At 36.4% G+C, this 144,179-nt stretch overlaps 12 protein-coding genes, 1 non-coding gene and 1 pseudogene across 15 annotated transcripts; 9 read left to right on the plus strand and 5 right to left on the minus strand.

Annotated features, from left to right (window-relative positions):
- The first annotated feature begins 733 nt into the window (after positions 1-733).
- On the plus strand, positions 734-7,981 carry LOC145031842 (zinc finger CCCH domain-containing protein 44). The gene is made up of 10 exons (XM_078980478.1): positions 734-1,403; positions 1,588-1,667; positions 2,835-3,022; positions 3,113-3,989; positions 4,090-4,217; positions 4,302-4,361; positions 4,451-4,501; positions 4,636-4,706; positions 4,926-5,077; positions 5,159-7,981. Exons 1-10 carry the CDS (start codon positions 1,111-1,113, stop codon positions 7,822-7,824), a joined length of 4,566 nt encoding a protein of 1,521 aa, XP_078836604.1. The 5' UTR covers positions 734-1,110; the 3' UTR covers positions 7,825-7,981.
- A 2,140-nt stretch (positions 7,982-10,121) lies between these two features.
- LOC145031843 (transmembrane and coiled-coil domain-containing protein STS1-like) lies at positions 10,122-13,921 on the plus strand. 2 transcript variants are annotated; one of them, XM_078980479.1, is made up of 15 exons: positions 10,123-10,500; positions 10,655-10,733; positions 10,831-11,334; positions 11,422-11,587; positions 11,677-11,829; positions 11,914-12,011; positions 12,318-12,409; positions 12,481-12,551; positions 12,655-12,790; positions 12,872-12,931; positions 13,005-13,084; positions 13,177-13,253; positions 13,390-13,460; positions 13,582-13,639; positions 13,727-13,921. In XM_078980479.1, the coding sequence occupies exons 1-15, from the start codon at positions 10,283-10,285 to the stop codon at positions 13,847-13,849; spliced, it is 1,986 nt and encodes a 661-aa protein (XP_078836605.1). In that variant the 5' UTR covers positions 10,123-10,282; the 3' UTR covers positions 13,850-13,921. The 2 variants fall into 2 exon arrangements, 1 of the variants encoding a protein (XP_078836605.1); XR_013677043.1 differs by lacking the exons at positions 13,582-13,639; positions 13,727-13,921 and having other exon boundaries at positions 10,122-10,500; positions 13,022-13,084; positions 13,390-13,452.
- A 3,211-nt stretch (positions 13,922-17,132) lies between these two features.
- On the plus strand, positions 17,133-19,431 carry LOC145031844 (altered inheritance of mitochondria protein). Its single transcript, XM_078980482.1, has 5 exons — positions 17,133-17,474; positions 18,125-18,294; positions 18,390-18,462; positions 18,880-18,955; positions 19,079-19,431. Exons 1-5 carry the CDS (start codon positions 17,264-17,266, stop codon positions 19,197-19,199), a joined length of 651 nt encoding a protein of 216 aa, XP_078836608.1. The 5' UTR covers positions 17,133-17,263; the 3' UTR covers positions 19,200-19,431.
- Positions 19,432-20,881: 1,450 nt separating this feature from the next.
- On the plus strand, positions 20,882-20,954 carry TRNAK-CUU (transfer RNA lysine (anticodon CUU)). The gene has a single exon. It is a non-coding gene; the product is annotated as a tRNA-Lys (tRNA).
- Positions 20,955-21,099: 145 nt separating this feature from the next.
- LOC145031845 (coiled-coil 90B-like protein (DUF1640)) lies at positions 21,100-22,862 on the plus strand. Its single transcript, XM_078980483.1, has 7 exons — positions 21,100-21,556; positions 21,678-21,809; positions 21,901-21,960; positions 22,058-22,134; positions 22,256-22,312; positions 22,426-22,492; positions 22,586-22,862. Exons 1-7 carry the CDS (start codon positions 21,320-21,322, stop codon positions 22,703-22,705), a joined length of 750 nt encoding a protein of 249 aa, XP_078836609.1. The 5' UTR covers positions 21,100-21,319; the 3' UTR covers positions 22,706-22,862.
- An 18,946-nt stretch (positions 22,863-41,808) lies between these two features.
- Positions 41,809-43,231, minus strand: GATA6 (GATA transcription factor 6). Of its 2 annotated transcripts, none has more exons than XM_078980484.1 (3): positions 43,118-43,231; positions 42,690-43,028; positions 41,809-42,613 (listed from the first exon to the last, which is right to left on the minus strand). In XM_078980484.1, the coding sequence occupies exons 2-3, from the start codon at positions 42,993-42,995 to the stop codon at positions 41,969-41,971; spliced, it is 951 nt and encodes a 316-aa protein (XP_078836610.1). In that variant the 5' UTR covers positions 42,996-43,028; positions 43,118-43,231; the 3' UTR covers positions 41,809-41,968. The 2 variants fall into 2 exon arrangements, with proteins under 2 accessions (XP_078836610.1, XP_078836611.1); XM_078980485.1 differs by having other exon boundaries at positions 42,690-43,021; positions 43,118-43,225.
- A 7,229-nt stretch (positions 43,232-50,460) lies between these two features.
- LOC145030172 (secreted RxLR effector protein 161 pseudogene) lies at positions 50,461-50,790 on the plus strand (annotated as a pseudogene).
- Positions 50,791-51,703: 913 nt separating this feature from the next.
- On the plus strand, positions 51,704-52,111 carry LOC145030173 (uncharacterized). The gene has a single exon (XM_078978582.1). It carries the CDS (start codon positions 51,704-51,706, stop codon positions 52,109-52,111), a length of 408 nt encoding a protein of 135 aa, XP_078834708.1.
- Positions 52,112-58,534: 6,423 nt separating this feature from the next.
- Positions 58,535-63,072, minus strand: LOC145031847 (uncharacterized). The gene is made up of 8 exons (XM_078980486.1): positions 62,745-63,072; positions 59,830-61,518; positions 59,588-59,749; positions 59,462-59,513; positions 59,214-59,362; positions 59,062-59,148; positions 58,844-58,972; positions 58,535-58,753 (listed from the first exon to the last, which is right to left on the minus strand). Exons 1-8 carry the CDS (start codon positions 62,814-62,816, stop codon positions 58,703-58,705), a joined length of 2,391 nt encoding a protein of 796 aa, XP_078836612.1. The 5' UTR covers positions 62,817-63,072; the 3' UTR covers positions 58,535-58,702.
- Positions 63,073-68,413: 5,341 nt separating this feature from the next.
- LOC145031848 (Glutaredoxin family protein) lies at positions 68,414-69,593 on the plus strand. Its single transcript, XM_078980487.1, has 4 exons — positions 68,414-68,679; positions 68,948-69,021; positions 69,136-69,234; positions 69,322-69,593. The coding sequence occupies exons 1-4, from the start codon at positions 68,489-68,491 to the stop codon at positions 69,375-69,377; spliced, it is 420 nt and encodes a 139-aa protein (XP_078836613.1). The 5' UTR covers positions 68,414-68,488; the 3' UTR covers positions 69,378-69,593.
- A 4,289-nt stretch (positions 69,594-73,882) lies between these two features.
- On the minus strand, positions 73,883-77,760 carry LOC145031849 (FG-GAP repeat-containing protein). The gene is made up of 12 exons (XM_078980488.1): positions 77,535-77,760; positions 77,232-77,390; positions 76,608-76,859; positions 76,398-76,517; positions 76,224-76,304; positions 76,011-76,106; positions 75,830-75,925; positions 75,677-75,730; positions 75,264-75,593; positions 75,130-75,195; positions 74,740-75,039; positions 73,883-74,652 (listed from the first exon to the last, which is right to left on the minus strand). The coding sequence occupies exons 1-12, from the start codon at positions 77,595-77,597 to the stop codon at positions 74,149-74,151; spliced, it is 2,121 nt and encodes a 706-aa protein (XP_078836614.1). The 5' UTR covers positions 77,598-77,760; the 3' UTR covers positions 73,883-74,148.
- Positions 77,761-95,655: 17,895 nt separating this feature from the next.
- Positions 95,656-98,411, minus strand: PAP25 (purple acid phosphatase 25). Its single transcript, XM_078977758.1, has 8 exons — positions 98,213-98,411; positions 97,914-98,123; positions 97,666-97,777; positions 97,325-97,551; positions 96,715-96,853; positions 96,384-96,604; positions 96,161-96,282; positions 95,656-96,073 (listed from the first exon to the last, which is right to left on the minus strand). The coding sequence occupies exons 1-8, from the start codon at positions 98,360-98,362 to the stop codon at positions 95,863-95,865; spliced, it is 1,392 nt and encodes a 463-aa protein (XP_078833884.1). The 5' UTR covers positions 98,363-98,411; the 3' UTR covers positions 95,656-95,862.
- A 24,781-nt stretch (positions 98,412-123,192) lies between these two features.
- RTH (RTE1-homolog) lies at positions 123,193-124,795 on the plus strand. The gene is made up of 3 exons (XM_078980490.1): positions 123,193-123,345; positions 123,844-124,136; positions 124,232-124,795. Exons 2-3 carry the CDS (start codon positions 123,852-123,854, stop codon positions 124,670-124,672), a joined length of 726 nt encoding a protein of 241 aa, XP_078836616.1. The 5' UTR covers positions 123,193-123,345; positions 123,844-123,851; the 3' UTR covers positions 124,673-124,795.
- On the minus strand, positions 124,760-129,904 carry LOC145031851 (beta-galactosidase 3-like). The gene is made up of 17 exons (XM_078980489.1): positions 129,584-129,904; positions 129,399-129,494; positions 128,645-128,757; positions 128,480-128,546; positions 128,303-128,395; positions 127,971-128,114; positions 127,806-127,894; positions 127,603-127,708; positions 127,427-127,514; positions 127,213-127,331; positions 126,956-127,120; positions 126,621-126,799; positions 126,296-126,515; positions 125,993-126,220; positions 125,708-125,910; positions 125,249-125,585; positions 124,760-125,149 (listed from the first exon to the last, which is right to left on the minus strand). The coding sequence occupies exons 1-17, from the start codon at positions 129,752-129,754 to the stop codon at positions 125,018-125,020; spliced, it is 2,550 nt and encodes an 849-aa protein (XP_078836615.1). The 5' UTR covers positions 129,755-129,904; the 3' UTR covers positions 124,760-125,017.
- Between the last annotated feature and the right edge of the window lie 14,275 nt (positions 129,905-144,179).

Below are 144,179 nucleotides of genomic sequence, written 5' to 3' on the forward strand. Positions count from 1 at the left end.
AATCAGAAAACAAACATATTCTTCTATTAACAATAATAATAATAACATAAATAAATAAATAAATAAAAACCTAAACGGATAGTACGTTTATTCTTCTATCCCAATGTTCATTCTCCCTACAATTCTATATGATTTAAGAGTTAAAACGAGTCAAATAGGTTGAGGATACTTATGGACCACTTATGGTTGGTTCACATTAACAACCCTAGAATGTTTATTTAATAGATGATCTTTGACTCTCCGAGCAGTATTGGAAGTGAAATTGTGTGTCACCTGAGCAAAGATAAACACTAACACCAAGTAAACCAAATAAACTTGCAAATAAATTTTGCGAAATTTGTATACATTCGTGAAGGTACACGATGTCATATGGATATTTCAAATAAAACAACATTTTCTTCTTGGATAAAAGCAATGTTATATGCTTGTGGACTTACTTGATGTTGATGTATTTTCATTGTTCAAAGAAAAACGTTCGCGAAAATATGTTAGGGACAACATTTCATTTGACCTGTTTGACCAAAATTGTTTCACGAAATTAATTTTCGGTCAGAAAAAAAAAAAAACCAACCCGCGGATTCACATCTAACATGGTTATTTATTTATTTTCTTATATTACATATTTATTGATATTAATATTATTTGTATTTTAGTGAGTAACTCTTTTTTTTATACGGTATAATGGAACCGGATTGGGTGTTTTAGAATCTGTGTAATCATAATTCCTTTTTTAAAAGAAAAAAAAATCTGTCCACGTGTTGCCGAGTATCGGAAAGAATCCCCGGAGCTCCGATCGACGTTCTCTCTTTAGTCTCTAGTCAGATAAAGTCGTGTCTCCGATTGGTAAAACCCACCCTGCCCAACATCTACACTCTCACAAGTCACAATTACTCCCAAGCACTCTCTTTTTGGGGTTTCGTAAATCTCCCAACTTCGCCCTTGGAAAACGACCCACTAATCACGTACTTCCCCCAATCCATTTCTATGCATCTACGCAACCAGACCTCCTACGACACCACCACTACGCGATTTCAAGCTCTAGGGTTTTCATTATCTCTGCTAATGGTCAACCGATGAACTGATTTTTAGCTTTAGGTCATTCAATTTTCCATGATGGAAGTTCAAAATTCGGGAGCTGAGAGTCAAAGCCTTGACCGGAGTCAACCGATTCAGAAAACTGATGGAGGACAGGTGGGTGTCGTTGCAGATGGTGGCGGTGGAGGAGTGAAGGTTGAGGTAGGTAATGCCGTTGGAGGAGCTCAAGTGGTGAAGAGGAAGCGAGGGCGGCCGCCTAGGGCTCAGGCGAACCAGCCGTCTGCTAAGAAGATTAAAGAAGAGGATGAGGATGAGGACGTTTGTTTTATTTGCTTCGATGGTGGGAGTCTCGTGCTGTGCGATCGCCGGTTTGTGCTCATATCTTTTGTTTCATCCATACAGCTGTTATGTTCGTGTTCTTTGGGGATTTGATAAATGTCTGCATTTGTTGAACTGCATGAGATGATGCGATTATTACTTTCATTCAAAGAATTAACTTTTGTCAATCGATGATAAGATGAAGATTAGTTATGCTTTATCTGTTGGGTGCAGGGGCTGTCCAAAGGCATACCATCCGGCCTGTATCAAGCGCGATGAAGCATTTTTTCAAACCAAAGCTAAATGGAATTGCGGTATGTTTGCTGTTCATGTTTGTTACACTATTCTCTCTGTAATTCTTTGCATTTCCTTCATTATCACAAGTTGCCCCCGCTCAATGGTACATCACGTCTTGTAGCTTTAAGGTTATGCTATTGCTAACACCCTTCATCCTAGGGTAGTTGTAACACTACATTACCACTTATGCTTTTAACCAGGATCACTCCTTCCTTCCATGTATTTTAGTCCCCTCTTGTAAATTTCTTAACATATACTATATTGTCCTCAAAAGGAATGATTGAATGAACTAACTTATGGAATTAACAGTAGTTATCACTATTGAGCTGTGGAGAAGGCATACTAATTAAAGTTGATCAAGTCTGACCTAAATTCAATTTCCATTCTCACATGACACATGCCTACTTCTTGAGGCCGAAGACTTTGCCTAAACATGTCGTATCTATTGTAACATTTTTCTCCATCAATATTGTTATACTTCATCATTCAGAATTAGACCTTGTGCATTTGATTAGTTTTTTTGTTTTTTTCCCGTACTTTGTGGTTCACTCTTCAATGTGGTATTGGTCTAGCAAACCTGAATTGGCATCTCTTTTTTGAGACTACCATTATCTGGTTGACATCATGAGATGCAAAAATTCTATACAGCAACAACAATACCTAAAATCCAATGTGAATGAGGTAAGGGCCTAATGGTAAATATTCTATGAAAGGCATAACCCTATATGAAAGTAACTATGACATATACTACTCCACCACCATGATTTTAAACCTCCACAACCTCCTATTGAAGATCATGCCTTTGGAAAGTGCCAATTCCTTCATGTTTAACCCCATGTTATATCCGGGTTCGGTATCCTGTCCAACAATGTTCTACTGTATGTCCACAACAACAACAAATGACACAGAGCTCCTGATTTTAATGCAAATGATGCTGTTCCATGAATTAAAATTACATGTTGGGCAAGGTAGATATGAATTAGGTATCAAGGGGTAGATATAAATTAATCATTCAATCTTTATTCTTTTTGGGAGGGGTCTTGCCTTATTCATTAAGCCAAACATGGAAATTGTAACCTTGACCTTTGAGACTTTACATATCCGGATGTTAATTACGAACACTGATTGAGTAGGTTACTAGGTTTCATGATCCATTAATATCTTTGTGTTTATATGACTTTTAGGTTGGCATATCTGTAGCGTATGTGAGAAGACATCATATCATATGTGCTACACGTGTACTTATTCATTGTGCAAAGGGTGCAGTAAAAAGGCTGACTTTATGTGTGTGAGAGGTGATAAAGGCTTTTGTTCAATATGCATGAAAACAATCACACTCATTGAAAACAGCGCACAAGGGAAGGAAGTAAAGGTATGCAAAATCATACTTTTTCAAGATTCTTGATTTTACACTGAAAAATCAAGATTTTTGCTAATATGTTTTCATCTGCAAGTTTTCCAGGTGGATTTTGATGACAAGACTAGTTGGGAGTATCTTTTCAAGGTATACTGGAACTACTTAAAAGGAAAGCTATCTCTAACTTTTAGTGAGATTATAGCAGCTCAAAGTCCATGGGAAAGATCCGAAACAACCCCTTCAATCGAATCAACTTCACATATCAGTGCCAGTGGTAGAAGAAGCATTACATTAGATACATCTTTTGGAAATCACGAGGCTAATAATATTTCCAAAAGTAGCAAAACATTTGAGCAAACTAATGAACCCCCAAAAGAAACTCCATCTGTAGTTGAATCCAAAGAGTGGGCAAGCAAAGAGTTACTAGATTTTGTTTCACACATGAAAAATGGTGATGTGTCCATGTTATCTCAGTTTGATGTCCAGGCACTTTTGCTAGATTACATAAAAAGGAATAATCTGCGGGACCCACGAAAGAAAACCCAAATCATATGTGATACAAGGTTAAAGAATCTGTTTGGTAAACCACGTGTTGGTCATATTGAAATGTTAAAGCTTCTGGAATTACATTTTTTTATAAAAGAGGATGATAGTTCACAGAAGAATAGAATCGAGAATAATACTGTATCTGTAAAACAAGTGGATGCAGATTGCAAGCCTGATAATATGGTGATGGTGAGTAACAAGGAACGTAGAAGTCACAGGAAGGCTGAACAACAACGTGTAACACAGAATAAATTGGATGAATATGCTTCGATTGATGTGCATAATATGAATCTGATATACTTGAGGCGTAATTTGATGGAGAAAATCTTTCAAGATAGTGAAAAGTTTCATGAAAAGGTTGTTGGATCGATTGTGCAAATTAGGATATCGGGTAGTGATCAGAAGGATGATATGTACAGGCTTGTGCAAGTTGTAGGTAATGAAAAGATCACCATTTGTGGGAATTATCATTATTATTATTATTATTATTATCATCATCTTCTATCACCTAAAATTTACAATTTTGTGTTTATTAGGTACGACTAAGGCGGATGTACCCTATAAAGTTGGTGATAAATTAGTTGATGTTATGCTTGAAGTATCAAATTTAGACAAGAAGGAGACTGTGCCAATTGATACAATTTCAAATCAAGAATTATCTGAGGTGAGTGACTGATTAGCACTTCATAATAATTAATAACTAGTTTATTGTTTTATTTTTCTTTGATAATTAGCGGATATTTTTTAGGATGAATGCAGACGGCTGCGAGAGAGTATAAGATGTGGGCTTGTGAGATGTTTTACTGTAGTAAGTTTTTATGGCAATTTTTATTTTAAAATTTGTACCCTGTGTTTTGTATATGATGATGACAAGTTTTGTGGTTGTGATTGTGGTAGGGTGAGATACAAGAAAAGGCAATGACTCTTCAGTCACTTCTGGTTGATGATGTGAGTTATTTGGTTTCAAGATAAAAATGTGATTTTATAGGTTGTTTATTGCGTATTTATGTTAGAAATGTACATGTTACCATATTTTTATTTGTTGCTTTAATTAATTGGTTTTCTTCTTTTGTATAATTTAGAGAATGGAAGCTGAGATGTTGCGGCTTAATCATCTTCGCGATCGAGCAAGTGAAAAAAGGCAGAAAAAGGGATATCCTTTGGTCTATTGAATTTTATTTTTGTTTATTTAAATATTTACTAAAGGTATTTTTGGTATGTTAATAAAAAAAGAGGAAGAATGGAATTGAATTATAGGAATGATAAAATCCATCAAACGTGGAATTTGAAGGATTCCGATGGAACGGAATCTCGAAAAATTCCAATTCCATTGGAATGCCCAAAAGTGTTGGAATTCCTTGACAAATTCCACTCTTAGAGAATGTGTACAGAAACTCCAACTTCTAAAGACACCTGAGGAGCGTGAACGCAGATTACGTGAAGTCCCGGAGGTTCATTCCGATCCAAAAATGAATCCTGATTATGAATCCGATGACACCGAAGAGTACTTCAACAACGAACACGGTTTGTTATTCAACACCTTTCTACAGTTTCACATATTCATTTCCTCCCTACTTTGACTAACAATGTCATCAAAATCTCCAGGAGAACATCAGAAGCCCAAGTTTTCTTGGGTCAGTGGCACAAACACAATCTCTCCTCAAAAGAGAGCTGAAAGTTCAAACGATCAAAATCAACCCAAAGACATGGGAACCCCCAACGTTGAGGAGGATTCCATCAAGCCTACAGGGACATCGGAAATGGAAAAAGACATGATGGAATCAAATCCCCCGGTGGAATCACCAAAAGAGGTCAATTGTAACGGTTCAATGATCCCGGAATCCAATCCCGAACCTCCTGTGAGCTCGTCGCTACCCACCATTGTAGTACCGGAATTCAAGATTGAAACTCCTGTGAGGTCATCGGTACCCACAATTGTAGTACCGGAATCCAACATTGAAACTTCTGTGAACTCATCGGTACCCACCATTGTTGTACCGGAATCCAAGATTGAAACTCATGTGAGGTCATCATTACCCACCATTGCACCGGAATCCAAAATTGAAACTCCTGTGAGGTCATCATCACTATCCACGATTGTAGTACCAGAATCCAAGATTGAAATTCCTGTGAGCTCATCATCACTACCTACCTTTGTAGTACCGGAATCGAAGATTGAAACTCCTGTGAGGTCATCAGTACCCACCATTGTATCGGAATCCAAGATTGAAACTCGTGTGAGCTCATCGCTACCCACTATTGAACCGGAATCAACACCTTCTTCATTTCTGTCCATGTTGGAAATCCCATCTCCCAATGATGACATGTGGCACTACCGGGACCCGAGTGGAAACGTCCAAGGCCCGTTTTCTATGTTACAGTTGCATCAATGGAGTATCCGTGGATACTTTCCCAATGATATGAGGGTATGGGCGGGTCAAGAGGCCAATTCTGTACTTCTAAATGATGTATTGCAACAACAGTTTAATAATCCCTACAATGACCCATGGCCCGGAAATGAAAAAGTCAATAATCAAATTGAGGAAGTCAATGTTCCCGAAACTTCATATGCTATGGACTCCGTCAATCTTGAAAAGTTACCCGATTCCGAAGATAATAATTACAATTTGAACTGTAACCCCCCAAATATGTCCATTTCGAGTCCAAGTCCAAGTCCAAGCCCAAGCCCAAGCCCAAGCCCAAAGGGGACCGATACTGATATCAATCAGCATGTTTCTCAAGTTTTTCCTGTTGCAGATGAAGCCCTTGTGGATTTGCAAAGTCAACTGTTGAAGAAGGAAAGTCATGAAAATGAAAAAGACAAACAACAGTCTGCACAACCTTCCGGAAACCCAAACCCAAACCCGACCCCGAACCCGCCTACGTGGAGTACTGCTTTAAGTTTAGTGATTGGTGGGGCCCAATTACCTGAAACAGGTGATGAATGGGGTCGCTATCCTCCTAAGCCTGAGGAATGGGGGTCGGCCCGGGTATCGGTTTCTCCTTTAAAACCTCTAGAAGTATTGGATCATCAGGTTGGTAGTACAAATATGGATCAAATTATGCATCATCATTCATCGCCTCCCCAATCATCACAACCGTATCATGGTTTGCCAGCATGGCATGGACTTGGTGTTGGTGAAACCATTGAGTTTGCCACATTGGCAGAGGAATCCGTTTCCGATCTTTTGGCGGAAGTTGATGCAATGGAATCCCGGAATGGAGTCCCGTCTCCGACTTCTAGAAGGAATAGTTTTCTTGAAGATTTGTTTAATGGTTCCATGGATGATTTCAGCCCGACTGATCAGGATACAGATATGCATTTACATCGTCAATCACATCACTTCTCATTTGGCCTTGAGACTAAACCCACTGGAGCGGTTGCTATTCCGACCACAAATTCCGATCATATGGGGTTTAAATGGGCTGAGATGGGCGGTTCTGAGCTCCCACCGCCACCGCCACCACCACCGCCTCGCCAAGACATGATTGATTTAAACGATTCTACTAGGGCTGAAACTGACGAGGGAGAAAGAGACGATCTAGTTGAAGAAAAGTCAAGAAACGGTATACTTCCACTGCCACCACCGCCACCGCCACCGCCACCACCACTGTCTCCGCCTCCTCCACCGCCGGAATCACGTGGAGGACGGAAGTCGAAAAGTGTTGTATCAGGTTGGCCGGGTGAACGGATAAAAGCGGTGGCAGCAAGGAAATTTAGTGCGTTTCCGGATGTGGAGGAGGAAGAAGGTGAGTTTATCCAGCCGGATGCACCACCACCACCGCTGCCACCGCCACAATCACAACCGCCGCTGCTTCCGCTGCCGCTGCCGCTAACGATGGGATTTGACGTTGTGGAAGCACGAAGAATGGGGTCAGAAAAGTATACAGGAAGAGCATCTCAGGTAGCCACCAGCGGAAGTAGATCCTCCCATAGCCGGAGTGTGAATGTAGGGCGGGAGTCCTCCTCTCACCACAGGAGGTCTAGTGGGGGGGACAGATATAGCAACAGTAACAGTATCAGTAAAAGTATCAGTCCAAGAGAGAGGACACATCATGGTGAGGATTCAGGACATGGTAGAAGCTCTACCAGTAGTAGAGCTTCATGGGGTAGGCAGTCTTCATTCAGTAGTGGCGGCAGCGGTGGCGGTGGCGCTGGTGGTTATTCGAGGGCGCCGCCATCGAAAGGGCAACGTATATGTAAATTTTATGAGAGTGGGAGGTGCAAGAAGGGATCTTCATGCAGCTATCTACACCAACAAGAGAGGTAATATTTTGGATTTTGGGAGGAGGTGGTTTGATTGAAATGGTGACATGTGTTTTTTTGTATAATCAATATATAATGTAGTAGTGAGAATTATGGTGTCTGCTGTCTATATTTTGGGAGTTGTGACTCTTGCCTATGATTCAATTTACTCAAGTTAGTCACTTGTTGTACAACAAAATTGAGCCATTGATATCTTTGATTGATCTCAATGATGCTTTTGCATTCGATAATATCACTCAAACTATGTACAGGTTTGGGTGGAAGCTTTTTTGTGGTCTCTCTTTGAAATGGTGATATGTGACGAAGTTTGATCAATTTACTTAGAATTGGGATTATATTGTTATCTCCTACATAATAAATAATATAAATAGAAAAATGAAACCAGCCAATAGGATTGAAAGTTGCTTTCAAGTGTTTTAGCCGACATTCTAAGTTCTAAATCCTTGACTTAAAACAGATCGACTAATTTTTTAGAGCCATTTGCTTTTTGGAAGTTAGTTAATAGATCAATAAATAATGTTTTTGATTGTCATGACACAAATTGGATGGGGGTTTCTGCGGCCAAAGATATTATATCATATGTTCGATTATTGATGATCACATGATGTCTATTATGACAAAATTGTCCCCTTGAAATCAAGAATTATCCGATTGAAATTAACTCCAATAAATTAGTGTAATAAGAGCGAAAGAAAAATTAGTTGGCATATTGAGTAAATTAAAAGATAAGTGACTTTAGCAGTTAAGGATGATCTGTCATGAACTTGGAACTTTGAAATTGAAATTGATATCAAAATGCCAACTAGTTAATTCAAGTGTGGGTACACGTTAGTATGATCTTCAAAGTTGGAGGACAAAAAATGCATATTAGGAAGACAAAATTGCAAAAATGGTTTCTGGCAAATTTATATGCTTTTGGTTCAAAACGAAATGTTGGTGCGCTACTGGTTCAAAATTGAATCTTTCTATCGTTTTTGGTCCCTATCAACATAGAAAGACTATTATACCCTTATATTTGTTTTTCTTTATTTTTTTTATATTTATTCAAATGTTTTTCATTAATTAAAATTGAGAAAAATGCTCTCTCTCTCTCTCTCTCTCTCTCTCTCTCTCTCTCTCTCCCTCCAAATTTTTATCATCTTCCTCGCTCCCTTGATAGTTACTACCATCGCCATCCCCTATTACCTGCAAATCAGAAATCAAAGTAGAAGCCCATGAAGTTGGGGTCAAAGTTGTTCCCATTTTTGAAGAACGATATAAGTCAAGGTTTAAATTACGCAATTTTCCCTTTTTTCTATCCTGTTTGTATGTCTCATTCATTCTTCATCTTGATTAACGATTAATCATTCAAGTTCCAAATATGATGTGATCTCCTTTTAGATCGTAATCGGTATTATCACCACCATACACCACCAACCTTGAACTACATTACAGCCATCCTATCATCACCCCTTCTAATCATCCCTCCTCATCTTCTTATCCCCTGTTCATCAGCGTGGTCATCACCTCTAACGCCACCCACATCACACACCACCAGACCACCGTAACCCGCCATACCCGCACGCCAACACACATCTGCCATCAAAAAAGATAAAAAAAACGAGATTGATTCAGAAGAGAGAAAGAAGAAGGGGTTGTGATCGAGTTTAATAAAAAAGAAAACAAAATGAAATACAAGCCTTAAGCTCTTCTTGATTTACCACAGAAATCTGATCAGCACCACCAGACTCACCATCCCAAGCTCCTACGATCTGAATCGAAGGTGTGACGAGAATCGAATAAGAACAGAAAAGAAGGAAGGGAGGGTCGTGGTTGTTGTCGATTGAAGCTAGAACAAGAATGAGAGTACTTACGATTGTGAGAGAAGGAGGGGGTGCATCGATCTCAGATCTGAGCTACATGTGATCTGAGAAGTTTGTTGATGAATATAGATATTTTTTTTGGGTGAATGTTTGATCTGAAAAGTTGAGTTCTTTGTATGTGTGTGTGTGTGTGAGAGAGAGAGGATAAGTGGGGTGATATATAACTTATGGTTTTTTTTGTTAACAAAGGTACAATTCAATTAAAAGAAATAGAAAAAAAACAATTTTAAGGGCATATTAGTTATTTTAGGTGGGTATAGACCAAAATCACACAAAAATACTAATTATAAAGACCAAAATCACACAAAATATCCGAAATTGGACCACAAATGTACCAATAAATTTTTTTAGACCAAACTACATAATTTTGAGAAACCCAATACCATTTTTGCAATTTTGTCTATTAGGAAATAACAAGGGACTATTAATGTAACTCACTCATTCTCTGATTCAATCAAAACGGTGGATCACGAGTCTTTGCCAACGAGTTGAAAATCCAGAAAACAAAGAGAAAATCAAATTGATCAGTGCACCAAACTTCCGACTCAATCAGCCGATACACACTCAAGTTTGATAATCTGTTCGAGTTCCGGCGTCAAAATGCCATCGACGTTAACCCAGACGCAGAGGTATGCCGCCGGAGCTTTATTCGGGTTGGCCCTAAACCAAACGCAGATTCATCAAACCTTTCCGTTAGGGTCCTCCTCCGATGAACTAACCGAAGAACGTGGTAGCAATGCAAGCAGTACCGATTCAGTCAGCGAAGATCCTCAGCTATGGGTCAACGAGTCATGTGGTCTGCTCCGCCCTATTTTCAGGTTTTAGTCCGACTTATTTTATCAAACATCATTCATACTGCAATTCTAATCGTAGCCACTGCTAAATCTTATCTGCTAATTAAGAGACAACAGTTGTACTATAAGTTCTTGTGATGGCGATTTTGTTACAAATAACAAATTTTGTCAACAACAGGTTTCTAGATATCGACAAATCAGCGTGGTATGGCCTAGAGGAAACAGCTGGTTCTTCTCCAAGTCGCCATGTCGGAGCTGTATGTAATTTTATAACACACGAAATACTTTAAACACAATCACCATAACAACCAGACACTTCCCTTACTTATGACAGCCATTATTGATAATTTACAGTTCTTAAGATTACTCGGGGAAGAAAGTAGTGATGTTTCTTCAGAAGTATCAGACCAGGAACTTGCTTTATCCAATGCAGTCGATGCCATGGTGGCAAGTATAGAAATAACTCCTGAGGATTATAAATGGAGAAAAGAGAAGCAACGTGCATATGCACATGATTGGCAGGAGAAGTTTGCCAGTAGCGATTCAAAATCTGAACTTGAAAATGAGATAAAAAAAGAAGAGGAAAAAGATTGCAATTCCCCTAAAATTGAACAGGAGACTAAAGAAGTGGCTATTGCATCCAACAGTGTCACTGTAGAACAGCCTATTGAAGAGGTGAAGATGCTTGGTTATGGAAGAAAAGTAACAGTCCTATATGAGCTTCTTTCAGCTTGTCTGGCAGATTTACCTGAAGATAATAACAGCACATCTAAGAGACAGAAAAAAGGTTATGATGCTAGACATCGTGCTGCTTTACGGTTGTTAACAACATGGTTTGACCTCAAATGGATCAAAGTGGTTAGTTTAGTTTTTGACTTTTTGTTTTCCTAAAGTCATTCTTTTGACTTCTGTTCCACATTCAAGAGGTCGTTTTTGTCATTTCAGGAAGCGATTGAGATTATAGTGGCTTTATCTGCAATGGCTATATTGAAACAAGAAGAAGCAAAGGAAGAGGAGCAAGCACCAAAAAGCATGTGGGCTAAGTGGAGACGTGGAGGTATTATTGGAGCTGCTGCTTTAACTGGTGGCGCTTTAATGGCGATTACTGGTGGTATGGTTATAGTTATAATATCCAGAGTTTTTCTAAATCTTTTAGTAAATTCATGTTATATGTATAATGAAAAATTACATTCTGAACAGGTTTAGCAGCTCCAGCAATTGCTGCAGGATTTAGTGCTATAGCACCAACATTGGGTGCAATTATACCAGTGATTGGAGCTGGTGGTTTTGCTGCTGTTGCTACAGCTGCAGGAAGTGTTGCAGGTTCTGTTGCAGTGGCTGCTTCATTTGGAGGTGAATAAAGAATAAAGATTCATTAAGAATTGCAATTTTTTTTTCTGGAAATAATAAGTAAATCTGTAAATGTGATTGTTACAGCTGCTGGAGCTGGACTTACAGGGACAAAAATGGCTAGAAGGACAGGAAGTATTGATGAATTTGAATTCAAAACCATAGGGGAAAATCATAACCAAGGCGTGAGTTCATTTTTTAGTTTTTGTGTTTATGTCATATCATATATGACCATTGTCATTTTACCCATTTACCCTTTTGACCATTCTTTCAAAAGATTCGAGTTTGCCACTCAACCTGATGATATGTATTCATTTGGTCATTGTAACCTTTTATGACAAGTAAAACCAATTTCTATGCCTATGTGGCATCCGAATATGCATTATTTGATCAAAAGGGTAAATGGGTAAAAACTATATGACATAAACCCTTAGATTTTTGTTCCCTATATTGTAATAATATTCTGTCATAAACCTTGTGTTAAGTAACAGAGGTTGGCAGTTGAGATATTGGTGTCAGGATTTGTCTTTGAGGAGCAAGATTTTATAAGGCCTTGGGAAGATCAACTTGATAACATGGAAAGGTACGATGAAGATCAAATTTTTTACAAACTTTTTGGTTTTATTATTCAATTCAATAGCATTATTTCTTCAGGTATGCATTGCAATGGGAATCTAAGCATTTGATTGCTGTAAGCACTGCAATTCAGGACTGGCTTTCATCAAGTAATTAATTATTCAACCTTTGAAAATAATTATTAATATAAAAACTAAATAGTTAGCTTATAATTTAATTTTTTGATATGATAATGGAATTGATATGGTCCAGGTCTTGCAATGGAATTGATGAGACAAGGTGCAATGCTGACTGTATTAAGCTCTCTTTTAGCAGCTTTAGCCTGGCCTGCAACTTTACTTTCATTAACCAGTTTTATTGACAGCAAATGGACAATCGCTGTCAACAGGTTTTCATTTTTATAATTTTATATTATCATTTTCTTTTTAAATTCCACATTACAAGTTTACAACTTTCAGTTTTCCTCCAGATCTGACAAGGCTGGAAAGCTGCTTGCTGAAGTGTTGATCAAGGGATTACAAGGCAACAGGTGAGGCTTACTCGATTATATAATTTTATAAACTTGGAATAAAAGATTATAATTTTGTAATTATAAATTTTAGGCCTGTGACACTAATAGGTTTCTCACTTGGAGCACGTGCAATCTTCAAATGTCTTCAACATCTAGCAGAAACTGGACATGGTAATTGCTGATTCCATGGAATCAGGTTTCTTGTAGTTGTAGTGGATTTTTCGTATTATCAAATAAGTATTAATTGAATTTTCCATTTCCAGATGGACTTGTGGAAAGAGTAGTTCTACTTGGTGCACCTGTTTCTATACAAGGTGAAAATTGGGGAGCTGTAAGAAAGGTACATATATATATATATATATATATATATATATATATATATATATATATATATTATTATAATATATAATATATTGTTGAACTTCAAAATTTCAAATATGGAAAATTATATTTAATAAAACTTGTTTGTTTTTTAGGTAGTGTCTGGGAGATTGATAAATGCTTACTCCACAAACGATTGGATGTTAGGAGTAGCCTTTCGTGCAAGGTATGTATGTATTTATTGAATCATTCAAATTTATAATATGGAAATTATTATTACTATCAATAAATATTTAAAAATACATATCAAACCTTGAATTTAATTATATGGTTAAACAACACTACAGTCTCCTGACTCAAGGATTAGCTGGAATTCAGGCTGTGGATGTCCCTGGAATTGAGAATGTGAGTTTGCAGCATTTGGTTAATTTATTAATATTAATGTGGTTTTTATTATAAATATAAAATGGTATTTAATTGCTGTGTTAACAGGTTGATGTTACAGAACTGATTGATGGGCATTCATCTTATTTATGGGCTACACAGGAGATACTTGATCGTTTGGAATTAGAAACATATTATCCGGTTTTTAAAATAAATCGCAATATAACTTAAGCCAATATTCCTAAATGTACAGTTGGTAGATGTCCATAAAAGTTTTAATGTGAAGTATCATTTTTTTTTTCTTTTGTTGATAGAATGTTTAATTAAATATATGTACTTAAATTAGTGCTTTAAGAGCATTGTAATAAGAACAAAATAATCGTAAGTGTAGATAAGGAATAATCGGAATGAGCAAGGCTTGCTTGCTAACAAAGGATTGGATTTAACAATTATCGCCCTTGAACTAATTGGACCGAATATTTTAAATCCATGGTTATAAATTGGTGAATCATTGTTGAGGAAGTCTGTTGATATTGAAGGTTTTTAAATACACATTGCAAAATATTTGAAGAAAATACAATACCAAGGTTAAGCCCAAGAAGATGAAGAACACACTTGATTTTTCATACCTTGATCTAATAAAATTGTAAAAAATCAACTCATCAATCCTCACAAAGAAGGCTGTCCCCTAAGAATTTGTGTGTTTTAGGATCACCAACAATTTTTTTTGTCATTGGATGATGTCTTTTATAGAGAGTAAAACACATGATTCACATGATCCGGTTACATAGCATACATCAGAGAATATTTCCTTTGTGCTATCAAATATGAGGATATCACCTTACAAGATCTTATGGAGAAGGCCAACGATGGATCTTTCATTAGATGAATAAACAAAGATAAGATATGACAATCCGACTTACAAATTGTCACCAACTAGTTTAGAAAGACTTTCTTTCTTATGTAATCAAATGAGTTAGAGACCGACAATTTCTAACTTCTTGATCTTTTAACGAAACTCTTATGTGTAGAAATGAAGGCTATGTGTTACTAATGCTAAAATGAATGTTTACATTATTATTCCTCATATTTCAGTTGAAGTGAGTGTCATAAAGTAGTTCCTACGATGAGCTTAAAGTTAGAAGTAATGGTTTTGTAAATATAGAGGTGTTTTAGAAGGAGATGACACAAAACATAAGTACGTTGCCATAATCGGTGGTGAAGGCAGAGCAAATACCTTTGGGCTATGTTTTTATTTTGTCAAGGACAACTTTCACAAAGTGTTCCAACATGCTTCACTCTAATAATATTTATAACCTAAGTCACTATTAATTCATAAACCAAGTTTACAAAACTATGAACGTTACAACTGACCGGAGGCTACATTATATATACCTCTTATTTACGCTATCTTTATGGGATTTTGGGTTCTCTCTGTTATATTGTGGATTTTTTTTTCTATGAAGCTCCATTATTTTCTCTATTTTTAGGGTTTCCACGTATTATTTTGTTCAATTTTCTTTATTAATTTTCATATAATGGGTTGTTTGGAATCTTTGAGACCATTGTTCCAACACATGTCTTTAAACTATTTTCTATTGTTCTGGTAAATTATTGGACATTTAATTAATTAGAAAAATATAGTTCAATACATATTGATTGAAGGCAAACAGATATCAAGTTGCGCTGCTAGCTCTTTCTGGATGACAAAACAAATTCTTTTGAAAACAACATTTGTGGATCTATGAGATATGGCATTAGCATGCATGACCCGTGGACTCTGTTGAGGAAACCAAATGTATCGGATGCAAAATGTAGAAATACATGTTGATTTTCTATACATGCATTCTCGTGCTTTACCACTTTGCAGTTTACATGCAACGGCTTTCAAAGCGGCATGCCCTGCTGTGAAACCCTCTCTCCCCAAACCAACGAGATGAGAGACCCCAATAAGACCCACACACACATGCTTCCTTGCTATCCATCCAAAAACCAAAATGTTAGTCAATCTAATTGTGGACCTTTCATTCTACGGGTCTGTCAAAAAGTTCACTAGCGCTTATTTCTTCGTAGAAATACCAGCACGCCGACAAGCATCAAAGAGAACATCCCGAACCACATCATGTCTGTACTTGAAACCATGAAGCTCTCTATAATGAATCGCATGTTCCCTAAAGGTATCTAAACATGCTTTGCGACAAACTGGACATATTTTGTCAATTGGGAATAGGAGAATCATGAGGCGGTAACGAATGATAGTTTGGTACTCCACAGGAGAAATATGCTGGCCAAGACCATCAATTGTGATAGTTAGCAGAAAATCTTGAGCATGAAGTGCCCGCAGACACTCAAATACTGCTTTCTGTCTGACAGTCATGTCGAAGTCGACTTCCATATCTTTGACGATTTTGCTAAAAAGGGCACACGCCAATGCTTTTTGGGATTTAGGGGGGACGATGTCCTTATTAGTGAAACCGCTACAGTCAAATCCCGGAATCGTATCACGAAGACGAGTCATAACACATAGGTAATCCGAGTCCATACCACATACGCCACTTTCACATAAGATGTGGTCTTGTAATGTCCAAGATTGGCCCCTTGAGACTACAAATGCATAGGAGGAAACCTCGTATGCCGAGTACAAACCCAAACCATCTAAACAAACAAATAAGTAAGAAAGCCAACCACCACCGAATGTCTCCAAAGAAGGGGCCTCCACATACCATCATATCCTCGATAGATCCGCGCAATCCGTTGTCAAATAACAAAGTTGTCTCTTTTATGTGTATCGGCTAACATGTTCTTAAACCAAATAAAAGTTTTGCAATACTCATACATGATCGAAGCAGAATGAGCTCATTTTGTGGGTCACATAGTTGTGGAAGAAGGCCCATCAAATAAAGAGTAAATTATTTGTTTTATATTTTTTGAATAAGATTGATTAAGGGCGTGTTTGGCACGGAGCTTTTGGAAGCGTTTGAGAGCTTCTAGCTTTTAGCTTTTGACAAAACACTCTAGTTTAAACAAAAAGCTTCGTTTGGCAGTACGAGCGTTTAGCTTTTAGTTTTAACAAAACGCTCCGATTCTAAAAGCTACTTCATGTAGCTTTTAATAAAACGCTCCGGAGCTTTTGAAATCAATTTCCATAATTACCCTTAAAAATATATTTATATATATTTTTACTTTTAATAAATTATCCTTTTATGTAATTTTATATATTTCAAAAGCTTCCAGCTATTTTTGCCAAACATTCATATAACAAATAAAAGCTATAGCTTCCCGCTACCAGCTACCAGGTACACGCTACCAACTAACCGCTTCCAGCTAACAACTACTTTTGCAAAACACGTCCTATAACAAAAACAAAGAAAAGAAACAAATAATTGGTAATACTAAGTACAGGGAAAAAAAAAAAAAAAAACTTAATATGAAATTAAGTCCAAAAGGCAAAAGGTGCGATTGGTACCTCCCGAGTCCCGAATATACAAAACTGTGAGGGCGAACCCCATTTTTGGTTCCTATGTTTAGAATTTGTTTGAGCAAGAACATTGTCGTCATCATCTTCAACGAAAGTCATCTGAAGCGGAGCAAAATCAGCGGTAGGAGAGATTTTGCATTCATCAGCGAGATTAGAGAGTGAAACAGATGGGAGAAGGAGGCGAAGAAGTGAAAGGGGCAAACGAAGGAAACCCTAACTCCAAAGATCATGATAATCAAACTAATCTACAGCTGTTAAACGAGAAAGGCGCTTCCAGAAAGGGTAAATCATGCAAAGGATGTTTGTACTATTCATCAACGCTAAAATCCAATTCCCGTAACCCTGTTTGCGTCGGCATCACCCGTTCCCTTCCCAAAGGTACTCCTCTCCTCACTCTCAGATGTATTCTGAATGCGCTGGAATTCGGACTATTGATATGTTAGGTATCGATTCCTGATATATCATATGATTTTGTGATCTTGGGTTGAGTTCATAGAATTCACTTTGTAAGTAAATCCAGACAAATCATCAGTTCATGTCATTAGGTCAAAATTTGAAGGAAAATCAGTTGCTTTACGGATGTATTCTGATGGGAATTGTTATTAATATAACTAATGTTGGTGTCAGATTGAAAGGAAATTAATATCAATTGCTACTTGCTAGTGCAACTGTGAAAGCATATTAAGATAGAATATGGATAAGAGAATATGCACATCCTTATACACTTCATATGTCATCATGTTAGGCTGCTGCTAATTGTGAAGGATTTAAGTTTTTTTAGACATGGTGTTATATATGTACTTATTTTCAATTGACAGTTTGACACTATATGCATATACTTGATGGTAAATTTGGTCTCAAGTATGTCTATGTGGCTATGGCTATCACATTGTCTCACAAGTCCCATGTCTTTGTGTACATCATAGCTCATTGATATAAGTTTCAAAATGTGTTTATTATAATTTTCAAGATTGAATATTTTTAGTTTAAAGAAAGATGGGATCCTGAATTTAAACTTTTATGACTAGTACCTCGCTACTATGTTGGAGAATCTGAGATGGAAGCTTCCAAAGAGGGAAGAAGCCTTGCTGATTTTAGATATGGTTGTGTTGGTTACTCTGTTTATTCGGATATGAAAAATCAAAATGGCGATTCACAAGATACACAAATGGAGTTGCCAGTCTGTGTTGGAGTCGAGGTTCTCTCTCTCTCTCTCTCTCTCTCTCTCACACACACTCTCTTCTCACACACACACACACTAACAAGCTCACTTACATCATCAACTGCTTGCAGGTTCTTGTGGATAGAAAAGTCACGAATGCCAGCTCAGCTCCTACTCATGCTCATGCTCATAATCATAATAAAGGTAAATTATTCGATTAGCATCATGATCTTTTTGGGGTTATTTCTTTTTCTTTTTCCCATTAAGTCATGTATTGGTAAATTAGTTGATGGGTAATGATGTCTATCTGGATAAAGTGTTGTATGCATTAGGTCTGTTTCTTTTCTAGACTGAATCAGACTAAATGACCATTTTATCCTTACATTACAATAAACCATTTCCACAACTTCCATTAATCCTTAACAACGTTCATCAATTTTAAAATGAGGGAAATTTGGAGGAAAAAAGGGTTGGTGTCTTAATACATTAAGTTAGTTTTTTTTGGCATAACCTAACTTATTAGATGCCATGTTTTTAATTTTGAATGTCAAACTTGTATTTTCTAATTATTATTATTTTTTATATGTAACAAAACTAATGGAATGTTTTTTTTTTTTGAAGATAATCATGCAATCCCACAACCACGAGTAAACAGGCCTGCTGCTCAATCTACATCATCAGATGATTTCTTTAGTAGGCAAGTAAAAAAGTTGCAATTTTTAGTTTTGAGGTAAAATAAGCCTAATTATTTATTAAACTCTGTAGTAATTTTTTTTTTTTTTTTTTTTTTTTTTTTTTTTTTTTTTTTTTATAAAAACAGATTCACGCGAAATGCAAATGTAGTTGCATCAGGGGTAGCAAAGAATGTGCGCAAAGTTGGGAATCAAATAAAGGAAAGTGTTGATGACATTTTGTATCCTTATCGAAGAAGACCAAAGTAATAAAAACAAATAAATGGAAATTATTTATCCATACAGACTGAAGCCATTAATTCAAGTTTATCATGAGGTCAACAATGGTAATAAAGAAGATCAAGAATCATGAATCAAAGATGCAAAAAGTTTCATTGGTTCTCATAATCTGTTAAAAAAACTAAAATATGCATCCTACTACTATTTTTGTACACTTACTACTCATAATTTGCAGAAATGAGCTCCATCTTTTACTTTTGTAGATTTTTTATTATTATGAAATCAGATGAGAATTTAAAATTTGTTTGATTGCTAATAAAAAGATATATTATTTTTTCTTTTTTTGCAAGTAGTGTTTCACCTTCTAACTATCATGTTTGATTAATCAATTATCATACTTGAAAAGTTTTAAAAAGAACACCTTTAATATCTTGGACAATGACATTTTGGCATCATCAAGCATCTGCCTTTATTGTACGTACCTTTTGGTCATGGAGTTGTTTTTGTAAGTCTGATAGTTACAAATTTTTTTTTCAAGGTCCCATTTACTTGATATATTATCAATTTATCAATTAACAGATATATGCTTAAAAAAATAAACGTAAATGATATTTTTGTAGCAAATGAAAGATAGATAATTGTTTGGTAAATATATGGTGTTTGTTTTACATTGGTATGACTTTTTAGAACATTCTATTCAATTTTTGCTGTGAAATAATCTATGCTCTTGTAAAAATACAGGAAATATGCTTTATTGTACCTTTTGATCATGGAGTGTGTTTGGTAGACTAGTTGAATAATTAGTTTTTAGTTGAAAGACTAGCACTTGTCTATAAAAACTAGTTGAAAGACTAGCACTAGTTGAATAATTACTTTTTAGTTGAAAGACTAGCTAATAGTTAGATAGTTTAATAGCATTTGGTAAAAACTAGTTAAAAATCTAGATGATAAATATAAAATGGCATATATATATATATAATTTAAAAAAATTATATATAAGAGATACTTGGAAAACTTTCTGAAAAATAAAAAAACTCGATAAATTTATCATAAACTATTTTAAACAGTTTGAAAAAAAAACTAGGTAAACTGTTTAAAATAGTTTATGATAAATTTATCGAGTTTTTATTTACGTTTGACAAACCTAATGACATGATAAATAATTAAATATTAGAGAGAGGTTGAATGTATTTTTATGTTTGAAGTTGCAATAATATAGATAATCATTTTTTTAATTATTTAAGAAACAAATAGATGAAATGAACAAACAGGAAAATGTTATATATTATTCAAATATTATATTTATCTATAAATTATTGCTAATTGCGTTTTCGTCTTCATTTTCTTTGATATTGTGTCTCAGTTATAAATTTCATATTTACGGTCAATCATTTGTGAGAAATGTGTTAATGTTGTAATCATCTTACAACCACCAAATATTTCCATTTGTTTATTTTGATAGAGTTGTAAGAATCTTTGTTAACGTTAATTTTGTTTAAGAGATATGTAATATTGTTCGTCTAATTCCTTGTAGACTAGTAAATCTTAGATTAAAAAGTATTTGTGAACAGTTTGATCTTCGATTCAAATATCAACTTCAAGTTTTGCCATGTAAAAAAATATTATAAAAATATAAGAAGTTACAAAAGTAACAGTATCAAATAACTCTAAATTTAGTTCATGAATGTAAAAGTCTTACTACAAGACAAGAAGCCCGTCTAGCTCAGTTGGTAGAGCGCAAGGCTCTTAACCTTGTGGTCGTGGGTTCGAGCCCCACGGTGGGCGTTTCTTTTTCTACCCACCCTCCACGACGGTGGCGCGTGCCATTATTGACAAAGCTTTTACCAAAAACGTGTACGGATGGGGACTTCATCGAACAACCACGGTTACCAAATACGAAAAAATAAAAAACGTTTAAAATCAGCCCTCAATCTTAATCGTTAATCCCCTCCTCCACGGTTCCCAAGACAAACAATAAAAACCTACAAACCTAATCTAAATTTTCTCCCATTCTTCAATCCGAAATCGATTTCATTTCTTCTTTGATTTGGGTTTTGATTCATTCCTTATTTTTTTGATCGAGGAGAGTCTGGTCTTCAACAGATTGTTGTTTGGAGGAAGTTATTAGTTCCGTTTCAGATTCTTCATTAATGGCCGCTTATGCGGCCTGTATCCGGGCCGGAACAAAATTAAGATCCGCCCAGGCCATCAATTCACCGGTTCTTAGAGGCGCCTTCGTTCCCACCACCCCCATCACATCTTCATCTTCATCGTCATTATCTTCTTCTCATTGTGATCCGGTTTATAGCAGATTTGATTTCAGGCAGATTTCTCAACTTGTTCAATCCAACGGCAAACGCCTGTTCCTTGTTGATACTCTAGCGCTTGTAAGTTCAGTTTTCCTTTCCTGAATTAGGTTAATTAATGGGGTAGTTCATATGCTCGAAGATGTAGTTTTTTGTTTTCCTTTTCAAATGTGAAATGTGTTAATGGGCGACTAATTATTAGGTTAGAAGATTAGAAGGACAAGGCGTACCCTCGAAACAAGCCGAAGCGATTACATCTGCAATCACCGAGGTTTTGAACGATAGTTTGGAAAATGTTGCTGAATCTTTCGTCTCCAAGGGTGAAATGCAAAGGGTTTGTTTCTATTCGTTAACAATTAGGATTCCTTAATTTTTCTTGATTGAACTCATACTTGTTGCCGATCTGCACTATATTTATTCTATAGATTGAGATGACTCAAGATGGTAATTTGGGGAAATTCAAATCTCAAGTACAAAGCTCTCAGGTAATCATCAAGTTTGATCCTTTTGCAATCTTCAATGTTTTTTGTTCACCTCATATGAATGAAATTCAAGTAATCATCAAGTTTGATCCTTTTGCAGGAAAATCATTTCTCATTGTTGCAACGTGAGACTGAAAAACTAAGGAATGATATAGAAAAAATGCGTAGTGAGTTGAGGTATGCAATAATGAACTTTCTATCAATTCCACTACTTTTTGCAGTTTGTTAATCATATGTTCAAAACTTAACATTTCTAAATCTTGTTTGTAAGAAATTACTGATTTTGATTGTTACCCAGGTATGAGATTGATAAAGTCACTGCTGGGCAACGCCTGGATTTGAATCTTGAAAGGGGGTATAACTATTTTCTTAATTTTTTTTTGCTAATTATATTGTTTGTTTTTGTGTACATTTTACGAAAAATGAGAATTAAGAAATGTGATATATACAAGTGATGAATAAATGCAGGAGAATTCGTGATGAGCTTGCAAACCAAAACCAAGAAACTGCAAACCTCACAAACAAACTTGATCGAGTGAGTAAAAATAAGTAAATTAAATATTGCTGTTTTATCAGAAGATTATTAAAAATTTTAATTTTTGGGATTGTTTTATGAAATTAAAATTAGGAAATTCATTCGTTGAGAGCCCAGTTGGAAGCAGCAAAATATGATGTGATAAAGTACTGCATAGGTACCCTTGTATCGATTTCTGCTGTTGGTTTGGCGGTGTTACGTATACTCATGTAAACTCTAATCTTTGCTAATTGTAATGATCATAGAGAAAGAAAGAAAAACGTTAATTTAGTTTCATGCGTTTTTATATTCTTTGTGATCAATGAATGAAAATGTAACATATTTATTTATACACTAATTTTAACCATAGCGACTGATTCTTGTCATTTTATTCACCACTTGTTTTACCATCTTGATGTAATTTTATCGTTGTTTGTTTTGTACTTTCCTAGAGGTGACATTGTATTTGGCTAGTTTAAAATTTAAGTAACATATTTGTCTATCAATTATCAAATGATTATGTAAGATCAATACAGTATTACATTATGATGAGTTTATCAAACAAAATTAAAGTTGTACTAAATTAATATATGTATTTTTTTTATAAAAAGAAATAGTATTTAACAATACTATTATGAATTCAATATATCACAACATATTAAATTAAAACAAGCTGTACTATATACGGAGTAGATATTTTGTAATTGCCATGCGTTAAATATTGAAATCATAGGAGGTTAAAACAATCAAGCTAATTAAGTCCTATGTGAAATATGATGAGGATCGTGATTTTGATAACCATGAAAATATATTTGTAATTATGAACTTTGAGACGATATAAGACATAATATTTAATGTTTGCAAGGATACATATTTATATATTTTTTTTTGCTCAGATGGGCTTTTTATAAAATTTGGCCGTTTCTGAAAAAAAGTTATATTTGTTTTTTGTTTAACTTTATCAAACTAATTGATAAATTTTTTTAATTTAGGGGAAAGGACGAGGGATAAAAGTTTATGCTTTTTATTTGTACTGTTCGACGGTTTGTTTCAGATAATTTGATTGAAATTTGAACAAAAATAACAAAATATGCAAGCTTTTCCAAAATGAGTAACACTATGGTTTTTTGAATGGTACGATGAAGAACTTACCAATTCTTACAAGGAATATTTGAAGGAATGAAACAACAAATGAATCCACCCCTCCATCCAAGTGTTGATGCGATCTAATATGTTTCATAAACCATTTCTGGTGTATCAAAAGTTAGTGCTTCTTCTCTAAAGGTTGGCTATAGTAGATCAAAATATTATCAATAAAATAGATTTAACAAAACTATAACTAGGCACTTAATAGTTCGATTTCAATCTCTAAAGGTTCATGCATTACAACTAATAACTGGGCACTTACTGAAAATGAAAACACCGATTTATTAATTTACCACTTCATTCATAGCCTCAATAGGAAATATGCACTTACCCTTTCCCTCACAACTTCACTTTCATTTAGCCCTTCATTCGTAACCCCACATTCATTTACCCTTGGTACACCATCTTGTATTATTTGACTTTCTTCGTTAGCATTATAGCATCCAAAATTTAAGTGTAGGATGTTGACACATGTTAATGTAATGAATGATGCGTGTTTGCACTAATGGAAACACAAGGCCCTTGTGTCATGTGAAATGGGGACGAAATCATGGTTTTGTTAGAAATTATGGGTTTAGTGGCACTTGAAAATATGAGAATCGTATATAACACTTTCAGATTAAAGTATTTGGGTGATACTCCCAATATTTAATCGGATAATATCAGAATTGAGAGAAACGGAAGAGACAATGTTCAAGATGTTATGAAGAAGAAATGTACCAACAATAGATTTCGGATATGATCATATAATAGAAAATTTCTTGTCTTAAAACTGCCACATGACAATTTTATGTCATAAAATTGTCAACAAACGGTCATAAACCAACTTAAATCCAGGTCAATCCCAGCCAGGGGGTCTGCCCCTTGGACCCCGCCAGGGGTTGCCGCCCCTTGGACCCCGCTCCCAAGGGCACGGCCCCCGGACCCTCGTTGGTTTAGGGGCTTCGCCCCTAAATAGCAGTATACTTTCAACAAAGACAAAATTAAACAATGTGCACTCCGTACCATACCAATTTGTTCAATAATTGTCAAAGTGACATTAATCAACAAATTAACCCTATTACACTTAAATAACATTAGTGATATAAAATCACTGATGTGTGTAAAACTCACTTAGTTTTAATCCTACTTTAATTATCAAATAACACACAAAAGGCAGTGAACCTATCAATTGTGGTATAGCTAAACAAGCAGGGTATCGAACACAGGGAACGGCAAACTAAATTAAAAACTAATTCTATCTAAATTACTTTAGCAAATAAGGGTTTTTTCTCTAGTTTTACAAGACTAGAAACTTACTAACTAAAACTAATGCAAGACTAGAAAAGAACAAATTAACTAGATTCAATAATGGGAAAGAAACTTCTGTTTAGTTCAACTCGGTTAACTTTATGGTTGATTTAAGGTAATAGTGCAATGGATTAATTCTTTCGTTGGTTACCGATTCAAGTGATTAAGTTTGTGTTCACTACCCTAATCCTTAGCAAATAAACTAATTCAAACAGTAGCCAATTGCTTAACTTAATTATATTTACTAGATTAATTATTCGGGTTAAGTTAGACTTGCAATAGCTAATTAATTCGTTATTCTTAATTAACCTCTTGTTCGATGGTCATCTTACAAGCTTGCACATGAGTTTACTCAATTTCCTTATTAATCCTAGTTTCATATTCATTAATCCTAGACATATGATATAGTGGTCACATATTATACGAGGTTGATAATCAATAGATGTTCATGCTAATCAATTATCTTCCTATTAACAGAAAATAAATTATCATTCATACACAAGGTTCTTTAGCAAGCTAAAATAACAATTAATCACCAACTTGAAATTAATCCTACCAATCAATCAAACCATATTGTCAACTTTGTATCCCCAAACAGAAGTCTAAAGAAATTAGTTCATAACTAAGGTAAATAACAGCAAACAAATAAGTTCAAGTTGCTTAATCATTTTGACAAAACAAAAGAATTAAGTAGAATGGTGAAATTACGCCTTAATTACTCCCGGGATTGGATTCTAGCTTCCTTGGTCGACTTCTAGGGTTCTTCTGGCTTCTTATTCGCAGCTAAGCACTTCTGAAACTTCCCAGCATTCTCCCCTTCTCGCATTATAGAGTTATCTTTATATATGCGTTCCGACTCGTCGAGTCATATGGTGACTCGTCGAGTCCCTCTCACATTAGTCGTAACCTGATAACTATCTTGACTTCCGAATGCTTATCTTTCTGAATCCGCGACCGGACTCGTCGAGTCAAGGGGCAACTCGACGAGTAGAAGCCTTTTATGGGTGTTTTCTTTCTTCTTTCCACTCTTGAGCTCCTAACCGCTTCTCTTGCTTCCTTTCGCTTTCGAGCTTCATCTTTGGATTGAAAAACATAATTTAACACTTTTAAGTACCTTTTGTCCATAATATGCAACAATTTAGCTAATATATGAATAATAAGCTACACTTAAAACACACTAAATATGCACATATCAAAATACCCCACACTTGTCTTTTGCTTGCCCTCAAGCAAAACTGAATTTTAACACATTAGAATCACATATAATAACTCCAATCCAACCCAGCCATTATGCCAAGACCGCAACGCATGCATTTGTGTCTAAAATTCCTAAAAACCCCCATACTTCAAATACTCACAATCGTCATAAACATTCGCCCACTCACCCCGAACTATGCTCATTTTATGCAACCCTCCGAATCCATCCTCAGAAAACCTCTTTACCCTCAAGGTATTTTTAATTGAGCAACCCAAGCATACATAATCTAGAATTACAACCTTTCGATACCACCATGGAGCTCTTTGGAATTCTTCACTTGCTTGATAATTTGATCTTTGATAACTTTGAATTCACCACCTTTGTTGTTTGATTTTTGGTATCTTCAACTTTTCGGATTTCTTCAGAATTTTCGATCTTCATATTTGATATTTAACTTTGATGCTCCAAAAATTCTTCAAACTTTTTCTTGTATTTCTCTTTTTTTTTTTTCATGTATACCTCACTTTTTTTCACTCAAATCCCTACATGCTTAAGCAGGGGCGCTCAATCTCAACCTTTATTGGCTAATGATAAAAATCTTCCTGGATACATTTCAGGTTTAGGCTGCTAAACATATTACATCCCTCAGGCTGAGCAAGGTCGTGTTTTTGTCTCATGATTTCACTGAAATAAGGAAGCCACAAATGCACTAGAACGTATATAGGCTCAACTAAACATTTGGGTTTTCATGCAATTATTAACACAATTCTAACATGGAATCCTAATTTTTTTTACCAAAATTTTCTAAATTAAATCCTAAATAATCCTTTTGGTATGCAAATTTTTTTAAAATTGACTATTATGTAACCAACCCCCTACCCCACACTTATGTGATGCAATGCCCTCATTGCATATTATGCATAAAAACAGAAAAATAAAGAGGGAATTGGAACAAACTCCCCTGGGATAGCAGTGGATAGGTTGATCACTCTCATTTAAGCTCCATCTTCAATAAACTTCATACATGGAAAAATCTCATCCATGTCTCGTGTGGGTCGCTCTAATATGCGAAAATCGGCATAAGATCTTCAAGAATGGATATGGAAGTAGAAGGATGCAAGTGGTATAAGTATTAGCATCAAATCAGCAGTCGTTCGGCTCAAAAAAATGAATGACTCGTCGAGTCTGATGATGGACTCGCCGAGTAGCAGCGCGCGTTCTCAAAATATCTGGAAATACAAAGCGACTCGTCGAGTCAGCTTAGTGCACTCGACGAGTTGGCCACTGAATGAAAAATCTTGGTATGTGGCAACTGTTTTAGCCTCTCACAACTTCGTTAACCCTTCCTCACATGCGGACTCAATCGCTCATACCCCTAAGACCGGACTTGACACTTTGACGTTAAAAACTCGCTTCCTTGACTCGCTCTCACACGTAAAAACATCCATGCTTTACCTCATCCTAAGCAAGCAATCAAAATGCAATCCTGAAAATAACTAAAGAAAAAAAAACTATTAAACAAAATAATATCTCAAAGCATACACACCAAAAACAAAACAAAATAAAAATTGCAAATTGTTTGAACACAAAAACACAAAAAAAATCAATCCTCATCTTCCTCCTCATCATCGTTGGCTCCACTTCCCCCAGCTCCGCTTTGGCGCGCACTAATCCTCTCGTCCCACGATGGAATGTATGGATAATTCCCACCATCAATATGTGGAATATTGAAGTGGTCAAAAAGTCGTATGTGGGATTGGTTGCTAAAATTTAGCCCCCTCGCCATTTGGTCTTGCATCCGCCTCATCTCTATATTGTACCAATCCATTGGTACGTCTTCAGTCTCTACCGGAATCACTGGCGGCTCATCCTCCACATCCCTTTCCCTTCGCGATCTCACCCTCCTTCCCGGTGCTTCGGGACCTACAACTGGGTCATCATTTGGGATGGCATAATGGCCACCACCATAGTCTTCAATGATTCGTGCTCTGCGGAAAAGAATGGGATTAAATGGGGGTGTCGGGATCAATGTCATGAGGTTCCAGGCACCACGGTTCATCAACCCGAATGAATTAGCCAATCGAGTGACAAACATGCCTCCATTGATATGCGATGTTTTGCGATCTTTGACCGCACCCGCTGAGAGGTATGAAGCAATGCACCACGGGATGTTGCAAAAGACGCCGGGCGTGATAATGCTCCATAGGTAGAAAACATCAAGGTTGGAAACCTTGTCATCGTCCTTCCTTTGGTTGATGGTGGAGGAAATAAGGCGGTGAATGAGGCGGTGAGTCGGGGATCGGATGCTCCCTTCTTGTGCTGACTTCGGGATGTAAACTTTATTCCCTATAGTATTCCACCAACCCGTGCTAGTAACCCCATCGGGAAACACCATGTGAGTGGTTGCCAAAAAGGCCCGAAAGAGGTTTGTTGAAACCAAAGGTTGATCATAAATCCCTAGTCGGCAAGTAAGATCCACCACCTATCATTGACGATACTCGCCCCCAAGACAAAAAGTGAAGCTTGCCGGATGATATAAATCTACTCCACCGGTAAATGATACCGTGGAGAAAAACTCCAAGCAAAGCTCCAAATATACCGGCTCTTGTATGCGGAAGACCCGGCTCCACCCATCACATATCATCGTCTCACCGTTATGTTGAAACTCCTTTAAAAGGTACGGAGCTAATTCTTCTTCATATCGCACATTTTGCAACCACTCCCAATCAATTCTGTTCGGGACATAGACCTCCTTCTTTTTGATATCGGAAAGCTTCTTCTTCCACTTCCGCATTGTTGAAGCGGATTCGATTTGCGGGAAATTTAACCATGGAAATTCCCCTTGGCTACCCCTTGAAGATTGTCCTCTTCTAAACATGATTCCTGCAAAACATATAAACCATACCCAGAAAACACAGAATGTAAACAAAACGAACTGTTTCTGCAAATCGACTGGACTCGTCGAGTCCATGCCCGACTCGGCGAGTCGCGCGACCTGTACGAGTCGGTCGACGGGTCTCACAAAATTGAACCATGTAACCTTTAAATTCTTGCAAGGGTTTTGTCCAGGGACTTCCTACTAAGTAATAAGGCCACAATAAACGTTCAAAACAACAATATTCATGACAAAATCGAAAACCTAGAATTTAATCACTTTTTCAAAAACGGGTTTTTTCATGAAATTGCAAGTGTAGATGACCTTATAATCACATTCTATCTAGAAAACAAGAAGAAAGTTGTTACCTTTTGAGTTTAATTATTGAGAATTTGGAAGAAAGGTTGAAGAACACTTGAATGCTTGGGAGAGAGTTTGTAAAGAAAGGCACCCGGCGAGTGTGGTGTGGAAACTGAACTTTTAGGGTTAAAACCCTATTAGATGTAAAAGTAATTTCGAAAATGTTTATTTTTTTTTTCTGTAAATAAGCTCGACTCGTCGAGTCAGGGTCAGACTCGGCGAGTCCAATCGCGCAGTTAATTTTTTTTTTTTCTGAAATCAGTATATACTCGTCGAGTCAGGGTCAGACTCGGCGAGTCTCTTGTAAAACATTTCTAATTTTTAAAATTTTGTTATTTATTCAAAATCTTTTCACCCCACTCTTAAGCTAGGCGCTCCCTTAAGCAGACAAGTCCGATGATTTGGAAGATTAAAATTAAAACACAAAACAAAAATAAATAAAGAGTAAAAGAAAGCAAACTCTAACGACGGGTTGCCTCCCGCCAAGCGCTTCTTTTTGAGGAGTCATTAGCTAGACTCCTTCCCATTTACGTTTTGTCATCTTCAAGCATCGGGAATGTACGCCTCACTTTTTGTGGTTTATACTTAGTCTTGTAGGCGTGAATCTTCTTCTTGTAAGCCCTTTTTAATTCGTCTCTTCTCTTTTTCGCTGTATCATCCTCAGCTGTTTGGGCCTCTCTTTTCCTCTTCTTCTTTTTCAACCCATGCTTTTTCACCAACTTTTGAACCTCCTTTTCTTTAAATTTGATAACTTCATACTTCATAGCGGTCCGTGCTCTAGGTTTAGTAGTGAATTGGTGATCAGCTTCTGCTCTGCTTCCATTTATGTTCTCATCCTCTTTTGTGCTCGACTCTTCTCCAAATGGCATCGTATCAAGGCATGCCACATCGGCGTGTTGGGCCTCCATTCCTTTTACTTCTTCTTGCTTGACCTCTGGATTAGCTTTAAACATCACCGACTCATCACCCACTCTTAATGTCAAAGTGGACTCACATATGTCTATTAGGGCACCTGCGGTGTTTAAGAATGTTCTTCCCAAAACAATTGGTATTTCGGGGTCTTCTTTCATCTCCACCACCACGAAGTCTACTGGGAAAATGAACTTGTCCACCTTGATAAGGAGATTTTCACAAATGCCTTGTGGGTGAATTATCGTTTTATTTGCCAAATGGATTCTCATATTTACCGGCTTTGGTGCTGGTAAATTCAGCTTCTTAAAGAATGAATAGGGCATCAAATTAATGCTTGCCCCTGAATCAGCCAATGCTTGTGTAAAAACTTCATTACCAAATTGGCACGGGATTACTATGTTACCCGGATCACCCTTCTTCTCAGGCAGCTCACTCATCAATATCTCCGCGACTTCAGCAAGATCTTTCCTAGCAGCAAACAGGCCTTTAAGCAAGTTAAAGTATTTAGGAGTTTGGAGCATTGTGTCCACGAATGGCATATTGACTTGTAAAGCTTTGACATGCTCCATGAAGGTTCTATAGGCTTGAACTTTTTCTGAAGGAATGGCTCTGGATGGGTATGGCAAAGGAGGATTGTATGGCTTCAGAAAACTGGCTTTTTCTTCATTCCCGACTGGACTCGTCGAGTCCATTTTGGTGACTCGGCGAGTCGGATCGAGTTTTTCTTGTTCCGATTTTTCTTCCTTTTCTGCCTTCTCCTTGGAAACTCTTAGTGTTTCTGCCAATTCTTCTTCACCGCTGGAGGTTATTACGCTCACGTTCTCATTTCTTGGATTGGGTTGGGTGTCGCTCGGAAGTTGGCCCGGTCTTCTTTCGTTTACTTGATGTGCAAGTTGGCCCAGCTGTTTCTCAATGTTGAGAATAGAAGCTTGCTGATTCCTCAACATGTTTCTGGTTTCTTGCATTGCCACATCATGATCATTATGTCTTTTCTCGGACGCGGCTATGAATTTTGTAAGTATTTCTTCTAAATTCGTCTTCTTGTCCGTCACCGGTTCTTCCTTTTGATAATACCCCCTCTCCCTCTGTTTATATTTCTCTTCCTTAGCCTTTCTGTAATCTTCGTATGGGAGCCATTCCTTCTTCGGTTTCCTCCAGTCTTCATCGTATCTATCGCCGCTGGAGTAAAATACTTGAGCCTTTTTATTACCATTCTCGTCTCGATCACATTCCTTGGTAAGATGGGGACCGCCACAATTTTCACATCCAACTCTAATAGCATGGATTGTTTGATCCATTTTTGTCATTCTTCGGTCTAGGCTATCGAGTTTAGCTATCACCGCCGCCATACCATCGTTTACCGAATTTACTGCTCCGCGACTCACTTCATTCCTTGGGTTGTGGTATTCTCTAGAGTGCCTGGAGAATTCTTCAATTAACTCTTTTATTTCCGGAGGTGGCTTTCGGGTGAGTGGGCCTTGTGAATCGAGTAGTTGCCTCGTGGTGACATTTACTCCATCATAAAAGATAGAGACCTCTTGTTGGCTATTGAGATCATGGTGGGGGCAATTTCGAAGTAGGCTCTTGTATCTTTCCCAAGCTTCATAAAGGGATTCACCGGATTGTTGCTCGAAGTTGGCAATGGCTTTCTTTAGCTTGGCTATCTTGGAAGGTGGGCAGAAGTGATCTATGAAATCTTCTTTCATTTTGGCCCATGTGGTAACTAATCCGGGAGGGAGTGACTTCAACCAATCCTTTGCAGCTCCTTTAAATGTGACAGGAAGCATGCGTAGTAACTGGATCTCGCGGGGCACATTAGGTACATTGAAGTAATCCGCCACGTCATTTACTTCATCTAAGTGCCTATAGGCGTCTTCATGATCTCTCCCGTGAAATGGTATCTCCTTGAGTTGAGCGAGAATATGGCCCTTTAGTTCAAACGTAGCGGTAGCGGGGATTGCGGGTTGCACAAGTCCCGGGCCGGTGTCATCACGCATCCTTTTCTTCCATTCCCCAATGGGGATTTCGTCAATATTAGCCATAGCGGTGGCTAAGTCTTCTTCAAACTCGGATGTGTGATCGCTTTCGTCTTCGGTCTCGTAGTCGGTGTCTTTTTTTTTTTTTAACTAAAACTTAAACAAAAATTGAAACAGAAATTAACTTTGTGTAAGATGAATCTTACACAAAGGATCGATTGAATTAAAATTTTAATGCTAATTTTAGAACCGTTCCCCGGCAGCGGCGCCAAAAACTTGATGTGTGTAAAACTCACTTAGTTTTAATCCTACTTTAATTATCAAATAACACACAAAAGGCAGTGAACCTATCAATTGTGGTATAGCTAAACAAGCAGGGTATCAAACACAGGGAACGGCAAATTAAATTAAAAACTAATTCTATCTAAATTACTTTAGCAAATAAGGATTTTTTCTCTAGTTTTACAAGACTAGAAACTTACTAACTAAAACTAATGCAAGACTAGAAAAGAACAAATTAACTAGATTCAATAATGGGAAAGAAACTTCTGTTTAGTTCAACTCGGTTAACTTTATGGTTGATTTAAGGTAATAGTGCAATGGATTAATTCTTTCGTTGGTTACCGATTCAAGTGATTAAGTTTGTGTTCACTACCCTAATCCTTAGCAAATAAACTAATTCAAACAGTGGCCAATTGCTTAACTTAATTATATTTACTAGATTAATTATTCGGGTTAAGTTAGACTTGCAATAGCTAATTAATTCGTTATTCTTAATTAACCTCTTGTTCGATGGTCATCTTACAAGCTTGCACATGAGTTTACTCAATTTCCTTATTAATCCTAGTTTCATATTCATTAATCCTAGACATATGATATAGTGGTCACATATCATACGAGGTTGATAATCAATAGATGTTCATGCTAATCAATTATCTTCCTATTAACAGAAAATAAATTATCATTCATACACAAGGTTCTTTAGCAAGCTAAAATAACAATTAATCACCAACTTGAAATTAATCCTACCAATCAATCAAACCATATTGTCAACTTTGTATCCCCAAACAGAAGTTTAAAGAAATTAGTTCATAACTAAGGTAAATAATAGCAAACAAATAAGTTCAAGTTGCTTAATCATTTTGACAAAACAAAAGAATTAAGTAGAATGGTGAAATTACGCCTTAATTACTCCCGGGATTGGATTCTAGCTTCCTTGGTCGACTTCTAGGGTTCTTCTGGCTTCTTATTTTATAGAGTTATCTTTATATATGCGTTCCGACTCGTCGAGTCATATGGTGACTCGTCGAGTCCCTCTCACATTAGTCGTAACCTGATAACTATCTTGACTTCCGAATGCTTATCTTTCTGAATCCGCGACCGGACTCGTCGAGTCAAGGGGCAACTCGACGAGTAGAAGCCTTTTATGGGTGTTTTCTTTCTTCTTTCCACTCTTGAGCTCCTAACCGCTTCTCTTGCTTCCTTTCGCTTCCGAGCTTCATCTTTGGACTGAAAAACATAATTTAACACTTTTAAGTACCTTTTGTCCATAATATGCAACAATTTAGCTAATATATGAATAATAAGCTACACTTAAAACACACTAAATATGCACATATCAATCGCCAACATGTTTTACCTAAAAACAATCAATGATCAAGTTTAAATGTTAATTATGTTAAAACAAGTCACCTTATGGTTCATAATGAAATATGTATTATGTTTACAACCAATACTGTCACACCCCAAAACCACGAACGGCGGAAACGTTCTGGGGCGGAGGACGTCATGTAAAATATCACAACACAGTATAACAGTAAATAAGCAAACAACATCATCCATTGCATTAAATATATAATTTTAATACAAGTGTGTTATGTACAGTTATAGACACCAAAAATGTAAATCAAAATAATAAGATGAGTCTTGGATGCGCTCCATCTTCTCAAAAGCTGGCCTCGGTACCTGTCTACTGATGACCTGAGAATACAAGTTATTTTGAAAAAGTTTATCAGCATTATGTTGGTGAGTTCATAAGTATTTTAGTGTCGCTGTTTGTATCAAAACGTTTGAACATGGTTCTAAAGTATGAGTTTGTAAACGTTGGTGATAAAAGTATGTGAATGTTTGTAAGAGTTTGTAAAAGTTTGAATCTCTCAAAAAATCCTATATTTTCTATTAAAAGAAGCCTTCTACCAAGGCGTAACTGTTTTGTATGTTCGTTTATTGTAAAAGTGTGTAATTTCCCAAGTTTAACTATCATTAACAAAATATAGTATGTACATTAATATTTAAGTGAAATAATCACTAAACATATGTAAAGGGGTAAATTATTGTAGTACTGTAGTGTTGTATTATAGGAACTACTGTTGTACTAACTACCTTAAACCGGATTTATATTAAGGTATTATGTGATTTATTGTACCATACTATCGACTGGGTAACAACGACAAATGTAGGTCGTAAAAAGAAATGACGTTTGGCACCCGCAGACCTGCAGGTCTGGCTGTAGCTAGCAGCAAGGTGTAGGATAGTCAATACAATATAGATCTATACGCAAACTCACGCTCTCCCTCCAAGAGACTCTGGCTACAACTCGGGCCATGACATTGAAGGCATGCTCCGATACAGCGGATCACAATTTGTTAACGTATTCATGTATATGTAATATATAGTTACTCGTTCTAGTATCGTTATATATGTTCTCTTTCTAGTATAGTTGTATATGTTGTTCTTGTAATGTAATGTATATGTTCTCATAGTAATAAGTACTGACTCATGAATGACCTGACTCATTGATCTAGCAATTGTATAAGTATTATCCCGTGCTACCCATATGGTAACACACTAATGATGTAACTGGTACGAATGAATCTGGAAGAACTTTTATGACTATATATGTACACATGATATATAATTAATATTGAAAAGACCTTCGGACGGCTACCCGATATCCCACCAGACCACATCTCAAGCGCGAAAAGGAAATAGGGCGGGCGACCTTCCTAAGCCTTTTAAACATTTCTTATATAACTATACATATACGAGCATGCAATTTATAATAAGTATAACAAAGTTGAAGTAAAAGTATTTGATAAGTAAAAGAGTTTGTAAAACAGTTTGATAAACAGTTTGAATAGTAGTAAAATCATTGGTTTGGTAATTATTACTCACATGTGATTGATGTAATAACTATAAGTATTCAACTTGTATTCCCCCCATAAAAGCATTTAAAACATTTAAAAATATTTCAAAGGTTAGTTAAAGGGGTATGAACTCACTTGCAGTGAGTGGATTGGTTTGAAGTATCGGATACGACGCTAGGTGGCAAATGGAGACTTGTACACACCCTCGAGCCTAGTTATCATATAATGAACATATATATATATATATAACTAATTAGCCAAATAATAACTAATAAATTAAGTTGGGACACTCTAGGACATGAAAATACTTTGCATAAGTGTTATAAGTCCTAAAGGTTGCATCTAAGTTGTTGTGGGACAAGGCTAAAGGGGTTTAGGGTTCCAAAAGACCCTATACATGAGTTTACTCTTCACTAAACCCCACACAAGGAGTTTACGGTCGTAAACCCTTGAGTTTACGGCCGTAAGCTCCCAAGCTTAATGATATTTTGTGTTTTGAAGTGTTATTTGATTTCTAGAAGCAATTCTACTTGGTGGTTAACTCCTTGGAATAGTTTAGGGCTTTAAGACACTCCTTTTAGGAGTTTTCGGCCCCAAGGCCATTTCCTTTTGAGTTTACTTCCGTAAACTAATTTGGAAATGGGTATTTCTATGTTTTCAAGTCCCATACTCAATTAGGATAGGTTCTAGACAATTTTCTAAGGCTAATGAAGGCATTAGGCACCTTTTGGCACCCCTTCTTGATGTTCACATCCCATGAACCATTTCTAATGGAGATTAGGGCCGTAATCTCACATTGGGAGGGTTTTTGATGTTTTTAAGGTCCCTAAATTAATTAGGAATAATAGAGGCTATTGTCCAAGGCTTTAGGAGTGATTAAAACACTCTTTGGCCCTTGATTTTTGGAGTTCACGGTCCAAGAACTTCTTGGGCCGTGAACACCTAAATCTTGGTGTTCTTGAATGTTTTCTAGTCTTAAATACACATACATATAAGCCTAAGATAGTTACTTAGCAAGGGGAAGGGACTAGGCATCATTTAACCCTTATAAAAGAGTTTACTCTCCAAGAACGTTCTTGGGCGATAAACTCTCGAATCTTGCAGTTTCGTTATGTAATCTATGTTATTAAACACGTTATAAGCCATATAATACAACTAGAGAGAGGTACTCACGATTTGGGATGAAAACCCGAAGATCCGTGAGAGAGAAAATGACTTTTCTCTAGTTGGAAATGTAACAAATGAAATAATTTGGTTAAGAATTATATTTATAGTCTTGAGATTTTTGGCAGAAAATATTTTTATTCCCGTAATGAACTCTAATATAATAGAGTTTTGGAATAACAGTGTTGCACAAAACCTTAGTGCATCCACTCTCCTGATATCTCCTTAAGTGTAAATCCCGAAATACTCAAACTTATACGGAAAAGTCTGAAAATTTACTGTGACTATTATAACTTCTATTGACTTGATAAAGTTCGTACATAATGGAAATTTTGGGTTGTCACAAATACTTATGCAAGGAACGGTGAACATGACAAAGTATGTGTTTATAGTTGCTCAAAATACTCGTTCTTAAACAAGGAGACATGCCTTGTGAACAATCTGTGAAACAAGCAGTGACTCGGCGCGAAGTATCGAATTGAGGAGTGAAAAGTATTCAACCTCAAGGTATATAGTCGCTACTTGGTGAGACGAAACTAGCAAGGATATGGTTCCATGGTGATGAATTTTTGAACCATGTTTATAGTTTAGAAGTAATCCTTTTGGTTTAAAGGTATTTTAGTACTAGAACAATTAGAAAGTACATTACTTGTAAAAAGATATTTTAATTAAATGTAAAGATTGGGGGCATTTTTGGCAAAACTAACTGGTAGCGGAAAACTTGTAGTGGATTGCGGGTAGCTTGTAGCTTGTAGCGTTTTGTTAAATGCTATATGAAGTAGCTTCTGGATTTGAAGCGTTTTGTTTAAACTAAATACTAGAAACTTGTATTGCTAAACAAAACTTTCTGTTCAAAATGGAGCGTTTTGTCAAACATTAGAAGCTAGAACCTTTTAAACGCTCCCAAACGCAACGTGCCGACATGCTCTTGATTAATGCGTCATTTTGTAATTGGAAAAGCTTTTCTGATTAAAAATGATTTATAAAGTCATTACTTTGAAGAATAAAGAAATGATATTTCTAAATATAACTTTGAATATAAATCCATGTACTTACGAGATATTTCAAATGTCTTATGTATTATCCTTTAAACGATATGTGTGTCAGTCAAATTAAAGTTTGTATTGTATTTAGAGAGCTTCATTGATGGACTTAATATATCGTGAATTAGCAAGAGTGGAACACTAGAGTTTATATACAGTTATTTGTGTAAATTTATGTAGTTCTTTCCTATTATTTCTGATTGTAATGCTAGAATTTCAGGGTAATAAAGGCATTTGGATATTCTGAGAATTGTGATTTCACTATTAAATCAAACTATTGGGTGGTTCTCCCTAATCTTTGATTGGATAAGACCCGGAAGAGAAAAGAACAGAGAATGAGATATATGAAATTCGTAAGTACCAGAAAAACTAACCAAAATTGGTTAAATACATCATTTGGCTGATAACTGTCAAAACTGTCATAAAACAGTTTGACAACAGTAAAAAAATTGTCATAAATCTAGGTTTTCTATAAGGATTAATATCAAGCCAAAAAACGGATCAAGTATTCTAAAATTTGATTTCTGATGAATTTCAATACAAAAATATAACCCAAATAAAAAATCTCGATCCCAGCCAGGGGCTGCCGCCCCTTGGACCCCACTCCCAGTACCAGGGACGCTACCCCCAGAACCCCATTCGTTCAGGGGCTTCGCCCCTAAATGACAGTCTACTTTTAATCTTGAATAAACTTAAACAAGTGTTCACTCCACACATTCCTTACTTGTTTAATATTTATCAAGATCACTTTTGGTCAACAAAGTAATCCGATTACACTTAAATCACATTAGTAAAACAAATCACCAACATGTAATAGGGTTCGATTTATTTTATTGTAAAATTTAAAAGCGAAAAAATAGACCGTATATTTCACTGGACATTGCCATTATAGGAAATGATGTGTAACACCCCGAGTTTAGAAGTACAAGTTCATGGCTCTAAGTGTAAGTATGGAAGGTCGACTCGGCGAGTCGATGGATAGACTCGGCAAGTTGAGTCGCGATTCTGGACGCATGTTAAGTGATCAACTCGGCGAGTCGACAAATGGACTCGACGAGTTGGTGTTGAAAGGAGAAGAACCCTAATCCCAGAAGTTATACCCTATATAAAGCACATTATATCCACCCTCGGCTTCTTTACTGCCCATTTGAGTTCCAGCAACCCTAGTTAGTGTGTGTGAGCCTCCATTGTTGACGATTGAGCTTGGAAGAAGAATTTAAGAATAGGAAGTTAGAAGATCAAGAGGCTAGCATCGGGAGATCATTGTAGATCCGAAATCTACTCCTTCTTGGGCACATTTATGAGGTAACAAGTCGTTATCTTGAGTTTTCTCCTTCTAGATCGATTCTTGGTTGTTGTTTTGGAAGTATTAGCTTGATTGGAACCCATTTCGGGTTTAGAGATTAGATGAGAAGTTGCCACTTTAGATCTAGGTTAATAGTGAGCTGTGAAAGCTTAAACCATCAGCCATGGGGTTTGATTTAGAGTATCTTTGTCCCAAAACCTCCTTATAGCTTGATTGGAGCTTGTTGAGCCTTGCATGCACGTAAAGTTGGAGACTTTACGTGTGAATCTGGCTCTAGGAGTCCAAATCTATGTATTGGAAGCAATGAAATGGCTTGAAGCCGTCTGAATGAAGATGTTACGTATGGACTCGGCGAGTATGGGAGATGACTCGACGAGTCGGGCTTGATATCAGTCTTGAGTCGCATAGTAACTCGGCGAGTCATATGGGTAGACTCGGTGAGTTGTATGAAGATGGGAAATAACTCGACGAGTTGGAAGAACAACTCGGCGAGTCTGTTGAATATTGCCTTGGATTCGGCGAGTCTGGTCATGGAGTCCTAACCTTTTCGGGTTGAACAGTGAATCGGCGAGTAGAGGACGACTCGACAAGTTGAGTCGCGATATGGGAGTTTTCAGAGCATAGGGACTCGACGAGTCATCGGGTTGACTCGGCGAGTAGAGTCAGTCAGGGAGTTTGACTTTGACTGGGGACTTTGACTTGGACCAAGTGTTGACCAGTTTGACTTCCGAGGGTATGTTGGTAATTAATGGTGTTTATTGGTTTTGGTTATTTGGTAATAATCAATGGTATAGTGCGTGCTGGTGGTCGGAGCAGCATGGTCTTATCTCTTCATGTCGGCAGTTACAAGTGAGTTATCCTCACTATATCGACAGGGTCTAAGGCACCAAGGTCGGCCCTTTATCGGATGGAAATCCCGGTAGTTGTTATGTTATTACTTTGATATATGTTTGCATCCTGGTAGTTAGGATGGTATATGTTAGAGACCTGATTAAGGTCGGAATCCTAGTATATATAGGATGATGTTATGTTAGTGACCGGTTAGGCCGGTGTCCTGGTTAGAGTGTGCTATGTATGTGATTTGCTAGATTGGTTGATTAATGATGAATTACTATATGATTATATGTTTATGTGCACATAATTGATTGACGGGGGTTGGGTTGAGGCGGGTCCTGCTTTGTGCTGTAGGCCAACATACCCAGGGCGGAACGGATATTCCGAAGGCCCAACGAGCGGTCCGGATAGGCTGTAGGCCCCATGAGGGCGGACCAGACGTACCGAGGCTCGAAGAGTGGACCGAGCCGACTGAAGGTCCGATGCGGGCGGACCAGTCATACTGTAGACTCAGAGAGTGGACCAGGTGGGTTGAAGGCCCGGTGCGGGCGGACCAACCACACTACAGACTCGATGTATGTTGCTAGACTCGGAGGGTGGACTAGGTGGACTGAAGGTCCGATGTGGCGGACCAGTCACACAGTAGAACCGAAGTGCATGGCTATTCTGTTTATGATATGATATGTTATGTGTATGGTATATGTGGTTGATATTTTGAGGGTAACTCATTAAGCTTTAGGGCTTACAGTTTTCAGTGTATTGTTTCAGGTACTTCAAGAGATCGTGGCAAGGCGAAGCTCCTCGTGTTTTATGTATTTATAATGTGGTTCTGAGAAATACTTTGATAATAAATGAATTGAAAACATTTTTGTAATAAATTAATAAATATGGGTTGTTTTGAAAAGTTTAAATCGATTGAAATTTTTTTGAATTTACATAATGTTATTTATTTGCTAATTCCCTTTGCATAAAGTGCGGGTGTTACAACATTGACTTCAAACACATTTTCCTTTCCATGTTTAAATAAGTAAATAATTACTAAAGGAAATGTACCACTCTAAAAGTAATTATCTGGAAATAAATTGTACCTTTCTACAACTGGACCCAACTTTGATAGTTAGACCTTATCCCCTACTTTTCCAAAGTCTAGTGCTTATCCGAGCATTCCATCTTTGTTTGGGTTGTTCACATGCACATGGCCTCCTAATCTTTTCTTCTGGTTCGTTGGTGGTACTTTTGTTGAGTTCTTGCATGTTCCCTTATTATGCCATTCAAAACAAGTTTTGCAACTTCTTATTTTACCAAGTCCCCTAATTAGGTTTTCTTTTAATTAAGTGCTTTCTTGGCATTCTTCTAACCACTGGGGAAGTGGTTTGGTATATGTTGTGGGCTAAAAACAACTACAACTTAATTGCTTAATGTTCCCCTTGTAAGTGTCTGTGAACATTGACTTACTAAAGTAATTACTTACAAACACATTAGGTTGTTGATTTGCATTATTCATGGCTATACATGCACGCAAGGAATTCCATATATTTCTCAAATTCTACAAATGCAATAGTTGTATACATGGAAATCATAAAAGCCTAGTCTAACTTAAAGACATTTGACTCACCTACCACACACCATAACCTTCAATGCATAAATGAAGAATAAGGAAAAGCAATTCATTATCAAATGAAGATGGATTAAAGTTTAGCATAAGGAATATATATTGACAATGTATCTAATAAAACAGTAAATGTAACTGTATATAAGTATTTATAAGTGTTAGAATAAAAGGTTAATAAGGATAAGTTTGTAGTTTACCACCTATTTACAAAATAACTGGAATTAAATCCCATTATATTTTTTTTAACCAAGTAGATGATAAAATTTCAATTCCTCTAAATTACAAATTCGCTAAATTCCAATTTCTTACATAAATTTCAACGCCTTTCAGTTTGATTAATTTGGCATTTCCACATATTAACCGTGTGGTGTCGAAATCAAACCCAAACTTTTAATTTTTATTTTTGTAAATTTTTTATAAAATAGTTTATATAAGAAAAATACTATGATTCAAAAACGGAATTACTCAAAGGGGATGAAATATGAATACTAATTCACTGAAGACTCCTAATCGAATAGAACCATAGAAGTGCTACAACTACCTACAACAACAAAACCAAGGAAAACAGCGGTTCACTTAAACCGGGTTCACATCTATCCTACTTCCTACCTTGTTCTGATGTTCTCTACTCCTCGTCAGATGCTTCTTCCCGAACCGGCAACCGGAGGAGGTGGACCTCCTTCCTCTGCCTCCTTCTTCTGCCGCATTTCCAGAACTTTCCGGTGGTTATTAGAGTGAACTTCACTGGAAAAATTCGGGCTACCCGCCGGTCGATACTCTGGAAAAAGCCGACCCGACTTGAACCGGACTCCGCATGCATTACACAAAGTTTTGGCGCCTAGTGGACCGGCTCGCCACTGTGGAGTTTTCTGAACGAGGCAATGACTGCAACGCCGAGGCTGCTGCGGCCAGCCGAACCCCGCCGTGTCAGCAGTCGCCACCGGCTTTTTCTTCTTCTGCCTCTTAACCGTCGGCGGTCTCCCTAAAATTTCCTGCGTGGGTAACAGAGCGTTTGAAGTACAGGACGAAGAGGAGGAACATGAATTTGAGGAATCCGTCAACGACGACGACAACCGGAGTGACCAAACACGGCCGCCGGTACGACTCCGCTTGCTTCTCGCTTTTTTCTGAACCAAATTCCTAAATGAAGGGTTTACAGCGACAAGATTTACAGTTTCTGTCTCCGGTTTCCTCTCCGAGCATGTTAAGAAGTAGTCTCCGCCGGAAAATGAGTCTTCGACGAATTGTGACACCCATTCAAGGTCAGCCACATCATCTGCCTGTTACAAAAGGTTCAATTTTCAAATCCAACAATCTTTAATTCACCAAAATGAAAATAGGTTAATTAATTCGCACCGGAAAGCAAAGTTCCGTGTCGGAGACGATGGTGGTGGCTTTGTCCTCGTTGTTCACTATTTTCACCGGAGAAAGAGAGGAGATTTTGTCGTTTTTGGAATCATCTGTGTGTTTCAGAACTTGGGAATTATCGTCTTCTTCGAGAAAACTGCCGTCTGAGGAGAAATCCAGTAAACCGTCTACGAAGAAATCGTCGCCGGAGACACCATTCACGGCCCAGAAATCATCGGAAAACGACGGTGTAAAGTGGTTTAATTTAACACCTGTAGAACTGGTTTTTGATGCTTCTTCAACACAGTACTCCATTTGCTTCTTTTTTCAACTATAATACACTACAGACTACACCCATTAAAACATTCAGAAACTGAATAAAGGAAGCATATAAATATGTTATATGTTATTGTAAGAATTATCGAAACAGAAATAACCTGCATAACAAAAGGTTGGGAGAAGGGGGAAATAAATGGAGGTTTATTATGATTTGATGTTATCAAGGATAAGAAGGAGGAAGTAGTTGCGTTATTAGTTAGTAACCCCACATGCATGGAAAAAAAACAACTGAGTTGATCGTTTTATCTTGAATTATTTTGTATTATTAAATTGATAAAATTATCAAAATATTTATTACCCTTTCATAAATTTTATTAACTTAAATATTAAATACTGTTTATATATTACATAGAGCATCATCATCTCAAGAAGTACGGACAAAAAAAAAACTCAAATACCAATTAATTTTAACAAAACAGTTGATTTACAACAAAATTATATAACATGGCTTTAACTTTTGCCAATTACGAAACATCTCATTTCTCATTTCTCGATACATAAATTCAAAAATATTTGGCCCACTGCTTTTTGACAAATTTGCCAAAATAGTTGACTTGGTATTGTTAGGGCCACCACCATCTCCGCCGCATTAATTACCTTTCTTCGAAATTTGGATGTTCCTCCCGCCTTAAATACATTTTTTAGAAATCCAGAACTTAATCGTATCATATATTCGAAAAAGAATTTAAACAGCATAATCCTCAAGATCCATGTCGTTATATAATAAGTGAAGTACAAAACATTACAAATCAAATAACTGAATAAGTACATCTAAGCAGTAAGCGCATTGGATTCAAAACTCAGTTCTTACTATTTCCATGTAATTGTGTTTTTCATTTAGCTTCCTGCTAGTGTGGTAATAAAATTTAGCCACGCAAAAAAATACAAATGAATTTTAATTTTAATTTTTTTTTTTATAATTTTTATTCGGTGAAAAAGGATGACATCATTTGGTGACCCATACATTTCTTTTCTTATTAAATCTCATCACTCTCTCATGTTTCATCTTTGTCTTCCTCCCCAAACCTCTCTTCAATGGCAATCACAAAGCTATCTTCTACACTAATGCTCTCCTCTTACTACCAACCTCTCCCTTATATGTCTCTCTTAATGACCATTTGCTAATCCTCCTACCCCGGATTATACATAGTTTACAATATGGTATCTTTAATCTATGATTTGATTAAGTTAAGGATGCTACATGAATGTTATTATATGATTAAATAGTGTTTGAAACCTAGTATAAGCAATATAAATCATTAATATTGGTGTTGGAAGTGTTGAAGTATGATTAGCAAAGTATGTTGTTGTTTTTGGACAAAAGTGATTACTTGTTGTTTCCATCAGGTATGGAGAACTTCTCCCTAAGCCGTGTACTATATCTTGAGGAAAATCACAAAAAAATCATATTAGCCTTAAGGAATAGGAGAAGAATTCGGTTGCTTATTGTTACCTAGGGTTACGTTTGTCTATTGATTATTTTGTTACACTCATGTATATCTTGAAACTTTAATAATTTTAAATTTTAAGGAGTTGACCATTTGAAACATTTTCAACTAATTGTTTTTTTAAATGATTCCATTTTATGAAATTTACTTTATATAAATTTTTTTTATTTCAAATAGCTCATAGTAACAGAGGTTTTCCCTATTGTGGGTTTGGGGAGTGTAGTTTTCACGGTGGGGCAAGCTATTTTAAAAACTGCATCAAGCAAAGTGACAAAACATTAGAAAACGTGCATGGAAAATCAACACACGTTTACAGTTTTTGCATTTGATACTTTCGGTTTCCTTGCGCCAGAAGCTGTGGAACTACTCAATAGAGTCCAACAGGTCATGCATTGTAATGTTATGACTCCAAGATCTATAGATGTTTTTAAAAGAATTAGTTTTACCATCTAAAAAGAGGTTGCAACACAGCTTGTTGTTCGTTTACCCGTTACATCTATGTAAATATTTCTTGATAGAATATGTAAAGGTCACAAAAGAATATATGAAATGATTCGTTTTTGTACAAAAAACCGCATCATAGACTAACTACGGAATTTAGCATTGAGATATTATTTGTTTCCCGTTCTAAAAAAAGTAATATTTGTTGTGTTAACGGACATTTTTTAATTACTACACTGAAGTATATCTTGTACAATAGATGATTGCATATAGAGTTTTTGTCGAACATTAATTGGTCAAGACTTATGACTAATGTCTACTAATATTAATATTTGCAAAGTATATCTTGTAAAATAGATGATTGTATATAGAGTTTTTGTCGAACATTAATTGGTCAAGACTCGTTAACCATAACATATGACTAATGTCTACTAATATTAATATCCTCAAGATTTGATCTCCGTTGCAGTATGAAGATGCTGTTGACATAATTATGATAATCCAAATATAAGATTCACAATCGCTTTCATTGCAAATAAAAAAAATCATGAAATTTGGGAGGAAAAATGTGTCTAAAGAATTCTTGAAGCACAAAGGGTAATACAGGAGTAGTGGGACAATTCATGATTATAGAAACAAAAAGCCAAAGGGAAAGGAACAAAGCAAGGCATGCCTTGGAAGCAAAGAGTACATAACAGCCAAATTACTTGTTGTCCCCATCCTATATTCATTTAAATATAAAAAAATAATAATGTTTCATAATAGTGTAACTACATACATATGTTACTACGCAACAATTTATAAATGATGTAATATCTAGGTGATTGATATGAAAGCTCGTACAATCATTACTTTGGACCATCGTTGAGAGATTGAGCCATGATATGAGCGTGAAATGGATGTGGCGTTTTCTTGAAAATGATCATGCTTTGTGGGTTCGGATTATGAAAGCAATCCGCGGTGACGATTGTCTTATGATCAATAATTTGGTTGGGGTGCATCAAAACAGATGTTAGTCTAATATTATTCGTGTCTCTAATAATTGCATAATAAAAGTGTAAGGACCCGATTTTTTTATCACAGTTTTACAATAAACATTCAAAAACAAAAGTTTCAAAAAAATTTACATCCTAGAATACAATCGAGTTTACAACATATCTTAATCATAATTTAATGCAACAAAGATATATCAAATAAAATCTGCATCTAGTCTAAAGTCTTTGGTGCTACTACCTCTTCTCGTACTACGGCTACTAAAGTATGGCTACTACATGAACCTGCAACAAATGAAAAACTACAAACATTAGCTAACAAATTTGATGATTTATAAATCACTCTGTTCTTATATTCTTATATTCTATCACTCTATTCATATATTCTCATATTCTCATACTCTACCATTTTCTTTTCTCTTTAAGATCCACATGGTCTAGTCATATAAAATAACTACATCAATCATGTAGAGTGACAACATAACTCTAACCTTACCGGTGTACAATCATCTGAACTTAGACCTCTCACTTTGATCCATTGCGGATCCTTTAGTTACATTTCATTTCATAAATACCTCATGAATTTCAATGATCCCTTACGGATCCACTACATATAATCCCTTACGGATCCTCTACGTATAATCCCTTGCGGATTACAATGATCCCCTACGGACCATCTACATATAATCCCCCGCGGATTACAATGATCCCTTACGGATCTCTACCTATAATTCATTGTGGATTACAATGATCCCTTACGGATCCTCTACCTATAATTCATTGTGGATTACAATGATCCCTTACGGATCCTTTATGTATAATCCCTCACTGATTACAATGATCCCTCACGGATCCTCTACGTATAATCCCTTGCGGATCCTCTACGTATAATCCATCACAGATTACACTGATCCCCATCAAATCCACTACTTATAATCCCTCACAGAGTACTTTGACTGACTATCTTTTACTTTCACTTTCTACTCCTTTACTCAATGTGTGTGTGTTTCTATATATATATATATATATATATATATATATATATATATATATATATATATATATATATATATATATATATATATCTTATTCTCTCTCTTTCTCTATATTTCTCCATATTTTTATCTCTTCTCATTCAATCTAGATCTCTTTCTCTTTTCATTATCTCTCTATCACCAACCCTTCTTATTTTCTCTCTATCCCTAACTCCTCTCATGCTCTCCATATCTATCTTTTCTTATTATCTCTGTATATCTAACTCTTTTTATTCTCTCCTCTATATATCTGTCTCATTTCAATTTCTTTATCTCTAACTCTTTTCCTTCTTTCTATCTCTAACTCTCCACCTTCTCCATATATGTATATCTTCTTGTTCTCTTTATCTCTAACTCTTCTCCTTCTCTCTATCTCTAAATCTTCACATTCTCTCTATCTTTATCTCTAACTCTTCTCGTTCTCTCTGTCTCTAACTCTTTACCTAGTTTTTCGTGTTATTTGGCACATAAACATTCTATCATATCATTTCATTAAGAAATCTCCTACTATCAATTAAGCACTTAATTTCTTAAGTACTTAAACTAAACACACATTTAATAACTTTCAGGTATTTAACATAATACCACTAACATATTGGAACATCCCGATGATTAAGTATGAAGATTATTTGCATTTTATCCCTTGTGTATGAGAAGTGTTGCAAAATGGCCCCTAGTGGTATTTTTGTAAATTTCTGGCACGGAGGCTCAGGAAGAGCAATAGAATTGAGGCGGTAGGCCAACAAACCCTAGGTCTTCCATTCCGATGGCTTATTATTGGCATTCCAACCTGGGGTATTCCATCCCGAGGATGACTGGATCCAGAGGTTGACTGGGTCTGGGGTATTCCAACCCAATGGTTGACTTGACCCAACATGTTTGATTGTATATGTGATTTGTTTATCTAGTGGTATTTTGGGGAAACTCACTAAGCTTTATGTTTACACAGTTGTTTATGGTTTCAGGTATCATTGGTTATTGCTGGAAGGCGAAGGCAGGACTGTACACACTCATCAGCAACATTGAAGATTCCGCATTTCTACAATCTTTGATTTTTAATAAATGTAATTTGGAATAAATGGTTTTCTTAATTAATGGATTAATAAATTGGGAAGCTTTACCTTAATAAAAATGAAACTTTTTGTTGTGAAAATAGGACGTTACACTTTAATTTTGTCAGTTGTTGCTGCCATCCAATCAGTAAAATTCATAGCTGGTTATACTACATATGTCAAGGATTGTGATGTTTCAAACAAACAAAACACGAATATTAGCCCTAAGACTAGAATGTTAGAAAAAATCCAATATATAAAAGCCATATTCTAAAATTTAAATACACAATGAAATTAAAAACTAATAATCCTTATGAACCATTTTTAAAAATCTCCTTAGTTTTTTCAATGTCACATAAACATTCAAATTAATAAAATTGGGAAGCAACAATGAATCTAAACACAAACAGGTTTCATCGACATGATTTTATTAACTTTTGCATATTTAACATGTTAACATTAAAGTATTAAATAACCCAAATGACTCAATTTTTTATAATAAATGGGTTCAATTTACCCTTAAACTTGAAAAAGGCAATGAAGTTTATAAACCGACGAATAAACACTTTATATCAAAGAATTACAATATAAGAACCCTAAAATTCGCAAAATATTACATTTTCCTTTATTCAGCACAACCAGTGGAGATTCATACAAAAAATCTTCATTATTCAACACCACATGTCTGATAAAAGAATAACAAAATTAGAGCAAAAACATTATCGATAAAAACAACATTGTTGGATCATATCCAGATAACAAACACATGATATATGAAGTAGATGTCTAAACCAAGAGGCTCTTACAAAATCGACAATTCAGAAGCGACATTTGAGAAAAAAACACTATAATGGAAGCAAGATGGAAGTAATTCCACTTAAAATTCAACAAAATTTGAAATTTGTGCATATAGAAACAGCAAATTGAAAATCCCAAAAGCATTGATTTAGGATAACTACGACTTAATTCAACTCCAAATTAACGCATTTTATAAATTGTCAATTAAAGCAACTAATTCTTATTCTCAATTGCTAAGATCTACAATTCGAATTCATCAATTTTGAAACAAACAATGAACCCGATTACCATAAGCAATTTGTAGAAATACAACTAACCTAGAATTTGATTGATCGTTCCAACTAAAATGGTAAAAGCCCTGATGTGAAATGCTTATTTGATTGATTCATCCATATCTAAAGGTCTTCTTTGTTGCACAACTTTAGATGAAATCTAAATTTTAATGAATATGAAGTTATCAACAACAATCGAATAGTTGATTGCAGACAATAAGAGGAAGAAGGTGGGAATTCCGCTAGAGAAGACGATAAAGAAAGAGTTGTAAAGAAACAACGTTATCTTTCAATAGCTACCTCTATTTATATGCAATAGAGAGTTCCTAGAGGAGTTAAAGGAGAAAGGAACATAGGGAAAAGTTAACGAAGAAGCAGTTCAATCAAGAAGTGGGGGAGAAGAAGAAGGAAGCATGTGGTGGAGCTGAAAACGACTGGTAACCTTAGATTAATCGTAAATATTGAGTTATTAAGGTTGAGATTAAAAGATGGGAGAGTTTTAAGGGCTGAGATTCAATGGACGGTTTTCCACTCACCATCAACAATAGTACAAAGAGTTAAAACTATTATTATATTTCAGTTAATACTAACAATGGAAAATTAATATTATAACAATGAAGACAAGGACACAAAATTTGTAGTTTACTTGTCAAAACTCAAAACGAATGCTTCTTTCTTTGAACGGAATTTTAGGATTGTGTGAAAGCATTAAATATCACATGTTAGTAGATGTGACAAAAATTGACACGAAATAAAAGAGTTTAGGTAAAAGATACCAACACATTTAATTAAACGGGTTGACACGAACACCATGAAAATTAAACGGGTAGAGTTAAGGTTAGGATTTTCATCTTGAAAATGACTCGAAAACGTCCTGTTTAATTATATATAATATTTTATAAATTTTATATTTTTATAAATATTTTATATAACATTAGAATTATAATGAGCCAACCTAATAAATGATAAAAAAAAATGGGTTGGTTAATAAGAAACTTTAGGCTGCTAATAAAACAAAATTGGGTAAAGTTTGGGCTACTAAAAACCCAATAGAATCATTAGTCCATTAGGAATGTTCCAAAATAAAATCAGGTATTCACACTTCAACGATCTAACACTCGTCTCACCGTTAAACACCTCCCCTTCGCACTCCCTCATTCAAAGTTCCCTCATTCACGACTTCACTGGCGCATCTCAGTGCACTCACCGGCACATCTCAGTGCACTTACCCGTATGTTAGACTGTAACCCCACCAAGATCCCAATACACAAGCTGAAGCTTCGTAGGGATGAAGAAGGAGAGTTAGTGAATCCCACATAATACAGGAGCATTGTTGGAGGACTCAGGTATCTGACCCATACTCGTCCAAACATATCGTTTGCAGTTGGAGTAGTAAGCTACTACATGGAAAGGCCAACTACAAAACACCTTCAGGCTGTTAAGGGAATACTCAGGTATGTGAAAGGCACCCTTGACTATGGTCTGAAGTACTCAAGAGGAAGAAAAGAAGTTGTGGTTGCTGGATACACTAACAGTGATCTAGGCAATGATGTGATTGATAGGAGAAGTACAGGTGGAATGACATTTTATGTGAATGGAAATTTGATTACATGGGCCTCACAAAAACAGAGATGTGTTGCCTTATCCTCCTGTGAAGTAGAGTTTATGGAAGCCACTCTAGCAGCTTTCCAAGGAATATGGCTTAAAAGACTCATCAGGGAAATAACTGGTTAAACTGTGCCACCTGTAACTCTGTTGGTTGATAATCGTTCATCGCTTGACCTCGTAAAGAACCCAGTCTTTCATGGATGGAGTAAGCACTTAGATATAAGATTCCACTTTATTCGTGAATGCATAGAGAATGGGGAGATAACAATGAGGTTGTTGTTGTACGTGAAGAAATGCGGAATCTTATTGGAGTCAAGAAGTTTTAAGTCTTTGAATTAAGGGGGAAAATATTAAGAATTAATTCAGAGGTTGTTGTTGTACGTGTTTATTTTAATGTGGAATAAATCAAACTAGTGTTTAAAGTCCTGGTCATTAACTTAGTGGAGTTAGTTCCTATTTTCATGAAAGTTTTTTTGTTTAAATAGTCTAGCTATGTACGTGACTGTTAAGTTACTTTCCAAGTTATTAAGTTCAATAAGAAAAGCCTCTAAAGCTTTGGTATACTTTGTCCCCTGTTCAGATTACTAAAACTGCATACATTCCAGTTTTGCCCTTCTAAATTTTGTCCCTTGTGAAAGTTGCTTTCCTATCCATTTTTCTTATTTTGGTGTAAAGTCTCTATTGTTGCTGCTAAAGTCCAACACTTGGTATCAGAGCAAAAGGCTTTGTGTATGCCAAAGTACTAACCATGCAAAGAAATGACAAAAACAATGGAAATTGTGAGAAGAAAGACTTGGTTACTCTCCACTATCTTATGCTGTCAAGAAGTAACTGCTCCGCTTGGGCTATCAAGATAAGGGTCTTCATGGAAGCTCAGGGAGTGTGGGATGCAGTGGAGCCCAGAACAGCCAATATTGTGGTAGAAGTAAAGAAGGACAAGATGGCACTTGCAGCCATCTATTAAGGGATTCCAGAAGATCTTTTGTTGTCCTTGGATGAGAAGAAAACAGCAAAAGAAGCTTCGGAAGCCTTAAAATTGATGTTCTTAGGGGTAGATAGGGTAAAGGCTGTAAGAATTCAGACATTGAAGGCTGAATTTGAGGCATTAAGTATGAAGGAAACGGAAGGTGTTGATGAATTTACTGTAAAGGTAACCAACACAGTGAGTACCCGGCGCACTCTTGGAGACACCATAGAAGAGTCCTATGTAGTGAAGAAACTGCTAAGGGTTGTTTCATATAAGTTTCTTAAAATTGCCTCTACACTAGAGCAATTTGGGGATTTAGAGACAATGGCAGCCGAGGAGGTGACTGGAAGACTGAAGGACCATGAAGAGAGGATGAAAGGTCATGGAGAGAGTGACAAGAAAAAACTTCTCTTGACACATAAGGAATGGTCAGATAGGAAAAACGAAAACAGAGGGGGAAACCAAGAAAAAGTCAAATAGGGGCATTGTTGGAAACTCACATGGTCGAGGCAGGGGCAGAGGAAGGTCTGGTGGTCGTGAAGGTCGTGGTAGAGGGGGTTCATATCATCAAAAGGAAGGGAATCACCAAGCATCTGGTAGCCAAGACAAGATTGAAATCCAATGTTACAACTGCCAAGAGTTCGGACACTATGCAGTTGTGTGTAAGAATCCCTGAAGAGAAAGAAATCAAGAAAACAATCTGATACAAGACCACCATGAAAATGAACTCGCTTTGCTTCTATAAACCTTATAACATGGTGAAGTGTTTCTTAATGAATAAAATGTGACCCCAGAGTTAAGATCACAAGGTGACACCTTCAGCCAGTCAAGTATGTGGTATCTTGACATAGGGGTGAGTAATCACATGACTGGAGACAAGTGCAAGTTCAGGAATCTGAATGAGTCAATTCAAGGATATGTAGAGTTTGGAAATGAAGCAAAAGTTTGTATAGAAGGAAATGGCTCAATTACATTCTAGTGCAAAGATGGGAGTCAATGCAAACTTGAGGAGGTATATTACATCCCAGACTTATGCAGTAATATAATAAGGCTAAGACAGTTAGCAGAGGGTGGAGATGAAATAAAAATTAAGGATCCATTCCTGTGGGTCCATGATGCCACTAGGAGACTATTGATGAAGGTTAGAAGGTCTTCAAATAGACTCTATAAAATAGAGTTGGAAGAGGTCAAAGGAGTATGCTTGATAGCAAAATATAAAGAACCATCGTGGCTGTGGCACATAAGAATGAGTCATGTTAACTTCAACTCAATGAAGTATATGCAGGAGAAGAAATTAGCAGAAGGAATGCCAAAGATGACCATCCCGTCATAGCCCTGTGAAGGGTGCCTAGTGGGAAAGCAAGTAAGAAAACCATTCCCCTCACACTCTAATTATACAGCAAAGAAAAGAGTCAAGCTAGTTCATGGTGATCCTTGTGGCTCTGTTTCACCTCCTACACCCTCAGGGAACCGTTACTTCATGTTACTTGTTGATGACTATAGCAGAGTAATGTGGGTTTATTTGCTAAAGTCAAAAGATGAGGCATTTGAAGTCGTTAAGAACTTCAGAAGGAAGGTAGAAGTAGAGACTGGGAGAAGTTAAAGATGTTCAGAACAGACCGTGGGGGTGAGTTCCTGTCAAATGAATTCACCCAATACTGCAATGAAACAGGTTTGGAAAGACATTACACAACATCATTCTCCCCCACAGCAAAATGGTGTGGTGGAGAGACGGAAACGAACGGTGCTGGAAATGGTCAGATGTTATTTGAAGACCATGAAGATGTCATGTAGCACCTGGTTCCTAATACGTGAGTTTTGCCTAAGTACTTGTGTTTTTGGCCGTGGACTCGGTGAGTTGGAGGCCCGACTCGCCGAGTAGAGACGAGACTTTGGGGCGCGGATAAGATGGCGACTCGACGAGTCCATATTAGGGACTCGGCGAGTCTGCGCTGTTTGATGAAACCCTAATTTCCAAGGGTTTGCACCCTATTTAAACACCCATTTGCGCCCCAACTCCGCCCCATTCACCCCCAGAAGCTCTCCATACGTTCTAGCTCTTGTTCTTGTGAGTTTGAGGCATTTTAGTGCGTGTTCTTGAAGATTTTGAGAAGGAAGTGGAGTAGATCAAGAGGAAGGGAAGGAAGCCAAGCATCTTAGTGTCCTCTCAGTGATTTCCTTGAGGTAAAACTCGTTTTCCCCTATCTATATGCTTATAACTCCATTAAAGTCTTCCTTGAGCCCTTCCCCAAGCTTGTATGTGCATCATATTTCGTAATAAGTTGATTGGCCTCTAGATCTAGGCTTGGTTGAGCTCCAGGAGCTCAAATCTACTACCTTTATGGACCCATATTGCATGAAGACCTTAGATCTACTCTTTTGGTGCATTTTGAACCCTAAAACCCTTATGGATGAATATCTACACGTAAAGTTGGAAACTTTACGTGTTATTCATGCTCTAGGAACCCAGATCTATGAATGGAATGAACTAGATTCGAGCAAAATCGCGTATATGGCTCTTGCATGAAGCAGACTCGGCGAGTCGCTCATCTGACTCGGCGAGTCTAGTCGCAAGTCTCCGAGATTGTCCCCTTTTAGCTGTGTCGAGTTGTGTAGTGAGTCCAGAGTGGACTCCGTGAGTTGGAAGCCAAAACTCACCCATAACGGAACCCGACTAGTCGATGCCCAGACTCGGCGAGTTCAAGGCAATCTCCTTAGATCACGATGAGACTCGGCAAGTTGTTCATACAACTCGGCGAGTCACAGTATAACTTGTTCATCGGATGAAGATGAACTCGGTGAGTTGTTCATACAACTCGGCGAGTAGGATGAAGGACTTGAACATCAGTTTGGAAGGAGAACTCGTCGATTCAATGCCTAACTCGACGAGTAGAAACAGAATCCAGGTCAGTCGTTTGGACATGGACTCAGCGAGTTGGCGAGCCAACTCGGCGAGTCGGGTCAACTGGAAGTTGACTCTGACTTTGACTTAGGCCATGATCAGGGGTAAAATGGTCATTTTACCCAAAGGATAGTTAGCAGTTTTTGACTAAGTGTTTGGTGGGAATTACAGCCGGAGGATTTCCGGAGCAGTAGCAGCAGCAGACAGACTATTCCCACACAGATCAGCAGCTACTCTGAGGTGAGTTGCCTTCCAGTAGCGGTGGGTCTAGGGCCACAATACCTGCCCACCAGTAGGAGATATATGATAGATGATTGTCTTTGTGATATCATCTAGGTTTGCTACTATTTGATATGTTATATGCTAGCATGATATGTTGTATGTGATAGTAGTAGAGTTCGGTTGTTAGGACCGAAGGGTAGTCAGACACCCCAGATATGTCTGATATTATGTGTGTGATATGATATATGTGGTGGTAGTAGTAGGGGGTGAAATAGTCCCCGAGGTTCGGTTGTTAGGACCGAAGGGTATTCAGCACCCCAGAATAGCTCGACATGGGTAGGTCAGCACCCCAGAATGGCTTGACACGGATAGGACGGCACCCCAGAATTTCCGCACGGGTAGTCGGCACCCCAAAATGGCCGTACCGGGTAGTCAGGCACCCCATAATAGCCTGACAGTATGTATGTTATGTATTGTATGGTATGTGGTACGATGGGGGAACTCACTAAGCTTTGTGCTTACAGTTTACAGTTTTGGTTTCAGGTACCTCTTCGTCGAAGGGGAAGGAGCTGGCACGATAGCGGCACATCATGCACACATACTGGTTTCCGCATCTATTAGATTTCTCTGGGATTTATACTCTGATGTTTCGATTGGTTGTATGATTTGGCTTTTAAACATGGTTTACGTTGTGATATAGTTTGATCAAACAATGTTTTTAATTATTAACGTTTTCTAAAGTAATGTTTTAAAAACGAAATTTTTGGACGTGAAAATTGGGTCATTACAAGTCAGATGTTCTGTGGGGACTGGGGGAAGTTGTAACTCACTCAAATTATGTTCTGAATAGGGCACATACGAAAGCTTTGGGATATACAACTCCCTACGAGAAGTGGACCAGAAGGAAGCCGAATGTTGAACACTTTTGGGTGTTTGGTTGTATCACCCATATGAGAATTGCAAAGAATCATCTGAAGAAGTTAGATGAGAGGAGTATACGATTGGTTCATCTGGGAATTGAAAATGGAACAAAGGCATATAGGTTGTTGGATCCAGATATCAGGAAGATGTACATGAGTAGAGATGTAGTCTTTGATGAACAACAAGGTTGCGTGTGGAAGAAGTGTACAAAAATTAAAGTGGTACCAGGTATGAGTTTCAATGTTGAAGGTTTTAACCTAGACGAGGTTTATGATGATGAAGTCAAGTGGGAGCCGGATACCCCACAACAAAAAATTAGGTCGCCTCCAAATAATGGTGAGTGGGCTGAAGACTTTTAGCCCATTAATTCAGAAGTCAACTCACAGTCAAGCCCACATAACTCACCTTTTTACACACCGGATACGCCTAATTTCCCAGTACTCCAAATGCCCCAATCTCGATCACGTCTCCCAGCACCACCTCAAGCTCCACGGGCAGTGGTGCCCCGAAGCGCTATCGGCTGCTCACCGAGATGTACGAGAACACTGAAGAAATTGATCTACCCCCAGAAGAATTGTTGATGATCCACAATAATGGAGAACCAACATCATACTCAAAGGCGAGGAAGAGTAGCGAGTAGGTAGCCGCTATGGATGACGAATTGGCATCAAATGAAAAAAAAAAAGAACACCTAGAAGTTAGTTGATCTCCCAAAGAATCGAAAACCCATAGGTTTAAAGTGGGTGTACAAGCTGAAGCAATACCCAACTTGGAAAATCATAAAGCACAAGGCAAGAATTGTGGCAAAGGGGTATATTCAAAGGCATGAGATCGACTATGATGAAGTCTTCGCTCTAGTGGCCAGAATTGAAACGGTACGCCTCATTCTCACCTTAGCATGAACAAATGGATGGTGGGTGCACCATCTTGATGTGAAATTGGCATTCCTTAATGGTGAACTAGAACAGGAGGTGTACGTCTCCCAACCAGAAGGTTACCAGAAACAAGGAGAAACGAACAAGGTGTACAAACTGACCAAGGCTTTGTATTTCCAAGAGAATTTTATAAAGTTGACTGGTCAATCGAGTTTAAGTGGGCCACCACCGTATACGGATGTTGATAGTGCCAAGAGAATGTTTATTGATTACTTAAATAAAGAATTTGGAAGTGGATGAAAGATTGGTTTTTTGGTAATTTCATAAGTTTTGTATGTTATATGCTTCAAAAACCCTATGAGTGATTGACTTCTTGAATGTTAAGTGAAAAACAACAACCCCTATATCCTAATCCAACCCATGTCAAACACAATACAAAAACAACCTGTTATGTTGCTATGTTATGCCCTGGTTAACAAACAAATTGAGCCGTTATAGTAAAGAAACATATGAATAAGTTTCTTTACTATAATGGCTAGGTTTGTCAGCACGAGAGGCATATGACATACGACATAACAGGTTGGCTTTGTATTGTGTTTAGCATGGGTTGGATTAGGACATGGGATGGTTGCTTTAACTTAACGAGCTTTATGGGTTGAATATTTAAGTTGGACAATTGGACATGGATGCTTCTTTTTTACTTTGTCCAGTGGCTTAATGGGTTATGCAAAAAAGATGGCTTAATGTATTAAGACATCAACAATTTACCTATTTGTTTTCCATCTACCTCATCTCATATTAAACCTGATGAATATTTTAAAATTGATGAATAATAAAGGTCAAATGATTATTTAGTCTCATCCAGACATTTTAGAATTTAAAAAAAAAAAAAAAAAAAAAAAAAAAAAAAAAAAAATCTTATAAAGACAGATAACATTACATATTCGGTCACATGTCGCTCTATATCCCACTCTTTATACAAGACTTATGGAGGAAAAAGAGAAAAACACATACAATTTTTTTTGTCATTAGACTAACTACAGAATTTAGCAATGATATACTATTTATTGTGTTGAACATGAATTGGTCATTACTTGTGAACCATAACATGACTAATGTCTACTGCGATTTGCAAGATTTGGTCCCAGTTGAACTATAAAGATGCAATAGAGATAATTACACTAATCCAAATATAAGATTCATAATTACTTTCATTGCAAATGATTTAAAAACACACACACACACACACGAAATTTAGGTGCGAAAAAATGTGTATGAATTCTTGAAGCACAAAGGGTAATAAAGGAGTAGTGGGGCAATTCATGATTAATATTATAGAAGTAAAAAGCCGAAGGGAAGGATACAAAGCAAAGAGCATGCCTTGGAAGCAAAGAGTACATAACAGCCAAATTACTTGTTGATTCTACACCAACTTTCAACACCATTCTAATTGTATTTTAGTAAATTCTGATTATTATACATACTTAAATATTAAAAAAAAATATGATAATATTTTGTAAAAGTGTAACTACATACATGTTACTACATAATTTATAAATGATGTAACTTAGGTTATTGATATGAAAGTCCGTACAATCATATTACGTTGGACCATCGTTGAGAGATCGAGCCATTATATGAGTTGTGAAATGGATACTAAATACAACTGAAAATGTCATATCTTTCCCATTAAGGTATACGAACAATGCTTCTTCACCCACATCTAAACCCTAGAATCCTAGATCATTTTTCTTTTGTACCCTTATATATATATATTTTTAACTACATATATAAGCAAAAGAAACAAAGATAAGAAACTCGCAAAATCATATCTGTTGCATAAGTGATGTTATTTTATAACCAAGAAAATACGGGTATAGCATGTCAAGAATTGGTTGTATTATGTATATCCCTTGTGACCGAGTAGTAATAATCATAATGCAGCAACCATGATTACTGATATATATACTACAGACACATATCTACACAATTGCATATTTGCATATTTTATGGAATATAATACATTCATACAAAGATGAACATTTTCACACACAAGTACATATAATAATAACAAAGGGATCCCTAATACTAACAGTAACACTCTCTCTTCAAAACCTTCTTCTACTCTTACTTTCGTTGCTTGCCCAAGAATCATCTCACATACTTGTCATTCGTCTCAAACACAAAACTCATCCCCCTTATCTGCCAATTTATAACAACATTAAATTAAACTAATTTTATATATAAAAATATTTTTCTATATCAGAATTAAAAAAACCATGACATGATTACCTCAATTAAACAAGTTGAACTCAGTGCAACCACCTGTCCATGAGCGACTTCTTTGCCATTTAATGAGATTGAACTTGCCCCAAGATTCTTTAGACTGAATGATCCATCTGTTTCCATTTTTATAATAGCCTGAACACAAACATGTAATTTACATTTACATATTAAATAATAATATAACATGAAATTTAATCATATAAAAGAAATGTAAAGATTATTACCTGGCGTCTAGATATCTTGTTGGCACGCCCTTCTTTTCTTAGATCAATATCAACCTCAGTGTCATCTGTTGATCTCCCAATTGTCACCTGAAAAAAAAATTGTTCTAATAAAAAATATAAGAATAATATCTCAGAATTATAAATTATTGTACCTCGGCTTTCCTAATATAGTGCTTTAAACGACGTCCATAAAAAATAGCAAGAGCTCCTTGAGATGACAGGGCTCTTTGGAATGAAGAACGTGCAGCTTGTTCCAATCTAATGATCATCTTTTTACTTCCCTCATATTCATTCCTCACAACTGTACATTATTATTATTATAAAATAAAACCCAACATTATATTATTATTTATATAAAATCCAAAATTTGCAAGAATGATAATAAGAAACTGTGCAACACCTTCACTTGCAAGGCATGACTCCTGAGCATGGGTCAAGTCCATTTCCAGTATCTGAAACAATAATACATCATCAACTATTAAAGACTAGAACTACAAAAAATAAAAAACAAAAATCAAAATTATACCATAGCTTCAACATCAGAGAAGTAAGGTATGTCAGCATCATCATCTGAGTTGTTCTGATCTGATACATTAGAATCATCCATTGATTCTGGATCAATCATTTTCACACTCCCAACTTCTAAAGGTAATGGCATCTCATTGTACAATGTTGGGCTTCCAAAACCCTGTTCACAGTAAATAAATAAATAAATAATGTTATAAGAATAATGATTAATAATCAAACCAAACCATTTGTACATGTTACCTGCAGTTCAGCTTTAGCACCACTTTCCTCCATCATTCCATTCCGGGTGATTTCAAGAGGTGTGTGTAATTGCATTGACCTAGTTTGACCAGGAATCCTAAGATGATTATTCGGCTTCACAGGAAGTGGGGCCCGATATTCAACCTCAGATGGCTCGCGTTTGAAAACAGACCCAAATTCAGGCAATGTGCCGCTTGGCCCTGGGAAACATGGTGGAGTAAGATCTTTCCCTTTTCTTACTGTGATTATCCCCTGTTCATCTTTCTCATGAGATGAAGGAGACAATGGACACATGGAATCTGTTGTAGTAACTTGTCCAATACAAGGAGGAAAAGGAGTAGAAGGGTGAATCAGTAAAAAGATATCATCATTACATGGTATGTCTGGATCCTCCCTGTTCAAAGTGCAAATAATTTTCCCTTCTGTAAGCTGAACAGATTCCATCTGTGATACTGATGCTGATGCTGATGCCACATCATCTTGAACACTAGGAATCACATCAACATTGCATAAATCAACTTCTTGATTATGAACATCATCCGTTGTATCTTTCATATGATCCTTCACATCTACATCCATGAAAAGAATATCATCTTCATTTGACAAGTTGAGAAGAGAATCTGGTAGATCTGTGTATTCACCCTCATGAACACCACTTGAATTTATAAAACCATTAGGTCTGTTTCCCAAAAGGGACACTACTACCCCTGGTGAAGTTTTATTCTCCCTGATGTGATCAGAATCATCGGGGAGTGGTGGTAATGTTTCTTCTGTGACTTGATGGCTTTCTGCATTGTTGTCATCAACTGGCATATCAGGGGCAGAAACGTCTTCTAACGTCTTCCATAAAGGTAGTCTAGTTGATGGAGATGAAAATGATAAAGGAAACGAAGCACTTCCATCCGAAACAGGGGAGCTAAAATGGTGTTTCCCTCCAAATCCAGACTCTGGTTTATCAGTTTTGAGATTGGGAGGAGTTTCAGATGCACAGGTGGCGTTTTTTATTGGATCAAAAGAACCGATTAATTCGTTTCTTGAAGGGGAAATATCTTCTGGAAATTTAAACAAGTCGCCTTCTTCTTCCCTCCCATTAATAAAATCATTTTGGCATCTTTCCATATGAAAAGCATTAGGATTATGATTATGATTAATGTTATGATTATCAATAACTGTAGTTGTAGTAGTAGTAGCAATGCTTCCTATTGATTCTGGGAAAGCCTGGCGTAATATCTCAAAATCCTTTTCCTCAAACCCTAGATTATTCGCGAGGCAATCATCCAACATGGCATCGCCACCTGGAGCCACGTGATTGGTTGTCACGTGATCTTGAAATTTATGTTCTTGATGGTTGTAGTTATGAAGGCTGCGATCTTCATAAAACCCAAGATTTTGGGAGCTAAAAAACTCGTTTTTTATTCGTTTTCGCCACGAATGATATTGTTTCCGGATGCTTCCGGTTTTTCTCTTTTCAAGGACTTTTTCAGTTGCTTTTAAATTGTCTAGTTTGAATTTTGATGATGGATTTGGATTAGAACCAGAGAGTTCAAGTTCAGCCATGCGAGCAGAAGCTTGAGCTGAAACATCGGGATCATAGAGAAGAGAATACCATCGATCTCGAATTTCACGAAAGGTAAATCTGCGTGAAAATTTTACTGCTCCTTTAGCAAGTGCTTCTAGTGAAGCTCCACCCTATAAGAGGTAAACAAGGGTAAAATTAATTTTCCAAATCTAATGTGCATTTTTACTTCCTTAAATTCGAGAAATATGAATGCAAAAGATTCTTTAATCTTTATAAGGAAAATCGAAATGTTTTCCTACCTCGATAACCTACGCACTCCTAATAGAAAGAATATACATGCACCAAATATAAATATATATGTTTATTCACTATACTTATGAATCTCTGTATTCTCTGTTTATAGAATTTAGGAAGACATAACGATTGCCATAATGAAGATAAACTATGTCAAATGAGACCAAAAGATGAGGAAGAATGATGTGCAAGTGTCCAAAAGAAGCTCCCTAGAATAAATGATACACATGCTAGATAAAGAAGAATACCTACATGGAAATTAGCATTCCTCATACAAGTACTAAAGAAATTGAAAGTTGTTAAAACATAACTATATTTGGGATTCTGTGAGATATTATAATTTCACCACATAAGGTTTTGCTACAAATTATTTATAAACAGATCAATTGAGTTTTCGTATCTTCATCACAGTGTATCACACATGAAGCCAGTCAATTCCAAAATCAATAGTTTAAAAGGTACTGGAAAATATCAACATTCTAATTGAGTTGAGTTATGAATACGCCTATAAAATATGATTTCATGGTCATTGCCTAATTCATACAATTAGTCTTCTCTTATTCTGCTATTGAGATCAATGATAACATTTTAATTACATGGTCAAATAACTAGAAAGCGAATGACGATAAATACATACATGTGTGTGCATTAATATTATTAGGGTCAGCAATTTATAATTGTATGCAGCAATTATTCTGAAAATCACTCAAGGTGCCTTCACGAATACAGGTGCATCTACTTAACATAAGTATAACACACACACACACACACGGGGTCGAGGGTATTGTGGTGTATTAGGGCAACTAATCTATAATCGTATGAACCAACCATCAATTATCCCAAGCTTCAGTAAATCAAAACAAAATTGTCTTACACAATTTACTTCCACTGATAATAAATAAGATTGAGATTTCGTGAATTTCATAGCAGGTTATAGTGGCATCAGTTCATACTAACGGTGACCTAAAAATCTCGAATACTAACATAATCTACGGTTGCAATCATGCAGGTAAAAAATCCCCAAAATGAAGTTGGAAACATGGATAAAGGCAATGGCCCTACAATCAAAGACAACAACAGATAAAAAAACACGTAATCGAACCTCGATTGAATTCTTAAGCAACAGGTCGTCTTCGGGAATCCAGGGAGAAGAAACAGAAGCCGTTGCTGTCATCTTCTCCACTGACGAAAAAAAAGCCCTAAATTCTCGCTCAAGGGTAACAGATATAGAATTTCTCCGAAAATGAGTAAAATTTGTAGAGGATTTCTAAGGAGAAGCTCAGAATAGCAACATCGAGAGGGAGGAGAATGCGAAAATCTTGTTGAAACTCATCGCGCGGGTAACATCACTCTCGAACCATACCACTGTGTTTTTACAAGAGAGGAGGAGCAGGTTTTTACTTCGCCTTTTTGTAATATTTTATTGAAGTTTGGGATTTTGTAGCGTTTTTTAGATTTTTTAAGGATACATTGCATGAAAGGTACTATATTTATTTTTGTTCATTTTAAGTAATATATGAATTTTGGTCGCCAAAAATTTTTAAAAAGTCATTTTGAATTAATGTGACATAATACATCGATTAAAATGTTGAATTGGTAACTCGTTTGGTTATGTAAAGTAGGGGTGTGCACCAAACCGCACAAACCGCATAAACCGCACACACCGCACCAAACCGCACCGCCTAATGCGGTTTATAACTAGTGTGGTGCGGTTTGCGGTTTGAAATTTTGTTAAACCGCATTATGCGGTGCGGTTTGTGGTTTCCAATTATAACAATGCGATTCAAACCGCACCGCATATATATATATATATATATATATATATATATATATATATATATATATATATATATATATATATAATACAAACACATAAAAATTACACAGAAGATACGAATTTGGTTTTATTACTAATGAATTTTGATATCACCAATTTCAATTTTTGTAAACAAATTTGTGATAGATTATTTATCTGATTGTCTAATGTAACAATGACTAGTATTGTTAAAACATTGGCAAAACCAACTTATCTTGATTCTATAACTAATATATTTATGTATAAATTTTATGTACATAATATTAAAAATACATATCCTTTTTCAAACCGCACAAACCGCCCGCACCAAACCGCACCACATAACGCGGTTTAGAACCTTCGCGGTGCGGTTTACGGTTTTCTAAAATTTCAAACCGCACATGCGGTGTGGTTTGCGGTTTCGACTCGAAACCGCACCAAACCGCACCGCGAACACCATTGTAAAGTATCATATGCTCAATATAGAATGTGTTCGGCATAAAGCGTTTGAGGGATTCTAATTTCTACTGTTTGATAAACCCTTCCGTTTTGAATATATAAAGTTTCATTTGACACTATAAACTTCTAGCGTTTGGTTTAAACAAAATGTTATTTTACGTAGCGTTTAACAAAACACTACCAGCTACAAGCTACCCGCTATCAATTATTTTTGTTGAACACGCCATAATCACACGAAATTTTTAAAAAACAATTAAAATAAATTCTAACAATTGATTAAAACCTTTTCTTTTTCTTTTTAAAAGACCACAAAAATTACATTTATAAAAAAACCAAGAACCTGGGGGAAAATATAAGGGAGAAAAACATTGCTAAAGCAATAAACAATCAAAGCGACCCATTTGTGATAAAAACCAATAAAAGCTATCCAAATTCCAAATTGATTATATATACAATATTTTTTTAGGGAAAACTCCCTAAAGTCTTTATGTTTTGGTTTCATGATTTAATTTTTATACAATCATATTTTTATAAAAAAAAATAAAAAAAAAACAAGTGCACACAATATATATTTATAAAAATATATAAACACTTTGCATTAAAAAATGTTTTTAAAAAAATTGTTTTGTATAGCAAAAATATAGTTTTTTTTTCTGTGAAAATGTTTTTTTGTATAAATATGATTTTTATATAGCAAAGAAACATATTCGAAACAAAAATTTGGAAAAAAAATATAAAAAACAAAATTTAGGATGAATTTATAAAAAAAAAAAAAAAAATTGAGATATAGGCAAAAAAGTGTGAATTTTGGACCAATTTGTAATGAAATTTAAAATCTAGGTTAAAAATATAATTTTTGAAAGTTTGACATGTAACATCTCAGAAATCACGACCAATTTAAACTTTTCCAATCAACTCATTTAATAATAAAAGTGTTTACAAAGTCATTGTGTTCAAAACGTAGTACAAAATAGAGTTTTCCAATATCAATTATTAATTAGATATGTACGGTCATGTCTTTGCATTTTCATGATCATCGAAAGTACCTGAAACTATAATTAAAAATTGTAAGTCAACGCTTAGTGAGTTTCCCTCGAAATACCACCACATAAATACATAACATAATCGAACAAGCATGTTGGGTGAAATTAATCATCGAACTGGAATGCTAATATACAACAGGTCCACTCAGTCATCGGACTGGAATACCCTCGGGCCCTCAATACGAGTCTAACATACCAACCGGACCCTTAACTCGTATCTCGAATGCTTTTGAGCCCTCAATATGAGTCTGGCATGCCAATCAGCCCTCAACTCATATCTGGAATGCTCACGGGTTTGTTGGCTATAACACAAAGCAGTACAACCTCAACCTAACACAATATGTCGAAATATACATTACAGATAAACAAACAATCATTTAACAGGCATACATGCAGATCTACAGATCACTGCCACATAACAGCATATGCCACATAGCAGCATCCTATAAACTAGAATACCGATCTAACATATCATTACAACATAACAACATATGGTAAACCATGATATCAATCCAATGGGATGACCTTGGTGTCTTCGACCCGAAAGTACAGTGAGGAAACTCACCTCACAGTCTGAACAAAGCTAATGAGGTCCCAACTTTGAATCTCAACTCTAACCATCACCTATCCATCCAAATGACCAATTCTCAAACACAATCCAAAATACCCCTAGGTCAAAGTCAAAGTCAACGAATGAACACGGTCGAGGGCTTCGTATGCGGGGCGTACTCCAGAGGTACGTAGGGCGAACAAGCGTCTGAGGCATCAGGGTCATACCTACAAACGCGCAGCGTACCCTACGGTACGCCCAACGTATGCAACTACCTTATTCTTAACACATTCAACACTTATTTCTTTGACTTGATTCTTTCATTCACATATCCAAGGCTAAAATATCCTCAAGAGTCATGAAGCTTTCAACTTAATGACTTCTCATGCCCGTTAAATGCTTAAAACACAAAAACTCAACATCTTAATGCTTTAACACCTTATATAGCATGTTTGGTTAATCCAAATTTGATCAAACACCGATCATGTACTCTATAAATTGTTTTTTTAATCAAAATTTAAAATGGAATGCAAAAATCATATAACATATTATAATGACTTGTATTGTTATCGTATATGTACTTGTTAATTGTATGGAATATTTTGTTAGCTAATTTTTTATTAAAGCAACCAAAATGCAAAAAAAAAAAAAAAAAAAAAAAAAAAAAAAAAAAAAAAAAACCTCAATAAGTGACACTTAAGTAATTTCCGGGTATACCCGAGAATATTTGACCCAACCTAAAACCCAAATACCCGAAACCTGAGAACTCGAATTACAATATAGGTCGGGTATTTGGTATTGTTATTTTAAAGAAATACCCGAACTATCCGACCTATTCTACCTGAAACCCGAAAATTTTACCCGATCAACAATATGGATACAAAATCATATATTCTTTATATTTCTTTGTAATTTTCCATTTCTAGCTCCATTGCTTGTGAGTCTTTGAATAAAATTTAGTTGTTAAAAGAAAAAGTGGGTGTCATGTCACACTTACAGGCTCCTTCACTATCCATAGAGACGAGCTTAGACTTGAGGGAATGGTGTCATCGAAACCGCATTTCCTTCACCGCCACATAAGCGTCACATCATTTTTTACCACACTAGTGTGATTTCTTGCCACACCAAGGGCGTGGTGTCACACTTATATTTTATTTTATTTTGTTTTTTTACCTATTTTAATTTAATAAAACTTCTTTTAAAAAAAACACAATATTAAAAAGATAATATTTCATTAATTAAAAATACAAATATCATACACTGCTTAACTTTAAAAAACTAAAAATTTAGAAAACCATATTAAAAACATAAAACCTACAACTTATTAAAAAAAACACACCAAACGATTAAAACTAAAAAAAAGGCCATGATTTACGTAACGTTTTTTTCACTTTCTCCTTCATGGCCAAAATAACTTGAAGCTCGTCCCCAGTCATATTCGACGTGTCCATCGCTAGTATTCACATGTCACTCTCCCTTTGTTTCCGAAGCTCTCTTTCAGAAACAATTTGCAAAATTTTGTCCATTTCGTCTTTTATGATCTTCATGTCGGCTCCCATTCTTTCAACTCATCTGAATCTGACGTTTTGCCTTTGCCTTTGTTTTTTGCTTTATCTCTTCCCGTTGGTAGGGAATATGGTGAAATTGGAACAAGTTCATCTTCGTTCAAATCAAATTGAACACGAACATCTGATGTAGTGTGGTTGGACTCAGATGTTCTGCTGCGTTTTGAACCACTGTCGATATGCTCGTTTGATGTTTTGCTACTCAGCCATTTCTTTTAACTTTCAAAAAATTCCAAACTTTTAGAAATTTGAAAGCCTTCAGATTTTCTTTTTGATACACTTTCAAAGCTTTCTTCAAAATCATTTGATCACTTTCTCCACTTTTTCATTGATGTTTCATGTTGTTATACAAGTCATTAAACAACATGATTTCTTTGTTCATCATCCCCATTTGGAGTACACTTGATGTTTTGTACGGTATTCTCCACGGTTCATTCCTTTATGGAACCCATGTAAAATGCGAATCCAAAAGCGGTCATGCTTTTGGTCTTTTCCAACAGTCGCATCTTCTGAAATATCGATCCAAGATTGTGCCAAAACTAATACTTCCAGAGGTTCCAAACATTTAGCCTCCGTCTTTTCTTTTCTTTTAGTTGTTGCTCGAGTGGGCTGAGTTTCTGTAACGAATTTCTGTTCGGAATCAGAAACGACCGTTTCTGGTTGTGTTTGTCGAACAAACTCGGGTTAAGACAAAAAATCAATGGATTAAAATCTGGGTTGGGTTGTGGTAGTAGTTGCGTTGGTCGTTGTGGAAAATACGGAAGTATACCGCCGTAGTGGTAATACGGAGGTGAAAAAAATCGGTTGATCAATTAAAGTATTGGGATGGTGGTGTTTTCTAACCGGTGTTTAATTTTTGATGGACCTTTTGGAAGAAGACATTTTTTAAAAAAAAGTTGGAGGAAAAGAGTAAATATTTTGGTTTAGGTTGTGTAAATAATGGTTATATATATATATATATATATATATATATATATATATATATATATATATATATATATATATATATATATATATATAGAAAGAGAGTGAGAGTAAAGATTAAAAAAAAAATTACACGAAATCAATGATTGTTCAACGGTCAAAAAGGGAATCAAGACCACCAACCAATCACAGGCCGCGGTTGTTTCTAGCCGTAGTGCAGCCAAGATCGCACCCTGAAGGCGGTGTTTGCGGTTGACATGGCACAATCGCGGTTCCAAACCGCAATCCACACCCATTAGCCTAATTCCAAAAGAATCACATAGAGCGCATATAGGGACTAGAAAATTAAAATTTAAAACTAAGAGACACATAAGCTGGAACCCTAATACATTGCGGACCATATATGTAAATTCGAAGGGCTTGAAGCCCATGAACCTGCCTAATTTCACCATTTTCTTTATTGGACATTCAGACGCAAACTAAAACACAGAGACAGAGAGACGAAGCGAGATGAAGACGATGACGGTGTCTCGGTCGAATTATCGCTATAAGTTCGGATTGTTAATTTCTGGAATTGTGCTGTCGTTGTTGTTGTTGATCAATGCACCGAAGAAAGCCGAAGCTTCGAAGTCTCCGTCGGCTTTTGTTCAGACCGTCATATACTCTAACAAGATCGCCGTGTTCTCCAAATCTTATTGCCCGTTAGATTTCTTTCGATTCATATTTATATATTTGAACAGACTGCATGCCTATTGTTAGAACAATCGTGAAATTTTTTGAGTTGAATATACAGGACTGCTTGAAATCATTCATTTTATCTCGTTACTCTGCGAAGTTTGTGATTAGTAGTTTGTTATTTATACGATTGGAATACACCAGGATGAGTTTTGTTGCGTAATTATATTGAAGATACAATTGATTATCGGCATCAATATTGAGAACACTCGGTGTTATTTGTCACGAATTTAGGTATTGTCGTCGTGCCAAACGCATCTTTAATGAACTACAAGAGCAACCTTACGTTGTGGAGCTTGATCATCGAGGTATTTGTCACCTAATCTTCCATTGTTCACTAGGTTTAGCATTTTCTTCTATTTTACTTGGAATGATCAATGATATAATGTGTAACACTAAAAATGTTAAGATGCCATTTTCAGATGATGGATCCCAAATTCAGGATGTGCTTTTAGATCTTGTTGGCCGTCGCACTGTTCCTCAAATATTTGTTAATGGAAAGCATATTGGTGGTGCTAGTGGTTAGCCTTCTTCTCCTTTTACATATTATATTCTCTTCATAAATTTACAAGGTTTCTTCTTCTTATATATGTAGTTTATTCTTGTAGATCTTGAAGCAGCTGTTAGGAATGGCGAGTTGCAAGAGCTCCTGGATAGTAAGTGAAAAAGGAGATATCTGAAAGCTGTCGACCTCCTTTCGATGTAGTGTTGACTTTTCTTCCTCTGATGCATGCAAAATGTAAATCGTTTACTAGTGAAAACACAGAAAAGTGATGTCTATTGGATGTGTTTTACCAAATCAATTTACTTTCCAAAAATTAGAATTTCTCAATTTGTATATCTAGTCTCTGAATGAATAAGATGATGAAGCCATTGCATATGTGTTGGGCCTCCAAGTTGACTTCTGGGCACTGAGTAATTTTTCTTGATTCTTATAAAAACATTAACATTTACATTGCAATTTAGTGGCTTCAACAGGTTTTCAACTTCTCCTGTTGTACTGGATTCATCACCAACAATCAATTTCCCTCCTTGCCTTACAATTATTTCTATCAACTTCTACGATCACAGGTGTGATTTTACACTTGCATGTAGCTTTTGTATGCACTGGAATTATCTCTTTTTTAGCATGGAGAAGAGATGATCTGATGGAGGAGACTGTATGTCTCAGGGTACCCTTCAAAACTTAATACAAACTCATGACAGCAGAAATTGCAGCCTCTGACAAGAGCAAACTCAATTTGAGCTTCATGCTCATCTTTAGGGGTGAACAACATTGCAAGGGCATTTCTGTCAAAAAGGTACCCTTCAAAACATGCTACACCACACTCTACACCTAAAATTACTCTACTCCGGTTCAGGCATTGCCTGCATATTATAAAAGTGCAAATGTGATTATGCAAGAAATAGCATTGTAGTTTCCATTTATTTCCTCATAGCATTCTCCTTTTAATTTTCTATGCCAACATTGTATTTTCAAAATATATTTTAGGGCGTTTCACTTTAATTTTTTTACCCATTATAGCTATGAGTAAAAAAATATAACTAGAACCTGCATTCTATTTATGTTGTCTATACAAATCCGAAAATAAAAATGCAAGGTGGTTCACATCAAGGTGAAAAAAGTTGGGTTTAAGAATTGTATTAGAAGACCAAGTCTAGATCTTAACAATGCTGTCCATAAAATATGTGAAGCAAAAAGTGTCGAAATTTGATGAACAAAAAAAATCCATATCTACACCTTTTATTTTTTGATAAAGATAAACAAATGGATTTGATAGTGAATGGGCATCATATCAAATTAAATGTTTCTATTGATTGGGTTGGATTTCTATTGCGACAAAGATTATGTTTTGGGTTCATGATGAAAGTAAAGGCTCATTGATTAATAGAGGTAACTTCCTTGAACTTCTTCAATTCTATGCGGATTAAGATGATAAAAGTAGGTCTTGTTGTTTTAAAGTTGAAGCTCCAAAGCATCCGCAAATGAAATGCAGTTCAATCATGTGCACATTGCACTAAGTAGGAATAACTAAGGTCGAATCTAATACTTGTAATTTGTAAAGGTGCATTTGATCCCCAACTAAACCTATATGAAATAAATGAATACTTTGTAGTTTGCACCCTTTTAAAGCAAAATATTTGTACGAATGGAATCCATTACTAGCCTAATCGACTGTGATATGAAATACGCGTCCCTTAGCTTTCACCCTTCTCATCCTTTGTCAGAATGTGTACTATGTCCTTTTGAATTGAACTACATTTCATTTGTGAATTCTTTGGAGCATCAAATTAAACACAACACAACCTCCCTTGTTATTTTGATCCGCATAGAATTTGAACAAGTTCAAGAAAGTTACAATCACTACATGCGTCTTCACTTTCATCCTAGTAGCAATAAGAATCTAACACAAACACAATCAATTGAAGCATTTAATCTGATACGAGTCTCGTTTCTCATCAAAAGCAATGGCTAAGGGTTGCTTTTGGATCATGAATATTTGACACTTTTGGATTGTCATATTGTGTGTGGACTTCCAATGATGTTTCTTATTCTTATTCTTGGATTGACTAAATAACATGAATTGAATGTGGCTTCTACTCCTGTTGGTATTTAGAATCATCAAACCAATAGGGATTAAGGTCCTGTTTGTTTTTTCGAAACGAAAATGTCTGAAGTTTGCGAACCACCTCTGCAACCCTCTGTAGAAGAAGAGGTGGACCAAACGGCTGCAACATTTAATAAAAAGTTTGTTTTTTAACGCCTGCAGACTGCTGTAGTAAGTTAAAGTAAGTTGTGAAGAGGTTTGAAGCAGTTGGTCTACTGCTGCGCCACGCAGCACACGCACAACAATTTTTAAGTCAGAAGTCTTTTGAAAAACAATAAGCTGCAAATGGTCAAGTGTTGCGCGTGTGCTGAATAAGTGATCTGAAGTGGTTTTTTAGAAAAAACAAACCACACCTAAATCTACGAATTCTACCTCCGATCTCTCTCTGTTTGTTTGATTGATGTTTGATGATATTCTTCTTGCAAGCAGGATCTTATAATTTCACCTTGTTGATCTAAATGATAAACTTTCATCCTTGGTTTTTCTCTTGGATCTATACTATAGGAAGTGTATTTTGATAAAGAGTTTGTTGCTCATTATCTCCACGTGTTGTTTCACAGTCATTTTGATAAACAACTTGTTTTAGAAAACCTCAACATTAAAAGCACAATAAAAAATAATCGGCACAAATTCATAAACATTCAATCAACCTAATTTTCATAAACATTCTATCACCATAAATAAGTGAAATTAATCAATTGATAATGTTAAAAGCACCAACACACATACCCCAAATATGAAATACCCTTTTAAGTGTTGCTAGTTGTCTTATTTAAACTTCAACTAACAAAGGCTCTACTACTTTTTGATTTCTCCTTTCAAAGCACACCTACTCTAATCTAATTGTCATTCTGAACAAACACTACATAAAAAAGCTTCAAGTCACCGGCTCATCCTCTATTTGTCGATTGACATTAGACTCAAAGTCTCAATTCTCAAATATGAAATCTCAAAATACTACAAGTTACAACTGCAATTAAAAGCACCAAACCAAAATTTATTCATTTAAAAGTGCTCCTATAATCTCTAAAAAAGTTCAACATTAGGTGCCCATCACATGTTTTGGCTATGTAAATTCACCCTTGTTCACCTGTAATATATTGTTGATGTGGCATTTTTTTTAACAAAACACTTTCAAACTTCAAATCTTGTACCATTTTTTTTTTTTTAAATTATAGCATCAAATAGGGATGCACAAAATAACCGAACCAAGAATTGAAAAAGAAACCCGGAGAATCGACCTGTTGAAAACCCCATGGCTTTTGTTTTATTCTATACAAATAAGTTTTATATACAGGTTTGATTGATTAAGTTATTTAAGTATGTTAAAAATTGAAATATTTAACACGTGTTTATGGATTCATTGTAAGTTAAAATTATGAAAATATATTTGTAGTCGTCTTCTATTTTCTTTTAAGTAAATTACTTGTTTTGTTTGAGTTTTTCAGGCATGCTTAATGATCTATCATATAAAAGATAGAAGAAAACTAAAAAACCAAATGTTAATCAGGATAGGTATTAATTATATTGCCATCTCATTAATATATTGCAGATGAACATCATTTGTGGAGAATGACGACATGACATATAAAAACTTGTTAACTTGAGTCATGTCATAGGTTATCCATTGCTATAATGGGTGAATTTTCTAAAATACAATGTACTAATAAAAAATAATTTTAAAGTAAGGTAATAAGAAAAAAAATGGAAGTACAATGCTATAATAAGGAAAGATGGAGGTACGTTACTATTTCTTGCATTTAACCTACAAATTAAACCATGTTAGTAATGAATTAATGATAATTAGCTTTCGTTTTCCTGTTGTATTGTAGCATATGTCAATATAGTTTAGAGCACCATTGAGAAACTGGGTCCCACCTACAGGAAAACTGAGATGTTCCCCAACCACTTTCACCAAGTTGGTGGTTGTGAGTCACCCCATATATTGTCTTTGATGCAGTGAGATGTTGATTCAAGGTTTCAAAGATATTGTGTTTCAACTTGCATCAACTTATTTAAATTGTTGTATTTGAAATATTGATCTTCTCCTTGTTAGGCTTGTAAGACTATTACTTATTTTGTTGTCACACATATTTGAGTATCTAAAGAAGAATGACTGTAGGTGGAAGAAAAAAAAAACCAAACCAAACTTAATTTTAAAATATTTTAGTTGTTTTTGTGGTTTGTTTTTGGTTAATTATTAGCAACATGTTTAATGAAAAAAAACAAATAGCCGAATCGGAAAAAAATAGATCTGTTTGGTTTTTTCAATTTAAAACTGAAATTTTAAGTTTTAATTAAAAATCAAACCGAACCTCCAAATAGAAAGAATTATTATTTGATGAAATGGTAGCCAAACCAAATGGTGAAAGTAAGCAATCATCCATAATCATATACTTTCCAGCTTACAATAACATCCAGTTATGGAACTTCCATTACCATTCAGTGGGATATTATTGTTGATATTTCCAAATATCAGGTTGTTAAAAATAACAATAAAAAATGCAGCATATAAATCATAGTACATGTTTTGACTTCTAATCGGCAAAATCGACAAGTGTTGTAAATTGAAATGATAAGCTTTGAATGTACAAAACTAAAAGCAAAGTTTGTATGGGGAAAGAGTTAAGTACATGATGACTAAATGTGCTTTAAAGACGATACTCATCAGGAGTCCAGGAGTTGGTATACAAAAACCCCTCTTAATACTATAATATCACATAAAAACACTTTTAAGTCTCTAAGGGTTCACTACTATCAATAAAAACACCCGATTCTTGATTCCAGACCCCATCTTATCTTTGTATAAAACATATGTCTGTGGTTCTAAATGTGTCCTCCACCTCCTCCAGATGGAAGTCGAGGTTTCCCCTTGATGGAATTCAAATGCTGCGTGACAAATATAACCCCCATCACAACTATCAAACACCCAACAAGTGTGCTAAAAAAGAGGGCACCCGGTTGCCTGGTTTGAACAAACCCATAAACCCCATTTGAAGTGACAACAATAATATCCGTGAGCCCATCATTCGAAAAATCCGCATCCACCAACGCATGACTTGGAGGTGCAGGAAGCTCAATGGTCGCCAGTAGACTTCCTCTAGGCGACACCACCACCGCTTCCTGCTCACCCGCTGCCAATATCAAATGCTGCTGCTGATTATGATCATCATGCATCATCCGCAACTGAAACGCTTTCAATGTCGGGACCACATAACCCGCATCCATCATGCCAGCTGGCGACCCAAGGTTTGACCATATCGCACCAGTCAACAGCTGCCATTGCCACACAGCTTCCTGCCCATGCAACCCCGGGGAGTAAGCCGTTACCTGCCACACACAATCATATCACCAAACTCTAATATTACTTTCTTATTATATGAGTAGATTACCAATATTGTCCTTATTATTATTTACCTCTCCGCGATTTGTTAGAAAAACAATGTCTCCATGGCTACCCTTGCGATGCTTATGGCCGTCATTTGTAGGAATGAGAATAGGTGTTGCTACCTCAAGTGAAGTTACATCAAGACCCCTTCCAAAGCTTCTAGAATATTCCCCATGAGGAAACAAATTAAAAGGAGAATGATGACAAATGGAAACATTGAAAAGTTGTTCTTTCACTGGTACACCCGATGTTGCAACTGCCCAACAAGGTCTCAAAACTTCCATCGACCCACTAACAACCGTTTGCTCAGCTCCATTCCCCCCAACAGCCTGCAGCAATGCACATAATAATAATAATAACTTTATTACTATTATTATTTTAAATTAATAACTTAAATCTTATATTAAATAATTATAAACCTGGACATGATCTAGAACTCCATCTCCGTTAACATCAGCATGCAATCCACCCTCTTGAAGATGAAGCTAAAAAAATTTAAAATCTATTTATTAGTATTAGTTTTAGTATGTATGTATATATGGATTGATGATACCTTGCATAAGGTACGACCAGATGCTAAATGTAGAACTTCAATTCCTTCCTTTTCGTGGGCCACCACAACATTGGGGACCCACCAGAGCTGTGTGTAATTAGTAATAGTGGGAACATAAGGTGATGCTTTTTTAGTTTTTGCTGAATTAGCAAAATCTGCAGCTTTTCCAATTAAATTTGAAATCTTTTTACTAGAGTCTTTCCCTGGAGGATGGTTTTCTTCTGGTTTGTTGAATGGGTAAGTTGAGGATTTTCCAGGTGTTTTTTTCACTGACTTTCTTTTATGTCGCCTAAAGTGGGCCAGCTTTAGCATTGTATCCTCCCTCCTATCCTGATTTATTTTAAAAATAAATTTAAATTAAAGATAATGAAAACAGAACACAAAAAAAAAAACCATGTATGATGTGTACTCACCCAGTGATGTGGCATGGTTCCTAGAACTGATTCCCTAAATTCCCTGCATTCAAACTACAATTGAACAAATCATCACATCATTAAGTAGCATTAACACATTTAAGATGTAAAAAGTAAAAAAAATATAATTTTTTTTTTAAAATTTTTGTGTACCTCTCCTGGTTGACGCCTATTAAGAGCATGAACATCTAGTTTATAATTATGTTGTGGAATTAGTGGAGATTCATCTGATGGAGCAGCTTCCACATTCTTTTAATAACAGAATGAATGTTAGTAAATGGAATAAAAAATAATCTATAAATAAATAATAACAAATGGTTTATAAAATCATTACCTCATTCTTTCTACTCCAGCGAAGCGCACCAGTTCTCCCAGCAAAAGCATAAAATGCAAAATGGCGTAAATCAACAGCTGCAGATGCATCTGCAGACTACATGAAAAAAATTATATATATATATATATATATATATATATATATATATATATATAATTTTATTTAAAAAAAAAACATCAGAAACGAAATGTTAATAAAGAAATAAGACTTTACTTCTTTTTCACTTGCGCTTCTTCTATGCTGATCTGCACTTTCCTCAGCCATTTTAATCTCTTCAAAAGGATCAAGGTGCATCTGAAATAGTGTAGAAATGATTATTCAAATTTGATACAATGTTATAAATTATAATGATGAAAATATAAAAACAGGAGAGTTGAAGAGACATACATGTGGCTGCATTTCCATCCTTCCTCCAACAATCACAAGCCCAGCATCTCCATGTTTTAATGTATAATTACTTACAGAAATTGATATCTCTCTATGGTGAGCATTGTGTGGGAAATCCTCCTGAAAAAAAAAAAAAAAAAAACAGAATGTATTAGAGTTTGACCATAGAAACTGAGCTTTATGCAAAACTTATATGAAAAAAAAGGTCACCTGAACATTTTTTTCCCATAGCTTTTGAAGGTTATGATCAAAGCACATTATAGACCAACCTGATGTCACAACTACCAAGACTTGTTTTTGCACTTGACCACGTTTGAAAGTTCGGTCAACTACCCCTGTTGCCATGGCTACTGCCCGTCTGCCCGAAGCAACACGGGTCTTAGCAGGTAACAAGTTTACTTCTGCAAGAACACGAGCCTCACTGAATCCTTCATCCACACGCCTAGAATGAGGTTCTAAAACCTGGATCAGTATGAAATAAAGAACATATTCAGGACTCCAATCCCAAGATAGGTGGTGATAAATGTAACTATAAACACTAGTAGTGTAGTACCCTTCGATTCTTAAGTTACAAATGCTAAAAGTTTATCTGCTATATAAGAGATAACACAAGGTTATATAGTAAATAATAGCCTCAATGTATGTTTGGAGCAACACTGAGTTAAAAATGACAAGTGTTTGAGAGTATTGCTTGGAAGAAGAATAGAGGTTTGGGAATTTGAATATAATCCCAATTAGTTCATACTTTGAAATTATTGAAGTCCGAACCAATCCCTAAGAACTATCCTTCAATTGAAACCCCAAATTCGATTCTACGAACTAGATAAACAATACCTGAATTTTAGCGTCATGGGTAGCCACAAGAACCTCTTTCTTCCCATCGCCATTAAGATCGGACACAATAGGTGGCGGAAGCCGTTCCCCCTCGTATTTAATTGGATATTCATCCGATAGATGGTACCACGCCTCCTTAAACGAAAAATCGCCTTCGTGCTATTGTCAGATAGAGATAAATTAGACGTAGTAATCATGTAATTTCAACTAGAAGTACAATTTCTAAAAAAATAAATCAACAACTTAAACAGCTCTAGGGTTTTGAGGTCGATCAACACTGTGACTTGAGATAATCTGATATACCTGAAGGGAAAAGAAAATGGCGAAAGCGGCGAGCATAAGGATTGCTAAATCTCGCTTCCTCATGTTGATGACGATGCAATCGTATACTAATATTCCTTAATTTAATTGATCGATTTCTGAAAAATAGAAATAGAAGATCGATACTGAGAGAGACGATAAATTGCAGGGTGTAAGTGTAACGACGGTCTCGAGCGGGTTGGGGCGGTGTAGTTGAAAGCTGCGACTGAACTTCCTCCGACTCATTTATTTTGGACAAAACTGAAAATTTAGTCCTTGTTGTTTATAAAAATCTTTGGATAGGGTCCAAAAAGTTTTTAACTTGCATGGCAAGTCCAAAATCAAAACATTTCCGCGATTTTAATCCAAAAAAACTTGAAAAGACAATTATGCCCTTTTATTTTCTTTTTTGTATTTTGTATATTTATTTAATACCTTTGTTAATTAAAAAATAAAGAAAAATGAAAAATTTTATCCCCCACCCAACCCATCGTTCTCTCTCTCTTTCTCACACACACACATCTGGGTTTGTCATTGTTAACACCCAAGAACATCTTTATAGTCAAGAACGAACATCTTGATTAACAAATACACACATCAGTTTTCTGATTTTATTCTCCAAAACACACAAACATTCAAATACACTTTCAACATGGAAGGTAAAATCAACCACCATCGTTCGCCACTGTCACCACCGACTATCATCAACGTCCGCCATCCTTCTCGCTTTGTCTGCCTAACATCTTCTTCTCCCATTCTATCTCTCTGTACTTTGCCAAGTACACCTTCAAATCAATTGATGCTTCTCAGATTCATCCAAATCAAAATACAGAGAATGTTAAATCTGCCTCAAATGAAAGTGTTTCTGGGTTTGTTGGTTGAATTACATTTGCTTCGACGAGAAAACACGAACCTCCATCCATCAAGCACAATTTTCCTCCACAGAATCGGGCATGAAAACCCTGAAATTCGACCTTTAAAACCCAGAAAGTACACATTTAAAGATATTCATGTTCATCATCTGAAATTGGACCTTGAAACCCATGAAATCGGACCTTTACACCCTTAAAATCGGAACTTGAAAACCCTAAAATTGGAATATATGAAATCGAACTGTTGGTCTTACCTTCATCAGATGGGAATGTGTGTACAGAGGAAGACACAGATGCTCAGGAGTTGGGTTATGCTATTCGACAATAATTCATTGATTAGTTGTCACGGGGAAAAGAAAATGGCAGAAGGGGAAGGTTTAGTGTGGTGATGGTTGAAGGCGACATCGATATCTAAAATGATTTGGGGATGAGATGGAGAACAGGGGAGAAGCTAGAGAGGGAGGAAATGGACATGAGGTGATAATCGGTGGTAGTTGTGGTGTTGTCGGAAAAATAGAGGTGTATATGAATGGAGATGTTGAGGAATGGGGTTGAGACCAAATTCGATTGGGAAGAGAGAGAGAGAGAGAGAGAGAGAGAGAGAGAGAGAGAGAGAAAGAGAGAGCATTTTTTTATTTTCAATTAAAGTATGAAAATAAATATGAAAAAATACAAAAAAAAGAAATTAGAAGGGCAAAACGGTCCTTTCAAGTGCTTCATGGACCAAATTCACAGGAAATTCATGATTTTGGGACCAAATTCACCGGAAATTTCTGATTTTGGACCATCCATGCAAGTTGAAAACTTTTTGGACCCTATCCAAAGTTTTTTGAATACCACAGGGACCAATTTTGTAGTTTTGTCTTTATTTTGCCATCATTGCCCCTAATGTTTGCAAAATCTACATGAATACCCCTTAGACTTAAAATAATAGGATAGGAAAATCTTATTACTGCACAAGGAAGTTTGATGAATTCACCCATTTATTATTATCATGATCATCATCTTATAACCCGTGAAAATCATGGATATCATGTTTATAACTATTATATAGACAAAAAGAAATATTGTTAATAAAATCATAATTCAATTAATATTAATATGTTTCAAAACAAAATTTTCAATTTTCTTATAAAACATAATTCGATTAATATTCATCAAACAACCATATTAATTATCCAATATAGGTCTATACAAAATCCCAAGATCACAATGTAAAAACTCCGAGTGTGTGTGTACGGATCAAGCCGGCGCCTTCCCGCGGTCGTCACTAGTACCTGAAACAATAACATCAAACACTGTAAGCACAAAGCTTAGTGAGTTCCCCAAAATACCACATATAACACATATTAGCCACTCGAGGCTATAACTCTGTGGGTCCGTGCACCTAAACTCTGTGAACCCTCAGGTTCTAACTCTGTAAACATGCACAACATAAATCACATAGAATAATGCAGTGCAACACATAACACATATATAGCATACAAAGACTGTATTGCATAACTCTAGTTACATACTCAAGGTAAAGTATAGTGAGAAGACTCACCTCGCGTATCTCGGTATCTCACGAATCCTGGAAATCCCTCGTGCTCGATCCTCCGAGCTCTAATCCTCCTATAACATTATATGTCTCTAATTAACACTTTATATCTCTAAGGTTGACTATCCCTAAGAAGTCAACACAGGTCAACTCTGGTCAACGGTCAACTTTGACTGGACTCGACGAGTGCTACGGCGACTCGGCGAGTCTAGACGTTTTCACCAACCCTCTGAAATCCCCTTACTACACGTTGAGTATCCCCCCCCCCCTTACTCGACGAGTTTCACCTGAAAGAATCGCGGGGCCACCCCGACTCAACTCGCCGAGTCTCAAGAACAACTCGGCGAGTCCCAGTTTGACTCAGTCCACTCGTCATCCCTCTCCAACTCACCCTGACTCACTGAGTCTACCCATGACTCGATTGGACCACTCACTGAGCAATCCCAAGGCAATCTTCAAACTACTCGCCGAGTCTGATGAACAGACTCGGCGAGTCCATGCCATGCAACCACTCCAACTTGCTTCTAAGGTCAGATCTGCTTCCACAATCTATAGATCTGGCCTCCATAGACTGATTCATCACGTAAAGCTCCTATCTTGGTGCCCATAACACACCCCATGGCTCATAAATGGAGTTTTGACCTAAGGCATGAGGATTTCAATCCAAATCCTCCATTGATTCCCAAAAAGCTTGGGTAAAGGGACACTCTGGACCTCTAAGGGTCCAGATCTATGGTTCAAACCTCATAAGGGACCAAGAGGACACTAGATCTTGCCATAAAAGGGTTCAACAAACCCTAAATCTAGATAAACAACAACAAGGAAGAAGATAACTCGAATTTATTACCACAATAGTGATGCTCTGGACTCCAAACCCACAGAAGTGGCTCCTCTTGCTTTCCCTTGGCTAGCTCTTCTCCTTCCTTGCAACAATGACACCTCCAAGATCAATAATGGCCTCCTACTTAGCTCCAAATGCTCACACTCGATTAGGGTTTCACTCAAGGGACTGGTGAGCACAAATGACGGCCATTAGGCCCTTTAAATAGGTCTCAAACCCGAGAAATTAGGGTTTCATTACACAGCGCTGACTCGCCGAGTCCATATCCTGGACTCGCCGAGTCCAGGCGCGATCCCGCGTCCCTACTCGGCGAGTCTGAGCTCCAACTCGCCGAGTCCCCTCTCAATTCACCAAAAATACAATATACAAGATACCTGAAAAATCCGGCTGTTACAACTCTCCCCCACTAGGACTAGACTTCGCCCTCGAAGTCTCGCTCTAAAAACAGCTCCGGATGCTGCTCCTGCATCATACGCTCTGGCTCCCAGGTCATCTCTGATCCCCTCCGGTGTTGCCACTGAACCAACACCAGAGGTACCTCCTTATTTCTCAGAACCTTGATCTTCCGATCCCGGATGGCCACTGGTCTCTCGGCATAATTCAGGCTTGCATCCACCTGAATATCCTCTAACGGATTCACTGCCGATTCATCGGCTATACACTTCCTCAACTGTCGTTGATCTAAGTGTCGTTGAAGTGAGACCAAAAAACCTTCCATATAAATAGAAGCTTAGGGGTGCTGGGTTTAATGCTCATTTCTTTCCATCTAAGTGTCGTTGATCTGCGTTTATACCTCTCGAAGCCATCCCGACACCCCGGTTTTCATACTCAAGATCCAAAGGAAGTTCCACACTCCCGAGATTCCCGAGAATTTAGATCTCACTAGTCGAAGTTCTGCTCGATTCTTCTCTCGACTACTTCAAAACAATCACTTCAATCAAGTGAGTTCATACCCCCTTTTATACACCTTCAAATACTTTATAATGTAGTTTTAATACATTTCGGGGGAGAATACAAGTAAACACACGGTTGATCCCGAGTGAAAACTCTTGTTATACTTTACATGCATTAGATTTATACAAAATGCATAGTATCCAGGGTAGCCATCCTTGCTAAGCCATTTTATGTATTCAAAGAACTTATTATTTATGCTTGTCAAACATTGTGAAAGGGGATAAACATTGCATACAAAACTATTATTTTAATACAAACTTAGTTGAGAATTGGTGAGACGATTACATCTTCAATGTTACCTTTTTGTTAAAAGGTACTACCGAAAGTCTTGTTTATTATAACCAGAGTCTTCCGTTTGCAGAGCGTGTCAAATGTATATAGATCTATACAGGAAGTCATGATCTCGTGGCCTGACTGTTAGCTACAGTCCTCTGGGTGACAGTTTGTCATAACGTATCGACGCCTGAAGACCGTCGCCACATGCATATTATGTTTAGTATGGTTATAAAACTCACCGGATGGACAATTATTATGGTATTCGGCTTTTATGAATGAGTAGCTATTAAAACTATTCTTCGTCTAACGAGAGTGATCTTCTTATAACTTTATTATGTAAAACTATGTCTCAACCTTTTAAGCATGTCAGTTGCTTGCGATTTTCGGTCTTGGACATTAGAGACTCCCAGTTACTTTAGGAAAATAAGGGATTTTCTTGTATCCAAAACAATCCACTAACCGGAAAATAAGAGATTTTTCTGGTACAAATATTTACATTCCACAACACGAGCATTCATATGCATTTCATACTTTTATAAGAAAATAAGGAATTTTCTTAGAAAACGCACGAACTTTGGAATGACATACATTTTTATCAACACCACTTATGAACTCACCAACTTAATTGTTGATACTTTTTCTTTCAAATAACTTGTATTCTTAGGGAACCGCTAAGTAAGTTTGGAAACCAACTTTTGGGGATTAACGCTCTGACGTTAATTACTTCTTTTGAAAGATGTTTATGTATTTATCTTTTGAACATGTAACGAATACAATTATGTAAACATTTTGAAACCTTTATATATATGGTGGTATGTACTTTTCTTACTATGAACTGTTATGATACTGAATATGACGTCCTCCGCCCCCGAACGTTTCCGCCGTTCTGGTTTGGGGGTGTGACAGTTAATCACATGTTGATTATAGGCAGTTGAGTTGGAGTTCAGTTCAACATTCGAGAGGTGAGTCTCCTCACCATACCAATGGGTCTAAGGCACCAAGGCCGACCTATTTTGTGATATGTGGTACACTAGTTGTAGTAGAGATATGTGGTATGATAGTTAGTTATATGCTAAGTGGTATGCTAATGATTATATGATACTTGCAGGGAAGACCATGGGGGAGCCCATGACACTTGGATAAGACCATGTGGGGGAGCCCATGTCTTGATAGTTAAAGACCATGGGGAGAGCCCATGACAGTCGAATAAAATACCATGTGGGGGAGCCCATGGCTTGTCGGTTAAATACCATGGGGGGAGCCCATGACACTTTGGTATAAGACCATGTGGCAGGAGCCCATGGCATCATTATACGTTTGTATGCATGGCTTATGTGATATATGTAGCTTTTATAGCAAATATGATGCGTGTTATGTGGATTGTGTGTGGGGTATGCTCTGGGGAACTCACTAAGCATTAACTTACATTTTGTGGATTTGTTTCAGCTACATTTGAGCCAAAAGGCAAGGGCAATGCTTGATGCCGCGACATGTACTCTCTCTCATGCATTTTTATGGGACACTTTAATGTTTTGAAATAAAATTGTAATTGTTATGAATTTTGAAAATAGTTGTATTTGAGATTTTATGGTTTGTGGAAAATATTTTGGGTAATTAAAAATGAATTTTTTTTTTTGAAAATTGGGTCATTACATTATAGTTAACTTATTAGTTTGGATATGTTTTCATATATAAACCATTGACATTTTAAAGTCATAAATTTTAATAATTTGTATAAAATGATTAAATTGTCAATTTAAATCTAATGTTAAAGTGTTACCTCAAACGAAATTTTAATTAAACTTAAAAGATAATCTAAAGATTATTTTATAAATATAAAAAAGGTTATAAGCTGTCGTGTTAATTGAAAAACCTAAATTGTAATTTCAAACTAACTAAAAATATCTCTAAAAATATTTTTATAATTATTAAAAGTTTCCAAATCATTAACTTAAAAATAATTTTCAACAACAAACTTAAAAGTAAAATTATATACGAATTTATATTGTTACTTTTAAAAACAAAAAACAATATTTGATGTTTTAAGAAATTCAAATGATAGAAATTAAAATGTTAATCAACTAGTTTGTTTTAAATAATTAATCACAACAACTACAAATAACTTGAAACAATATATTATATTTAATTTTATTCATAAGTAACCATACCTATATTTCAGATTTAAATTATATAGTGTTGATAGATATTTACTTTATCATATAGTTCAAATAATCAATATTCAACTTCGTATAAGAATTATTATATCAAAGTTAAAAACAATATTATTGTTATATATAAATATATATTTGTAAATATTTCAACTATATAGTTGTATGTTGTATTTGCGCAACGCATAGTATTCTTCTAATATATTATATTTGTTTATAATAAAAAATACCTTTATATCTTTAATATTTGTATTTTAAGGGAAATGAAAGATGGATGATAGAGTAATAAACCTAGTCGACGTGTGAAAATAATGTTTGTCACATAAACACTCATAAGTGTTGTTGACCATTTTGGTCATTTTATGGTTCTTCAAATTTATTATATAGTTAAAACAATTTAACAGTTTATTGTTTTTTGGTATTGTGTAACCTAATTCCAACATATTTTCTTAATGTCCGCTTTTGATATCACCTAAACTAATTGATAAACACTTTGTTTTTTTTTTAACAAAGAAAACATAAGTTCGTTAGATTAGCAATCCTAAATTCTTTATTTGGTATCGTTATAAATTATTTTTCGCAACTTTGATAACGACAATCGAAAAATAAAGCACTCATCGACAAATTATGACAATAACTTTCGTTCATATAACACCCTAAAATTATTTTTATATCTATGATCAGTACTTACAAGTGTATAAGTGTTATGTTTATCAAAGATTCATATTCATTATATAATTTGCATATTAAAATATAATAGTTCTACGTGCATGCATGTAACTCGTAAGAATTTTAATTTACTCGTAAGAATTTTAATTTACCAAAGTATTAAGAGAATCCATAATACGCAATGATAGTCGAGTGAGATGAAATGTCTAATTAGTCTTCAATGAATTAAACTCTATTATTATAAGATGTTATATTGACATTTAATAGATATAAAATTTAATAACCATTGTATTATTCAATGAAAAAATAGAAACCTTTTAATTATATAATGTTATAAATTAGATTTTATTAATATGTTCATTGAATTTTATATACTTCAATATTTATATAAAGATTAAAAGAAGGTTCTTTTAGGAACAATAAATGTTTTCTATTGGATCTTTTATTTTATTTTTTGAATAGTAAAGTTTTATTCCTTTTAACTTTGACAATAATTGTTTGAGAAGTTAACATTTTTATTATTTATTCATTAATGTTATATCATTTAACTATAATAATTTCTACAACTTGGGAATTTTAGTCCATATAATATTAATTACAATAAATTATAATATTTTCTATAATTTGGTAGTTTTGATCCCTTATCTAATATTAATTTTTGTTTTTCAACGTCTAATCATGACAGTTTCTATATTTTGTCAACTTTCTTCCATTTTCTATAACTTGACAATTTTGGTTTATTCTATAATATTAATTACAGTAATCCATAAGATTTTCTACAACTTGGCAGTTTTGATCCCTTCTCTAATATTAATTTTCGTTTTTCAACATCTAACCAGCATAATTTTTTATATTTTGTCAACTTTCCTCCCTTATGTATATTCTAAAAAATTGTCTCATAAACAAACACGAACTGTAAAATCTGAAACAACCAAGAAAACAACAAAAAAATTTCGAACCCCTAGCAATGCGAGGACATACCGTCTAGTTTATAGAAAAATTTAGTGTAGAATTGTGAAATGGCAATCTATCATTTGAAATTTATATATTAAAATGAATGTAACATCATCAAAAAGGACTCACTTGAATATTTCTATTACTTGATTTTTCGAGCCAGTTAAATCCAATCAACCTTAAAAACATCTTTTTCTTTAATTACTTAATATATGTATTATTATTTATTGTTAGTTTTATTCTAGTTATTAAACTGATTTAATATAATTTATTGAAAGTAGATTAATTAACATAATCATTAGATTAACTATATTTGTATTTAGTTTTTGATAAATATCACCAGTTTATTTAGATAATATATTAGTAATATTTGTATTTGGTGTATTTTCACTATACATTACTCAAAATGAACATTAATGTGTGTATTTGAACAAAATGTTAAAGAAACATTATATAATATGAATGAACAAAAAGTCAAAGAAAATTAAATAATTTTTGAAGAAGAAATATAGAGATAAATAAATAAAAACAATAATAAATAATAATATGATTTTATATAATTTTCAATAATTAGTTTAAGGAATAAAAAAATTATAAATAATTTATATTAATTTTATGAAAATAAGGAAAAAATAAAAGAAAATTGATCATTAGTAGGTATGATGAGAGTGGAGTGATAGCTGATGTGAACTTAAGAAGTTTATTATTATTATTATTATTAAGATTTGTAACACCGAAAATTTCAAACAATTTTTTTCAATTTTTATAAAACATAATTTCATCGATATTCATAAAAACAACCATTTTAATTATCCAACAAAACAGTACAAAATCCCAAGATCATAATATCAAGCTCCGAACGTGTGTGTATACGGATCAAGCTGGCGCCTTCCCGCGGTCGTCACTAGTACCTGAAACAAATAACATCAACACTGTAAGCACAAGGCTTAGTGAGTTCCCCAAAATACCACATATAACACATATCAGCCACTCTAGGCTATAACTCTGTGGGTCCGTGCACCCAAACTCTGTGAACCCTCAGGTTCTAACTCTGATAAACATGCACCACATAAATCACATAGAAATCATGCAGTACAACACACAACATACAAAGCATACAAATACTCTATCACATAACTCTGGTTACCTACTCAAGGTAAAGTATAGTGAGAAGACTCACCTCGCGTATCTCGGTATCTCACGAATCCTGGAAATCCCTCGTGCTCGATCCTCCGAGCTCTAATCCTCCTATAACATTATATGCTTCTAATTAACACTTTATATCTCTAAGGTTGACTATCAATAAGGAGTCAACACTGGTCAACTCTGGTCAACGGTCAACGGTCAACTCTGACCGGACTCGGCGAGTACCAAGGCGACTCGGCGAGTCTGGGCGTATACACCAATTTCCCTGGAATTCCTCCCTTGACACGTCGAGCATTCACTCAACTCGACGAGTTCCACCTGGCATGAGTTGTGGGGCCACCACGACTCAACTCGCCGAGTCTCAAAACAACTCGGCGAGTCTAGTTTGACTCAATCCACCGGTCCATTCTGACTCCCCCTTGACTCACTGAGTCCACCCTCCCCAACTCGGCGAGGCCACTCACTGTGTGGTCGGGCAACATTCATGCTACTTGCCGAGTCTGTTCTTCGGACTCGGCGAGTCCGTGCCATGCACTGACTCAATCTTGCTCTAAAGGTCAGATCCAGTCCATTAATCCATAGATCCAGTCCCTCCAAGCTCATTTAGCACGTAAAGTTACAATCTTGATGCACATACAACCTCTATATGACCATATATGATGTTTTTGACTCATTTACTACAACACAAGGTCATGGACTCCATTGTCATACATAAAGCTTGATGAGTGAGGCTCTCTGGACCTCTATGGGTCCAGATCCATAACCTCAACTCGAGGAGGGAACCAATGGGCACCAAATCATCCCATAAATGACCATCATAAGCCCTAAATTGCATAATGCTTCACCAAACAGAAAATAGTCCGAGATCATACCTCTAGAGTGATGATCTAAGCTCCAAATCCACGAAATAGCAACCTCCTTTGCTTCCTCTTGCCTAGAGTCTCCTTCTTCTTGCTAAATAACACACACAAGGTCAAGAAATGCTCCTTTCTCTTCACAAATCGCTCAAGAACACAAGGGTCTCTCACTGAGGGTTGGGTGAGCACAAATGACGGCCATAAGGCCCTTTAAATAGGCCTCAACCCGGAAATTTAGGGTTTCGCTGCACAGCGCAGATATCCTGGACTCGCCGAGTCCAGGCGCGCTCCATTGCCCAAATCCGCGTCCCTACTCGGCGAGTCTGAGCTCCAACTCGCCGAGTCCCCCTCACAATACCACAAAATTAAATTTACAAGATACCTGGTAAAAATCCGGATGTTACAACTCTCCCCCACTAGAACTAGACTTCGCCCTCGAAGTCTCGCTCTAAAACAGCTCCGGATGCTGCTCCCGCATCATACCCTTCGGCTCCCAGGTCATTTCTGATCCCTTCCGATGTTGCCACTGAACCAATACCAGAGGTACCTCCTTGTTCCTCAAAATCTTGATCTTCCGATCCCTAATGGCCACTGGTCTCTCAGCATAATTCAGGCTTGCATCTACCTGAATATCCTCTAATGGAACCACTGCCGACTCATCGGCTATACATTTCCTTAACTGCGATACATGAAAAGTGTTATGAATCTGCCCCAACTCTGCTGGTAACTCCAGCCGATAGGCTACCCGGCCTACCCTTGCAATCACACGAAATGGACCTATAAACCGGGGCCCCAATTTGCCCCTCTTCCTGAACCGGATCACTCCTTTCCAAGGAGAAACCTTCAGGAGAACGAAGTCGCCGACTGGAAATTCCAGCTCGGACCGGCGCCTATCCGTATAACTCTTTTGTCGGCTCTGAGCGGTCAATAACCTCTGTCTGACCAGCTGTATCTGCTCTGTCGTCTGATTCACGATCTCCGTACTACCCATTACCCTTTGCCCAACCTCTCCCCAACATATAGGAGTCCGACACCTCCTACCATACAACAGCTCAAAGGGCGGCATACCGATGCTCGAATGATGGCTGTTATTGTAGGAAAACTCTGCCAAGGGCAAATACGTATCCCAACTACCCCCGAAGTCCAATACACATGCTCGAAGCATGTCCTCAAGTGTCTGAATCGTCCGCTCACTCTGGCCGTCGGTCTGGGGGTGATATGCGGTACTAAAATGCAGCTTAGTACCCAACTCCTCATGAAATTTCTTCCAGAACCGGGAAGTGAAACGCACATCGCGGTCTAAAACAATCGAGATCGGCACCCCATGCCGAGATACAACCTCCCTCACATAAATCTCCGCCAACTTCTCCGCTGAAGAACTCTCACCGATGGCAAGAAAGTGAGCGCTCTTTGTCAACCTATCCACAATCACCCAAATTGCATCGACTCCTCTGGCAGTCCTCGGCAATTTGGTGATGAAATCCATAGTGATCTGTTCCCATTTCCACTCGGGAACCTCCAATGGCTGCAACTTGCCATGCGGTCTCTGGTGTTCGGCCTTTACCCTTTGATAGGTCAAACACCTTTCGACAAACCATGCGACATCCCTCTTCATACAAGGCCACCAATACTCCTTTCTTAAGTCCAAATACATCTTTGTAGCCCCGGGATGGATCGAGAATTTCGATCTATGAGCCTCCTCCATCAATGTAGTACGCGTACCGCCCACAAACGGTACCCAGATCCGGCCCTGATAAGTCATAAGCCCTCGACTATCCGATACAAACTCAGAAACCAACCCAACGACCCGCTCTCTCTTCTGCATCTCCGGACGCACCGCCTCGACCTGTGCCCCACGAATGGCGTCCAGAACTGGAGCTATCACGGTCAATCTCAAACATACATTTCGCAGTGGAGTACTCTTCGCCCTGCAACTCAACGCGTCGGCTACCACATTAGCCTTGCCCAGGTGGTACAAGATCTCGCAATCATAATCCTTGACCATATCTAACCATCTTCTCTGCCGCATATTTAGGTTAGGCTGATCCATCAAGTACTTCAAGCTCTTATGGTCCGTGTAAATCGTACAACGAACCCCATACAAGTAGTGCCGCCAAATCTTGAGGGCGAACACCACTGCCCCCAACTCCAAATCATGTGTGGGGTACCTCGTCTCGTGAGGCTTCAACTGCCTCGATGCATATGCTATCACATGTCCCTTCTGCATCAGTACCGCTCCCAGTCCTAAAATCGATGCATCACAGAATACCACAAAACCTTCCATCCCTTCCGGAAGAGCTAATACCGGAGCTTCACACAACCTCTGGCGAAGTGTCTCAAAGGAGGTCTGCTGCTCGGGACCCCATAAAAAGGTAACACCCTTCCGGGTCAATCTGGTGAGTGGAACCGCAATCTTGGAGAAATCCTTAATAAACCTCCGATAATACCCTGCCAACCCAAGGAAACTCCGAATCTCAGAAGGTGACCTTGGCACCTCCCACCTCATCACTGCGTCAACCTTGGCCGGATCGACCAATATCCCCTTCTGGTTAACGAGATGTCCCAGAAACTGGACCTCCCGCAACCAGAAATCGCACTTAGAAAACTTTGCATAAAGTTTCTCCGATCTCAAAACTCCAAGAACCTCCCTCAAATGCTCCTCGTGCTGCTCTCTAGATCTCGAATATACCAGAATATCATCAATGAACACAATCACCGACCGATCCAACATCGGCAGGCATACCCTGTTCATGAGATCCATGAACACAGCCGGGGCATTGGTGAGCCCAAAAGGCATCACCACAAAATCATAATGCCCATAACGCCTCCTGAATGCTGTCTTATGGACGTCCTCGTTCCGCACTCTCACGTGATGATAGCCCGACCTCAAATCAATCTTGGAGAACCAAGATGCTCCCTGTAACTGATCGAATAAATCGTCGATCCTCGGCAACGGGTAACGGTTCTTGACCGTCATCTTATTCAATTCCCGGTAATCAATACACATGCGATGCGAGCCATCTTTCTTCTTCACAAACAGGATGGGTGCTCCCCACGGCGAGCTACTCGGCCGAATAAACCCCTTCCCCAGAAACTCCTGAAGTTGCGAGGATAACTCTTGCATCTCTGGAGGCGCAAGGCGATACGGCACCTTAGCGATAGGCGCGGCTCCCGGAACCAAATCGATACCAAACTACACTTGCCTCACGGGAGGCACACCTGGTAACTCTTCGGGAAAGACATCTGGAAACTCACGCACCACCGGAACTTCATCCACCGAACTCGGTCTCTCGGAGATCACTCGCGTATCCATCACATACGCCACAAAACCCTTACAGCCCTGCTGTAAACACTGCCTCGCCCTAGCAGCCGAACAAAAGGCTGATCCAGAACGTGTACCCTCGCCGTAAACCGAAAGAACCCCCCCACTAGGATCTCGTATAGTCACCAGCTGACGCTCGCAATCGATAACCGCACCGAATCAGCTCAACCAGTCCATGCCCACTATAACACAGACATCACCCATCGCAATAGGAGTCAGGTCGATCGGGAACTCAACCCCAAAAATCTCCAATACACATCCCCGGAGGACCTCTTTGGCACAAATCACTCTGTCGGCGGCTATGGAAACCCGCAGGGGCCGACTCAGTGCCCCACGACTAACACTGATATGCTGACTAAATGTCAAAGATACAAAAGATCGACTCGCACCCGAGTCAAATAACACTAAAGCAGGTACAAAATTCACAAGGAAGGTACCTATGCATAGCATAATATAAGCATAATATCTCAACACCATAAATAAATAATAAAAAGGAAGCGTACCAGCCACAACGTCGGGTGCAGCGCGGACCTTTTCCGCAGTCAGCTGAAAGGCTCTCCCCCGAGCCCTCGGTGCCTCGGCCTTCACGGGCCGACTCTCTGTAGCAGTAGCTCTGATGGCGGCGGGAGCAGACCCCTGAGATGCTCCGTGCAGCAGCGGACACTCTGCCTTCCGGTGTCCGGTCTGGTTGCAGTGGAAGCACACTGCAAATCCCTTGGGGCAGTCCTTGGCCATATGCCCCTCCTTGCCACATTTGTAGCAAGACCCTGCTCGACAGACTCCATCGTGACCCTTGCCGCACTTTCCACAAGTGCGGCCCTTCTGGCTCCCGGGTCTGGGATCAGCGGGCTTGGCCTGCCGGCTGGGACTGTGCCGGCCGCCGATCCCTCCCCAGAGACTCCGCCTCCTCCCTGACCTGAGTCTCAAGCTCAATCTCCCTCTTCCGAGCATTTTCCTGAAGCTCGGCAAATGTCCGATACGAGGAGTTCGCAGCGAACTCCCGAATATCCCGTCTCAGAATGCTCAGGTAACGGCTCATACGTGCCTGCTCGGTGGACACGTGCTCAGGGCAGAATATCGCCCTCTCATGAAACTTCCTCGTAATCGCTGTAACTGACTCGGTACCCTGCTTGAGGGTCAGAAACTCCTGTGCCAGACGCTCCCTCTCCACCTGAGGGACGTACTCATCTCGGAACATGGTAGTGAACCTCTCCCAGGTCACTGCCGAAAGCTCAGTCGGTGTGAAGTGCGCCGTCACAAACTTCCACCAGTCCTTCGCTCCCAAGCGAAGCTGGTTCAGCGCGAACCGAACCTTCAAATGCTCAGGGGACGAGCAAGTGAAGAAGCATCCCTCCATATCAGATATCCACCTCATAGCTGCCACCGGATCCTGCGTACCATCAAACTCTGGTGGCTTGGTGTTGTTGAACTCCCTAAACAATGTCGCATCACCTCCCTGGGGTCTTGCCGCAGCAATCGCTACGGTAGCCGCTGCAACAGCAGCCTCAGAAAGAGCGGCATAGCGCTCGTTAAATGTCTCAATCAACGCGGTCTTAATAGACCCGAACATCTCTGGTATCTCAGCTCTGATGACCGCAGCCACCTCCTCATGAATGATCTGTCGAATCTCCTCATCACTAGCTCCGGCATCCTCTGGCATATGATGTGTCCTCACCATGATCAACCTCTGAAATACAACATGCGATAATTATACTTCACTCGAACACTCTTACATTCGACAATCCACCCCTCCTTGATCCTTGGCATCCCAAGATTCTTATTTGGACTGTGTACCGCACCGGTGCTTTCAGTAATACGGGCCCAATACTACTGTCCGCACCGTCTCAGTACACACCCCAAATCTTCCTCTTCGGATCCCAATCCCCAAGTACTCTATTATACTTAAATCACTTTTGAAATAGATCTCACACAAAGCCCTAGCTGCTACCTAATTACTCTCAGCATCTCATAGCAGCTCACCCCTCCCTAGGCTAAGGCATCACAAAACAGGCCACTCTAGTCCTATTAGCAATACATAGCCTACTCTAGCATGCAAACACATCACATTAATAATAATTATCACATAATATAAAGGTATTTTGGGAATTCACCGTTCGGGCGCTGGCTGATCGTACACACGTTTCTTCCTGGAAAATCTTTTACTCTTAGAAAATTTTGGTTTTATTTTGAAATATCTCTTCAATTCCTCAGTTTGAGTTCAAATACCCCCGAAGGTGTACCCGAATCCCTCAAACCAAGGCTCTGATACCAATTTGTAACACCGAAAATTTCAAACAATTTTTTTCAATTTTTATAAAACATAATTTCATCGATATTCATAAAAACAACCATTTTAATTATCCAACAAAACAGTACAAAATCCCAAGATCATAATATCAAGCTCCGAACGTGTGTGTATACGGATCAAGCCGGCGCCTTCCCGCGGTCGTCACTAGTACCTGAAACAAATAACATCAACACTGTAAGCACAAGGCTTAGTGAGTTCCCCAAAATACCACATATAACACATATCAGCCACTCTAGGCTATAACTCTGTGGGTCCGTGCACCCAAACTCTGTGAACCCTCAGGTTCTAACTCTGATAAACATGCACCACATAAATCACATAGAAATCATGCAGTACAACACACAACATACAAAGCATACAAATACTCTATCACATAACTCTGGTTACCTACTCAAGGTAAAGTATAGTGAGAAGACTCAACTCGCGTATCTCGGTATCTCACGAATCCTGGAAATCCCTCGTGCTCGATCCTCCGAGCTCTAATCCTCCTATAACATTATATGCTTCTAATTAACACTTTATATCTCTAAGGTTGACTATCAATAAGGAGTCAACACTGGTCAACTCTGGTCAACGGTCAACGGTCAACTCTGACCGGACTCGGCGAGTACCAAGGCGACTCGGCGAGTCTGGGCGTATACACCAATTTCCCTGGAATTCCTCCCTTGACACGTCGAGCATTCACTCAACTCGACGAGTTCCACCTGGCATGAGTTGTGGGGCCACCACGACTCAACTCGCCGAGTCTCAAAACAACTCGGCGAGTCTAGTTTGACTCAATCCACCGGTCCATTCTGACTCCCCCTTGACTCACTGAGTCCACCCTCCCCAACTCGGCGAGGCCACTCACTGTGTGGTCGGGCAACATTCATGCTACTTGCCGAGTCTGTTCTTCGGACTCGGCGAGTCCGTGCCATGCACTGACTCAATCTTGCTCTAAAGGTCAGATCCAGTCCATTAATCCATAGATCCAGTCCCTCCAAGCTCATTTAGCACGTAAAGTTACAATCTTGATGCACATACAACCTCTATATGACCATATATGATGTTTTTGACTCATTTACTACAACACAAGGTCATGGACTCCATTGTCATACATAAAGCTTGATGAGTGAGGCTCTCTGGACCTCTATGGGTCCAGATCCATAACCTCAACTCGAGGAGGGAACCAATGGGCACCAAATCATCCCATAAATGACCATCATAAGCCCTAAATTGCATAATGCTTCACCAAACAGAAAATAGTCCGAGATCATACCTCTAGAGTGATGATCTAAGCTCCAAATCCACGAAATAGCAACCTCCTTTGCTTCCTCTTGCCTAGAGTCTCCTTCTTCTTGCTAAATAACACACACAAGGTCAAGAAATGCTCCTTTCTCTTCACAAATCGCTCAAGAACACAAGGGTCTCTCACTGAGGGTTGGGTGAGCACAAATGACGGCCATAAGGCCCTTTAAATAGGCCTCAACCCGGAAATTTAGGGTTTCGCTGCACAGCGCAGATATCCTGGACTCGCCGAGTCCAGGCGCGCTCCATTGCCCAAATCCGCGTCCCTACTCGGCGAGTCTGAGCTCCAACTCGCCGAGTCCCCCTCACAATACCACAAAATTAAATTTACAAAATACCTGGTAAAAATCCGGATGTTACAAGATTTTAAGATACCTTTTAGATAAATATATATAACTTTGACTTTTACTATTACACCTATTCAATTTTAATCATTATTATTTTTATTGAACTATTAACTTAATTATCATTGAGTTCCTCCATTCAATTGTATTCCACGTCATCATCTCCACTACATTCAACTTTTATTCAATGGTAATTAATATTTTATTCAACTCATATACAATTTGCATTGTGACCTTTATAACCTATTTGCATTGAACCTCTAATGAATTTACTCTAATGAATTTAGTGTATTATGGACTCATCAATCTTTTGACCCTTTCCCTCCAAACCTGTATATGTTTGCTTCCATTTCTCTCTAAGTTGAGAACATAAAAAATAAATTTCTTTTCCTTTCTTTTCTCTTGTTTTCTTTCCTTACTTTCTTTTCTCTTGTCTTCTTTTCTTTGCTACAACTCGGGAACGGAGTATTAGTTACAAAACTCACCAAAAACATATCTTCACATTGACAGCTAGCTAAGATAAACTTTGAGTAAGTCGAATAGAGTATGGCCGGTTGTCAAAGATCTTCATATATAAATACCCTAAAATACTTAACTATAATAATAAAGTACTAAACCTTTTCGGTGTTAAACTAAGTTTTTCAAGTTAATATTGAACGAAGCCACCAAAAACTAAACCATCAATTAAAACTTTAAGAAATTACCAACTAGCTAACCGAAACATGCATGAATAAACTAACACTATTATTGACCATGCACATGAATACTACTCAATTATCAAAGCTTAAAAATATTATGCCGTTTTGGTGCTGGAGCTATACGTACTCTCTTCTTTAGGAAACCAGTAGCGATTATAGAACCACATAGAATCGCCGGAGACAGACACATTGTCTTGGTTACGGTGCCAATTGTAAAAGGCGTGTGTCCTGTTCTTTATCTCTAGTAATGCATGCCCAAAGCTCGCTTCCCTAAAAGCCGAGTAATCTGGTTGATGTTCTGTAAAACTGCAAAAATAAAAATCACGTGAGCTTCTTTCCAAATAATCCATTAATCAATTATATATGTCAATCGAGCATGATCATATATATTACCTATCAGCGATACCCTCTATGTTTCCACCATCACCAACAGTAATGTAAACGGGAGCAGATGGGTCTTTCACTGGAGTACTTAGTCCATCGGTTATGTTATATTGAACATTTGAGACTCTCTCCTATATAATTAATGAAACAAATATATATGGCTTAAGTCGAGATATGTATGATTAAATGATCATGCATAATGATCAAGACGTGATTAATTTATAAAACCTACCGAGCGTTCATATGAATGAACATGTCCGGAAAACACAAGATCAACTTTGTACTTAACAAACCATGGCTCGAACACAACTCTCATGCCTTCTCCTTCCATGAAATGATAGTTATTACTGTTGTACATTGGTGAATGCAAGAGAATAATCAACCATGGGGTTTCGCTTCTATTAACTTTTGCAAATTCTTGTTCCAGCCAATTATATTGGGGAGTGTATTTCGCTATATATACAAGTCCAAAAAAAACATTATTCATGTTAGATCAAAGTAAAAAAAAAATTGGATAACTTATATATGTGTAATAAAAGAAAGTTAATTTGAATATTAATTACCAAAGGCCGAGTAAGAAGAAAGCACAATGATGTGTGCTGATGCACGCTTAATGGAATACCAAAGTGGCGATGTACTTTGAGAAGCTCGGAAAGGGACGTGATATCGGTGCTTGTATGGCTTGAAAAGGGAGTGTTCGTCCTGAAAAGTTATTTTATTCACCACAATATATATTTTGAGTTAACACAAGTATTTTGTATGCAAAATGGATTAAATCTTAAAGTTGTCTATTATCATCTGGCTAAAGAAAAATCACAAGAAATGAATGTTTGGATGGACGCTTTTAAAACAATGATTATATATTTTCTATCAAATAACCATTGATTTCAAAGTCATACGGAAAAATCATTTTAATTCTGCGAAATGGTTTCTAATTGTTTTTAATATATTGTTACATTGTTCATATATAGTGAATAAACATTATCATTCATCGAAAATGATTTTTTTTTTTCTTTCTAAGTACGTTCTCATTAAATAGTCTTCATCTTGGTAAAAAAAAGTAGAAAATATGCTCATTTTTGTTAGAAATCTCTATCCAAAAGGGTTATTTGTATAATTTCTTTTACCACATTAGAATGCAAAAAAGAAGAATTATATGGTTTACACCCTTACGATTTCAGGAGCAAAGTCCAATTCATGATTCCCAGCAATATATATCCATGGCTCGTAAGCATTACTCTTCTCAACAAACCGTCCAAATGTGTCCCACTTCTCGTTATCATGATACGGATGAACATCAGCATATGAGAAGTCACCAAGGTACAATACAGTCTGACCTTTTCTGCTACCCAAGTAATGTTCCAATGTTTGATTCGATGCATGGGTTTGTCCCAAATCACCTAACACATATATAAAGCATACAATTGGATATTCTTTAATATATATTAACATTCTTGGCAATATATTCTCATCATATTTTTAGTAATTAATGAACTGATCATAATACTACTCACCAATGATCCCAAATGTGTATGGAACATCAGGGCCAACTTCAGGAGGAGTAGTGAACCAAAATCGGCGTGTGCTGTTGCCTTTTCCAAGCTCATACATGTACTTTGTGTTATACTAATACAAACATTAATAAAAACAACAATATTCAAGAAAAATCATAAGTATAAAAGAATAGAAACAATAGTTAGGAACTGCATTATGAATATGAAACATATACATGGTATCTTATAGGGTTTGTGTACGTACATACCTCCAATTTATTGATTGTAGCATGATGAATGTAGCCCGAAGAATAGTTATAGTATCGATAAGTGGTGGTTTTTGAACGAACACGGTTTCTCTTGATACCATCTTTATCGTTGGCTTCCCAATAAGTCATATATTTGGGGTGTTTGTTTACCGGTGTCACCCATGAAACTATCACACTCCTCCCAATTTGATCACCTTGTGTTATGTGAACCTATACATATCGATCAGTGTTTTCTTTAGTGAAAATGAAGTATTTGATTACGATAATTAATAATCCCTAATTGATATTTAAATGAGAACCTGTTCAGGAGAATTGTACCCAGAAGGTGGGGGAAAATCTTTTTTCGGTATCTCAGTGGAAGGTGCGGCCTCTCTAATGTAGCTACTTGTGATACCTCCATCGCATACTCTACCTAGTAAGAAAGATAATAAAGTTATCAACCACCACATTTTTACGGCAATGTGGAGTTTCTTGGTGGATTATTACGATGGAAAGAGAAGGATCATATATGGATCAATGAGAGAATTTTTCTACGTTGATTGAAATTTATAATGCATAGCAAACCATATAGAGATCTCACTCCTAAAAAGGTTGATTCGGTTAGAATATTACAATATTCTTCTTGTAGGATTTGTTCAAGCCTCCTAATCTTAAGCGATATTACATTTGAATGTTCTAAAGTTGAAATAAAATCACACCCCATTTTATGGATTCCAACATTTGACTACATGATTTGTTCATCATACTTTTAATTGATTATAACCTTTGTAGTAAACGTGTCTCTTATTCAAGCCAAGAATCAATGCTACAAAAAAAAACACACACACACAACAGACCCGTTAATAGGTGAGCAAAAACTGCACCGCAACTAAAATTAACCGCAAAAACCACATAAACCCAACCGCAATGAAAATCGATGGTGAGGTTTTCTATTTTTCAAAAATCGCAAATTTACGGTGCGGTGCGGTTATTAGTTTTCAGAAACCGCAAAAAAATCACACCGCATATATTATATATAATGTTTTATTAATTATTTATATATTAAATATTAAAAATAAGATAATTTTCATAGATGAAAGATGGATAAAATACTAGAAGACAGAAGTGTTGGTTTTTTGTTATGTTTAACTTTGAAAAATGATGAAATTAAACAATTTTAAGATATTTATTGTTAATTACTATTGATTTTATGTTTTTAAGATATTAGTTGTTTGTAATTTAAATTAATTGTCATATATCTTATGGTTTTTTTTATCATTATAAGTAATATGTTTGAACTTTTAAAACTGTTTGAGCTCTAAACTATGGTTAAAAACCACACAAAATAACCGCAACAAATCCATGCGGTTAATAACCGCAACACAAAAAAAAAAAACAAAACCGCACCGCTAAAATAACCGTACCAAGCGGTTTTTAAAATGGATTAACCGTATCTGCGGTTAGTGGTGAGGTTTTGGCTAATAACCACACCGAATCGCATTGCGCTCACCCCTAACCGCCATAACACAATTTTTAGAAAAAAATTGTATCTCTTACATACGATCTCCGTTTTCAACGACTCTGATATATCCATGAGATCTCAATGTACACTACAAATTTCCTTTTGGTCGTTTTGACTAATTCTAACTTTCATTTTTAGCCTATATTTTATAGTTGTTATGATTTTATAAAAATTATAACTCTTATATACGATTTCAGTTTTAACTGTTCTTTATCCCAAAATACCTACTTTGAGTACACTATGTTTCTCCTTTTGGCTATTTCTGCCAAAATTCAACCGTTTTCCTTATAGTTTTTGGCGTTGTAACTTTTAGTATGCGGTAAATTTTTATTTACCATAAGAATCATATCTCTTCCATACTAAGTTAGATTTTTACGAAGTTTATATTTTTTGAATCGCTGCAACGCGTATATTCTAATTATATTAACTTGCTCTTAAGGTGACACGATTTTTCGCGTACTTAATACTAAGCCTAATTGTTAACGTAATTAAAGATAAAAACTGAATATACCTTTTTATATATCGAATGGTTACATGGTTATCCTATTACATGCAATTGACATTGTTAGATTCCAACGGCGGTTGGTGACGTATTTTCCGAGTTGTCACACTTAAACTCATGTATTTTACATGTTTTGGGATATTTCATGATATCATTTCACTCGCACAATTCTATAATATTTCGGGGACTTTTGGAGGTGGGATCTCGCTTAGGGAGGTGACTAGATGATGCGTACAAGATTTCACAACTTTTGGATCAAAGAAGAAGAAGTTGCAAAAAATTAAGGAAAACACTCATGCTGAGAGTTCCACAGTTGTGGATTCTTACCTTGAATTTCCATGGGCCGTAGATTTGTACCTGTTGGAACAATGTACTTTGAAGCCTCGACCATTTTGAGCATCCAACTTTATGAGTTTACACGGGCCGTGTTTTCTACAGTGTAAATTTCCACAAGCTATGGAAACGTGGACGTGGGTTTAGTGGCAGTTTCTGATCTTTCATAAAATTAGGCCACTCACTTCATTATTGCATCTATCAAGTTTTGGAGTAAAAGATGTGATTTCCGGAGCATTTTGAGTTTCGTTAACACTTATAAACATTTGAATTCATCTTTGTAACCACTTTAATTCATTTTTTAGACTTGTGATTTTGTTCTAGCCATTGCGTGTAACATCCCAAAAATCATAATAATTAAAATTTTCCAAAAACAACCTTCACCCATAAAGTGTTTACAAAATCATTGATTCAAAAGTATTATTCAAAATTAGAGTTTACCCAAGACCTAATAACACAAAACAGGAAGATGTGCACAATCATGCCTTGGTTTTCCCGCGATCTTCAGAAGTACTTGAAACAATAAACTAAAATTATAAGCCAAAGCTTAGTGAGTTCCCCCAAGGTACCATCACACAACATAACAAACAAAGCATGCAAATATGAGTCGTCGGTCTTACTGGACCACTTCGCATGACCTACAACCTATCTAAACCGCTCCACGAGCCTTTGACATGACTGGACCGCATCATTGAGCCTACAGCCTATCCGGACCGCCATGGGTATCTTGACCTTCAGCACAAAGCAGGACCGCCTCAATTCAACCACAATATGTCGACATATGTAAGACAAACATAAACACAGAACCAACAAATACAAATAATCACACAGATCTACTAATCAATCATATACTAGCATAACACTGTCTTATAACCAGGATACATAATCTAGTGGATCGGCATTAGTGCCTTCGACTCATGAGTTCAGTGAGGAAAACTCACCTTTCAATCGTAAAAAAAAAGTTGAATAAATCTCTGCTCCGAATACCAACTCTACCCGACACCTATTATTCAAAATATTACCCAACTTAAAATTAATATCAAATTATCCAAAATACACTTTGATCAAAATTGGTCACACTCAACAAACTAGACGAGCCAACCTAACGAGTCAATCCATCTGAATCGACCAAGCCTCGTATGCGGGGTGTAATCAGATATACGCGGGGCGTACACCGTTTGACCAAGGAGTCGGGGATTAAACAACGTACACGTAGCGTACTATTCGGTATGCCCAATGTACGCACCTGGTCATTAACCCTTCTCAAAAGAGCTTAATATATTAATTCTTTTCGTCCAAAAACCATATCTAAGCCCCAAATGTTGTTTTTGAACATAAAGTTTCCAACTTTATGGTCTTGCATGGCCAATAAGTTCCAACACTTAAAACCTTAACTACTTAACCTATTAAGACCTTATAACTCATGCATGGAAGGGAAATAGTGATTAAGACCACATTTTATGGTTCCTAATAGCCCCATAATGGATATAGTTTCCAAATTTATCCATTAGAATGGTCCCAACAAACAAGATCTAGTATTTAAGTCTCAAAGGAATCAAAAGCTCAACTTTTCAACATAATCCATTATGTACAAGTCTCCAACCTTCAGATCTGAATTAATATGATGTCTAGATGGATAAAGTTTCCAACTTTATCCATAACAAGGTCACAACCTTTCAAGATCGAAACTTTGTGCACTTAAAGTGACCAAAAGCTCATAACACCCAAAACTAGCTAGATCTAACAGTTTCATCATCAAGATTCAAACTTTATACCTCCAAAAGAAAGATCAAGGTGAACAAGGTCTGGATCTACAAGCTCCAATGCAACCAATGCTTCTTCAATGAGTTTCTTTTTCTCCAAGGTGCACCAAGAACACTCCTAAAGCACTTAAAAACACATTCTTTTTGCTCACAAGGCTCAAATTAGGGTTAGGGTTTCAAGAGAGGGTGTTGGAGAGGTGGAGGGTGAGAATGGAATGGCTTTGGGGAAGTTAAGGAGCTTAAATACGGCTCAAACCATGAAAATAGGTTTTAGGAACTGATCGCGTACGCCCAACGTACTCTTGGTATGACAAACATACTAGGGATGCCTTAGTACGCCCAACATGCGTGGCTAACCGAAAGATCACCCTAACTTTAAACGGTCGTAACTTCTTCGTTCTAACTCTATTTTCAACATTCTTTATATCCACAGATAGGCTAAACATTCCTCAAACGGTGTTGAAGAGATCTATAATATTACTTAAATATCTTGGACTAAAAACATCTTGAACAAAAATCCATCGGGGTTCGTGACTTCCTTACATCGTGTACGGGTCCCGTGCTTTTAGTAGTACGTGCTCATACTACCTTTCACACCTATTTATCTCAAGGATCATCACAACCACCCAAAAAATACAACAATTTGGATACACATATATCCTCTTCTCGCTTCCTAATGGCTAAACATTCCTCAACTGGCCAGCTGCTCACACATAAAATTATCCATGAAACTTCCACCAACCCTGCAACACTCGTGTATGCTAATCATACATAACACATGATTCTATAGAGAATCAAATACTTGATTTAACCCTAAGCCCTTCATCCAAGAAGAACATGAAATAAGGCTAAACTGAACATTCTCAGACTATAGAATATTAGTTATGCACAACTATAATGCATACACTACGCAACTACAATAATTATGTCAATTATATAAAAGAAGTAACCCTAGGCTATTAGGCATCATATATCAGCATTTTTATCATGCAATTCCTGAAGATCCCTAGCCTATCACCAACATGTTGTTCTATCATAAATAACACATCAAATAACAATGTGGTAACTTGGGGGATTACCCACTGACTTTGGCCCAATGGTCAAAATGGCAACTACCTTGAAAATAGCTGTTAGGGCAGCTAAGAATGTAGAGGCCCAGATAAGAGAAAAGGGTCTAGAAAAAGATAAGGCAGGAGAGAAGCGGAAGTTTGAAGGATCTTGAAGGTCCAACAAGGAGAGAAAATTCTCAAAGCCTGGAGGAGGAGGTGAAGCAAGATGGTGTGATAAATGCAAGAAGAAACACTTTGGAAAATGCGGCGAAGAGGTGACATGTTTCAAGTGTGGAAAGTCTGGACATTACGCCAATGAGTGTACATCCAACAAGCGGTTGTGTTATGAATGTAAAGAAGGGGGACATCTTTCAAAGAATTGCCCAAAGAAGAATGAAGCAGCAAGGCCAAACACGCCACCAAGGCCAAGGGCATTTCACATGATCCTCGACGAAGCGGAAAACCATGCGAAGAATCAAGGATGAGGACTTCATATCCGAAGATCGAGTTATGCATTAGCCATAGTATCGTATGATGTAGCCTATTAGAGGCATAGTCTAGGGTGAACTTGAACACTTATGTAATAGTTTCAAGAAATAATAAAACCTTCGTTTTGTTATCTGATGTGTTAAACTGTCATGTGATTTTCTTGTGTGGTGACTTGGGGACTGTTAGACAATACTTGGGACGAGTATGAGTAGGTGTGAAAGGTAGTAGATGCATATACTACTGGAAGCACATGACTCACACTTGAATAAGGGAAAGTCACAAGGTTACCAAGAAGCTGGTAATTGATTTCGTTTTATTCAAGTATGTGGTTACCATTGTTTCGGTAAAAACTAAGAAGATTGTTATTATCCCGACCCTAGTGGTCATATCACATTGAGTCCGACTACGATGAGTAGGTTACGTAGTTCAGAGAACCAAGTTTAATGTAGTGTCCGACTAAACCAAAAGATTGAAATCAAAGCGATCAATAGAAGTATCGCGCTCGTTGTTAAAGATGTTGGTAGCTAGAAATGTTACATGTTAAAATGTGATTATATCACATTAGACCATGAAGGAAGGCAAATTCCATTCCTAAATTTAACTCTAAGAGACCTGAGTCTAAACGTGCATCACATGATGATAGGTCATTATTTGGAGTCTAACCTAAGGTAGAGTGCAGGTGCACGATCAAGTACTGATTACAATCAATAAGACTAAGAAGGAATATAGAACTTATAATTATTACCTAGCATGAAGAGATAAAGTATGGAGTCATCATACGACCCTGTTTCGTTGATGATTCCGGGACGTAATCATCCTAAGGGGGAGATAATTGTAACGCCCGCAGATCCGGGCTAGTCAATTTAGAGGCAATAAGTGTCGAAAATGACTTTTCAACGAATGACTATTTAGCATAAATAATCTTAACCAAGTTGTAGAATATTTTTCACGGTTTCTGCACATATAAAGAACGCCGAAATCCGAGTTATAACGAAGAAGTTATGACCCGTTGAAGTTTCGCGGCGGAACCGGTACGATACAAGGAAGCGTAAATAGTGAATTTACGATAGAGCGAGATTTAGCCTTAGAGATCTAAATGAAAGTCATAGAATATGTTAAACTAAGAACATCGATAAAAAGAACGCCCAAATCTGACTTCGTATGAAGAAGTTATGATTTTTCGAAGTTTCGGATTAGCGGTGCACAACCCGAAATTCGAATATTAGTGTAACATACACGTTTTAAAATCGTGTTTTGTAATGAATAAAATTGTGAAATATTATATAGAATTGAGTGTTGAGTTCTAACAGATGGTTTTTACTAGAAATGAAGTAAAACTATGTTTAGGATCATTCAGAAAATATTGGAAGTCTTATGAGATTCCAATTAAAACCCAAATAGTGAAATTTAACGAAAATATGAAATTTTAAATAAGTAAAATTTTATTATTTGATGTTGTATAGAATCTCGTTAGAAATTTGTAGGCGAAAATCTCGTCAAAATCCAAGTTATAACGAAGAAGTTATGACCAACCGAAGATCCGCGACAAAACCGGCATGGCACCGTATGACGTAAAAAGTGAGTTTTTTTGATAAACTACTTTTTAGCCTTAGTAATCTAAATGAAAGTCGTAGTATTCGTTAAACCGAGAAATTCGATAAAAAGAACGCTAAAATCTGACTTCGTATGAGGAAGTTATGATTTTTCGAAGTTTCAACTTAGCAGTAGACAGCTAAAAACTCGAATTTTAGATCGAGCGATATTTTACCGATACATCCTAAACGAGAATCGAAGGTCTCGTCATATGTAGTACAACGGTAAAAAGTCTGACGAAAACGGATGTCAGATGAAGAAGTTATGAATTTTTAACGGATTTTCCTGTCTCGGTCTGTTAAAAATAATAATATTAAAATTAAAGTCAAATAAGCCAACGAAGTCTAAACGATAGTTGTATAGCATAATTTTAGCTACGCGTGCATATAAAGAACGTCAAAAACGGAGCTCGTATACGAAAGTTATGGCTTTTAGAAGTTCGGGGCTAAATTTCCGAGATTTTCGCATGAACAGTACCAACCACCGGAGTCCTCGTCGCTGCCACGTCATTTCGCACGAAGTGCTGCATCACCGGAGTCGTGGCCTCGCCTCGCAGTGCCATGTGTACGAGCCGGAGACGTGTCCGCCCTTGCGTGTCCCTCGCAGCTGCTGCCACCGAGCTGCTTCGCATGCGCTTCCGTCCGAGCCTCGCTGGAGCCCTGCGCAGCTGCCGTGTGTCTTCGCTGAGTCACCCTCCTCGCATCCGAGCCTCGCAGATGCGACGTGGCCCTCGCTGCTGATGCCACCGAGCTGCTTCGCTGCCTGCTTCCTTCCGAGCCGACTTCGGCCTCAACCCTATATATAGGGGTCTGCGAACCTTGTCGACTAACTTTTGAAAATTTCCATTTTTGGCCCCCTTTTCCATATTTTCACTATTTTGACTTTTCCCGAAGCCCCGGTATCAATTTTAGCACCCGAAACACGTCCCGAGACCCCCAAGAAGCCCGGAAATTTTATCTTTTCGGTTTTGAAGCCCTACCTTCACAGAGCCCAGTTTTCAAACAAACTCCCGGTTTTCAACATAGAAAGGCATATTTAAAGCCGAAGTGTTGTCCAAATTACTATTTTAACCCCCGGTTAACTTAAGGTGAGTTCAATATATATGAACAATTGTATGTTATGTGTTATATGTGCTATGTGCTTTTCAGTATTATCATTTTGAGTTATTTTCTCGTGTTATTCGCTATGTTTATAGCAATTGTAATACCTTTGACCATCTGATCAGTGAAAGGACTTAGATTCACATTGGTATTGGTATGTAGCCTCTGGCCATGTAGAGCATGTCTCCGTAAGAGAATGACTTATATTCTATGGCATTGGCAAATGGTTAGACAGGACTATAAGCCTGAAATCTAACAAGATGTTAATCAGAAATTGCATGTCATCTATGCCATTTGGGCCAAAGCTTTATTGATGTATATCCAGAATTAAAAAGAATATCTTTGAATAATGTCTTTGATTGATATGAACGCTTGTCACATGATCTCACATACATCTTGTTGTTCCTCTTTGCTTTGCCGCATTGAAGTATATATATATATATATATGGCATAACATTATATTGTATCTATTTTTGAACTCACCGCTTACCCTATCAATGTTTAACAATTGCAGGTGATAAATAAATAGTATGTTTACATACTATTGAAAGATATAGAATAGTTTGTAATAGTACTTTTGTACTACTTTTTAGGTGTGTATAAATTACAATATCCTGGGTAGTTATGTAATATATATAACACTTTGTAATAGAATGTTTGTATCTAATAGTTTGTAAATCCTTTATATCAATGTAAAATATTTCTTTTATGAATATGCAAATAGCATGTTTTGGAGTAATGATAATGTGAAATATGAAAGTTTTGGGTCTTTCAAAAAAAATATGAAAGTTGGGGTCTTTCAATTAGATCAAGCGATTTTAGTTGATACAACCTAAACGAGAATCGAAGATCTCGTTAAGAGTTGCGTAACGAGAAAAAGATGGGCGAAAACGGACGTCGGATGAAATTAGCTGACATAGTCTAAACAAAAGTTGTAAAGTATGTTCCCGCCTTCGCGTGGATATAAAGAACGTCGAAAACGGAGCTCGTATGCGAAAGTTACGAATTTTTAAAGTTGAGTGTGCAAATTGCGAAATCTGATGTGAGATGGATGACGTGGCCGCATCTGGGCCGTCGCTAGTTGACCAAGGCCTCGCTTTGGATGGGTGACAGCTGGCTCGCTACGCAGCGCGTACAAGAAGAGAACGCCCCGCGTTCGGAATCGCTTGGCTTGGGAAGGTCCACGTCGCACCAAGGAGGCTCAGACAAGTGGTTGTACGAACGTGCAGTGTAAGGCCGAAACGCCCTGCGTGCGAGATACGCCCCACGTACCCTCGCAGGAACGCCCAACGTAGACCAAGGCTGGTGCCTATAAAAGGGGTGCGAACCCTTTCGACTTTTTCACACATTTCTTCATTCTCTCTCTAAGAACTTTCTCTCTCTGCGCCTTTTGAGTCCCCTAAAGTCTAGGTGAACCCCTAGCACCCTAAGGAAACCCCGAGGCTCCCGGAGTCCCGAGAAAAAGAGCCTTTCGGTTTCGAAACGCTGCTCCAATTAAGTTCCGGTTTTCGATAAAATTCGCTGTAAGTATGCTACGCTTACGCAGTTTTTAATATAACTTTCAAATAATTATAGGAATGTTATTAGGTCCTTAAAATAATTATTTGGGCTATTATTATGAGTTATATTGAGTGTTATTAACGCTTATATAATAATAATAGTCAGACTAATTAATTTGTCGCTGTTATCGTTAGACTAAACCCTAGTGGTATTGGTACTAGGTTTTAGCGAAGGAAATTGTCTTAAGAGTATCGAAGCGTTGTTCGAGTACTAAGTCACCACCTTTCAAGTGAGTGCATAGTCCCTTTCATCTTACACATAGATATGAAGTATTTTAATATAAATTACATGCTATGTGTACATATTGTCTGAACAGTTGTTGTCTATGCTGAGTGAAAGATTTTTATACATGTTTTAAATGATTTAAACTGTATGTATTTTATAACTACAAAATGTGTTGGGTAAAACATGGGTAGATGAAATAGTTGTTTTGTGATAACACGATGGGAGACATCAGTGTTGTCAGTGATCCAGACATCTAGTGGAGTATAGATGACGACTATGGACGATACTCGACGGTCCAGTGGAACGATAGCAGGCTCGTAACCTGTAGGTGTTTTTGAACTAGGTGTTCATTAGGTATTTTTAAACTGAGTGTGTTCACTAGGTATTTTTGAACTGAGTGTGTTCACTAGGTATTTTGAACTAAGTGTGTTCACTAGTTACTTTTAAACTAAGTGTTTACCAGATGTTTCGGACTACGTGTTCACCAGATATATTCTATAAGCCTTGGTAATGATGGACTTCGTGTCGATTCCTTAGGATGATCCTTAGGAATAAATAAACGAGGAATAGCTGATTCTTAGGGTAGATCCTTAAGACTAAAGAAGATAATGGGGAAGGGTAATTGGGTTGATTGTTTGATTGTTTAAACATAATAATTATATTATTGTGGGTTGAAAACCCTATGTACTCACCAGGTTTCCCAACCTGACCCACTCAGTTTATTTATATCACAGGTGTTGATACGAAGTCACTTTACACTGAGAAATTTAAAGAGATGTAGATCACTAGTGTAAATAAATGTAAGTTCTATTTATGCTTATGTTTTTGTATTAACGATGACATCCCAAACGTTTTGAAATGAATAAAATACGCTTCTTCGAAAATGTTTTAATAACGTATTTATCATGTTTTTCTGGGAACAAATTCCGTAACATTTTATTAAAAAAAGTACTCTGATTTTTATAAAGCATAAACAAAATCGGTCTTTTCTGGCCGTGAAAATGGGGATGTCACAAGTTAGATCTATGTTTTGTAGCCAAGCCATTATTGATTAGGTGCTTAATGAATTAAGTTGTTGGACTTTGAGCGAACTCGGTGAGTTTATGAATAAACTCGATGATTTAGCTAAGTTTTCCCTGATATTTTCAAATGAATATGGGAAATTGACGAGTTGGTCGTTAAACTCGGCGAGTTGACTTGGGTTTTCTCGATCTGTACCGATTAATGGAGGAACTCGAGGAGTTGAAGGACAGCTCGACGAGTTGGGTCAATTTGGTCTGTTGACTTTTTTCACACCCCCAAACCAAGGATGGCGGAAACGTCCGGGGGTGGAGGACTTCATGTATAGTATCATAACAACATTTGCAATAGTGATTAAAGTAAACACAACCAACATATATATAATTGAAAGAGTTACATTATTGTATGAATTACATGTTTCCGAATCAATTACAATATGTCGACAAAAATGTGAAATGTTTGACGCCTTAACGTCCCATCCTCAAAAGCACTTGGTTACCTGTTTAGTGATTTCCTGAGAATACAAGTTGTTTGAAAAAGGTGTCAAAACAAAGGTTGGTGAGTTCATAAGTGTGACATCCCCAAAATCACGGCCAGAAAAGACCGATTTTCATTTATGTTTTTTAAAATAATTTCAGAGTAAATCCTTTTGATTTGAAAGAGTTGCGGAATTGGTTCCCAAAAACAAAACATGATAAAACAATGTTTACCAAAGCATTTCATAAAAGAAATGTATTTTTCATTATATAATCAAAACTCGCGGTGTCATGTTCCGATACAGACCAATAAGCATAAATGATAACATTAAAAGTCATTCAACAAATATATACATATACAGACTCGTAAACAAAACAATCTTGATGGTTCATCCATCTTACGCCCTTGCGCCACTTCCTGTAATACAAATAAAACTGAGTGGGTCAGGCTTGTGAGTCTGGTGAGCATATAGGGTTTTCAACCCACAATAAATAAATTATATTCAATTTCACCAACCAATCACTATCCCGATTACCCATTCCCGTTATCCTCACTTTACGTCCCTAAAACAACATCTATCTCAAGGGACCTAATCTAGGATTTTCATCGGGACGGACATTACTGCTAGGGGGTTTCCTCAACAATAGATATCCTAAAGGCAACCATGAGGGGGATAGAGTACACCGGTGAACACATCGTTCACAACACCTACAGGTTATGAACATGCTAGCGTTCCATGAGACTGTCTAGAAGGAGTCTGTGGTCGTTATCCATACTCCGCTGAATAACTAGGTCAACAACAACAACATCGAGGCCTCTCATCTGTTTATTACACACCAACTATCTACCCATGTTCTACCCAACATATTAGTAGATAAATATATATATATATATATATATATATATATATATATATATATTTATACATAGTTTAAAACCTGTATAGCATTTTCATCCAATACATATTTCACATAACAGATGAGGCATACCCACATAACACGTATTTCATAGAAAACAATTCAGATCTATGAGATTGAAAAGAGTGAATATACATTCACGCACATAACAACAAAATTATACACATAACACGTATTTCGTATAAAATACTTCATAATTATGCGTTAGAACAAATTAACTACACACTCACTTGATCAGAAGATGATCGGACAGCACTACGGCTTGCAGAAGTAGTAATCCTCAGCAGATCTGGAAGATCTCTACAAAAGTCGAACTTCTCGCGGGCAGAGCTTCGGCTCGGAAACCGCACTTCTCGGGATCTTCGGGATCTCGGGACTTGCTTCGGGGCTCGGGAATGATACCGGGGCTTCGGGATATTTCTTGCACGAAAAACGATGCAAAAACACGAGAAAACGGGAAGAAATGAGCAACTGAATCGGCTGCACTCGACTTCCTTTTATAGGGGGCTGAATCTGCGATTTACGCGGGGCGTAACGACGATAAGGTCGCTGACTCCCCCCATGGATAACATCGGCCAATATATATTTAAATTAAATATCGAAAATATTTAATAAACTTCAAAAATTCATATCTTCCTCATACGAACTCCGTTTTTGATGTTCTTTATATCCACGCGTAGGTGAGACTACGATATACAACTTTCGTTTAGACTCCATCGGATAATTTTGATTTCATTTTTATTATTTATTTTTAGTAGGCCCGGACAGGAAAACTCCGTTATAAAATCATAACTTCTTTATCCGACGTCCGTTTTCGCCTATCTTTTTATCGTTTTACTACAATTAATGAGATTTTCAATTCTCATTTAGATTGTTTCGGCTAAAAACCGCTCGGTCTCAAATCGAGCATTCGGGCTGCATACTGCTAAGTCGAAACTTCGAAAAATCATAACTTCCTCATACGAAGTCAGATTTGGGCGTTCTTTTTATGCACGCTCATGGTTGAACGTATTCTACGACTTTCATTTAGATTGCTAAGGCTAAATATCGATCTAACATAAATTCACTTTTTACGTCGCGCTGTGTCGTGCCGGTTCTGTCGCGAAACTTCGACAGGTCATAACTTCTTTGTTATAACTCGGATTTCGACATTCTTTATATCCTCGGAAACCTTGTTTCAACTACTACAACATTATCTAAAGATATCAAGTTTATTTTACACTTAAATTTTGACGCTTGTTTTTATTCTTAATTAATCAAACCACATAATTAAGCAATTAAGCACAAAACACATAATACTCAAATAATACACTTATATTATTTCAAAACGGGTTACAAAGGTTAACCTAGACTATTACATTGCTAAAAATGGCAAGCCCAGAAACACAGGCGTTACAATAAGTTTCCATATGCAATTATGAAAACCTTTTCTTGTAAAAATAGTGTCCATTCTAGAAAATCCAATATTTCCTTAATGTGTAAATGTAGTCTTAAAACCCAAAGGCCGGAATGTACAAATAATTTGTCATATTTATAGTAAAACAATGCAAGTTTAAATCGACATAAACTCGTTTGATTTCAATGAAATCCTCGTAAATTCTATGTTTGTTAATACTTAATGTGAGTTATCATAACCATACTATGACCTAATTGGCCTGAAATGACGTTCTTCAGGCGTCAGAGATGTTATGACATTTGTCACCCCAGACCTACCGGTCTAGCTTGTTCATGCAGCTAAGGTGTGGGTTTGTTCGACCCAATATAGATCTATATACAACGCTGTGACAATCGTCAAATTCCGGTCAAATCAAAGTCAAATAAAGTTAACAAGTCAAACCGGTCAACTCAATTAACCCGAGTACATTAGGATTTACGTTATGTAATCACTATACAATTCACTATTCTAATGAGAAAACATCATTTGGAAAATCTGTATGTTTGAATTTCCATAGCCTTAATAGTGATAAACAATGAACCAAAGCGATAAAACACTATTGCACACTCATCGGGAGTGTGTAGGACACTAAAACATGGCTTAACGGGGTTTACGAACCTTGCGTTGTGAAGCCGGACACTCAAAAATATCACAAGCAAAACCTCTCTCAATCGTTTTCACTCTATCTCTCTCTATTTGAAATCTCTCTTAAAAGTTCCTGTAACTTTTTGAAATCATTCAGGTCATGCTGACCCTTAACCGGGTCAAAAACGGCTTGAAACGGGGTAAAAATGAGTAAAATAGGCTTAAGGACCCGAAACCCCTCTTAAAGGGGCGACCCTTCTTAGGGATGAAGGTCCTCTTAGGGACCGAGACTGTTGAGAACCGAAGCTCCAGGCCCGAACCCGAAGCCTCAGGACCGAACCCGAAACCTCAGGAGCCGAACCTGGAGCATCAAGACCGAATCCGAAGCCTCAGGACCGAATCCGAAGCCTCAGGAACCGAACCTCGGCCAGGACCGAGAGGCCTCGCTGGAAGCACAAAGCTTCCCGGTTTTCGACTACGACTTCATTTTAAGCCCGTTTTTCATCATTTTACCGCGAGATTTTCACCCAAAACTTTATTTTAACATATAAGGCCCCATATTTATTAATTAACCACGTTTTTGGGGATAAATCTTATCCAAGAAGAGTGGATGAAGTATAAGAGGTGGAGTGTTGACTTTTCTTTAGTTTATGACACAAGCAACCACCCATACCCACTCCATGACCAACCCACACCCTCCCCACCATCCCTAGTCATGTCAATATCCTTTCTCATCATTTCCAACCATTTCCCACATTCTTAAAGTTGGAACAACCATCCTCTCTCCTCACACTTCATTTATTCTCTCATTTTTCTCCAGGAATCACACTCCAAATTCTCTCATCTTTCTCTCTAAATTCGAGAACTTCAAGGCATACTCCAAGGCTTTCATCCTTCATTTGGTAAGTATCATCATCTTTCTTATGATTATTACACTTCATTCTACTCCAATCATAGATTGCTTACACAAATTCCATCACATTGGTGTTAGAATCTCGAATCTTCAAGGCAATCTTCTTAGTGTTCTTGAGTTGAACACTCCTTTTCCTCAACATCCATCCACAGAAATCACACAAGGTGAGTTCATAACCCTATATTTTCATGTTTTCTTAAGTTTTAATGGGGGTGGGGGTGGGGGTGGGGGTGGGGGGGAAATACAAGTTAAAACACCAAGAACACAACTAAACTTTTCCAACAGCTTTCATCGGAATGTTTAAACTCCAATCACGGACTATTTTGGACAAATTAAACATTTTAGTTTTCAAAACTGTATTAGGTTCAAGTAGTTCATGTTCTTTGCTTTAAAATGGCTACTTTCATATCTCCAAACGATTTTTCTACAATTTATGGTGATTTTTACAAAACTGCCTATCATTTCAAGAAAACATCTGGACCAGTCTGTGATTATGGACTGTTTCACCCAAGTTGGAGGTTACTAAAAATCATGATAAAATTTATGAACAAACTAGACTCATTTTCCAAAATCTTAGAATTTACGTATTCTGATTTGGACCTTTAATGATTTTTCTATGAATTTTCTAAAAACATAATAGAAATGGTAATACTAGAAAAATGATTTCAATTTCATTTACACCTTGTGACTTCTTGAGCAAGGTGTGTAACCTTCATTATGTTACTACCATATATGTCATTTTGTCTTGTTATATAGACATACATTAGTTAAAAAATAGATTTTTTCTATATTAAGCATAGTAAATGATAAATTGTTATAAACAAATTTTCATCCATTACATACAAACATTTGGTAAGCTAAGACAAATATAGTTTATGAATACTACAAACTACCCTTATTTTGATAAACTATAATAGGTATAGTTTATGATTCATTTACATAATAAACACATTACTAAAGGTATTACATATAAAAAAAGGGGGTTATTACCACTACGAATAACTATGATAAACTTTAATAAGTATAGTTAAGACTATTACACCCCCACAAGTAAGTACGCTAATTATAATCGATATAATTAGGTTTCTACAAACAATGTGATAAACTATAATAGGCATAGTTTATGTTTCATCTACACTACGAACTTATTACAAGAAGGGATTTCACTATCACCACCACTTTTGATAAGCTATAATATGCATAGTTCATGTTCACTACCACTATCGCTATTTGATGAACTGTGATATGTATAGTTTATGTTCACCATCACCATCGCATTTGATAAACTATAATATGCATAGTTCATGTTCACTACCACTATCACTATTCGATGAACTATGATATGTATAGTTTATGTTCATAGCCAATACTACTATTTCATACACTACACTAGGATTTGGTTTCGGTCTTTGGTTTTAAGACTACATTTTATCTAGAATTGTCAGTTTTCAGCTATAATTTCTAAGTGTATATGCTAGATTTATATAGAATTTAGTCGTGATCGACTTAGAATTGGTGGGCCCGCTTTATTTCCTGTTCCTTGTTTGGTTGTGGACCTATAGGAAGACCCATTACATTCGACAGTTTATTTTACTTTGATTTTATATAACTTATATACACTTGGAGATTATGGAAGGAAATTATTGGGAATTCTAGGAGGCACAATTTCATAACACGGAAACTTACAACTCACTTTTCAAGGAAAATATTGGATTTTCTGGAATCTCTTTTACCATTTTTACAAGGAAAATAGTTTATTTCTCAATTAAAACTCTTATGAACTCACCAACCTTTGTGTTGACACTTTTTCAAACAACTTGTATTCTCAGGAAATCACTAAACAGGTATTCAACTACTCTCGTGGACGGGACGCTAAGGCGTTAAATTCAAAACTTATTTTGTCATCATGATGTAATTGATTTTGAAACATGTAAACTTACTCTATGATGTAACTCTTTCAATTATATTGATGATGGTTGTGTTTTCTTTCTTCACTATTATACTCGTTGTTATGATACTATACCTGAAGTCATCCACCCCCGAACGTTTCTGTTGTTCTGGTTTGGGGGTGTGACACACGCTCTCCCTTCAGGAGACTTTGGTAAGTGAAACGAATGTCTCACAAAAGTCATTAACGAATTTACATGTAATGTAATGAAAACCCCTTTTGCATAAATGTACCCTTTTTGTAATGAATGTGTTATGTAATGTATCATAAACTATACCTATTATAGTTTATCAAAACAAGGGTAGTAGTAGTAGTATACATAAACTATACTTAAGATAGTTTATCCCAATGTTTGTATGTGATGGATGTACTTTGATTACAACAAATTAGTTATTCTCTATGTTCTATATATCAAAATCCATTTGTCAACTGATACATGTCTATATACTAGGACAAAATGTCATATATTGGAAAAACATATAATCACATAAAGATATACACCTTGCTCAACATGTTACAAGGTAAAATGAAATTGATGGTATTTTTCTGATGATAACATTTTCAATTATTGTTCTTAGAAAATTTATAGAAAATTCATAACAGATCCAAATCAGAATCCATAAATTCTGGGAGTTTGGAAAACGTGTCTAGTTTGTTCATGAATTTTCTCATGATTTTTAGTGGTCTCCAATATGTGTGAAAACGTCCATAATCACAGACTTGTCCGAATTGGTTCTTGAAATGATAGACAGTTTTGTAAAAATCACCATAAATTGTAGAAAAATCGTATGGAGATGTGCAAGTAACCATTTTAAAGCTAAGAACTAGAACTACTTGAACCTAAAACAGTTTTGAAAACTAAAATGTTTAAGTTGATCAAAACAGTCCGTGAATGGAGCCCAACTTTTCTGATGAAAGTTGTTAGAAGAATTATAATTGTGTTCTTGGTGTTTTAACTTGTATCCCCACCCCCTTAAAACTCAAGAAAGCATGAAAATATAGGGATATGAACTCACTTGTGTGATTTCAGTGGATGAATGTTGAAGGAGATAAGTGTTCAACTTAAGAACACTTGGAGGATTGCTTGAAGATTCGAGAATCTAACACAATAATGGTGGAGTTTGTGTAAGGAATCAATGATTTGAGTAATAGGAAAGGTAATAACCATAAGGAGGGTGATGATACTTACCAAATATAGGAGGAAAGCTTTAGAATGCCCTAGAGATCTCGAATTTGGGTGAGAAAATTTGAGAGAAAAGAGGTGTTTGATCTTTAGTGGAGATGAGTGAAGTGAGTGAAATGAAGAGAGAGAGAGAGAGAGGGAGAGAGAGTCTTTCAGCTCTTTGGATATTATTATGGCTGAAAAAGACGGGGAAAGGACTATGAAGTGACTAGGGATGGTGGGGAGGACAATGGTTGGTCATGGAGTAGGTATGGGGGTGGTTGCTTGTGTTTAACATTATGGAAGAGTCAACACTCCACCACAAAATCTTATTTAATGGATTTTATTCTTAAATAAGGATTTCATTAAAAATATGTTGAATTTATGAATATATAGGACCTTATATGTCAAAATATAATTTTGGGTGAAAATCCCCCATTAAAATAATTAAAACCGGGCTTAAAATGGAGTCGTGGTCGGAAACCGGGAAATATGGTGGAGAATCCGAAGTCTGGCGAGGCTTCGGCCTCAGCAGTCTAAACCAGAGTGGCTTGGTCGCATGACTGTGGTCCGAGGAGAAGGGGATTGCGGTCCGAAGGCGAGGCCCGGATGCGGGGCTTGGTTCCGGGTTCGGTGGTTGTGGCTAGATGGCTGCGGCTACTCAAGGGGGGCCTCGGTCTCGGGTCTTGTGGCCTCGGCTCTAGGAGGACTTGGTCCCTATAGAGAGGCTTCGGCCCTAAGGGGCTATTTTCCAAGATATCTCCCCTTTTTTAGTGGTTTTTCACCAAGCCAAGTGTCGGGGCCCCAAATGATTATAAAACTCAAAAGAGGTTTTGAGAGAGATTTGGGAGAGATTCCACATTCTTAGAGAGATTTAGGAGAGATTTGACATACTTGGAGAGATTTGGGAGAGATTTCTAATGTAGAGAGATAGAGTGAAAGAGATTGAGTGAGGCTTCTTTTGTGACATTTTTGAGTGTCCGGCTTCGCAACGCAAGGTCTGTAAACCCCGCCAAGCTGTGTTTTAGCGTCCCACACACTCCTGATGAGTGTGAAATAGTGTTTTATCGCTTTGGTTAATTGTTTAGCACTATCAAGGCTAAGGAAAATTTAACACACGCATTTTCCAAATTATGTTTTCTCATTAAAACAACGAGTTTTTTAGTAATTACATAGCGCAAACCCTAACATACAAGGGTTAACTGAGTTGACCGGTTTGACTTGTTGACTTTGTTTGACTTTGACTTGACCAGGATTTGATGGTTGTCACAACTTTGACTTTTCACTTATGTATTTGACCAAGTTTGTCTCAAGGGGTGTTTGTGGTAATCTGATTTGGATTTAATGAAATTATGTGCTTAAGATAAGACCTATATGGGGTTGGGCCCAATTTGGAAAATTGGGCCATTAGTGAGCCGTTGAGGATCTTTTGGTTTTAGGCCTTAGTTTTGGTGTATGTTGGGCCAAGGGTATAATGGTTATTATACCCAAGTATAGATTATGACATGTAATCCAATAGATAATTAGGTGTGTTATGTGTATTGATAGCTCATGATGTTGGCAGGGCTACAACTAGGTATAAGGTTCTGCCATGTATGGATGAAATGAGGGTTGGAGGCTGGTGAGGGAATGAAGCTTGGAGAGTTAGTGATGCTTATATAGGGTTCAAACCCTAAATATTAGGTTTTAAGGTTCTGACACGTATGCCCACCGTACCAATCTGTACACCCATCGTGCGTGAGCTCCGTCCATAATTTACAAAAATGCCACTATGAGCCATTTTGCAACATTTTACATATACAAGGGATAAAATGCAAATAATCCTCGTACTTAGGGTTAAAATTTGAAATTCCTCATCTTTGGGATGTTACACATAGCAATTATATTATTACAATATTCATTAGTACTTAGAAATGAAGATTTAAGTATTGGATAAACCCACGCTCGGAGAATTACTTCATGGATTATATTACGAGTAATATGAGACAATAATATCTTATATTGTAACACTCAGAATATGGAAGGTTAATTATGGAAAATAAAACCTCATTTTTAAAGGTCAAATCATCGAGTTTTCGAAGATCAACTCGACAAGTTGGACGGGACCAACTCGACGATCTGGTCGTAGTTTGAGAAACCCTAATTTGAGGTTTTGCACCTTATTTAAATAACTTAAGCTCTAGGGTTTGGACTCATTTCCAACCTCCATCATCCATACCCCTAACCTCGAGACCCTAAGGCCATTTTTGAGTGTTGTGAGCTGATAAAGAGTATTTGTTGGTGATTATTGAAGGAGACTTGAAGAGGGAAGCATCTAGCTTAGAGGAGTGACTCTAGATCCAGAAACCCTTCATCAAGAGCTACATATTTGAAGTATAAATTCGTCACCTTGACATATAGCTTACTAGATTTATTTTCTTTAAGTTTTAGCTTGAGTTTCGGGACTTTGATCAAAGGGTCCGAAGAGAAGAGGTTTCCAAGGGTTAATAGGATAGATTTGACCCCTATATGACCTATTAAGGCTTAAAGTTGCAAACTTTAATGGCCTCCATGTTCCATTCATGCAATATGTCCATTGTAAAGCCAAAAATGGACATTTGAGGGTATTTCTAACATGCATGAACATAAAGTTCTTTACGTGATTAGTCCACCTTGGGACATCAGATCTATATGTTGGCATGTTGTAGTAGGAGTTTAAGGGCTTAATGGATTGAGACCACCTTTAAAGAAACTAGGGTTTTAGTTTTAAGTTTAGTAGATGGTTCTTGAGGGTAAAGTTGGAAAATTTACCCTTCTAAACATCAACATGGAAAGGACTTGAGGTTTGCAGCTGCTGGATTCAAGAGAAATGGCGTAATGCATTAAGAATGGTTAACAGAATGAAGAACTCGACGACTTCACAAAGGAACTCAACGAGTTTATGTGAGTATGTCCCGATTCTGTTGAAAAGGAAAGAACTTGACGAGTTAAGGGAGAACTCGACTAGTTGATTCATAATATCACGATTATGTGGTTTATGGGAACTTGTCGAGTTAATGGACAACTCGACGAGTTGAGTCAACTCGAAGCGTTGAATTTGACCTTGACTTGGGTGTTAACTTTGGCCATGACTTGTGTGACAACTCGAAATTTCTATCTTATAACAATCCCTGCATTCAATCAAAGTCAAACTCTCAATTTCTTAATTTTAGCAGTTTTGGAGTCAGTTTGAGTGTTCTAAAGCCTAGTACTTCAAGAGATAACAGGAGAAAGGATGCCCTAGGGTTTATTGTGCAACAATAAGGTCTCAAAACTCCAAGAGTTTGGAGTTTACGGCCGTAAACCCCAAGGGGTATAAATATGACACTTAGTCATATTTATCACTTTTTCTCACTTTCAAGAACTAGAACATCAAAATCCTCTCAAGTATCATCCGATTTTCCTTCTTGATCTTCAAATTTGTAAGTGTTTCTTGCCCTAACTAGTTGACTTACTTGATCTAGTGATCTTACATGATTTCATCCGTGAAATCATTCCATTTGTGTAGATCTTCAAGTGTTCTTAGTTTCACCAAGAACACACTAGTGTTCTTGGACCTTAAACACCCAATCAAGCTTCTAGATTGTAAGTACACTTATCCTAGCTTGTTATACACTTGAATTGGACTTGTTTTCACTTAGAAATCACAAAGAAACACAAGATCAAATGTGTTTACGACCAAGACATGTTGTTGGGCCATAAACCCTTATAAGTGGGGCAAAATGCACCCTAGTCCCTTGTTTGGCCTTGGACACTAGTCTAGATCGTATCCTTGAAGTGTTTAGGACCTTAAACACCAAAGAAACCATGTCAACATAGAGTTTACGGCCGTAAAATCATAAGGAAATGCTCCTTAGGCCGTAAACTCTATAAAGGGGTGATATTGTGCCCCTAATGCTTCCTAAGGCTTGGACTTGATCAATGGATGCTCAATCTTGACTTATAAGACCTCAAAACACCCAATGGCACTTAGTACCATGAGTTTACGGCCGTAAAATCATGGGGGAATTGACCTTAGGCCGTAAACTCCATAAGGAGTGGTCCTTAGGCCATAAACTCCAATGTCATGCCATACAACCTTTAGATGCAACCCTTCGGTACCTATAGCACTTGAATCAAAGTGTTTCCATGTACTAGGGTGTCTTAAATTGGTTGATTAGGTATTAAATGACTAATTGGATACATATGTGTTTCATTATATGTTAACTAGAACCATTGTGTGTGTTCAAGCCTCCACTTGACACCTAGCACCTTGTCCAACACTTCCGTACAATCCACTCACAACAGGTGAGTTCATACCCCTTAATTAACTTTTTGAATGTTTTTAAATGCTTTTATGGGGGTAGGGGGAATACAAGTTGAATCATGATAGTTATTATATCAATCACATGTGATTAATAACTATTAAACTATATATTTACTACAGTTTTAGCAGTTTTACTCAGTATACTACTTCAAAATGACTTCTCAAAACGTTTTTACATGTTAAACTCTTTATCAAACTGTCTTACATACTGTATCTTTCCTTTCAAACTCTGTTGCAATTGTGTTTCGAACAAAGGATTTCTTATACTTTAAAATATTCTTATCAAACAAACTGCTTTCAAATTATTTCATAAACTGACATCAAGTCATAAATTCTTATTTATTAAACTTTTCAAAGGTTTTACCAAAACTTCTTTTATACTTTTATATTGTCAATTTCATGCCTATATATGTATAATTATGTAAGTAATGTTTAAAGGACTTAGGACTGCTAGCTCGCTTAAATTCCTTTTCCTTGTTTGGATGTGGCCTTAGGGTGTCGGTTATTTTTCCGAATGTCGTCTAAATATTAGTTATATATTATGTATACATATATAGACATAAAAGTTCTATCAGTCAATTCAGTACCTTTGGGTAGCAAAGGCATACTTTCGGTTATTCACATACATTACTAGTAACTATAATAGGTATAGTTAAGAGATACTATTTACTATTCCTAGTACAATTGTTAGAAGCATGTCTATATATGTATAGTTATATAAGTAATGTTTAAAGGACTTAGAACTGCTAACTCGCTTTATTTCCTTTTCCTTGTTTGGATGTGTACTTAAGGTATCGGTTAGTTGTCCGAAGGTCGTCTAAATCTTAGATATATATTATGTATACATATGTAGATATAATGGTTCTAATCAGTCAGTTCAGTACCTTTGGGTAGCAAAGGTATACGTTCATATATATATATATATATATATATATATATATATATATATATAAATTCCTAGTAAGCTATTATAGGTATAGTTTTGGGTATATATATATGATTTCATAACAATAATGTGGATTATTCGACCTAGCAATTCGTTGCGAACCTTTAGTTCCCAGAATCTCCTATATGGAGAACTTTTAGTATAGGGACTATCAATCACATTATTACTTACTTTCAGCGGGTCTCATGAGAAGACTACTTACTTACTTTCAGCGAGCCTCATGAGAAGACTACTTACTTACTTTCAACGGGTCTCGTTAGAAGACTACTTACTTACTGTCAGTGGGTCTCGTTAGAAGACTACTTACTTACTTTCATTCGGGTCTCGGTAGATGACTCCTTTTATACTAGTAGAAAATATGAGATTTTCTAGGAAGTTCAAACGTTTACAATTACTTACAAACATTTTCATTGATACTTATACAAATAATGATATTAAATACTTATGAATCCACCATCTTTAATGCTGATACTCGCTTTCAAAATAACTTGTATCCTCAGGTCACCAATAGACAGGTAGATGACTAGGTTTTGTGAAGATGGAGCAGTTAATACTCGTCTTTTATTTTGAATATTCATTATATTGTTTTATTCTATGAAAGAACACACTTGTATTTAAAATTATACTATTCATGCAATGGATGATGTTGTTGCTTGTTTACTATTTTCTATAATCCATCCTTCTCTTTGGGGTGTGACAACGTGACTTTAACCAAGGTTGACCCTTGGAGGGTTATGAAGTACATAATGGGTTCTAAAGGGTAGTCCCATGTACGGGTTTGGGCCCAATTTGGAAAATTGGGCCTTTGATAGGATTTCATGGATTTTTTTAGTATGAATCTTGATGGGTCGGGGTTGAAATGGTCATTTCACTCTAAATAAGGATTAAGGATCATGGTTTAAGACCCAATTGCTAATTGGGTAATATTTTCAGGGAGTTGTTAGAGCAGCAACTAAGGATTTTTACAGTGGGCTTCAACATTCAAGGTGAGTTACCTTCCAGTAAAAATGGGTCGAAGGCACCAATGTCGGCCCACTAGTAGTTGATTATAGTAGAGATGATTGTCTTTGTGATAATTGTCTTGTATGTTACTATTTGATATGTTTTATGTGCTAATATGCTATGATATAATAATTCTAAGGTATAAAAAATGATTATAACATATTAAAAAAAAATTATAAAAAGATTGGGCAAATATGATATTTTAAATGTATATGAAGAATAAATATAATATTGAAAAATTAAACTAAACAAATATGATATTTTAAAATTTAAGAAGGATATATATAAACTTTTCTTTAAAAATTAAAACCTGTCATAATCTTTTTTAAATTTAAAGATTACAAAAAGGACCATTTTAAGGTTTTGTAATTTAGATTCATTTTTCTTTTCCAACTCGACAAGATAGCATAAACGACTGCATGTCACCCGTCCAATGTTGGTCAAAGCATGGCATTGACTTTTTAACCAAAACAAAGAGAAGGAGGGATTATAGAAAAGAAAACCCGCCTTTTGGTTTTGGCTCTCAGTCGCTGGATCTTCTTCATAATCGATAACCCGTTGATCGAGTGCTTGCAGATCGTTACGCAGGTACTCTCGTCCTCTTATATCTAAATGATTCATTTTGTTTCTTTATGCTCAAAACCAGAGATTTGGATATGATAAGGGGAATATAAGTTAGGGTTTTGTTTCTTCGTCGTATAAAAAATAACAACTATATCGAAAACGAATTGCATTTATAGTTTTTCAGATCTGTTCGTAATTGTTGATATCATTTATTCTGTAACTGCCAGTGTTGTTGCAGCGGTTGAGTCCAGGCGTTTCGATTAATGAGATAAAAGCTTAATTCCATGATAATTAGAACATTTACTGTTGATGCACAATAACAATTGGCGCTAAATTCGCGCATGAAATATTGTGAATCCATGATACATAATTTCAAATCAACCGCTATTCATTAATATTGTTGAAATCATCGAGTTAAGCATTTCAATTGATAAACTAATTAATTCATGCTAAAACGGGGATTTCATGGTCTGTTAATGGTGATTTGGGAGATACGAAATGTATGATTTCTGCCATATACAGATTCGGAAATGGAATCAGATACAGAACATAATCATAATGGCAGTAGCATGATGATCGAGCAGGATCTTCCACTTCCACATAGCAAGCAGATTGATCCATCAAAAGCTCGCTTTCCATACTGCATAGTATGGACACCACTCCCTGTTATTTCATGGCTCCTTCCTTTTGTTGGTCATGTTGGGATAGGCAAAGAGGATGGAGTCATCCTCGATTTTGCAGGTCCTAATTTCATCTGTGTAGATAACTTTGCATTTGGAGCTGTGTCTCGATATGTCCAAATCAACAAAGATAAGGCAATACATATTCTTCAGCTTTGATTCTTTCCAAGTCATTCATGCTTTCATTCATCTTAGTTACTAATTTACAATCATGCCCTTGTAACTAACAGTGCTCCATGACTCCCAATCCTTCAACATCAACCATGTTCAGAACTGAAGAAGAGTATAGACTAGTAGAATCAGGAAGAAACCAATACAACACATGTGGATGGGATGATGCCTTGAGAAAAAGCACACAAGAATACCAACATAAAACCTACAACATCTTTACTTGCAACTGTCACTCATTTGTGGCCAATAATCTAAATCGGTTGGAGTTCCAGGGTGGCAGGTGGAATGTGGTAAACTTGGCTGTATTGATCCTGTTGAAAGGTCAATGGGTGGATACAAAATCCATGGTTCGATCTTGTCTTCCATTCGTGTTCTTTTTCTTCATTGGAATCACCTTTGGAGGCGTAAGTTTTCTAACATTTTTGTCATGTTTTGCGTTTCTTGTTGTTGGATGGTTTCTTTGTGGTAGTTACTGTTTCAAAAGCTTCATACAACTCTAGTGAATTTTCATGTGGATCTTTTTACACATCTTAGTATTTGTTACATTTTTGGGATCGATAATTCTTGTATATAACAATTGGCTTTGATCACACAATTTTCATTCAATTATATATCACCATCAACTCAACTGCACAGAAACTTGAAATGAATGTTTACAACTTTAAAACGCCCATGATCTTTACTAACTTATTGGAATCAGAATTTCTAATCTATGATTAATTTGAATAAAAAGTAAAAACCCTGTAAAGAAACTGAAACTAGTCTAAATCTCCTTCCTTGCCTAAATAACAATTAGTGTTAATTAGTTTTTACCCATTTGTTTTGGGCGTTTAGGTTATACCATGTTAACCTTGACCCATTGAAGTTGGAGTACAAACAGCTTCAACTGACAAGCGTTTCAATATGTTTGGACACGGGTCTTGACCAAAGTTGGTGTTTGATATAGCAACTGCACATCTATCTTCTCCTATGCACCTCTGTAGAGTGTAGAACATAAATAAATTCCATTAGCCCCTGTATAGTACAACCATCTATGCATGTAGTACAAGCCAACAAAATAGATTAGTAGTACATACCTTGCTAATGACATCCAACGATGTAGGAGCATGACAAGTTCCTTGTTGGAATGAGCCACATGATCCAACAGGAGTTCCAAAGCTTGCAAATTTAATCGAAGAGATTGACAAGCCAGGACTACATTGAAGATGAATCCTTGGACTATGAAATACTTGTGTTTGCCCATAGGTTTCATTACGCCAATTTTTAATGTTGGGGTGATATTCGACCACGTCAGCACACACACTTGTCATTGATCTTTTTGCTAGTAAAATCCCCGTGGGATCACCTCCGAGTTCTTCAAAAAGCACCAATAGATTGCCGGTTGGTTTTAACCATGACCTAGGTACATGGTACCTACATCATTACACAACCGTAGTACCAACTTTAGTATCTTTAAACTTATGTTATTGAAGTTTGATATCAGAGCATAAGCTTAAGCGAATTAGATGATGATTTGTGAGTCTGTATGTATGTACCATCGTTGGGTTGGTCGACCACAGCCAACTTGACACTTAATAGGGCGATAAGATCCGGTGTAATGACACTGTTGGCAATTACCGGTGGCATAAGCGGTCCAATATCGTCCGATGCTTTGACCATTGATCCACACTTGACCCTTCCCCATGCTACTCATATCCAGGGCCAATGGTTCTTCACCATCTGGCTCATTGAAGTAAGCCTGAAAACATTCAATACAATACTGTTAGATCGAGTACCAACCTCACTTCACCGGTTCGGGTTTAGGTTCATTTTCATCGTACCTTGTGCCACGTCAGCGGTTGGTTGTTTTGGGTGATGAGTGAACCCTGCACCCATTCAACCGAAGAAGGCATACGGGTGGTGGAGACAACATTCATGGCTTCACCCTTCAAACCAATCCGGTAAGACCATTTTGTATGGGTCAAGTCCAGTTTCCCGTGGTCAAGACCGTATAGAACCACCGGACCTAGGACTCCAGTCTCCCAACTTTCATAATGCCCCCCAATATTCTTTCAAAAACAAAATATTCATGTTAGGTTGGAGTTTGGAATTATCACGATAAAGAGACACAAGAAGAAACAAACCGATAGTCCCATGGCAACACTAAGCAACGCGATTTTGTTCCTTCCGGAAAGGAGTCTGATCTTCGCCCTGTAACTGATTCTCCTATCTTCACGTGTTCCAAAAATCGAACCAGAAAGTTTTCCGTTTATGAAAACATGAAGAGCATGCCCGCTTGACTCTACCAACAGTCTCGGATGCTCCCCGTTATACAAGAATGACTCAGTAGGCGCAACATCAATACTGTAAGTGTAAAGTTAAAAAGTTTAAGTCATCAACACCCTACTGTCTCTTTGCAAAATATTTATATAAAAAAAAATAATAATAATAAATACACAGACGACTTACGTGGTTGTATACCATAGATAATCACTAGAATCTCTAGTGACATTTACTTGGTCCAAAAGACTAAACGAAGTGAAAGCAGAGTCCACGTCACTAGTCGTTAAATCTTCACTAAATGTCTCCCATGAAAACATCTGGGAATTCGCACGTAACATCGTTAATCGTGTCGATTGAACTCCAATCTGCAAAATTCCATACACATTACATTAAAAACGAAACATTCCAAGATGAAGATGTCCTGCATAAGTGGCCTAGTGATAAGAATATAGGAAGAGGTCTCATGTTAAAAACATAAACATGCCAAGATTAGTGAAAGAGTAAATGTGTAACATACTTACTTTGGCGGTATTAAAGACCATATTGAGACAATCAGGAAGAATACTGATGGACCATGCAGGTAGGTTATGATGCCTCTGATTGAACATTACTCGTGAACCGTTATTTGTGTCATAGTTTGACAGAAAAGCCGAACAGCGTCCTAATTTCGAATAGAATACATGTGCCTGAAAATTGGTAAATCATTTATTACAGAATTTTCAATTTCCTTGTATTTTTGTCTAAAGAAATTTAAGCTTGAGATAAGATAAGAACCTACCTGTTGACGGGGTCCTAAAGAGACGATAATTGGATCGGAAGCAACTAAACCCGGTTCACATTGCTTGATTGCTTTGTGAAGCTCCGCCAAATGCCCATATTTTGGTTGTCTAATCAACCCTATAAACAAAGATTCATACTCAAAACAGTTTGACTTTTAAGCTCAAAAATGACATATGGCTACAATAGTAAAAAAAAAAATATTGATATAATACCATATTCATCAATGGGAGCATCGTAATCATAACTAGTAGTGACAAAAGGACCTCCAGCAGTGCGACCAAAGTTGGTACCTCCATGATACTGTATTCAGGTATTTTATTTTAGACAAAAGATTTGAAATTTACAGAATGATCAAACTCAAACTCTGAAATTATAAGAAAAGACAAACCATGTAGTAATTAACAAACGATCCTCCCTTTTGTATGAATCGTGCAACAGCAAATGCGATATCTTGAACAGGCCTCCTATAACTTGGGCCACCAAATTCTGTAAACCTGTAACAAAATGTTTACTTTGATTATGTAACGTTTTATTATTTTATAAAAGATAAAAATCTGATTAAATGAATGATTGGGTAAAGTTATCACATACCATCCGGTCCATGCCTCTGTCCAAATTTTGGGTTTGTAAGGCTTGTTGGGGGTAAAAGCGTCGCAATAGAAACCATTACATGTGTTTATCTGTCCAAACAGTTAAAATTGATAAGTTTTTTAAAAAAAAGGTTAGTGTATACGGGTCGGGTCAGATGGAGCTTACAATAGGATCTGGAGCATCATCTTGTTTACACATGGTCCAAGGGACACCTGTACGTAATCCAACGGCCATTTCTGCAGCCCAGGTTATGTAGTTATGTCCAAATGCACCATATCGCGTGTCTAGAGACCCGTACTCATTCTCAATCTGTAATGTAAATAATCAATGGAAATCCATGGTCGTGTTTGCCTTTACTTGCTTGTACATTGTGTTGCAAAAAGTGTACCACAACACAAAACCTCATATCTACAACTTTTACTACATAAAATACAATGTGTGTATATTGGAGACTAGAAATAACTAAAAACAAAATTTGTTTAAAATTACGAATTTACCTGTGAGAGTATAATTGGGCCTCCTTGAGATTCATACAAGTTTTCACTTTTCATCAACTTCACAATTTTCTCAGTGAACCTCTTCATTGCCCACTGCAAATATTCAAATAAAATTAAAATTTTATTTATATATCATAACACAATAAAAAGATATGAAATATTCATTTACCATTTTACCTTAAATGGCTCATTATCTGTTCTGAAACTAATACCAGGAATATACTTTAGCCAAACTGGGAGTCCTCTGCACAAATTATGACTTGTTTTGGTTAAGAAAAAATAAAAGAAAATTATTGTGAATTATGAATCTTATTTTTTTAAAGAAAAATAATCGAAAAATACCCAAAATTCCATTCAGCACAGACGTAAGGCCCAATTCTGAGATGAGCATAAAGGCCTGCGTTTTGCACTGTCTTTAAGAACCTCACTAAATCGTATCTTCCTTCGAAATCATACTGATTTTTTTTTTCATCACAAAATAAAATATAAATCACGTCACAAATGGTAAATAAGTATCAGTCACCAGTCCTCTTCTAAGAATACATAAGTAAATCACATTCCACGATTATCACTATAAACGCTACAAGTTTTTATTGATATAGAAATTACTTTTTAAACGACAAATATAATTATAATAATGCATAAACTTTATTAGCATTGAATGGTAAACATATAAGTAGAAGATTTAAAGACTAATTAAGTACCAAGTTAAATCAGATATATCACATGATATAATCACATTTGGAAAGTATGGTAGTTGTGTGACAAAAAGCATGGGGTAAGTTAGATGGGAATGGTCCCTTTCATTCATACACGAAATATGCGTTTTTAATTATTCAAACTTGGTATCTTTAAACTATTATTAAAATAGTTGTATTAACTAAAAAAGAAACTCAAATCGTATTTCTATTGGATTCTAGCTTTAAAAGAATTATTTTAATTGGAAAAATCTAAAAAAAACAATGTATCCGATTTTGATTCCTAAAATACATGCGTTCAAAATTTCAAATCAATGCAATATTGGACTACAAATAATTTGAATTTGGTATAAATTTTTTTTAAGAGGAAAGGAAAGGAAGAGAGAAATTATGATTACAACGCCAGGAGCAGGCTCATGAACATTCCAAAACACGTAAGTTTCGATTACATCCAATCCTCCATCTTTAGCCTTCATTATAATATCTTCCCACATCTGCGAATCAAAAACACAAACAAATCGAATCTCATCAAAATTCATAACGAAATCGAATCAAAATTAGGACTAATTTGAGATTACAACACCTCAGGAGTACTTCTGGGATAATGTATCGAACCAGATATCAATATTCTTCTTCGACCATTGATAACAATGGCTTTTCCATCATACGTCACGACGCACTGGATGCATTGGCAACTTAATTGAACAGCAATCAGAAAGAATAAAATCCTTCTCGAAATCGATGAGGTTTCCATGATATGATTTTGATTTTAGAGTGAAATTGAAAGCAGAATTGTGTATATGAAAAATGAGATGCAGAGTAGAGTGGTTGGGGGAGTGCAAGAGTGAGTGGGGATGAGAATGGAAGCAGAAAAGGGGGGGAAATAAATATTGGATGGGGAGCAATCTTCTTGCTGCTGAGACGTATACTTATATACTTATACTATATATATAATCACACTCACACATAGTAAGCGTGAATGTGTACGTGTTTTTATTTTATAATAATCGGATTATTTGTAGTTTTGTTTGTTGTAGATAAAGTAACAAACTATAGACTAAATTTATATTTTTGGTCTCTAAGTTTGTGCAAAATTGAAGTTTTGATCCTAAATAGTTTCATCTTGCAATTTGATGACTGTTTCCGGTTGTTGTGACAATTTGGTCCATGAGTTTGTTCAAAAACTGCAGTTTTTGTGACTACAAGGACCAAAATTGTTACATCACTCGAAATGGGCACCAAAACTGCAAAAGACACTATTTGGGACCACAATTGTAAATTATGGACCAAAAGTGTAATTTAGTCTAAAATTTATTACTAGAATCATGTAATGCTGCTGATGGATGGATCAAACTACAAAATTAAATTGAAGGCCTTTGAAGAAAATAATATTAATGTAGTTTTTTTGATGACGAAATCTTAAAATATTTTCTATTTATTGAGTAAAGAAAAAGCTGAAAATGTTCCAAAATATTCATTTGTGCCTTTACTAGTTTATAATCATGTTAATTAACTGTTACTATAAACAAGTCCCTAAATAACCTACTTGAAACAGTTTTAAAACTACACTTTACCTCAAACTTCTATAATTAATTTGGTTATCAATATATTAAGTGGTCATAGATGGTTAAAAAAACCATTAGAAGTTAATTAATAATCAACTATCATCACTCTCAATGACAATTATTAGTGAGTAAAGATGCAGAAGTTAAACAAGTGTGTAATTAAACCAATCATGTGATTATGTAATGTAGATACGAAATACAACATACCAACAACATTTTTCTCATCTCATTAAAGCTTGCAAGTTACAGCATGTGCATAAAACCTTGTACATTTAAGAGGGTTTTAAAAACTTGTTGATGATGCGAATCTTGGTTGCATTTTTTAGTTGTGAAAAGAGCATGTGATAACTGGTTGTACTGTTAGAGGTTTTGCAGCTGTCTTTAACTTCAGTCAACCTTATGCCACGTGATTTCCTCTGCTCCTCGTTTTCCTTTTCTCTTTTTCTTCTTCACAACCAAAAACTATTTGAGTAACTCATTATTTAAGTCAAGCTTATAAATCTTCATTTTCAAACATTTAAACCTCCATATTACCGGTGACAAACTCTAATAAGCCGATGAGCACTTCAAACAAGACTCCCAAACACCATCGACTACTTCCAAAAATGGTTATAACTTTCATATAGCCATTAATAACTTCCAAAAACCGATTTTTGTTATTCTTATCTACTTTGTCGGTATACTTAGAAGTCACTTCATATTTTTGACTCGTGAAAAAATAAACAATTCTCATACCTCTCAGTATCTAGACTTTCGACTTATGCGAAAAATGATAATGAATTTGATTGCATTTCTTAAATTGAATTTTGTGATACCGGGGCATTAAATAGACGAAATCTTAATCAAGAAGAGTAACTTTACACAATTAAAAATATATGTATTCTATTGATATCATACCTTATTTTTCTAACAAAATTTGCAAGATTAGAAAGACAATATAAAATGTTCTTATATTTTCCTTAAATAAATAATAATATAATAAACAAAGACATTTTATTAAAAATCACTAATACTAGCAGTGGACCATATCGATATGACCCTCACTCCGACACAAAGAAACACTTTGAATCTGCGCTGAACAACCACAAGAACGCATCCATGTTTGGAGCTTGGCGAAGGCACCAAACTATATTGTCGTATACATGACGACCACGACTCATTCACCAGATCGTCTGCCTCCCACAAACTGACTACACACAAACACTATAAATATCTCATCAATACGAGCTATATAAAGTAACATTTCACTCCCTTATTCTCTCTACATTTCACATACACTATATTGAATAATACACCCCTAACTTTGGTGTTAGAGCGCAATCCCAAGACACGCCTCTATATTACGGTTGACCCTAGGTTTCTCTTTGTGATCAATAGGTCTTAGAGCAAAACCAAGAAGACTCGCGCCCTTTAGGGATGTGTAATTTAACCAAATAATCGAACAACAAGAAACAACTTAAAATGCCATGAAACAAAATAAACGCGACTCATTAAACTTGTAATTTCAAAAATAGGTTTTGAGGCTATTAATTCAACGAAAAGAACGAAAACAAAGGCATTTCAATTATCGATGAATGAAATTGAATTCGTCTAAATATTCAATTGACTTCAAATTGAAATTATTTAGCAATTAAAGAGGATGTGGATTTAGAGGTTATCTGCATCTCAAATTTTATTAGTGTCCTAACTTTCCCTTCTCGTTTGTAGTTGTGATAATTGATATATATATATATATATATATATATATATATATATATATATATATATATATATATATTGGAGGAGAGATGATTGTAGAATGGTCTTCTATGTGGTTATATGTATGCATGTGATTGTGTAATGGGTAAGGATGAGTATTTGGACCGGAAAGAACCTATTGGGTCGGGACTGAGACGATATTTTTATGGATTTTTGGAACCGATAGAACCGGCAAAAAACATGAACCGTATGTTGCTATTTCTCAAGGACCGTTTCTAACATTGAAGACACGACAATAATTGATAGGAACCGAAACTGGTAGAACCAGGGGTCCAATTCGGTTCTTATTTTTCCACCAAGTTTGGTTTCAGGGCTAGTTCTGATGCTCATCCCTAGTAATGGGTGAATGGGGGAATGTGATCACTTGAAGAGGTTGAAAGCGGAGTCATGTCAACCGTAGGAAAGCTCGTGTGCATATGAGGTGGTCAAAGCAAAACCGTAAAAAAAAAAAAAAAAAAAAAAAAAAAAAAAAAAAAAACTGTAAATAAAAACTTACAGAGGTTTAAACTAAAAGCAGTTAAAATTAGACGACCCTTATTTAGCAGGAAGTTATCCATTGACCTCTATTCATCTCCCCGTTCCAATGAATCATTTTTGTCACATGTCATTTTCTTTATCGATTTTTCTATCAAAATTAAATTACCATTTTATCATTTATCATTATTAATTTAAACTCAATCTACATTTTCTAATAAATGAAACCTAAAAATAACACGTGTCAGTTTTTATAATATCTCTTTGACACGTAGTATTATGATTATGTTTTTTTTTTGTAACAAATCAAATTCAATTCAAATTTTGAAAATACAAAATGATATCCTAATAACATTATTATGTTTATTTTATTTAATAAATTAATTCATAATTTGCTTACAATTGACAATATCTTGTGTCTTTTTCTACATTTTTTTTTATCCATATAACAGTTTTAAATATACCGACCGTGGTTTTCACGGGTTATAACTTAATAAAATATATTCACCTAAATTTTGAAACCTTAATTTTGGAAAAAGATTATTTCTTGTTATGCATTAACTCACTTGACACTTCTTTATCGTCACCTTAATTTTAGAAACATATTAATTCTTGGAAATTCACAAAGCCACATGAAAATTCAATTTTTATGCTAACAATAAAAACATATTTTTAAAAATTCGATTACAAAACCAATTTATCCATAAGAAACTTAAATTACGTTATTACCCCCAATCTATATTCCCTCCAGTTATTCTATTAATTCCATCAACATAAAATTCTTTTTTATTTTACCTTTCACCCTTAAAACTTGCATCAATTACGTTTTAAGAATAAATCACATCATTAAGGTAGTGTTTGTTTTTTGTCTGCAGATCTGCGAGACGTCTTCTGTCTGCGCCGCGCAGACCACGCGCAGACATTAGTCTTTGCAGACTGTTTGTTTTTTTGAAGACTGCAGACCTAAAAATGTCTGCGCGCCCTCTTCTTGGCGTAGATGTGGACCAGAGTCTTCTAACATTTTCAGACATCTTCTAGCTTAAAAAAACATATATATCTTTATTTTTTTTAAGTTTTTTTTTTTTAATTTATATTTTTTCCAACTTTATTAATGATAAACAATATGAAAAAAAATTACAAAACTTAAAAAAAAAACATTTGACGATACAAACATGATATTTTTAACAAATTTATAAATAAAAATTTATTATAATAATAGTCATTGAAATTGTTTATATAAATATGAAAAAAAAAAAAAATCAAAATATATTCTTATATTTTTTTGCCAAAATTTTGTAAAACTTTATTTAATAGAGTATCATCAATTTCTCGAGAAAATATTTATCGTACCTTTTTAATAGATTTATTTGAAAAAATCGAAGTTTATTTCCATCTATTTATGTACAAATTCTTTGATCACTAATTATAATGTTTAGTTATAACTTTGCAATCAAAGTTGTTGGTTTTTATCAAATATGTATATGAATTAATACCATTTTTATTTTTATTTTTTATATAATAATACATAAAAGTTGATCTAGATTCGTTATATATTTATAATAAAGTCGTAAAAATATATAAAAAATTCGCTTTGAAGTTTTAAAAAATCAGTTTATTTAGATTTTAGTTTATTTTAATAACCCGTAGATGTTAAAAAAACAAACAGTCTTCTTTTTTCAGACTGCAGATGTTTGATCCACCTCTTCTACTGCAGAGGTCTACAGATGTGGTCCGCAGACTGCAGACATTTTGCCTCAGAAAAAATAAACAACACCTAAATGATAAGTACTATTTTTATTACATTACCATTATTTTTAATTTATCATATAAAAATGACATTTCCATAATTTATTGTGTTTTTTTCATTTTATTCAAATTTATATTATACTGTATAAATCATAATTTATTTAGAATATACATCAGATATTCAAAATAATATATATATATATATATATATATATATATATATATATATATATATATATATATATATATATATATATATATTGATTTTAATCATTATAAACTTATAGACAAAGCTTCTATCTTTGTAACTTAATAATTTTTATAAATATTTGATTTTTCATTACCATTCTAAATTATCAGTTGTGGTTTTATTTTTAACCATGGTTTCTATGGATTTTAACCTAGTAAATATATAAAATATAAAAAATATTTTCCATTAATCATGGGTATTATTTTAAATTTGTATTACTAAAGTGTTCGTTTTTAAAATGTGTAATTTTATGCTTTTTTTTTTGGAAACGGCAATATTATTAAAAGGTCGGCGATTAGCAACTAACTAAATCATGACACAAAAAACAATACAAAGAGAAAAAGACAAAAATAAAAACAAAACAAATTACAAATATAAATGAGTAAAATGTGAGCAAATCCATTCAACCAAGTCGCCATAACCATTTTTTTCATTTATTTGCACCATGAGTATGAGTTAGCACTAATGACATCTGCTACCTTTGTTGAAGATACTCGAATATTTTTAAGAATCCAATAGTTTCTGTCAATCCAAATGCTCCAGGGTGTGCAATACAAGATTGTATTGTCAATCAATGCATGCATGTGACACTTATGCCACCCATTACCTAAGCTAAGAAATTATGAGATACTTGAACACCTTCCGAATCCAAACCATTTGAAGATCCAAGAGTGCACATTTTGGGCAAACTCACACTGAGGAAGAGGTGGTTCACTGGTTCTAAGTCATTATTGCAAAATGGACACATTTGATTAGTAATATTTAATCCCCTTGCTAAATCACTGGAATCCTACCCATCGAAATCTGCCAAACAAAACAACTAACTTTTAACGGGATTATTTTTGACCAGCAAATTTTATGGTTTTAAATTGAACTTTAAAATTAGTTAATTCTAGGATATTTGATAGACTATGAAATTTAAAAGAAAAAAAACATATATAAAACATAAAACATGTAAAATAAAATTAAATCGATTTAAATATTTTTCCATTAATTGACGAAAATCTTTGTTGTAATCAAGGCGATGACACAGTGGGTGCGAATCAGAGATCAAGATCAAGATTTGCAAGAATTAGTTAATTAATTAACTAATGCAGTCATCATGAGATTATATTAATAAGTTGACAAATTTCGAATCTAATAATTAAAAATGTATTGAATCTTAGAATAATTATCAAAGTCATTGGCAATTTAAAGCACTGCGACGCGTCTATAAAATTTAAAATAAATTCTTTCATCGTATTAATACCTGAAACTGAAAAGCATGTAATTACTAATTAGTAATTGAATATTTAAAATATAACGACTTCACAACATTTTAATTGATAATTGGTTATTTAAAGAGCATACATCAATAATGTTAAGGTAGTAATATCGTTGTTCTGCCATGAAATTTATAGTACTTTAAAAAATTCAAAATATTTATGTCAAAAATAAATAGAGTACAAATAATACATAATACAATTAGATTCAAACAATGCAAACGCAATCTTAATGAAATAAAGCATGTATATATTCTTTTATTTTCATTTTTCATATCATAAAAAATAAATATGCAAAACATCAAATTATGTAGAACAATAAATTTGCCTAATTGTTGTATTGTTTCCGACTTTACTTGTTTAGTTTTTTATGCCAATGTGCAGTCCACTTGGTTGAGGTAGAAGCATTTTAGATTGAAAGTCTCTCGTCTAAAGTTGGGCATATATGAATTAACTAATTTGGTGAATGTAACTTTCAATCATTAACTACTCCTTCAAAAAATATTGTTTAGTTTTTTTTTATAAACATAAATAATAAGATTGGTTTTGTAATGTTCCACCATCTTTTAGGTTTTAATCTTTCATTTTATAAATTCGAGATTATTTTGATATATTAGCTGAAAAACTAGTTAATAGCTAAAATGGTTTTTGATAAAAAAAATAATAATAATAAATAAGGTTCGATAAAAACTAGTTGATAAGGTAGCTAAAAAGTGTAAAATATCATACAAGGATATGTACAAAAATATGGTTATTTTAAGTAATAAAGAGTATATATCGGAGAATTTTAATAAAACTCTATAAAATAGTTGAAAAATATCATACAAGGATATGTACAAAAATATGGTTATTCCAAGTAGGTTTTTAAAAAAAACTACCTTATAAATTAGTTTATCTATTACTTTTTAGTCAAACATGACAAACTAAAAAAAATCGAAAAATAAATTAGTTTATAAGTTAGCGTCAAACATAACTTTAGTCATGTCTTGCCTTGACAATTATCATATGATAAATTTAAGATTGTTTGATAGTTATTGATTGAATTGAGTCAAATCATGATGAATTAAAATACAACTTTGAATCTAACCGAGTAATTGACATTTCAGATGAGTCGAGGTCATAATATAAACTTCAAAATGTGATATCAAACAGTCTAAATTTGACTAATCGAATTCAACCTCTTTCCCTTTCCGTACATAGTAAAACAAAAATAATAATAATCAATATTATTTAGAACTAAAAAAAAATAGTATTTTAGTTGTTGATTTTAAGATAGGTAAAAATTTAGTGTATTTATTGTGCTGTTGTTACTTTTGACCAAGGACTTAAACGGCATTTACTGAAAGTATGTCAGTCTTTTGTGAATATATTTGAAAATAATACATTAATTTTATTTGGGCAACAAAGCTGTCGGTTGCGGATTTGTATTTACATTATTGTCCCCTTTATTTTAATGTCTTTTACATATGTTATTTTATAGAACGGAAAAAATTGCACCAAACAAATTAGCAGGCTGTAAAAGAAATTACAAGAAGTTATTACAAATATTAATTAGAAGAATAACATCAAACGTTCCACTTAAGAGAATTAAAATTGGCTCAATGATTAAACCATTTGTGTAAGATAAGTTGAATATCATCCACAGTCTTTAAATGGGAAGCTACATTTACAAAAGTATTTCGGACTTTTAAAATCAACTAAATGGCACATTAGATAAAATTAAGCTTTAGAGTATCCGCATCCCAGACTGGCAATACCTTTTGCAATGTCACATACTTCATTTTACAAATCACGTAGACTAACTCCTTTCAATATTAGAAATACTTGCAAATCATATTTAATATCAAAATAATGTTTCTCTTTTAATACTTTTCCACTTAATCATGTTTTTATTACATTGACATATTAATATATGTAAACATTGTTTATTTGTTTTCCAAATTTCAATTTATTTGTGTTTACGTTAACTTCATTTTTAAATTTAATTATTATTTAATTAACAAATATTAATAACTATAGTTTATTTAAAAAAATATAATTGTAAACATTAAATTAGAATGAATACAACTATTTAATTTAAACGTAGACCATAAAATACATAAAAATGCATGAACAGGTTGAACCAGTGGTAGAACCGATTGAACCCGGAACTGGTCACCAGATCGGTTCAACTAAAAAACCGATTTTGAAAACAATGATATATACCTCTTTTCTCAATTAACAAATATTAATAACTATTATTTATTTAAAATATAAATGACCATAAACATATTAAATTAAAAGAAATACAAGTATTTAAACGTAATTGATAGAGTGCATAAAACTGACAATGATATATACCTCCCTTCTCGATTTGGAACCGATTTGAAGACGAAGAAAATGAGAAATAATATTGTAACCGATTTGAAAACGAAGAAAATGAGAAATAATATTGTAATATTTGTTTCATAATTCATGTTTTTTTGTAATGTCTTAATATTTAAATAATTAATAAAGTAAAATAAATTTAATATTTATTATAATTTTCTTATTTTATTTTCAAAATATTATTTTAATTATAATAATAAAATTTATCTCTATTTATTATTAAGTGTATATATATATATATATATATATATATATATATAAAGTAATTGTTGATGTGACGGTGGGGACTAATTTTGAAAGATGAGTGTTATTACACTGATGTGAGTAGTCATTGCAAAACTGATGTGTCACAATTGAAATGTAACAACGTGAAATTTTAAAACAATTTTTCATTTTTAAAACAGACATAATTCATTTCAAAAACTCAAGTATCACATGCCATCTCAAATAAACATATCCCATAATCTCAAAATACATAATTCTCCATCAGTGTGTACAAATCATGTCGACGCCTTCCCGCGATCCTCACTGGTACCTGAAACACATCACACAAAACACTGTTAGCATAAATGCTTAGTGAGTTCCCCAAAATACCACATACAACACATAATAGCCACTCGAAGTTGTAACTCGGTATGACCCTCCGGTCAACGTGTCTCAGCGTGACCCTCCAGCCCCGTAGCTCGTTGGACCCTCCGGTCCGGTCTAAGTCGTTGGACCCTCCGGTCCGGTCTGGTCGAGGACCCTCTGGCCTTAATAGTCGTTGGACCCTCTGGTCCGGTCTATATAATACATAGCATACATATAACACAATGCACATAAATCTCAACATACACATACACATAAGACCCTCCAGTCCGTATATAGATACCACTCTAGGTAATGTATAATGAGAAGACTCACCTCGTACGATGTCAGATAATATTTAGCTCAATAACTCGACCTAGCCTCCTCCTCCTATCAAAATAACAACATCTCTAATCAATACTTTCTCTAGTCCTCATCCCTAAAGATTGGGTAGAAGACCATTCTACCCCTTCCTGGCCTTTCTAGATTCAGCTTGACCAAAACCCTAAGGTCAACTGAAGTCAACTATAGTCAATGATCAAACTTTGACCAGACTCGTCGAGTGAACTCATGTGACTCGGCGAGTCCATGCGTTTCCTATGAATCCTCATAAAGCCTTACTTTACTCGTCGAGTTAACCTTTCGCTCGACGGGCTACCACACGGATCGTGGGGAAACCCGACTCGACTCGTCGAGTCCCCTTATGGACTCGGTGAGTTCCTTCCATGACAATACTCATATGACCTTCTGAGGCCAAATCTGTTTCTCTAACCTATAGATCTGACTTCCCAATTCTCAATAATCATGTAAAGGTCCAATCTTTACACTCATGCAACACACATAAGGCTTCTTTTGGTGAAATAGCTTTTAAAATGGAAACCTAGGCTCATAATTCCAAAGGAACAACATAAAGAAGAATGGTTGGGACTCTATGGACCTCTTAAGGTCCAGATCTGAGAAGAATTCCACCTAGGGACCTCATATGCTTCGAAATCAAGCTAAAGAAGGCATAAGAAAACCCTATATTCAAGTAGATCACCATATACACGAGAATGAGCATATATTCATACCTCTAGTAGCACCTTCTGATTGAATGGAAGCAAAATAGAGCTCCTTAACCCGCCTAGCTGGCCCTCCTTCCTTTTTTCTTGCAAAATCACACTAGAGATGATGAAAATGGGTTCTTCTCTCACTCACTATGCTCTCAAGTGCTCTGGTTCTCTCAAGGGTGAAAGTGGCCGCAAATGAGGGTCATAAGGTCCTTTAAATAGGGAACATGCCCGGGGATTTAGGGTTTCCGTCCACAGTGCGGACTCATCGAGTCAACTTCCCGACTCGTTGAGTCCATTCATTAAATACAGTCAGCAATCGCGATCCTACTCGACGAGTCTAGGCGTCAACTCGTCGAGTCCCTCTTCTTGACACAAACTAAATAATTAAAATATGATACCTGGAATTCCGGATGTTACATGAAAGATTAGTGGCACTGCACTGATATGGATGGATTTATCTTTTCTTTTTTTACTTCTAATTGCAGTTCAGCTTTGAAAACAAATCCCAAAAGGAGACCGAGGGAGAGGGTGTTACACATTTAAAAGTATTTTCATTAATCATATAGTTAAAAAATATTTAATTTCCACCAAACTCAAAATATTAAAATATTTAATTTGGTTCTTAGAAACTCCTAGATTCTTTTGAGATTCAATGAACTTTTCAAAGGCATGTTTCAATCTCGAGTGTGCCCTCCAAGTTTTGTGATTGGGATGCCGAGGATCACAAAACGAGGTGTGAAGTAACCATGCAAATTACTTGCTACCCTTAATAAATTGCCCCTCAATCGATGTGTCGGTTAACCACACACGCTCCATCGATACTATGATAAATAATAAGTCACCCTTTACCTACCTTGTTAAGTCCAAGTTAGTGTGCCGATTAACCACACACGCTCCACTAACGACTTAGACAAAGTGTAAACTGTAATTTCATGGATTAGCACCTTATTCACATTTTTCCTAAAGTAACTAAGATTGAGAATTTAATAAAACATTTAGTTACTTTATAATATTCATCATACTTTTAATGAGAATTTATAAGTCCTTGTCTTACCCGTTCGGCTAACGACCCTCCATGTAGCACCTGGTTTCCGGTATGTGAATTTTATTTGAGCATTGCCCTATTTTAGCCTTGGACTCGGCGAGTCATAAGGTCCGACTCGCCGAGTAGGGACGAGACTCAGGACACGTTTAAGTGGGCGACTCGGCGAGTCCATATCCTGGACTCGGCGAGTCACCGCTGCTGGATGAAACCCTAAGTTTCAAGGGTTTGCACCATATTTAAACCCTCATTCCGCCCCAACTCGTCCCCATCCACCCCCCAGAACTCCCCAACATCGTTTTCCCTTAATTCCTTGAGAGATTGAAGTGCTCTTGGTGTGTTCTTGAAGGTTTTGAGGAGAAAGAGGTGTAGATCAAGAAGAGGAGAAGGAGATCAGGCATCTTTGTGTCATTTCAACATATTCCTTGAGGTATAGCTCGTTTCCCCTCTGTTTTCAAGCTTGTAATCTCTTTTAGCTTCATAGGAGTCCTTCTTGGGCTCTTCCCCAAGCTTGTTTGTGCTTTGTGGGTTGTAATAAGTTGTTAGCCTTTAGATCTAGGCATGATCTAGTCCCTGGAACTTGGATCTAATGCCTTTATGGGGTCATATTGCATGAAAGCCCTAGATCTACCTCTTTTGGTGCACTTTGAGCCTTAAAATCCATATTGGTGAATATCTACACGTAAAGTTGGAAACATTACGTGTGATTTGTGTCCTAGAAGCCCAGATCTGTGAATGGCATGGACTGGAATTGAGCAAATCGGCGTATTTGATGGATGCATGGCTGCGACTCGGCGAGTCGTATATGTAACTCGACGAGTCTGGTCGCGAGTCACTGAACTGGTCCCTTTAAGATGTATCGAGTTGAGCCGTGAGTCACAGGGGGTGACTCGGTGAGTTGGAAGCTGAACTCACTCATGATAGGACTCGGCGAGTCCAAGGCAATCTTCATAGATCAAGAACAAACTCGGCGAGTTGTTCATACAACTCGGCGAGTCTTAGCATATGTGTTCTTCGGATGAAGATGAACTCGAAGAGTTGTTCATACAACTCGGCGAGTAGGATGAAGGAGTTGAATGACAGTTTAGAAGATGAACTCGTCGAGTCATAGCCCAACTCGACGAGTAGAATCAGGGACCCAGGACAATAGTTTGCTAGGGACTCGGCGAGTGGAGATCCACTCGGCGAGTTGGGTCAACTAAAAGTTGACTTCGATTTGACTTAGGGCTAGACCACGGGTAAAATGGTCTTTTTACCCAAAGGACAGTTAGCAGTGTATGATTAAGTATATTGTGGGAATTATAGCCGGGGAGTTTCCGTAGTAGCAGCAGCAGTAGTAGGTGATCAATTCCCACACAGACCAGCAGCTATTTCGAGGTGAGTTTCCTTCCAGTAGTAACGGGTCTAAGGCACCAAGGTCGGCCCGTATAGATGAGACGTTAGTATTATAGTGTGGGCCGAGCCCGTATCTATTAGTTGAGTTGATTGTGTTATATACCAGCATGATAGAACTGTTTACACTTGTTGTCTGTGCGATACTTGTATGATATGAGTTGGCGGTTGAGTGTGGGCGGGGCCCGTATCTCTCCGAGAATGGAGTGTGGGCTAGGCCCGTATCTCCCAGGTAGCGAAGTGTGGGCGGGGCCCGTATCTCTCAAAAAGTGAGGTGTGGGCGGGGCCCGTATCTTCACGAGTGTGGGCGAGGCCCGTATCTCCTAATTGCATGTTATATGTTAAATGCTTGTATGGTATGGGGTATTATGGGAGAGCTCACTAAGCTTTGTGCTTACGGTTTCAGTTTTGGTTTCAGGTACCTCCTCAGCTAGGGGAAAGGAGCCGGCGCAGTAGCAGCATGTCACACACACACTCTTCGGTTTCCGCATTTACGAGATTCACTGGGATTGTACTCTGATATTTGATGGGATGTATGGTTTGACTTTTAAAACATGGTTTGCGATGTGTTATGGTGTGATCAAACAATGTTATTTATTTATTAATGTTTTCTAAAGTAATATTTTAAAATGAAATTTTTGGACATGAAAATTGGGTCGTTACAAGTTGGTATCAGAGCCCTGGTTTGAGGGATTCGGACACGCCTTCGGGAGTGTCTGAACTCAAATCGAGGGATTGAAAGATTTTCCAAAAGAAAATGTTCTCTAAAACTCAGAAAAGAGTCATAAGAAAGAGCGAAGTGTGTGACGTGCGCGACCGGCCGAGCTCAAGTAAGTATTCCCCATAGTACCCATACAAGTTTATGTTATGTTTATCAGCTTACGTAGAACCGCATGCTAGAATAGGGATAAGGATCTAGGAGTGATGCCTTATGTGCCTGCTTATGTGTTACAGCTTTATGAGTATTACATGCTAGAATTGAGTAGACAGCAGTAGGATAGCCTGTTTAGGTTATGCCCGATAGTATGAGCTTAGCATCCTATGCTAGTGTCGTTTCTTGTTATAAGAATAGTTTTGGCTTGAGTCTGTTTCCCCTTATCCGAATGTTGCTTGCTTCGTGCTTGGTGGGGTTCTGAGTAATGGGAGTTAGCCACTAGGTGAACACGTCACACCACATGTAATCAGGTTTGAATAATCCCAAAGTACTGGAACTGGCCCTATTGCGCAGCTCTTGTTTGAGTCCAACCGTTGTAGGGACGGATCTTTTACTTGAAGGATTATCTAATCCTCATCACATGTGATGGTGTTTAGGTGGTGGCTAACTGGCATTATGAGGAGACCTACAGCAGCTGAGGACCAGTCGTGTTGAACTTGAGTTTTCCCTAGGGCAAGCCTAGGATGAGAATAGCAGAGAGTAGCAGTAGTAAAGGGGATCTGGTGAAGTCGAGGAATTCTTCGGAGAAGGTACGGATAGATGTGGAAGGTAGTATGGGTCCGTACTACTGAAAGCAGAGGATCCGTACCCGAGCCGAGGAAGTCCAAGATGAGACCAAGGAACCTGTAAGTAGTTGAGATCCCTCAGAAAGTAGCAGTATCACTAAGGATTATTATGATGTTTTGCAGAATGGTGGTACTTCGACCGAGACCGACAGATGGCGGTTCAGGAGAGGGGTCAGGTTCGGGATCAGGCACCGAGCCGATTGA

Source organism: Lactuca saligna, chromosome 2, assembly GCF_052625555.1.
Source record: "Lactuca saligna cultivar CGN05327 chromosome 2, ASM5262555v1, whole genome shotgun sequence".
NCBI lineage: Eukaryota > Viridiplantae > Streptophyta > Magnoliopsida > Asterales > Asteraceae > Lactuca > Lactuca saligna.

Coding starts and splice junctions, on each gene's coding strand:
- LOC145031847 (XM_078980486.1), bottom strand. CDS start 62,816: ATGACAGCAACGGCTTCTGTTTCTTCTCCCTGGATTCCCGAAGACGAC. Junction 59,514..59,587: donor TCTCTGATGTTGAAGCTATG/GTATAATTTTGA, acceptor TTATTGTTTCAG/ATACTGGAAATGGACTTGAC. Junction 59,363..59,461: donor GTCATGCCTTGCAAGTGAAG/GTGTTGCACAGT, acceptor AATAATGTACAG/TTGTGAGGAATGAATATGAG.
- LOC145031844 (XM_078980482.1), top strand. CDS start 17,264: ATGGGAGAAGGAGGCGAAGAAGTGAAAGGGGCAAACGAAGGAAACCCT. Junction 18,463..18,879: donor TGCTCATAATCATAATAAAG/GTAAATTATTCG, acceptor TTTTTTTTGAAG/ATAATCATGCAATCCCACAA. Junction 18,956..19,078: donor TCAGATGATTTCTTTAGTAG/GCAAGTAAAAAA, acceptor TTATAAAAACAG/ATTCACGCGAAATGCAAATG.
- LOC145031843 (XM_078980479.1), top strand. CDS start 10,283: ATGCCATCGACGTTAACCCAGACGCAGAGGTATGCCGCCGGAGCTTTA. Junction 10,734..10,830: donor CAAGTCGCCATGTCGGAGCT/GTATGTAATTTT, acceptor GATAATTTACAG/TTCTTAAGATTACTCGGGGA. Junction 13,640..13,726: donor ATGTCCCTGGAATTGAGAAT/GTGAGTTTGCAG, acceptor CTGTGTTAACAG/GTTGATGTTACAGAACTGAT.
- PAP25 (XM_078977758.1), bottom strand. CDS start 98,362: ATGTGGTGGTTGATAACTTTATTATCTTTCTTACTAGGTAGAGTATGC. Junction 97,778..97,913: donor CTACAATCAATAAATTGGAG/GTATGTACGTAC, acceptor TGTTTGTATTAG/TATAACACAAAGTACATGTA. Junction 97,552..97,665: donor ATACACATTTGGGATCATTG/GTGAGTAGTATT, acceptor TATATGTGTTAG/GTGATTTGGGACAAACCCAT.
- GATA6 (XM_078980484.1), bottom strand. CDS start 42,995: ATGGAGTACTGTGTTGAAGAAGCATCAAAAACCAGTTCTACAGGTGTT. Junction 42,614..42,689: donor ACACGGAACTTTGCTTTCCG/GTGCGAATTAAT, acceptor CTTTTGTAACAG/GCAGATGATGTGGCTGACCT.
- LOC145031849 (XM_078980488.1), bottom strand. CDS start 77,597: ATGAGGAAGCGAGATTTAGCAATCCTTATGCTCGCCGCTTTCGCCATT. Junction 76,305..76,397: donor GGATGGAAATGCAGCCACAT/GTATGTCTCTTC, acceptor ACACTATTTCAG/ATGCACCTTGATCCTTTTGA. Junction 75,040..75,129: donor GAGTTCTAGATCATGTCCAG/GTTTATAATTAT, acceptor GCATTGCTGCAG/GCTGTTGGGGGGAATGGAGC.
- RTH (XM_078980490.1), top strand. CDS start 123,852: ATGGAATCAGATACAGAACATAATCATAATGGCAGTAGCATGATGATC. Junction 124,137..124,231: donor TCCAAATCAACAAAGATAAG/GCAATACATATT, acceptor TGTAACTAACAG/TGCTCCATGACTCCCAATCC.
- LOC145031842 (XM_078980478.1), top strand. CDS start 1,111: ATGATGGAAGTTCAAAATTCGGGAGCTGAGAGTCAAAGCCTTGACCGG. Junction 3,023..3,112: donor CACAAGGGAAGGAAGTAAAG/GTATGCAAAATC, acceptor CAAGTTTTCCAG/GTGGATTTTGATGACAAGAC. Junction 5,078..5,158: donor GTACTTCAACAACGAACACG/GTTTGTTATTCA, acceptor CAAAATCTCCAG/GAGAACATCAGAAGCCCAAG.
- LOC145031845 (XM_078980483.1), top strand. CDS start 21,320: ATGGCCGCTTATGCGGCCTGTATCCGGGCCGGAACAAAATTAAGATCC. Junction 21,810..21,900: donor CCAAGGGTGAAATGCAAAGG/GTTTGTTTCTAT, acceptor TTTATTCTATAG/ATTGAGATGACTCAAGATGG. Junction 21,961..22,057: donor CTCAAGTACAAAGCTCTCAG/GTAATCATCAAG, acceptor ATCCTTTTGCAG/GAAAATCATTTCTCATTGTT.
- LOC145031848 (XM_078980487.1), top strand. CDS start 68,489: ATGAAGACGATGACGGTGTCTCGGTCGAATTATCGCTATAAGTTCGGA. Junction 69,022..69,135: donor TGTGGAGCTTGATCATCGAG/GTATTTGTCACC, acceptor TGCCATTTTCAG/ATGATGGATCCCAAATTCAG. Junction 69,235..69,321: donor GCATATTGGTGGTGCTAGTG/GTTAGCCTTCTT, acceptor TTATTCTTGTAG/ATCTTGAAGCAGCTGTTAGG.
- LOC145030173 (XM_078978582.1), top strand. CDS start 51,704: ATGTTCTTAGGGGTAGATAGGGTAAAGGCTGTAAGAATTCAGACATTG.
- LOC145031851 (XM_078980489.1), bottom strand. CDS start 129,754: ATGGAAACCTCATCGATTTCGAGAAGGATTTTATTCTTTCTGATTGCT. Junction 128,758..129,398: donor ATGAGCCTGCTCCTGGCGTT/GTAATCATAATT, acceptor AAAAAAAATCAG/TATGATTTCGAAGGAAGATA. Junction 126,516..126,620: donor TATCTATGGTATACAACCAC/GTAAGTCGTCTG, acceptor TTACACTTACAG/TATTGATGTTGCGCCTACTG.